The 141,715-nt window shown below is 52.0% G+C and overlaps 2 protein-coding genes and 1 long non-coding RNA gene across 5 annotated transcripts; 2 read left to right on the forward strand and 1 right to left on the reverse strand.

Moving 5' to 3' along the window:
• Nucleotides 1-19,599: 19,599 nt before the first annotated feature.
• Nucleotides 19,600-39,316, forward strand: IGFBP5 (insulin like growth factor binding protein 5). Its single transcript, XM_072813092.1, has 4 exons — nt 19,600-20,761; nt 34,329-34,558; nt 35,342-35,461; nt 36,610-39,316. The coding sequence occupies exons 1-4, from the start codon at nt 20,428-20,430 to the stop codon at nt 36,739-36,741; spliced, it is 816 nt and encodes a 271-aa protein (XP_072669193.1). The 5' UTR covers nt 19,600-20,427; the 3' UTR covers nt 36,742-39,316.
• A 7,953-nt stretch (nt 39,317-47,269) lies between these two features.
• Nucleotides 47,270-70,932, reverse strand: IGFBP2 (insulin like growth factor binding protein 2). 3 transcript variants are annotated; one of them, XM_072813093.1, is made up of 4 exons: nt 70,409-70,932; nt 50,176-50,405; nt 49,346-49,486; nt 47,270-47,760 (listed from the first exon to the last, which is right to left on the reverse strand). In XM_072813093.1, the coding sequence occupies exons 1-4, from the start codon at nt 70,884-70,886 to the stop codon at nt 47,596-47,598; spliced, it is 1,014 nt and encodes a 337-aa protein (XP_072669194.1). In that variant the 5' UTR covers nt 70,887-70,932; the 3' UTR covers nt 47,270-47,595. The 3 variants fall into 3 exon arrangements, with proteins under 3 accessions (XP_072669194.1, XP_072669195.1, XP_072669196.1); XM_072813094.1 differs by lacking the exon at nt 70,409-70,932 and adding an exon at nt 63,276-63,372; XM_072813095.1 differs by lacking the exon at nt 70,409-70,932 and adding an exon at nt 56,103-56,139.
• On the forward strand, nt 67,527-69,579 carry LOC140625635 (uncharacterized). The gene is made up of 2 exons (XR_012024978.1): nt 67,527-68,032; nt 69,417-69,579. It is a non-coding gene; the product is annotated as an uncharacterized lncRNA (long non-coding RNA).
• Nucleotides 70,933-141,715: the final 70,783 nt, after the last annotated feature.

The raw sequence follows: 141,715 nt of genomic DNA on the forward strand, positions 1-141,715 counted from the left end.
GGCTACCTGCTTCTCTCTCTGCCTATGTCTCTCCCTCTCTCCCTTTCTCTCTCTCTCTCTGTCTCTCATGAATAAATAAATAAAATCTTAAAAAAAAAAAAAAACACTAATTCAAAGGGCACCCGAGGTTTACTTACAATAGCCAAGATACGAAAGCAGCCCAAGGGTCCATCGATAGATGAATGGATAAAGAACAGGTGGTAAATATGGAATATTATTCGGCCATAAAAAAAGAACAAAATCTTGCCATTTGCAACAACATGGACGGAACTGGAGAATAGAATGCAAAGCAAAATAAGTCAGGGAAAGACAAATACCATATGATCTCACTCATCTGTGGAATTTAAGAAACAAAAGAAGTGAACAAAGGGAAAAAAGAAAGGGGGAGGGACACCAAGAGACGGACTTAACTCTAGAGAACAAACTGACGGTGACCAGAGGGGAGGTGGGGGGGGGGGTGAGGGAAACAGGGGACGGACATTGAGAGTACACGTATCACAATGAACTTGGATAATGTGTGCAGGTGTCGCATCGCTGTATTGTACACCGGAGACTAATATGACCCTGTATGTGACCTACGCTGGAATTAAAATTTAAAGATTTAATGATAAAAATAAGTAAACAAATAAAGTGCTTTTTGTCTGACCAAAAATAAAATTGTGTTGGCCGGTTCCTGATGATCTCCGTGGCCCTGCTCCAAGAGGGGCAGAGAAACGGACTAGGAAAAGCCGTCTCCTGAAACCTGGGTGGATGGGAAGCAGTGTGTCGGCTCCTAACGAGTGTGCGGCCTGGTGGGGGACCCAGACAGCTTCCTGCGGGGCACGTGGGCCAGGCCAGGGACTCCTGGGACTCCGCGGGCTCCCTGAGCCCTAAACGGAGGGCTGCTGTGAGGCGCACAGGCTCGCCCTGCCGCCCCTTGGAGAGGGCTAGTCATGCTAAAGAAGGCAATCAAAACAGCAGCCCCACTTGATGGGATGAGCACTGGGTGTTATTCTACATGTTGGCAAATTGAACACCAATAAAAAATAAATTTAAAAAAAACAGCAGCTCCATCTACAAGAGACACACTGCTCCCTGGTCGGTGTGAAATCATCAGTAAAATAATCCGTATAGTGATGGCTCCGTTAACACGAGTCACTCGGAGTGCTGTTGAGAACCCCAGCTTTGGAATCCTGCAACTCATTCCATCCCTTCCAGAGGACTCACAAGCAGTCTGACCTTGGGCGTGTATCTTAAATTCACTCAGTATCGGTTGGTCATCCCCGACACCAGAATGATCGTCCCTCCTTGCAGGTAGCTGTGAGGACAGGGGACAATCCGTCGATAGCAGTGTGTTGGGTGCGGAGCAGGGGCTCAGATGTGGCAGCTTGGCTCTGGTCATTGGCCGAGCCTCTCACACCGAATGCAATTCGGATGATGTCGGAGGAGAGGTTTCCGTGCTCCTGTGACCCTTGCCACCCACGTGGCTGACGCTGCTCAGGAGCGATGGTGAAGACATGACCACCTGGAGAAGTAGGAGAAGGAACAATTCCCTGGCCAGGGGCAGTGCCAACCGGAACACCCACAGGGCCTCCGTGTCCCATGCAGCCACCTCCAGGCACCTCGGCAGCAGTGCTGCTGTGGCCCGATGCGAAGGCACAGCCTCAGCCTCCAGGGGCCATACCAGCCGGTTAGAGCTAGAAGTTCCCACTGGCATGAACTCAGCAGCCAGGATCTGGGGGGGTGGGGGGTGCAGGGCAGGTGTGCCCTCTCTGTAAGCAAACCCCAGGCGTCTCCTCCAGAAGCAGTAATAATAAAAAGCTTATATCTCCGCTCTTCGTGCACCAGAGGGTGATGCCGAGCAGCCTCCTTAAGGCTGCATGTTACTGTATACCCATCTGACAGATGAGGAGACTGAGTCACGGCTGCGAGTTACTCGAGTGGGAGCAGAGAATCAGGATGTGCATCCCGCCCTCTGAGCTTGGAGGCCCGGCTCTCTCCCTCGGGCCGCTCACTCAAGCACACTGTGCTGAGGGCTGGGGGTGCACAGCCATAGGGTCACTCTCCTCCATGCGGGACCCCCGCGATGCGGGTGGGGAGGTGCACGGTGCTGCGGCACTCCCGGGGCCGCAAGAGGATCCCTGCCTGGGAGGAACCAACCAGACGGTGCTTGCCCCCCTGGAGCCTGCTCCCTGGCACCGGCTGCCCTGGTCCCCCAGGGCCCTTGCAGGGTTGGCTCCCACATCACTGGAGGAGAAATCCTGCTCCCCGGGTCCTTCCCAGCACCTCCAGGCCAGCCCGAGGCCGCAGGCGACTTGGCCAGCACACCCTTTACAACCACCCTCTGGCTGGGGAGTTGAAATCAAAAGACAGACAGAGAGGGGAGGAGGAGACATCTGAGAAATGAGCTCTCCCCAAACACTGAGCCAGCCTTAAACATCCCTAGGACCGGAGACCAACAAGTTGCAACTCACCAAGACGTCTTCCCCTCCAGCTGCACCGACTAATTACAAGAGAAAGGTTGAAAGGGAAGGTTCCAGCTTTCCATGAGTGAGGTTTGCTCTCTAACTCTCCGTCCTCCCCCTCCTCCTTCCCTCCTTCCCCATCCCCGCTCCCCTTCTTCCCGCCTCCAGCTCCTGGCACCCTGCTCCTGCAGAGGTAGGGCCTGGCTGTGTGCACTGAGCACACACGCATCTGCTGGAAGGGCCTTCCAGAGGTCACCCACTAAGAGCCCCTGCCTCCCTACGAAGAAAATCCGCTCACCTGTCAGCTTCGTGCAGAAAATGGGTAAGAAAGGGGGGAGCCTGTGTTGCTCCCTCTCAAGACAGCCTTCAAAAGTCACGTTTATTTCCCTTTGTTCAAGGGAGGCACACTCATGCAAAAGATAGAAACATTTAAGATCATCCGCTCTCCCGGCAACCACAGATAACACATGATCCATATTTTGCTGTACAGTCCACCCTTGACCTTCTTGAGAATTATATTTCATGATCTTCTTGAATCTCCAAGTTTAAGAAAATAGATATGTGAAGGGCAAGCCCAAGAGCCTTTGCAAAGAGAGTGTCACACTACATCTACACTCAGCTGCAGGAAGGGAGGTCCTGGTTCAAGACCGGGGGTCGAGTGAGGTGCCACCCACTTTATAGATAAAGAAACTGAAGCCAAAGGGATGTATCAGGTTTTCTGCGGCCCTCAGTTAAGTGGGAGTCAAAGACGTGGCCAAGAGAAGGGAGCTTCTTGGCAGGTCCTGCAGAAAATTGGCTGGTGCCTGCTTTGGCCAGGAACTCAGAGGTGCGGGGAAGCCGGCAGGAATCCTGTCCTCCACCTACACTCACGGGTTGAGTCTCCAGCTCGACCAAACCCAAATTTTCCAGGATCTGCAGCCAGGTGTGTTGTCTGGGTCCAGAAGTGAGACACTCCTGGGGCTGAACGCCCCGTGGCCTAGGTGGCCCCGTGCTGAGACACGGTGTGTGCTCCCAGTTAGTAGAGCCGGGACCAGTGTACCCCCAGAGAAGCTCACCCAGAAGGGCTAAATGCTCCCATTGGATGTACCAGGAACAATTGGTCCCAGAGAGCCTACCCTACCCTATGAGTCCCAATGTCCTACCCTACCATTCAAGGAGAGCTTGCCAGGACCAGAAACCTGGGGCCAGCCCACCTCCTCACCCCCGTCCCACACTTAACACTACTTAACCCTGGCCAAGTCCTCTGATAGCTAGCATCAAACAGTGGCAAATCCATCTTGAACAAAAAGATCCAGACACCCCAGATTGGCAATTGAGCTTATCCCTCAATTCCAAGGCGACCAAAGAGCTCTGGGCAAGGCTTTGGAGTTGGTTGCAACCTGTAATGCCGCCTGTCCCTCCCCTTCCTCCTCCAGGATTGAGCCTGGGGCTAAAAGCCCTCACTTGCCACTCCCTTTGCACAGCCCAGAGACAGCAGTGTAGAGTCTTCCATTCCTAGACCTGCCATGGACTGACTCATCCGCTGCCAGCTTTCCCTGAGTCTTAGCCCAGAGTCTGTTCTCACTGTACCCACAGCCTTTGCTGGATGCCCCTTGTTCTTGTGCTGGAACCTCTAAGAAGAGTCCATGTATTTTTCCCCAACCGTGCCTAAGCTCCTACAGCTTCTGTCTTCATATTTCATCTCCCCAGTGGCTCATCGAAGGGAAGAAAGAGGCGTTTAATGAGAACAACTCTAAATGATTAAAAGAGGGAGGAAAGATCCACGCACTACTCTAAGAATCCCAGCTAGCTGGTGGGAATTTTTAATTTTTTTTAGATTTTTAAAATTTATTTATTTATTTATTTATTTATTTATTTATTTATTTGTTTATTTATTTATTTATTTATTTATTTATTTATTTATTTATTTATCTATTTGAGAAAGAAAGAAAGATTGAGCACAAGCAGTGGGGAGGAGAAGAGGGAGAGGGAGAAGCAGACTTCCTGCCGAGCAGGAAGCTTGACATGGGATTCCATCCCAGGACCCTGAGATCATGACCTGAGCTGAAGGTAGATGCTTAACCAACCGAGCCACTCAGGCACTCCCCACGTGGGGAAATTTAATGTAGGGGACGAATTGCCCAAGTTTCACAAGGGCCTTTGAAACACTCCAACGATCTCCAAGTCTTGGGAAATGTTTGGAACTAGAAAATTAATAATGTTTGAATCATTCAAAAGCCAAAAATGAAAACCACTGAGATGACTTCTGCCCTCAATATCGTTTCCTCCTGAGATACGGACACATCCTTTCCATTTGCTTTGGTACCCATGCCTCCCACATGCAAACGTGCACCACTTACCACCTTCACACAAACCTGGAGGTGCCAGGAGTTTGGCCCACCCCAGAGAGAGTAGTCAGGTAAAAATAAAAACATAGGCCACCCAGTGAAATTTGAATTTCAGAGAGAGAAAAAACAGATTTTAACGTAAGTATGTCTCAAATATTGCATGGGACATACTTATACTAAAATTTACTCATTGTTTATCTGAAACTCTAATTTGACTGGCCATCCTGTACTTTATCTAACATCCTTAACCCTAAGACACCTACCTCTAGCTCTTACCTAGCCCCATACAGACCCTCTACCTTAAACATCAACTTTGATCGGTTGCAAATTTTCCCTATTTTCATATAATCACCTGAAAATTGCCAGGGCTGAGCTCCAGGGCAGAGTAGGTTATTTTATGGCCTTTTACCATCTGCCTTACTCCTGACTGCACTCAAGAATATGGTCAGTGACTCAAAGATTAGCAATGTGGGGGTGCTCAAATTCACCAAGTGTGAGCTTAGTGTACCAAAAGGTTATCTCTGTCATTCTAAACTTTCCTTCCGTGACAGTACTGGTTTGGATTGAGAAAAGGCTGAAAGCCTTGGTTCCTGTGAAGAGTTTAATTCCCAGGTGCTAGAGAAAAATCAAAGTGGCTTAACTGGTTTCTAAGGTCACAACACAGAGATATCCAGGACAGCAGTAGAGCTGTCTTAGCAGATCTATTATTAAAGGACTGGATAGATTTTTGTGCCTATTACAAAAGGCCTCTAACCCCGTACTCCCTAAACATGGCCATGGCAATGGAGATAGTCCACCTCTAAGTCCTTCCCCTGGTCATCACCTGGATTGCTATGTACCCTCCAATTTGATGAGCTCTCTCTCCTTGTGGAGAAGAGCAAAGATCTCCCAAATCCCTGATAGGGCTCCTTGGAACATCTCTGTTGGGGGCCTTTTTCTTGCTGGGCACGTGTGGACAAGACTCTCTCATGTTTTTGACTCATGCTGCAATGAGCTCTGCCCAAGGCTCAGGTCTCTAACGGGCAGCTTGGCAGTGAGCCTGTGGCAGTTGGGGAAGGAGGTGTTCTCCTCGGGTTTCTAATGCTGACTCGCCTCAGGGATCCATACTGCTAACCACTCTTCCTCTGAACTTCTACCTTCAGGTTGGTAGAATGGGTTTACTTAACTAACCAGATATTGTCAAAAGGACCAAAGGGATGAGGTCTATGACTATATGGTGGATTCTCAGAAGGGTAGGGTCAAGTTCTAAAACATCAGGCATCTTTCAAGGCCACGATATAGTTTGAAGCTTTCAAACAGATTTTGTATCTCTAGGACATCTTCCCTGAGAAAGTCAGAGTCTTTAAGAGGCAGAAAGAAAATCTCAGATCTCTGAGAATCCACACAATTTGTAGGAAAAGGAAAGAGCTACAAGGCTCCCAGAAGCAATAAAAGGAATGATGCAGGAGGGGTTCAACCTTCAGTTAGAGGACCACTGTTGGGCTCTTCAGGAGCTTCCTGAGAGTGGAATTCCTTCCAGCTTCCTGAGAGTGGAATTCCTTCTACCAGCTTCCTGCTGGTGAAAATTGACCAAATAATGAACCCTTATCATGCAGCATCTTGCACAGTCAATGTGCCGTAAAAATACACAATCCTAACACTCTTCATGGTGGCAGAAGAGGACTTCCGTGATGGCCCAGCACCACCCAAAATCAGAAAATACATGAAGATATGTTAGTGAAGGTTCATTTGATTGCAAAGAATGGAAACCCTCTCTGACCAGTTCAAGGGGAGAGAAGGGCTGTCAAAAGGGTATTAGGAGTGTCATGGAATCATGGGGAAGATATCATAGGATCCTGGAACAAGAAAACCAAAGGGCTTTGTAACTCGGAGCCATTCTCACGTGTCTCTGGTTTGTTGGTTGCGGATCCTCCTCACTTGCCACTGAATATTTGTTCATGTGGTTGCTCTGATATCCTAGTCTCCTAGGACTTTTCAGCTCCCATGACTGGTCCTTCCTTCTGTGCCTTTCATTCACCTTTATGAGAGAAGATCTAAGGGGCCCAGTTAACTGATGAATGAGTCCTGATGGGGTCAGATGTCCTTCCCTGAGGCAATCACTGTGATGGGGCAATGAAGGTTCAAGGCACTGAGCCTTGTTACCCATGAGGGCAGAGGGCAGAACCAACATCACGATGCCTGATAAGAAGGGAAAGAGGAATACACTGACGGGGGGAGTTAAAGCTATCTTTAAAAGAGGACATGCTCTCCCTTATCCACAGTGAGTACGACGAATTGGGACTTTGGGTCAGAAGGCCATCCAGTCAGTGAGCAGTATGCTAAGAATTTTACACATGTTATCCTGCTAGTATTCTTATGAACACTGCACAGTGGGCTAATTTTTTCCATTTTACAGAAAAGGAAAACTGAAGCTCAGAAAGGTCACTCACCAGGTCTCTCAGCTAATGGTGGAGGCGTTATGGTCCAACCCGGCCCTGCAGGACTCCTGACAATGCATTCATAGACACACTCAACCATAGAACAAGGTTCTCCCTCTGTTCATAGACTCAAATGAAATGCAGACAATAAAAGGTATTTTTTTCACCAAAAATCACCCTGAGGGGCGAAGAATGGGAGGGGACAGGAAGACCCAGGGGGGAAAATGATGTGTTTTTCCTAAGCAAATAAGGACAAAAAGGTGGAAGAAGGCTGGTCTAGCTGAGGATCTTGGGAGTAAAGGTAAAGGACGGCAGAGAAAAATGAAATCCAAGGCCACAGAAAAGTATTTACTTTATAGGAGGGTTTTTCAGTTGTTCCTTGTTCCTGTACCAAAAGTGCCTATAAAAAAAAAAAAAAAGAAGAAGAAGAAGAAGAAAAGAAAAGAATGAAAGAAAAGAAAAAGAAAAAACACCCTGCCGTTGCTCCAGCAACAGACAGAACCAAAGCCGTGCAAGGCCTTTGCCAGGTTGAGAGCTTTTTCTATTCCTCTGACCCCCAGCATTTTCCATCGTCAAGATGAGGGGCAGAGGCTTGCTGAGACACGGCACTCAGACATCTAGACCTCACTTGAGCTGGAGAGGAAGCTAAAGGAGCCTTGGGGGGCAGCGGGGGGTAGGGCGGACCATGCTATGGGCTCTGTCCAGGGGTATCTGAAGACAGTGACAGAGGCTGAGACCAGAACCTAGTCCTGAAGCTGATCCACACAGTCATTAAGAGGTAGGGGAACAGAGAGAAATGATCAAAGCTAAAACACATGCACCCACCCTTGAAGACCCAGAAACAGACACACAGATGTTCTTACAGAAACAGGGAAACAGAGACCAAAGGGAGCGGAAGACGGCCCTGTTTATTCTCCCAAAAGGCATCTAGATTTCTCAGTGAGATCCTGATTTGAGTCTTTTTCTCATTTTCCAGCTGGACTGCATGGTGAAATGCCTGGCATGAGAGGTGCCGTGAGTCAGCTGCAGATTCAGGCTTGGTCCCTCTGCCCCTCCGCTCTGCTCTGTGCCAGACCACACAGCCTCCCTCCCCTCCTGCCAAGCATGGCTTAGCTCACCATCCAGGTAGCACACTTCAAAGACTTGGGGGTGAGATGGGCTGGGCTGGGCCAGCCTCAGGATGGGAGCAGATTCCACTCCCAGCCCAAACACTCCTCGTCAGTCCTCTTGAATGTCTTCCACTCCTCTCACACCCTTGACACTTTGAATAACCCCTGGAAGTTGGAGCTGGAAAACCCAACCGTTCATTGGAGAGGTCTGTCTCTTCGACACTACAGGTCTGTGCAGCTTTATTACCACGGGGTTGACCAGATGTCAGCCAATAGCCAAGCACAGCCTGGCATTAACGGAGTCTTTGTAGGTTCCTCCCTGGACTTGGTCATACTCCCCAGGGCAATCAGAGAGACAAGCGGTGCTTATGCAACCAGAAACCACAGAACCTCTATCATGGTGTGTGGATTATGGTCCCCATTATCAAGGTGTGCTTTCTGCATCTTCTAAGATATGACCTTCAGGCCACTTTGTATCGATGATATGTGTCTTATCCCCCATAGAAAACTATAAAGATCTCTGTGATGGGGAAACATGCTCCTCTTTGTGCCCCTGGTAACACAACGTGAGGGATGGTGCCTCGTGCTACCTACCATGTGTTCATTAAATGCTTGCTGACTTGAGTTTGCTGGCTGGAGCCTCTGAATTTTTTTGAAACACCACAGAGCTTGAGAAGCATGAAAACGACATCATGTCTCTCCCCTTCTCAAATCTTTTCTCTCCTGACAATTGGGCCTATGCATGAGATTGAGCACCGGTCCAAGGACTCAGAGTCCTATTATTTTACTGGTGGAAAACCTGAGGACAAAAATGTCATTGCCCTAAAAATAATAACAATTAAAAAAAATAAAACTGTCATTGACCTGTCAAGCATCATGGTGGGCAGAGTTCTAAGAGGACCCTCCCTCCATGGTGCTTTTATATAAAATCCTCCCCCTCAGTGTTGGTGGGACATGTAATTTGCCCTTAACCACTGGAACATGCCAAAGGTGGCAGGATATCACCTCTGTGATTGTGGTACCTCACCTGGCAAAGGTGAAGTGACTTCAAAGATGTAATTAATTTGCAGTTGATGGAGTCAATTCATAAATAGATTATCCTGAGTGAGCCTGAACTAGTCAGGTGAGTTTTTTTTTTAAAGGGTCTAGATGCTCCCCAAAGTTAGGAATTCAAACCTGCAGAGCTGCTTCCCCACACACACCCTGTCTCTGTGTCTGTTCCTGTTTCTCTCTTTCTCTCTCTCTCTCTCTCTGAGCTGGAATAGATACTTTTTGGTGTGAGTAGAGGTGTGGGTAGGCAGGCAGCCACTCCTCACCATCCCCTCTCCTTCACCACCCCATCTGTTTCCCAGGAGTCCTCTCTCCCCCAGTCCACCCTAGCTGTCTCAAATGTTCGTTTCTCCCCACACATCCCAACCTCTTCCTACCTTGACATGATGAACATTTCTTGACCTTCTTCAGCAAGATCAAGTCAAACAGGTGTCCCCCACCTGTCCTTCCTCCCCCAGCACCGCCACAGCAGGCGGCCTTCCTGTGACGCTGAGTGTGACAGCAGGTAAAATTTGACTTCTGCTACTAAGCCCAGACCATGGTGCTTTCTTCTGCGCAGAGCCTTCCCTCTGGGAGTTCATACCTTCATCACTCATCTGTATGGATGGTCCCCGGATCGCTCCCACCAACCCTGCTCTTCCCAGCCTTGCTGTATTGTCCATGGTCAGGCGAGCTTCCCCCGGACGTACCCTATCCACAACCCTCTCTCCATTTTTCTTCAGTGCTCCCTCTGCCTGGATCATCTGCCTCCCACCCATCCTCTCACATGTCCCGACTCTAGAACCTCAAAGTCATGTATCCTCCACACTTTCCTCAAGTAGTCCTGTATTGGCCAAATTCTTGCTCCATAATATGGAAGAAAATCATCTATCTTCCAACTTATCCTTCGAGAATGTTTGGGTGAGTGTTCAAGGTGTAAGAAGAAGGAAGCTCCATAAATATAATAGTGTACCTGAAGCTGAAGAGTCACATTTTCATTCTAGGTTAAAATTCAGTCAGTAGAAATGGAGGAAGGGGTTCGAGCCACGTATGTGGGGCAGGATGGCTGTTGAAGAATGGTTGTTGGGGCGGAGGGAGGGGCTCATGGGCATCATCATATTCCTCTACCTACTGCGTGTAAGTTGGAGATTCTCGACAATAAAAAAGGTGTTTTAAATAAAGTTAAATAACCAGTTAACTCTTTAATCAAAACAGCCGGGGAGGGTGAGCCCACACTGTTTTAATTGGCCCCAAATGGTACCAATAGGCGGAAAGTGCTGCTTTGCTACTGCCCGCCTTGAACCCGTGTTTCTCCCCAGCCCCCAGCCAGCCTGGATCCTTCCTGCTTCTTGCCAGGGGCTGTGTGCATTTGTGACATCTGTTCTACAGCTGCGAGAAAACAGCTAGGTAGATAGACAGATACATAAGTACCTTCATGATGCTAGTAAATTATTAGCAAGTTTTCACTCATTTCTCTTTTTTTTGGGGGGGGGGTGCAGGGAGTGCAGTCTGGACACCACCTCAGAGCTCCTTAGCCTATGACAGTTCATCTCTGGGTCTCTAGATTACAGAGCACTTTCTGTCTACGTTTCACACTCCAGTTCCTGCCTGAGTCCAAGACTCAGGCAGCTCCTGACATGTTTTGGGGACAGGAACCTCTGATACGGGTGACCACATCGTTTGGGCCTGCACTGGTGGTTTGTGGACACAGAGCCACTGCACCAGATGAGGGCGGCATTTGTCACACCTTTCTGAGGACCAGATAAAGCCCCTGTACCTGTCCAGGCCCATGGCTTCTCATTTTGACTTTGACTTTCAACCAATAGAGCCAATGTTGACTTCATCGGCTTCTTCCCAGACACTCAGAGTTGGGTCCTATGGATTCCAACCCCTCACCCCAGCCTTGGCCAAAATCAAGCCCCAGGAAGTGTCCATAGTGGGCTCTACCCATCTCCAACACAGGCACCTCCACCCCCCACCCCCACTAGCACCCCACTGCCCTCTGCCATCTGGCTGGGTTTCTCACTGGCTGCAGGAAGCAAGCGATTATGGAAGATTTAATAATTATCAACAAAGGAATTCAAGATTTGTTTGGTTTCGTGTCTTTTGCTTTTAATGCTTTGGCAATCTAGAAAAGGTAACTAGGGAGAGAGGCTGCCTACTGAGAAATAAAAAAAAAATTAATAAATAGAAAGAGAGAAACAGACCTCATTCATTTAACCACAAACATTCACTGAGTCTGCTAGGTGCCCACTGCTGCTCTAGATTCTGGACAGCACAGAACTGAGCCCCACAGTCAAGTCACCTGCTCTCAGGACACTTTCTTGCTAGACATAATCAAGGCCTGGAAAGACATTGAGAACAGAGACACAGACCTGGCTGTAAAAATACCCCCATGGAAAGGTGTTTGGAGGAGGTATCGTGAATAACAACTAGCACTTGAGCGTTTACTATGTGTTATGGGTCGAATTACGTACCCCCACCACCACCACCAAATTCGTATGTTGACGTGTTAATCCCAAGTCCCTCCCAACATGAACGTGTCTGGAAATGGGGCCATTGCAGGTGTAATCAGTTAAGATAAGGTCATACTGGAGCAGATGGCCCCAAATCCAATAGGCCTGGGGTCCTTTTAAAAAGGGGAATTTGGACACAGATACCCACGCAGGGGGTATGACATGTATGGGCTGCAGTCAGGCTGCCACAAGCCAAGAAACAACCAGAAGCTGGGAGAGGGGCCTGGAACAGATCATTCCCGGTGCCTTCCAAGGGATCCAGGGCCTGCCAACACCTTGGTCCTGAACTCTTAGCCTCCTGAACTGTGAGACAATAAACTGTCGCTTGTGAGACTTTGTCACAGCAGCCCTAGCAAAGTAATACACGATGGAATAGGTGCTGTGCTAAGTGATTTAGAGATTTTCTCATTTAAGTGCCGTGCCAACCCATTGGTTGATACCACAGCCCATTTTACAGAAGGATAAATTGAGCCATGGGAAGGTCAAGTAACTTGCTCAAGGCTGAGCTGCTTTCATCTGGAAGGACAGTGGTATTGAAAACTTGGAGTCAGGCTGCATGACGCATGGAAGCGTTGAATCACTATATCATACACCTGAGACTAATGTAATGCTGTGTTAACTACACGGGAGCTAAAATAAAATTGGAAAAATTTTAAAAATAGTGATCACCAAAACAAACACGAGAACAAAGCATGGGGCTCAGGGAAACCTGCTCTCCCTACATGCAGTGTCTCCTAGCTGCGTAAATCCCACATCTCTTCCCTCAGCCTCTCAATCCTTACGCCAAACAGATGTCGCCTCTTCGGTGGGCTTATGATGAAGACACTTCCCTGCCCTGCTTGGTGGTCCAATTGGTGCCCGGACCTGTTCTAAGTCTATACAAGTGGCAGGGTCTAGTGAGTCATGTATTCATGCTGTATGCGTGGTACCTCCACTCCAGCACCTGCGTTTACCAGCAAATCGGTAGCCCACACCTCTTAGCCTCATGCCACCTCCGTGTAAATCTCCAACACATGCCTCCCCACCATCATAGTACACACTATTCATGTTCATTCTCTCGCATGAGCTTTTTTAAAAATTAATTATTTATTTTGAAAGAGAGAGTGTGAGCACAAGTTGGGAGGGGTAGGTGAGCAGAGGGAGAGAGGGAATCTCAAGCAGACTCCCAGCTGAGCAAAGAGCCCATGGAAGGGATTGATCCCGGGCCCCTGAGCCAAAACCAAGTGTCAGATACTTAACCGACTGAGCCATCCGGGTGCCCCTGTTCACGTTCTTTATTTTTGTTTGATCTGTGTTTTTGTCCACAGCTTGTCACTCATCTATGTACAGATTCCTCACGTCAGCCAGCCTTGCAGGCAGCTCTAGAAAACATGTTCCGTCTTCGAAGGCAGGAGAGCCAAGTGGCACCACTTTCATGGTCACTGGGCTCAAGAGTGGATGCGGGCCCGACCCTGATGAACCCACCAGAGCCAAGTTAGGGGAATGTGAAGCTGTGCCACGAAAGTGAAGATGTCATGGGACCATTTCATTCTGCAAGTGATTGAAGTTCTCCTGGGTAATTTTGATTATACTCAATTTTTGTGTTTCAAGCTGACTTTAACCACTACATAAGCCATGACTCCACTGTAGTTTAAAAAAAAAAATAGCAAGAGAACTAAATCACCAACCAGGACATCAAATGTGTATACGCCAAGCTCAAAAAACTTGCACAGTAACAGTTAAACCATAATCATGACATGAGTGGTTTCTTTTCAGCAAAACATCAACTAAACATCAGCACACTAAATTAATGTTATCACTTTGTGTTTTGTTGGGTTTTTAGTTTTGATTGAGTTCATTTACATATTTGTTGGATTTTATGGTGAGATAAGCTTACGGAGCTTATGCCTTAATACGTACATATTTAGGTTACACTACAATTAACATATTTTCAGTCCAACAAAAGGAGTATACTGGAGTTTACTGTTATTTTAAAAGATGTCAAAATACTGTTATTTAAATTATTCACATTTGAGACACAAAGAGTTGACCAGACTAGTATATAAAGGGATGAGATAGAAATGCATCAACATGGACGTTACCAACAGTCAGAATGAGGCAGAGGTAGAACTAGGTGCTTAGAAAAAGTGTTGGAATGGTTAGAGTTCAGTGAATGTTTTTCATTCAAAAGTATTTTATTAAGGGTCTTCGGGGCTAGGAACTGTGCTGGGGGCTCCTGGCCAAGAAGTAGGGGAAGAAGGAAAAGTGGAAATAGGATACCAATAGGAGTAAGACCTTGGGTCCTTCAAAACATTCTGTCTAAAGGGAAAGCTTCAGTCTAATAGGTCATACTGAGTAAACACTAACAAGGCTCACATATGGGGTAGGAAATAAGTCCACACACACACACCCCCCCCCCCAGTTTTACTGATGAAGACACAGAGAATCATGTAGGATAAATGCTGCTACACAGTGGGGTGTCTTTAGGAAACTACACGTGTGAGTCGGGGAAATCTGTCAAAATAGATTGTGATTTCATCTGGTCCTTAGTAATGACTAGTCCACTAGTCAGAACAGAGGAGAAAGCACTCTTGTCAGAATGAACAGTTCATGCAAAGACATGGGAGCATGGAAAGGCATGGTTTTCTCTAAGGAATGGCACAATGGCATGGGTTGACCCAAATGAGAACGCGGCCAAAGTCAGCTGCTTTGAAGGGGCTCTGACCCATTCCTCAACTCTGGTAATGAATCAAACCCTATCACTGGGCCAACCTTTCCTGCACAAGTAGAAAAACAGTGTCTCCTAATGGTTTGGAGGCCAGGCTCAACTTTTCCAACAAGGGCCACCACATACAGTTGTGCAGGTTGAGCACTACACGGTAAGAGCCTAATCTAAGTGGTACTCTTCATACAGCAGATACAGTTGATACGTGCATTCACTTCATTATGACAATTTCCCAGAAGGGGGAGCAAAGTTTCTTGTTCTAACGAAGTCTGTATTTTATAACAATTTTCTGACAAATAGTTGTAAAGTGTCTTAAGGAAGGGGATCTTTTTTTCGAAATCACGCGAATCTGCCCTATAGGTTAGTGGTGGTTAGCTAGCTCATATGGTTTCTTCCCCTTGAACTGTGATGGAACCTAGATTCCAACCATGCACAGTGGTTTTATTCAGCCTTTTGATGGCTCAGATGCATCTGCTTCGGGCAGTTAAGGCACACTCGCTCTCCTCCAAGCCCATGTGAGTCCATCTTCTCTACCCAGCCCATCCCCCTCCCTCCCAGATCTCAATCTACCAGCGTTATTTTGTTTGGTTTTAATCACAACAGATCATTTTTTGTCTAGTTAATCCCATTTTTCCAAAATTCAAACACAGCTCTAGGGCTGTCCATTGCACAAACATGTCAGATCCTGTGATCCAAGAAGGCCTCCAACCAGAAACTGTGTTTATGGAGCCATTCCTCTCCTGCCGTATCTCTCTGGAAGGGTTCCAGCAGCCTTCTAAACATCAATTCTTAACACTATTAACTTCTATATTGCTCACATAGAAGTATAAGTCAGTCTGAGTCATAGTTGGCTCCAGCTCCATCAAGTCAGCCCTAGGGTCAGTGTGGATTGCAGTTAAATTGCCACCGTAACGAGCACCATGACAATATTAACTCTAAGTAAGCTCACGGTTTCACCCTCCAAATCGTTCTGATCCTGTTCCGTAAGAAACTTCATGTAAAACCGAGAAAAACACTGCGAGAAGGATACAAAGCTCTCTCAAAGGCTGATACAGTGTTTTCCCCTCTTTGGAAGCTTGGAACCCACCGTAATTCCCATTTAAACATCCTGAAAGGACGTCTCTTATGCACCTGGGCTGAAGGTCATATTCTAATTATTCCTCAGAGAAGCTTGAGGGCATTCTTTGATGAACCCAAAGTAATCAAGTTCTGACCTGGCCGTACCTGTCTCCACGGTACAGCGATCATGACCGGGGCTGCCAGTGGGATTTGGAAGGGGTCCCACCTCCACTGGGTCGGGGCTGTCGTGGCAAAGGGCAGTGCCAAGGCCCAGGCGACATACAGGGGACTCAGACTATCTCTGTGGCTCTCCCTCGGTGCCTTTGCTCCCCCCAGCCCGGTTGCCAAAGACTTCCACCAGCATCTGCTTCTTTCCCTTCTAGAAAGGAGGCGTGTTCGAAATGATGTATCTACTCTGCCACCTAGCCCTCAGCCCCATCACTGCACCAGAGCTGCCCTGGGCCCATCCGCACAGACCTCAATCCTGCTGAACTTCCCTCTGTCTGGGGAGGGACCTGAGCTACTGGGTGCTTTATTTCTTAAAGCACCTTAGGTTTAGAGGATGAAGTGGCAACATTAGCATGCCCAATGTGTGCTGGTCTCCGCAAGGGCCCCATGGCAATCCCATGAGATCCTTAAGGCGGTGGGCGTAACTACTCACTGCAGGGAAGGGTTTCCACAAGTCTGTCCAAAGCAGTGAGGAGAGTAGCACACAAAAAGGAAAAGGATAAAGACCCTTAGCTGACAATTTTCCAGCAGAACCCGAGGAACCCATGATACTTCACTGTCCTATCAAAAGTCCAGCTTTCCCAAACCATGCTCTCAGGTGTCACCCTTGCCTTGAAAACCACTTAGAAACTCCACAGAAAATGACCAAGCCCCACAAGATAAAAACGCTAGGCGCCTTTTGAAAAGTGGTCCATACAGAAGCATCTTTCACCAGGTTGCATTTCTTGAAACTTGGTTTTGATATGCAGGTAATTTTTTTTAAAGGAATGGGGAGGAGACATCTCGACGGGATGAGACACAAGTGGCTGATATTTAACTTCTTACTTCTCCAAGAAAAATGCGGTTGAAGGGCATCAAAACTCGGGCATGCCAGGGTGGAAAGCAGAGTCGGGAAGTTCACGGCAGGGAAAGCAAGTCAGCAATAAAGGAGGGGAGGGAACCTGGCCTCCGACGCGGGCATCTGGCAGGAATCAAATGAGCCCCTCTTAACTAAATTCACTGATGCAAACCTTTTTTTTTTTTTCTCCAGAAGCAGTCTTGCAAAGGTGATTGTGAACAGATCTAGGCCTAGGGAGTAGAGGTGGGGAAGGAAGCAGAATCAAGGAAGGCCCATGGGCATGCCCCATAATCCAAGAGCATGTAGCAGGTCTTCACCTCCACTGTCACGTTAGGTAGGGACTCGTGCAAGCAAACCCATCTGGCCTGTCCCAGCTTTGGACCAAACCACTGCAGACAGCCCCAAGCTACTGAGAATTCCCTTACGTTCTCTTCAGAAGCCTACGCCAGGTGCCTGGGAGAGCAGGTCCGTCCCTAGCTCTCAACCCCTCGTGACTGAGCCCGCTTCTAAGCAGACACACGGAATGGTCACTTAACATTTACTGAGCTGCAGAGCATGCGCGCCCCGCGCGGCCCCTCTGCACCCTACCCCTGGGACCAGCCCCAGCCACCACCTCCTCCTCCTTCTCTCCGCAGGCTTCTCGTCTTCTCCATGAATCATCCCCCTCTTCCTTCTACCTGTCCTCACACATTTGACTTTCCAGCCACTGGAAGTCGGCTAGACAAAAAAGACGTGTCACTGGAGGCCGTCTCTCTCAGAATAGAGGGTGGCTGGAAGGAGCCACTCATGTTTCTCTGGAAGGAGCACCACAATTTCCCCATTCATCTTAAATGCTACCAGTGTGCCTGGAGTCAGCTTTGCTGGTGAGTTGGTGCAGAAATAGGAGCAGGGGTCAGAACACACACCGCACACTGTTGGGCCGCTCTTCAAGTCTGAACTTGACACAAAAGGGAAAATTATACATGATCTCCCTGGTTCCTCAAATATTTCAACGGAATTTTTGAATATGAATTCTCCCCCTACCTTCCCAGACCCCCAGAGAGAAGGGAGAGGCAATGCAAACAGGTCTTGCAGTTTGGGGTTTTTTGTTGTTGTTGAGATGGGGGGGGGTGGTTTGGGGTGGGTTTTTTGTTGTTATTGTTGTTTTGGTTTCTCCATCACTACAGGCAGCTCCTCCTCTCTCTCCCAGCCAACACCTAAAACCCCTCTGGCACTACGAACAAAAGCACAACTTTAAACTCTAGCCTTTTAAAATGTGCCTTTCAGCAAACAGATAAGCAAGCAGAAAGATCAGGATCTGGGACTGTTAACAGCATCCAGTGTGATGCTCCTGAACCAAACCGGCAAGAGAAATATTTTCTTAAAAGCAGTCCTACAGAAAGAATTCTTATCATAGATAAGGGTGCAGTCTAGTGGCAAACTTCATGAAATGCAGCCCCTTTTCCAAAGGAAAGTGAGAGCACTTCCAAAGAGCTGAGGGAAATGTAAAAGGGGTGAATCCCACCCCCACGTCCTCCCAGCTGGGAGGTGACCTATCAGCAGTGACAGGTCATCTCTCTCTGACCTGACTGGGGTCAGTTTCACAAACAAAGGAAATCATCACTTTCCTTCCTTTAAGATTTTAGCTTTCTTTCATTTTCCTAAGGAAAGAAGGGATCCAGCAGTGTTCGAAGAGATTGCCTGAGCTTTCCAACAGAATAATAATGTTGCTGGGCAGGATCTCTTCAGAGCGAGTCCTATGGCCCTGTCAGCTCGCCGTCCTGAGATGTAACTGTGTGTGCCAGTTAACCTAACAAGGTGCCTCTCCGGTCTGTCACCCATGCCCTCCAGAGATGTGGCCCTCACCAACAGAGATGCCCCGGGGGGGGGGGGTGGCGGGGGGAATGTGGAGGGAAAATACCACTCCCATCTGCCTTCCTTCCATCCCAAAACCCCTCACCAGGACCCATTAGGTCACCAGGCAAGATTTTCAGACTTAGCATCTTCTGGAACATGCCAGTCTCTGTAAGTCACTGCTCCCTTCAATGCTGCTGTATGAATATCCCTTCCTGCAAACATACACAACACAGATACCCACAAGCGTGCGCAAGCATGCAGCATGTGCACACACACACACACACACACACACACACGCACACACACACATGCAGAGCTTCCCTAGGCCAACAAGGAGCCGAAGGAAGGTGGCCACCCCTTGATCCTATGACCAAAGACAGTCACTCCACACTCCACCAGCGAGAAAAATGCTTTTAATCAAATCCCCTATCCCCTTCCCCGGACTTTGGGGGGTGGGGGGAATCTAGTTTTTCTTCTCTTTTCTTTTTTCCTTTCCTTTTAATTCAGCTCACTCCCCTCAGCTGGCCATCCTGCACTAACACTCCCCTTCACACACACACACACACACACACACACACACCCCTCACATAGTAACTTAGACACTAGCAGACAGCCATTTCCCAAAGCTTGGGAAGAATTTCTTGGGCACGGTATATATCCACTTGGCTAATAAGAAAATGCTTCTCCCTGCAGCCGGAGCCTTGGCTAGTTAAGGGGTGGGAGGGAGGGAGACCGAGTTCCTCTTCAGTGCGGCCACCAACTCCTGAATATTCGCTTCTTCCACTCGACCCCCCCCACCTATCCACACCCCCCCCCCCCCCCCCCCCCGCCTCCCTGCCCCGTAGGCAGCCCAGCCGGTCCCCCGTGCCCCCTACTTGCATTCCGGGGGGAGGAGGGCACTGCTCCGGGAGCGCAGGGGAGCCCCCGTGTGTCTAGAAGGCCTCTCCCCACCCCCACCCCGTGTGAGTTTGTACTGCAAAGCTCCTTGGCATCCTCGCCTGGGTTGGGTGTTGGGGAGCTCAAATAGCAGCTACAAACTGGCTGGCAGCCAGGGGCCGTCTATTTAAAAGCGCCTGCTCCACCGGAGCCCGTAGTCTCTTTGGAAACTTCTGCCGGGGGAAAGAGCTAGGAAAGAGGAGCAAACCGGTGTGGGGTTTTCTCTCTCTCTCTCTCTCTCTCTCTCTCTTTTTTTTTTTTTTTTTTTTTTTTGCTCCTTTTAATTACCCCCTCTTCCGTTTGCACCCTTCTTCGAGCTTCACGCAGAACCTGCGAATTTCCAAGAGGTGGTGGCACAGCGGGAGCAGAGAGGTGTTAGGGGTTTGGATTGGGGGCTTTTTTTTTTTTTTTTTTTTTTTAATTTCTTGATTTCAACATCTTCCCCCACCCTCGCGGCCACCGCCGCCGCCTCTTACCTGTTCCGCGGCAGCCGCGCGCTGCAGGCAGCTGAAGGTTAGGAACTAGGGGCAGGGTGCATTTTAGGTCTTAAACCAAATTTTTGAAGACAAACCCATTTTGCTCCCCCCCGCCCCCACCCCCTTCTCCTCCACAGCCTCCGAGCTCATTATTTCGGCGGTTTCTTTGGGGTGAACAATTTTTGGCTTTTTCCTCCCTGTAATTCTGAGCAGGTCTGGCCGGGGGGGTTGTTTCTCTGGCCTCCACTCCCTCCGCGTGCACCTGGCGCTGCTCTTTTTCCCCCAACCTGTTGCAAGTCCTTTAATCCTTGCAACTGGGACTCGCTTGCAGGCACCTCAGCCCTCCATCTCTCCCCACATTTTGCAATTGTCTGGGGGAGGGCACCTGCTCTACCTGCCAGAAAAAAAAAACATTTTTTTAATTTCTCCGGGCGCCCTCCTGGCCCCTTTCTCCCCACACTCTCGCTCTCGTGCCCCGCCCCAAGGTAAAGGGGAAGACTCGGAGAAGATGGTGCTCACCGCGGTCCTCCTGCTGCTGGCCTCCTGTGCGGGGCCGGCCCAGGGCCTGGGCTCCTTCGTGCACTGCGAGCCCTGCGACGAGAAAGCCCTCTCCATGTGCCCCCCCAGCCCCCTGGGCTGCGAGCTGGTCAAAGAGCCCGGCTGCGGTTGCTGCATGACTTGCGCCCTGGCCGAGGGGCAGTCGTGCGGCGTCTACACGGAGCGCTGCGCCCAGGGGCTGCGCTGCCTCCCCCGGCAGGACGAGGAGAAGCCGCTGCACGCCCTGCTGCACGGCCGCGGGGTTTGCCTCAACGAGAAGAGCTACCGCGAGCAAGCCAAGATCGGTGAGCGCGCTCGGTGTGCCGGTCGGGTTGCGCGGCGCTCGGCCGGGGACGCGGGACGGCCGGCCCCGCGCGCTCGGCCCCGCAAGCGGCTTGGCGCCGGGGTGGAGCCCGGGAGGAGGGTGGGCACGGTCCTGGCCCCTCGGAATCGGAGCCTGGCGGACCCGGCTACCCCGCGCCGCGCCCCCAGCCGAGCCCCCCGAGCCTTCGCTCCTTCCCCCTCCCCGCCCCCCCCCCCCGTCTGAATCCTGCCCCCGAGCTGCAGCGGCGTCCCCGTGCAAACCCCCAGGTGCTCAGCTCCCAGTCTGAGAAGGCGCCTGTTACCCTACAGACTCCCTCCGCCACCCACCCAACACGGGTTCTTTCGAACTTGGAAAAAAAAAAAAGAAAAATCTCTTTTGTTAAAATATTGCTTTAACTGGGGACCTGGAGAGAGAGGCGGCACCGGCCCTCCGCGGTAATCCCACCTGCGCCCCCGCCCGCGCCCCCGCCCCCCTGCCGGCGGGTCCCGGGGCTCCCTTCCCTCCGCCCCTGCACACCCCCGCGCGCGCGCTCGGGCGCTGGGGAGCTAAGCCGGGGGCGGGGGGGCCGAGGGGGCCGGGGGGGCTCCGATGCCCCTCCCCGCGCACACCCAGTGCTCTAGACTTGGTGTGATGGTTTGCGGTACGTGGTAAGACATTATTAAAATGCAAAATACCTTTTTTCCTCCCGAGAAGGGAAAAATGACTTTGGCACGCTGGGCTGCAGCGGTGGGGAGGTGGGGGGTCGGCGGGGGGCGGAGGGGGGAGGGGAAAGAAGGGTTTCTGGTCCAATAATGCTGAGTATTCGTCCCTGAATCGAATTCCTTGTTTCCCCCCCACCCCCCCGCCCCAGTTCAGATTTTACCTGGGAAGAAAGGTGGATATGGGGGCAAGGAGGGATGTGAGACTCAGGCATCACCACTTCCCCGCCAGGGCTCATCTGTACCCCACCCCGCGCCCCCCCAGCCCCCCCCCCCCACCACCACCTCAATCTATCAAACCGGATCACAAGTGGGTGTGGTGTAAATGCAAGAGGCCCCTGGAAACGCAGAATGCAAAATCTACTGGGCGGAGACGGGAAAGCCACGCTCCGGGAGCCGCGCCCTCCTCCGAGTAGCCCCGCCCCCTGTGGCCCCGCCCCCTCTTGCCCCGCCCCCCGTGGCCACGCCCCTCGCGGCCACGCCCCCCAGTTCTCTGTCTGGAGCCTAAGGTTTAAAACGTTGGCTGAGCTGCCTGTTCAATCAGAACGGTTCTTTTTTTTTTTTTTTTTTTTTAAATCAGAACGGTTCTGCCCCCCTCCTTAGCCTGGGTTTTCTTTGGCGCTTACCTGATCTCCCGTCTTTTTTTTTTTTTTTTTTTTTTTTGATCTAAGGAGCTGTGCACAAAGATCTGGGTTCTTAACCAGTGAATAACCAACCTGGTTATTGATCCTCTCCGAAGGGGGTTAAAACTTAGCTAAAAAAAATTTTTCTTTTTTCTGTGTAGCTTCTTACTGGGACAATGTCCCTCTTCCCAGCCCCCATCCCGTCCATTAGGGCGCCCCGACTTGGGTTTTCCTAACTGCCAGCTACAGACACGATCGTGTAGGATAGGAGTGCGGAAGCGCTTGCAAAGCAGCAGGACTTTCCCGGGCTCACCCTGGAACCCCGCAAGCCTCGCAGGGTTTGCCGGCCGCCCCCCGGCCGCCCCCGGCAGCCCCTCCACTTTGCGAGAGGCAGTCCTCCCCCGGATTGCAGCCTGCAAAAAAAAAAAAAAAAAAAAAAGGAACAGAGTGCAACGCGCAGGCCCCGGAGGCCCGAGGGGCCGGGTTTGTGGAGTTATTTTTATTAAGAGCCACTTTTCAAAGGCGGTCCTGGCCGCGCTCATCCTGGGGGATGTGGATTTGGAAAAGCTTAGCGCCTGGGGGAGAAAAGGTATGAATTGATTTCCTGGCTTGGAAGCGGGCGCTCTGGGTAATAATCCGGTCACAAAGAAAGTATGCAAGGTATCACTCAGCCGCTCTGGCCTCGCTTGTATTTGCCCAACCGTGTGGTTGGTGTGATGTGGTTGGTGCGGAGGGTGTGCGCGCAGGGCGCTCGCACGCACGCGCGCTACCGCTTGGAAGAGCAAATTGGCTCATCATCCAACTTTCCAGTTGAACGTAATACACACAGAGACACACAAAGACACCGGCTTTTGTCCCAAGCAAGATGCCTTTCAGACTTCTCTGCAGCCTGTTCCTCAACCCCTACCTTCTGGCCGCCTCCTGGGGAACCCGTGGCTGCCTCCCCGCCCCACCCCGACTTTCTTGGCGACTCCACCCGGCCTCTGGCAGGTGCCAACGGAGCACGGTTGCAGGATGGCTTCGGGGACTCCTTCCTCCTGGAAGATAGGATGGTAGTGGGCGCTCCTGGCTCTAGCTTTTTGCAACCGTTGAGGGGGTCCCCCAAAAAGTTGGAGATGGCGCAGAGAGGTTCCATAAAGAGAGGGAAGTCAACAGAGACAGGGAGGAAGGTGTCAGCTCCCTTGGCCAAAAATCCTGCTCCCCAACACCCCAGCACCGTATCATCCCTACCAAGGTGGGCAGTGAGAACCTGGATTTGCCTCTCCCTCCTGTGGTTGCCATACAGGTAGAGATACAGGTAGAGATGATGGATGCATACACACACACACACTCACACACACACACACCAAAAGATATGTGCGCACAGAAAGATATAGATACGTATCTTTTTTTAAGCAAAAGAAAAAAAGTGCATTTCTCGAATCCGGAATGGGGAGCTGAGGAGAGCGAGGTGGCAGGCAGCCAAAGCTGCTGGAGGAAGAGCTGAGGGCGGGCAGGCGGAGACTGGTGTTTTGCTGGGCGCGTTGCTGAGCAACCAGAGAGCCAGTCTGCCCGAGAACTGGGTGCTGGGAGCCCGCTGGGCCCTGCATTTTATTTTGGCCAGTTCTGGGGCAAAGATAGATATAGAAACAGAGGGCAGTGTGTGTGAGGCTGGAGGGAGGCGGGAGACAGGAGTTCTTTATTGAGCCAAACTCAATAAATACCGGTGAGCTGGATGGAGGCAAGGACGCACCAGGCTTTGCTTGGGCATTGTTGGGAGAAGGGCCCTGGCCTGGTTCTGGGAGATCTCCCTTGAGCCCGTGAGACATTAAGCTTGGGATACAAGGAGAAATGGGTTCTGCGTTTCCATTCTGTCATTGAGAAATAAGAGAGAGTGGACAGAAAGTATGCTCTGGGAACGAAAAAAAATATTACCTAAATAAAAATGAATTTGGCCTTTGCATCTCTGAGGGGTTTGGCGTCCATCACCCTGGCTTCCACTCCAAGCCTGGTCCAAATGCCATGTTGAAGTCAAGTCCCAGAGTTCGGTTTATTGGCCAAATTTGTGTCTGGGTTGAACAAGATCATGGAAAACCAAAGGAGCCAGATTCCTTTCCCACTCGCACCCCCTCCCTTTGAAATAAGCCTTTGAGAGGCTGGCTGTGCCCTGAGCCAACCAAAATGGGAGCCGGGAAGATGAGAGACGGTGCTTTTAACTTGACTTTTCTTGCCTCCCGCCCCCTCTTTCTGCTGTGTCAGCTCAGACTGGAAGAGCAAAGACAGTTGGCCACAGTGAGAACTCATTTTCTTTCCATATTTCTCTTTTCTTATCCCTCCTTCCGACCCCACCCCCCCACCCCCCCCTTCTCCATCCCCTAGCTTGACGGCATTCCCTGAGGGCTTGAGTTTTAAGTCAGAGCAGCTGCCAGTTAGTGCTTAGGCTTGGGTTGGATTTGAGCAGACAGGTGGACTTGCAGCTGCAGAGAGAGGACTGGGCTGACCTAGGAGGCAGAGGTCACCATGGGGGTTACAGCAAAGGGCATGGGAGTAGGAATCCCACAGAAGCCCCAGTCCCCTTAAAAGGGATGGGAGGTGGGGGGAGGTGGCTAGCAGGAAAGGAGGGTAATTTTTGCCTAAAGCTTTGACTTTGTACCTGAGCAATGCCTTTGAAACTTTGGGTTATTTAATGCGTAGAACATAGAACTTCGAAGAATGGATCCGCACACTCCAAGCCTCCAGCATCCAGAAACTGGAAGGACTCCATGTACAGACCAGGTACCAGTGAGGGATCAACAGGGAGTAGAAGTGAAGAGGATGGGAGAATGGGTGTGGTGAGAGACGAAGAGGCAATTTGGAGGGATTTTGTTTGAGTTTTTGTTTCGCATTTTTACTATAGTTGGTCCCAAAGATACAATCCCCGGAGGCCATCCTTAAATTACAGTCTGGATTTTGTTTTCCAAAACAATAAGATTCATTACCTATTTGCAAAAAGAAAGAAGCCAGTTCTAAGCTTCTATTTCCCACTGCCCTCTATCCAGAGGATCCCCCCACTTTTGTTTCCAGTTCTGTTTCCATGATTTCTATTGTGATGCCTTTTTTTTTTTTTTAATATAAATCCAGAGGAATTATTGCAAACTTCTATGGGAGATAAAGTGACATTTCCTACCTGGCCACTTGGCTTAGCTTGGTCCTAGTGTCTCCCCACGAATGGTCTAGGTACTGGCCAAAGAGTGCTAATGCTGGAAACAACCCATAGATCTTAGTACTCAAAACAGTAATTTCACAGATGAGAACACCAAGGCAGGGAGTGCAGGGTTAGTGACAGAGCCAGGACTAGATGGAACTCAGTCTGACAGTCCTATTGATTCTATACCCATTCCGCTCTTCTGGGCTTTCTAGACTAGTCACTAGGGCTCTCACCAAGGCCTGGCCTAACTTACCATGAGGCCTTCAGCAAATATGGCCCAACATTGTCTTCCCATAGTGGGGCTTGTGAAGATGAACTGGGCGGGGGGACTGCTCTGTTTTAAGGTAAGAAGTGAACTGGCTCTAAAGTGGAGAATGCAGTCCCCCTACCCCCAGCTTTTATTTTCAACCACACTCCATTGTCTCCCTTTTTCTCCATGGTCTTGGAAACAAGACTGGCCTAGGCCGGGGTGGAAAGGAGCAGTGCTGAGCCCCGGCCTTGGGGCCGTGGACTAAACCTCCTTTCCTGAACTATGGGGTGCTCTCCTGATCTGGGAAGGCAGGCAGGCCCTCGCTTCCCCTTGGCTGTGTGGCAGCCTACAGTATGGAAGGAGAACATGGCCCCTAAGCGGCCAGCTTTCCTTGGCAAGCAGCCTCTACCTGCACAGGCCTTTCATGGAGTCAGGCGAGCCAAGATGAGGAGACCCCAGCTCCTCCAGTGGGGCAGCGTGAGAGCAGGAGAGAAAAACCACACGCCCTAAGGGTTGATAAGGAAGACAGCCAGAGAGTCACCAGGTTTTGGAACATGGACAGGTCTATCAGCGATCTTTCCAAAGGATGGGAGTGGAGCCTCCTGATTACACCTGGGGGCCTCAGATGAATCTGAGGCATTTCGGAGAGCCAGGCTAACACATCCTGGAGCTGCGGCTGCTCCTCTCTTGGGGGATTCTTAAGAAGGAGGCAGATAAGTTAACGACCTCTTCCCAAGAGGTTAGACCTGTCAAGTGCACCCTGGGGGAAATTTTAATATAAATAGGTTAGTTACCTCATTTTTCATCCCTCAACCTCAACCATCAGACATGGGCTTTCCCTAGCCAAATCCTGAGGCAAGACCCAGACCGAATTTGCACTCAGAACCTGGCTTCCTTTGACCTTTGCTGGTTCGCACAGATGTTTTAGGTGGGCTCTGGTTATCCCGAACCATTTAGGTCCTGCCATCACAGCTGAACTGAGTATGCTCCACTGTCTCTTTGTCACACCACTGAAGATGACTCTCGTCCCAGATGCTTTAGAACAGCCCAGGCCAGCTGAAACTGCATACGAGCCACACACGTGATTTCAAATCTTCTCGTAACCATACTTTTTAACAAGGCCAAGAGAAACAGGTGAAATTAATTTTAAGCATATATTTCAATTCAATGTATCCACAATATTATCATTTCTACATATACTCCAGCAGTTATAATGAGATATTTTACGTTCTTTCTTTCATATTAAAGTCTTTGAAATCTGAGGTATGATTTGCATGGACAGCGCATCCCAGTTTGGACACTAAATTTTCATTAAAAATACTCGATTTGTATATTTAAGCTTTGTAAAAAAGTTTACAGTCGAAAAACTGGATTCATATACCTGAGTCATTCCAAACATACTCAAAAAGTTTCTGATCACCACACTGAGTATTAGTTTTAAAAATCAAATCAATTAAAATGAAATAACTTTCTTTAGAGTGGGGGGGGAGCAGAGAGAAAAGGAGAGAGGGAATCCTAAGCAGGAGCCACACCCAGCGTGAGCCCGACTCGGGGCTCCATCCCAGCACCCTGAGATCATGACCTGAGCCGCAATCGAGAGTCGGATGCTCAACAGACTGAGCCACGCAGGTGGCCCTAAATGAAATAAAATTTTTAATTCGGCCCCTTTAGCCACATTTCAAGCTTTAATAGCTACGTGTGGCTAGTGGCCGCCTAACTGGAAAGTGTGGAAGCCACTAGCAAGCCCCTCCCCGACCTGAGAAGGGAAATAATATCTCTGCATTCTCTCCTTCTGCCCCAAAGAGTCCAACAGGAAGAGTCTGAATTTGGACTCTTCCAGACACCACAGGACTCTTGTTTGACCCCCAGCAGCTCTCTTTTCTTAGGGAACCTAGGGAAAGATCTAGTTGCCTGCTCCCTGCCACCCCCTTCTGGTCACCCAGGACCGTTCTCAGGGAATGTGGCTGCCTAATTGTAATGTTCTGAATGGACTGTGATGAGTCATGAGTGGAAGTGTAGCCAGGTCAGAGAAATGGCCAAGTGCTTCCTCTCCCTCTCCCCCTTCTCCATTCAGAAGCTGCTTCCCACCAAGCCCCCTCCATTCCCTTCTGGTTTAGGGTGTATGTGGGAAACAGACACAGACGTTTCTCCTGAGCACGCTGTACTTTCCCCAGCTCTAGAGAAACCCAGCCAGGGAACCTTATCTGGGGAGCTGGACATAAGTGTGTATTTCTAACGTGCAAATTTATCACCAACTGTCTCCCAGGGATCAAGAAATGTGTACTGAAAGCGCAGCCCTCACCTACTTTGGCCCTAGGGGGAAAAGAACGGGGGGAATTCTGCCTTTACCTCTGTTCCCAGGACAATGGGAGATGCATGAGTGAGAGCCTCGCCTTTCATTCTGGAGGAATGTCACCAACTTGACAGCAGCCAGGTCTACGCCATTAAGGGCAGTGGGTCACCTTTTCTCTCTCCATCTTTTGGAACGAGACCTCATGCCTAACGCAGCATGAAGTAATGCCATTAGATGGGGGATGCTTCTGGAGGGAACCCTCTAGGTGGGGACTGGTTCCTCTCAGCTGGGGCTGGCAATCAGACTTCCTGGTACTCCAACTCTTACTCTGTTCACCCACCATGCGATATGATGTCACCAATTCTCTATTTAGGATAGAGATGTTGCGTGCCCACATTGGCCAACTTTGGTGTTGGTTTAGAGCACCCAACTACATTAGTTTCCTGGTCTGGAATGGGGTGGGGGCTGTAGAGGAGCTCAGCAGGGTAGGTCTCCTGTCCTCACTGTCCAGTCACTGATTCTCTGAACCTGCTCCCCGCCTCCACCACTCACCCCGAGTCACACCTCTTCCTTCTCCAGTGTCTTCTTGCAACTGTTCCTCAGGATGATGGTTATTTGGATTTGTTTTCCTCTTGAAAAGACAGCGCTCCTTTGCTTCCCAGCCCATAATTCGTGTTAAAAAGAGCCCAGAACATGCAGGCCTGTTACTGACCACAGAGGAAAAGAAAACAGTGTCTTCCAAGAGAGGCTGGGACAAAGCACACACTGGCCAGGACTGGAATGGCTAAGAGGAGGCAGTTCCCCTGGAAGGCCCGGCAGCCCCTCCCGATCGCCCTGGGCCCGTTCTCTTTATGCAAAGGCATGCACACGCGGTGTCATTGATTCATTTGGCATCCACGGCTGGGAAACGGTCAGACTTCAGGAGATTGAAACGCGTTTCACAGTTTTTTTAAACAGTGAGCCGCCGATCCATCATTGCCCCATAAGCTGCATGTCCTGGCAAAGAGCAGGGGGAGGCAGGTTGGCGGGGAAACAGGGCAAAGTGGGGAGGGGGTGCAGGCATCCGGCCACGGCCAGGGGTGGATCAGTGCCCTCAGGCCCGCTGTCCAGGAGGACTTTCTGCAGTGATGAAAATGCTCTGCATCTGTGTTGTCCACCGCAGCAGCCACTCACTGCTGGGGCTACGGGTCCTTGAAAAGTGGATAGAGCAACCAAGAAGCTCCACTTGTAATTCGATTTAATATTTATTCATTTAAGTGGCCACATGTGACTCTTGAGTGCTATATCGGAGAGCACGACTTTAGATCAAAGAAGCCCAGGAAATCCAGGGGAGCCGTACTTGGTCCTGTTACTCGGCTTCCCGGCTCCCTCTGCAGCAGCTCCAGGGCTTCAAGGCAAGGGGCAGGGTGAGGTGACCTCTCGCGGCATCCGTGGAACCGTAACATGCCCGACTTTATGTTACAGGCCCGCTTCTCGACCCGCTTCTCTTCATCTCTTGAAGAAATCTGTGCATCTCTCCATTTCAGCTTATATACCGAATGCCATCTGATGGAGAGGTGGACATAGATGACCGGGCTCCGCTCTTAAGAAGCTTACTTTTTAAATTCCACAGAAGGAGTTAGAGTGAGAGCCAGAGGAAACCCAGCTCCCCTTTTCATTACTTGTAGAGAGATTCTGGGCAAACCCATCTTGTCTCCTGGCTACAAAAAGAGACTTTCCTCTCCCCAGGTCCAGGTGGCCTGGCCAAGCCCCACAGTCTTCCTGAGCTGTGAAGTCCAAGTTACGCCTCGGTTTCTTCAATTTCCGTAAGCAAAGTGGCGGTATCTGGGCCACTCTGTTTGAAGTCTGATGATGAGATTAAGATAGAGTGGGAAATTACCACCAGCCTGGGCCCAGGGTGCTAGTGGGGCCAGGGCATGACCAGCATGGGGAGATAGATTGCAGGGAGCAGCAGGTCCCTAACATCTCCATCACAGTCCATGGAGCAGGATGGAATCGGAAGGCTTCTTAAGAGCATGGGCCCGCTTCGGGCATTGTCCGCTGTGCTGTGGTAGTGCTGCCCACCCTACGATGGCTCCGGATCCAGAGCCGCTGGGCCTCCAGCCAGACACCCTCTGTGTTTGCTGGGACGTGATAATGGCGTAGTCCTCCAGCAGGTGTTCATGTTGCCATGGGAAGGGCCGTGTACCTGAGTGTGCCTCCGTGGGTGCTGGCGCAGCAGCAGGACGCAGAACCCCCTTATGAATGAAGGAGGAACTGCATTGGCCCCCATGACGGGGCAGGGACAGGGGCCATCAGAGAGCCTGTGGGGAGGCAGGCCAGACTCAGAACCCGCCCATCAGGAAAGGCACCCATAAGGACCATGTGACAGCCCCTGCTCCCTTGGCCATTGGATGAGATTGAGGGTTTAACGGGCCCTGCCTCCATTGCCCCTTGGAGGCGGGAATAATACTGAGCATTCCCCATTTTCCAGCTGCTGTAGAATCCTTTCAGAAGGACATGGAGACAAGGGCAAGAGGCCCTCGAAGGGGTCCCCTCGTCCCCAGATCACTTTTCAGCTGCAGACGAGAGAAGCAGTAGGAGGCTATGCACAGATGCACAGGTCGGCCTTGTCCCTCCATGAGCCTCCAGCTCTCACAGCTGCCTTCACCCTCCCCATACATGGGTTTTTTGTTTTTTCTAGTCCTCACCTGTCCATCGCCCTGACTCCTGAAATGCATCTGCAGACACACAGAGGGAAGGAGAGGATTTGGGTAGCTGTCACAGAAGTCAAGGAGGGCAGCACACAAATCTCAGATCTTAAAAGTGCCTTGAGGTCCCTGGAAATAAGCACCGGGGACCTGCTGTGCAGCCATGAGTCTCCTCCGCCACCTACCGGCCATGTGGAGGTACTGGCCTGTTTGTGGAACAGCTTCGAGAACCCCCTGCACTTGGTAGTTCCTTTGCTGTTCCACAGTTCGGGAAGTCCTCCCTTTCATCCCACCTAAATCCCCTCTGCAACCTTGGTCCATTTTCTCTCCATGAATGAGCACAGGAACCGCCAGTGTGCGTGTGCCTGCTTGTCTTAGCTAAAACTGAAGCCCTTCCCAAACTGAAAGCCTATTTATGACTTGGCCAGGAAGCAGCTGAGGAGGGCTAGCGGGCCCTGGCATTCCAACCCCCCGTCTTACTCTCCAGCCTTTTCATCTTTGTAGCTCCGCACTGGCTCTGTGCTGAGTTTCCGTTGTCTCTGGAGCCTGCAAGTTGACCACGAGACCCTGACTGGTATCTTTGAGACTCCAGTGCCCTGGCTGCCTAAGTAATAGGTTGGGGTTAAGTGGCACCAAAAAACCAGGAGACACATCAAAACTTTAAGCCTGCCCTTCAGAAGCAGCCAAAAAAAAGCCTGTGAACCAGGGAGGGTATGGCCAGGGAAGGAGAGAAGGTTTGCAGAAGTGCTTTGCTTTTTAGGGTTTCTCTCTCTTTTAAGATATTATTTATTTATTTGACAGAGCGATAGAGCCAGAGAGCACAAGCTGGGGGAGCGGCAGAGGGAGAGGGAGAAGCAGGCTTGTCACTGAGTAGGGAGCCCGACGTGGAGCTCAGTCCCAGGATCCCGGGATCATGACCTGAGCCAAAGGCAGAGGTGAACCACCCAGGCCTCCCTGCAGAAGTGCTTTGAGCTCCTTAAAGAACATACAGGAATCCACATCGTTTTCCAGTATGAACATGCGCTTAGTCCCAAGGCCATCCTTGAACACTTTCGGGGAAAAGACTAAGGTCCAAGAAAAGTTGCTCCCAAGCTTATTGAACCACTGTTAATAGCCCCATCCCCGTCCCAGGAGGAGTGAGTCAAGGTTAAGGGCAGCCCATAGCATTTCTTAGAAAAGGTCCTAAAAGATGAAGGGTCTTGAGAAGAGCTGTTGGTATGTGGAGTGCCGTGAGCCAGCAGGCCTCCGTGTCCAGCAAGGCTAGAGAGAGAAGCCCCGGGAGAGGGGACACCACATCTGGTGGATGACACTCTCTGACCAGAGGGACGGGGGGGGGGCTCCGGCACAACAGGTGGCCAGAGGAGGAGGGGCAGCACCCCCATCTCTGGTGTTTTTAAGAGCTAGAAAGAGCACCCTGAGATATGTTCATGTACTTGCTTGGACACAGGGGCATGGACCTGACGGTGCATTGGAAGACTTCCAGGAGCTGGTACAGCTCCAGCCACTGGAGGTCAGCAGCTCCCTGGATCTCCCTCACGGAAGTGGCAACTCCTGGAGCCCAGCCACACACCAATCTGCTGGCCCTCCAGCCCAGGCTGGAGCTGCTCCACCCTCCCACCTGTGCCCTCACCCACCTTTCCTCACTTCACCTGCTTACGATCTTGATTAGGGGAAGGGGGTGGCCATGCCCCCCCCCAGTGCTCCCAACCTTTCAGTGGCAGCCATCTCTTGCCTCTCTTCTACCCCAGTGGTCAACTGCTTTCTCAGGGTCAGAGCGCTCGGTGATGCCCAGAGAGGTTGCGGGAAGTGCCTCAGATCACTCAGCAAGATGGGCTCAGCAACCTTCCGTCCCACAGCTGGCTTTTCCTCTCCACGCATCTCTCCCCAAGACCTGAGCCTCGGGTTCGGGCTCAGTACTAGATAACAGAGCCCTAGCATTTCAGTTTGTACAGAGCCCCCCACTGCTCCCCTGCACGTCACCCCATTCTAGCTTGTCCCGCAACCAAGAAAAGTTGGTTTACTCCAAACGTCACTCCTTCAGCTAACCCTAGACGGTATCCTCCCCCTACCAGGTGGATCGCCCACCACGCTGATTAATGATCGCAGCAGATCTGATAGAGTCAGAGCCCTGAGTCCAGGCAAGGCGGGAAGAGGGAGGGAAAGACCAAAAGTGGGGGATGGGGACCTGGCTCCGAACTTTGCTCCGAGAATGCCTCCCCGTATCTCTGCCATTTGCTCGCTCCGCATCGTGTCCCTCTAGTGACTACCTCCCTTCCTCTCTGTGGATAAATATCCAAGCCAGCTAACCACCCAAAACACTGCAAACTTGTGGAGGCTTCTTCAGGGCAGGAAACTTCCCTGCCAGGGCCTTAAAGACCGGATACCTATTCAATTAAGTTTGACAAATCCCAAGCCAAGAGACAAACAGGTGCTCAGGTGCTTCCTGCCACCTGCCATCCTGACCAGGTTAGGCCAGGTCCCCAAATGCCTCCCTTAACCCACACCCGGAACTTCCCCTGGAAAGAGAGTTCCTGCCCCTGGGGACACAAAACAGTGTCTTTTCACCAAGATTCTCCTTCCCTGTGTGTCCCGTCATCCCCACCTCCTTGGACTCCTATTCTCCATCCCAGGGCCTTGTCATCGTGGCTCCTGGAGAGCCCAGTGACAGTGGAGTGGCTGGAGAACAAGCTTTTCCTTCACCTCATTTGAGTTATCCGGGGTCACCCCAGAGCCCTATTTTTCTCTCTCTCTAAAATTTGAAAAGAGGCGGTGAAGATAGGACTGACCCGCCCCTACCCACCCCCACCTTGCACCTGGTCTCCCTGCGGGCATCCTGGTCACGTCCTGCCCACCTGGGAAGAGTGATGAAGCCCTCCCCACTCCGGGTCTGCCAAGGCTGGCGAGGTCAAGGAGCTGAGAGGAGGAAGAGGGGCCCAGAGAAGAGTGTCTGGGAGATAAGAATGTACTGGAAGTCTGCAGATGGAAAGGAGGCCGGGGGGGGGTGGAATTATCAGATCAACAAATAAATGAACAAAGTCCTACTTCTTTAAAGGTCATAAGTCAGCTAAGTATAGACTGTCACCAAGTCTCTCCTATATATAACTGCTCCAGCCCCCGCCAGCTGTCGGCCTCTCTTGGCCTGGAGCTGGGTTACGTTCCAGCCTCCCAGGGCCCAGAGCCCGGAGCCAGCCCGGAGCCGGGGCAGGGCCGTGGGGTTCCAGGTCCCCCCACCCATCCTCCAGGCCCCACCTGTCTGGCCCCCTCAGGTCCCCTCCTCTTCATGACGGTCCTCACCACCCGGCTAGTCTAGATCCCGAGAACCCTCCTGCTCCCCGGTTCCAAGTTGAATGGATCTCAGCTCTAACAGTCCTGGAAGCACGAAGGCCCCACTCGGGGACAGACTTGGCCTTTCCTTCCTTCCCCCATCAGCCTGCATCTCCAGGTCATGCTCTTAGACGGCAACCCCCATCCAGCCACTGCCCCATCTACAGAGCCAGCCCCGTGGCAGGCAAGCAAGTCCCCGACCAGCACTGAGCACCCCCACGGGCCACGTCCCACCAACGTCCCCCCACACACACCCATCCTGCCCCCAGAATGTCCTCTCCCCCCTGTCAGACTTGCCCTCATTTATCAGCCTGACCTTTTCAACCCCATGCCACCCCATGAAGCCTTCCCAGATTTGCTCCTTTGGACTCGAGTCATGCCAGCCTTTCCCAGCACTTCCAGCAGCGAGGACCCCTATGTCCTCCTTCTTCCCCTGCTTGTCCCCAGTCTGGTAAGCTCTGGCACGGCCCCAGAGGCTGACCCTCCACCTCCTTCTCCTGCAGAGAGAGACTCCCGTGAGCACGAGGAGCCAACCACCTCCGAGATGGCAGAGGAGACCTACTCGCCCAAGATCTTCCGGCCCAAGCACACCCGCATCTCCGAGCTGAAGGCCGAGGCGGTGAAGAAGGATCGCAGAAAGAAGCTGACCCAGTCCAAGTTTGTGGGGGGCGCCGAGAACACTGCCCACCCCCGGGTCATCTCTGCCCCCGAGATGAGACAGGAATCTGAGCAGGTGAGTCACAGGGACACTGCCCCCCCCACCCCGCCTCCACCGGCATCCCTGCCAGGCCGCCTCTGCCACCACCACCCCTGCCTTTTGACTTTTCCCTGCTTCTAAATGAGTATTTTCAGCAGCCAGTGCTTAGGTGAGTCCTAGCATGGAATTCAGAGACGTCTCACGGCTTCCATTTATCAGAACTCAGGGCTTACCCGAGCGGGGCATAGAGGCGGTGCTCATTCAAGGCGCTCATTCAAGCGCCAGGGGCTGTGACCTCACCTGGGCAGCACGCTCCCCGGAGCACCTGCGGACGGCCACCTCCAGACTGAATCAGAGCAGGGCGGGGGTTGTGCAAGAAAAGTGGGACGGTATGCCCCGTGACCGGTCAGATGCTGGTTTTGCACACTTTTCTATACCCAGAGTGCATGACAGGTACAAAGGAGGAGAGATCTCTGGTAGCGACTAATTGAAAAAAATTCTCCACTGACCCTTTAGCTCCCAGTGCCCTGCGCCCCACGTTCTGCACAGACAGGTGGTTTCTTTTTCTTTCTTTCTTTTATTTTTATTTTTTTAAGATTTTACTTATTCATGAGAGAGGCACAGAGAGAGGCAGAGACACAGGCAGAGGGAGAAGCAGGCTCCCATAGAGGGGCCCGATACGGGACTCGATCCCAGGACCCCAGGAGCATGCCCTGAGCCAAAGGCAGACGCTCAGCCGCTGAGCTCCCCAGGCGTCCCCAGAAAGGTGCTTTCCACTTGGGTCCTGCCATGGGTCTCACTCGTGCCGTCTTCACACAGGGCCCCTGCCGCAGACACATGGAGGCTTCCCTGCAGGAGCTCAAAGCCAGCCCACGCATGGTGCCTCGTGCCGTGTACCTGCCCAACTGTGACCGCAAAGGGTTCTACAAGAGAAAGCAGGTACGTCCCCTGCTCCCATGTTCAGGGGCCCCCTGAAGGGGCAGCTGCCAGAAACCCTTCACCTCCAAGTGCTGAAGGTTTGTGCCGTTAACAATAGTGTTTCCTGAATCCCTGATATCCATGCAAGTACCTCAATCGTGACTTTCCCCCTTCCCTCCCGTGCGGACCTACTTAAGTTTTAGTGATCCGCCTCATTTACATGAACTCACCAAAAAAGCAAGCGTTCTATCACTGTCATGTCGCAGGTTGTATAGATTCTTTTCTGATAAACACACACACGTAAATATATGCGCACAGATAGTGACTTCCAAGCGAATTTTCCGCAGGAACCACGTGAAATGATTTACGTCCCATTCCCAGCCAGGCTGCCCTTTTGGGCAACACTTCTGCGCTAATACTTAGCCTATTCAAGCGGTTACCCCGTTATCTTAGGCCAGTGGTTCTCCGGGATCCTGGGGCGTCAGAACTACCTGGAGGGCTTGTTAAAACACCAATTGTGGAGCCCCACCCTGGGGTTTTGGGGGTGGACTCTGAGAATTTCGCATTCCTAACAAGTTCCCTCTCAGGTGACCCTGATGCTCCCTAAGGGTGCCCCTCGTCTAAGTTGAGGGTCAAGAGCCAGACGGCCTTGAGTCAATTCTTGGCTCTCCCACTTAGGAGCTGTGCCCTCCTTATCTCCTTATTTAAAGTCTCTGCCCCCAGACTCTGATGCAAAACGACCATCGACCATCGTACCTGTTATCCTTACGCAGTGATGAGGGATTAGGGATTCATCTTTGTAAAGGCACTTAGAACAGGACCTTCTCCGTGGGAAGTGTTAAGTAGCGTCTGGTACCCGATAAAGCCGTACAGATGATGCAGCCGCAGCATCGCTGTCACCTCATCCTCAGCAGATCACGTAGCCATATGGAGACTGTCAAGCTGGAGGGCCCTGAACGGGTGGCGTGAAAGAGAGGTTGTAAGAGCTAGTGGAGGGCGGGCTGTCTACATGAGCATTTTCCCTAGGGCCACCCCCGTGCAGGGGGCACAGCAGAACCCCGATGGTTTTGGGGTCACAGTCTGTCTTGGGGCAGGGAAGACAAGGAGCAGAGCCTCCGGGGGGACAGCCACCCTCACCGCCTGTCCCTCTCCCTTCCCCCCTCCCCCAGTGCAAGCCTTCCCGTGGCCGCAAACGTGGCATCTGCTGGTGCGTGGACAAGTATGGGATGAAGCTGCCAGGCATGGAGTATGTCGACGGGGACTTTCAGTGCCACACCTTCGACAGCAGCAACGTTGAGTGACGCGTCCCCTCCCCGTCCTCCCCTCGCCCCATCCCATCCCCAGCCCCGACTCCAGCCAGCACCTCCCTCCACCCCAGGACGCCACTCATTTCATCTCATTTAAGGGAAAAAAAAAATCATATATCTATCTATTTGAGGAAACTGAGGACCTCGGAATCGCTAGCAAGGTCTCAACTTTCAAACCGGCAACAGCAGAGATGCAGACAGCTAAGGAGACCCCCCCACACACACCCCTTGAAAAATCTTGAAAATGGTTTTCTTTTTGAGGCAAGTTGAAGGGACAGGGAGGGGAAGAGAGGAGGAACACGAGAGAGGAGAGAGAAGGGAAGAAAGTGCACGTGTAGAGGAGAGAGGGAGACACCAGAGTGTCGTTTCGAAGAAGAAGGAAAGAAGAACGTGGGCAGGAAGGGAAAGATCACCGGGACCACGGCTGGACCGGCCCGTCGTCGTGTCCAGCCCTGGCCTGAGTTGGGAGACGTTTGGGCACCGGAAGGTATGGCCCAAGGTGTGGCACCCGATGGCACCCTTGGGGGTTTTCCCGTCTGGATTGGTCGCGGGGGGAGAAGGGAAAAGACCGGAGGGGTCAGCGCCTCTCCTGACCTATCTCCACCGCCAGCCAGCAAGCTGCATGGCTTGAACCCGCTCCTCCTCCCCTCTCCCCCCGGCAGAGGGTTCTCCTTCCCCAAAACTTCTGAAAACTAAAATGCATTCCATTCCTCTCCAAACAAAGCAACTGCATAACCGAGTGCCGTTAGATAGATAGGTTTTCCTACGCAGAAATACCAAGAGTAAGTAGGTGTGCGTACTTCAGGCCCCGTGCAGACTTTTAGAAAGCAGGACACACCCCGGAGCCGAGAGGCTTGCTCTCCCAGGGTGACCAGATCACGCTGACACGGGTGGTTTGAGCCCCCCGAGGCGCTCCCTCCGCTCCGAGCACGGCCCCTCTGGGGGAGGATAGGCTGACATCGATGCGGCCTCGTCCATACTTCTCTACGAGGCTCCATGTAGTCATGTATAAGGCATATACGTCTACGTTCTTTCTATTTTGCTTTCTTCCTCCCTTTCCTTCGAAGGTTTGCATTAACTTTTCAAAGCAGTTCCTCTGGGTGCACTGAGGAGCTTCCTCGTTCTGGGAAAACCGAGAAAACCCATATTCTTCTGACACAACCCATAACTGCAATCTTGCCAGCCTCCCATGAGCGGCAGACGCAAACCCTCGGTGGGCCACGGTGTTAGACTCTTTCCCGGCTTCCCGCGTGCAGGTGTGTGCAGGTGTGTCCGCAGGTACCCAGCCGGGTAGACGAGGGCTCTCCGAGGCGTGCCCCCCGCGCCCCCCGCGCCCCCCGCGCCTCTGGCGTTGTTAGCCCTGAGACCCTCCGGGAGTCACCGCCTCTGGACCCTGCACCAAACAAGCACAACGGGGCCAAGTGTGACCCACTGGTCCTGCCCAGCCTTTTTCTCCCGTCCGGGCCAAGCCTGCATTTGGACATTTTGAGGGCCTTGCTGGGCCTCCGCGCTGGCCGAGCAGGAGAGAGCCTGAAATGAAAGAGGGACGTGAGCGGGAGGGACGTGAGCCGGGGTGAACGCAGGGGAGCCGGTAAAAGGGGAGCAGGAGAGGGGGGACCGGCTGGAGGGCCAGGGGGGACTGCTTCCTTCTAGCTCTGGAGCAAAGCAACAGGAAGGGGGACGAAGCCCAGCGCGATTGCCTGGCTCCCCATCCTCTAGGCCTTTGGGACTCAAGACGACAGCAAGAAGAGAATGGGGGCGCAGTTCCTCAGAGAGAAATGAGCTCGCTCCAGGCCTGGGCGCCGGGGACGGTGGGCACCGTTAGGTGGGCTCTAGACACCTGCCGCTGGGCAGGAGCAGGGATCGGCACAGACCGGCCGTGCCTTCGGAGGGACAAGACCGTGCACGCGGGTGGCCACCTCCGCTCTGCAGTGAGGGACAGGTGGCAGACTGTTGCAAGCCCTTCAACGCCTCCGGCCAGCCCGGCGCAGGCTCTCTCCCTGGGGGGGGGACGGGACAAGGGCCCAGGACGAGCGGATGCTGCAGGGTGCTGTCCTCAGGAGCCAGGTTCGGAACCAAGGAAACTCCCGTTCCCGCTGACGTTCCCAACAAACCGGCGCCCGTGGGGCTGTCCTCGGAGGCCGGAGCCAGCCTGCCGGGAGAGGGGGCTGGGACACCGGCGAAGGGGCCCCCTCCTCGCTGTGGACACAGCTCTCTCCACTCTTCCCTGATGGCGTGACGCCGTGGGGACCACTCCAGCGCCCAACTTCTCCAGCGGAGAAGCAGACACATTTCAGCTGGTGGGAGACTTGCAGCTACGGGACTTGGGGCTGGGGTGCGGGGGGGGATTCCTGCCTCCCTAACCGCCCCCCCCCAGGACAGTTGGCTGGGACAGGAGAGACGGTCGATTGCCACAGGACAAAGGGCCCGATGGGGATGGCGGCCGAGAGGACTGAGTCGACCTGCCGCGTCAGTGCGCCCCATCTCTCTGCACAACTCTCTCCCCAAACCCCCGACTCACATTTCCGTGTCTGAGGCCAGTATTGTAAACCTTTCCCGCTTCACTCTACCGTTTGCCCATCCTTTCTGCGCATCTTGAGCAGCCGTCTAACTGGGATCTGCCAAGTGGATACTGGGGTGCCATTCCCCCTAAGAAAAGACTGAGCCAGGAATTGCATACCCCCCACCGCACACCCCTCCCAAGACCTGGACCTGGTTCCTGAGAGAGGCTCTCTCCTTTCCCCCTGCTGCGTCCCGGACTCTGAAGGGGCGCCTGCCGCCGGCCATGAGGTGGGGGAGTAGGGCCTGCTTGAACCCCAGCAGTCTTCGGGTTTCCGGAGCTCCCGCGACTCACCCAAGCCTGTGAGCCCAGTGCTTGCAGGGGTGACTCCGGTCAGCTGGCCACTCCCTAGACGACGCAGGACCTGCATGACGGATGAGGGATGAGACTAGCCTCCCAAGGGGGCGGCCTGGCCTGGGGAGGGAGTCGAGGAGGAGGACGGAGATGGAGCGTCCCTGGGCCAGGAGGGCGGGAGGGAAGGCTGGTGGGCAGCGCCGCCAGTGGGGATCCTGACCCGGGATCTCCTTGACTCCAGGCTGCCTGAGGGCTACTGTTGCTTCACCTCGAGGCCTCAGGCTCTGTAGTTCTCTGTGGCCTCAAGACTAAATGTCACCCCCACCCACCCACCCACCCACCCAACAGTAGGCCTCTTCCCATCCCCTCTGACCTGTGCCTCGCTCTGGCAGGGAGACGACTACCTGTCATTGCCACTGCCGCCGGGTCGCGGATGGAGGCCTCGCCAGGACCCGTCCTCCTTCCCCCAGAGCTTCCCTACCCACCTGGGCAAACAGGGCATCTGGGACGGGTGACGCTCGAACGTTTCTCAGACAGCCAGGCCTACACAGACAGGCCTGGAGACATTCAACCCCCACAGGGGAGGACGGGAGGCCCAGGCGGCCCCGTGCGGTCTACCTCCTGTCTCCTCGCTCATTTGCCCATCGCCATCTCAGTGGTCTCCCCGGGAATCCTGCAGGGTCAGCCTCCCCCGGGCAGGTGGGCCCGGCCACCGCTCTCCCGACACCTGGCTTGTTGGCACCAGGGAGGGCCTCGGTGCACGGGGGCCTTAGAGGGAAGTGAGCCCACGAGAAGCAACCCTGGGTCTCAAAGAGGACATTTGTGGTTTGCAGGAGAAAGGAGGCTAAATTTTGAGAAGTGGTGGCACAAGGGGATGGGGACTTGCCAAGCCAGCCACCTGGGCGTTGTACTGTCTTTATTTTTAAAACCACTAAAGTGCAAGACTTCCTTTTGCACTTTTCTCCACTTTTTTTTTTTTTTTCTCCTCCTGGGTTTTTGTTTCTTTTTATAAACATACTTTCTGGGTTTTCTAATGGAGTTATATGGTCTAGCCATCCTCACAGACCCTGGCCCCCCTCTCAAACTCCTCTGGGTGGGGAAAGGGAAGGTGGGGAGCGTCAGCCACCTTCTCAGGTCCCCGGCCACCAGCCTGAGTCCCGAATCTCCCGCCACCGTCGCCGCCACCACCACCGCTGCCACCACAACCGCCACCACCACCGCCACCACCACCACCACCACACAGTAGCCCACACGGATAGACAGTTGTCAGACAAGATTCCTTCAGATTCCGAGTTGCCTACCGGTTTTTTTTTCTTTTTTGAAGACAGCAATAACCACAGCACATATTACTGTAGCTCTTTGTAGTGTTACGTACATACATATCATAGCTCTATTCTCTCCCTTTGTTTTGTTTTCGACTTTTTTTTTTTTTTTTAATAAACGCTCATAATCTTTACTGGTGAAGAGGATGAAAAAAAATAAATTGACAAATAAAACCAGTTTGTGGGGAAAAGAATTTTAAAAAAAAGCGGGAAAAAAAATCACCTGAATGCAGAGGGGCTCGCCTCCTGTTTAGCATTTTGTACCTGAGGAAATAAAAAAAAAGAAAAAAAAAGCCAGAGGATCTCACGTTTTATTAAAAAAGTGAAGATTGCTGTATACTATTTATTCAACTTATAATTTATGTTACTCCTTGATCTTTGTCTTTTGTCATGACAAAGCATTTATTTAATAAAGTTATGCATTCAGTTAGCCCTGCGTCAGCGTCCTCCAAGGGCCCAGGGAAGGCAGGTGGAGGGTGAGAGGCCCACGGGCCACCCTCCAGAGCACAAGGGGCCTGTCCCTCCAGAGGGGAGCCCCCAGACCCGGCCTCCCATCCAGACTTGGGTGCCCCCTTCTCTACCATTCAAAAAAGTCCAGTGAGGTAGTGTCCACAGGGGGCTTAGAGCAGCAAGTGGGCAATCGCAGGCCTTTTGCAATTAAGTCAAGGGGCCCTAACCTACCCTTCGGTGCATGACAGGTCTCCTTCTTGGAGAGGATTTTCAGGAAGGCATTTCTAGACTGTTCCTCAGTTGCTCATTCCAAGGCCTCATAAGCTCTTAACCACCAGGGGCCTCCGGCCAAGGTGAATCCTACTTCTCGCCCCTACCCAGCCCCCAGCTGTCTCTTCTCCGTGAAGAAGAAAGCTACAGAATGGCTAGTGACCCTGAGTCCCACCTTCCAGCCATTGCCCCACATTCTTTCACATCTTTCCTTCCACCTGGGCCCCTCCATCCCCACGTGCCCCCTTCCTGTGCGGGAGTGAGAGCAGCACACTGCCCTTTACGCGTCCCCTGACGGCACCCTGTGAGGCCTCCCGGGCCTCGTGCACAGCATGTACTCAGAGTTGGTGGCCTCCCCACCCTGCCCAGCCCAGACCCCTGTACCCCCCGCCGCTCCATGGCATGTGGCCAGTGGAGTACTTGGGAGCACCCCAGCCTGGCAAGGGCTTGGCCTGTCGTCGGGCAGGCACCCTTCCTTCTGCGAGGGCACTGAAGCTCGCTTCCCCGAGGCCCTTGAGCCGTGCCGTCATTCAGCCAGCGCCCAGCAGCAAAGGCAACGATGCAGCAGGCCCCTTGGCCTTGCCTCTGCCTGGCTGCTCTAGGAGGCACAGAGAAGGGTCCAGAGTCTCCCCACCTCCCTTTGCAGGGAGGTTGAGGAGGGGCCTCAGGAAAAGTAGCGTTCAGGAAGGCCGTGCTGGTCCAGCCACATGGCACCACCTGCCACGGGGACCGTCTCCCGGCCTCTCCATCGGCAGCTGCTCACCCTCCTGTCACCCACATGCTGCAGGGGAGCTTTGGGGGACATGGGGGTGACCCAGGCGTCTTCTCCCCGCGGCTCCTCCCTTAGGGCCTGCTGCAGCCGGGCCCTCTCTACCACGCTCCTCTGCTGCCCTTGGGCCTCCTCTGGGCCCTGACAACCCTCATCTGCGAACCCCCTGCTCAGCCCTGAGGTCATCTGGGATTCCAGCTCCCGGCCGCTCCACCCCTTGCTCCGTCCTGCCCCGCACAGTTCAGGGGTCATCGGAGCAACCCACACAGCACCCCGGGGATCACACACTCATGGGCCCTTTGTGACCCAGCAGGGACTGGGCTGGCAGCTGGAGCCTGCTTGGATGCCACCCTCACCCCCGGCGGGCCAAGCTGGTCCAAGGCCACCGCTCTTGACTTCACCAGTCTTGCATCCTCCACTCAGCACTCGGAAGCCACACTCTGAGCTTCAGTGCTCTGCATGGAGAGTCTGAACACCCAACTCGCCCACTCGGCCCATGGTCTACACCGCGGTGAGAGGCCAGGTGGAGGCTTCAATGTCAACGTCTTGCCAATGGAAGAAGGAGTCTCTGCTCTCCCCATTCTATTCCCCAACCCATCAAGCCTCTCCGGCCTTGCCTCCGTCCCTAAAGAGACTAGGTCCAGGCTCCACCGTCACCTCTGCTCCTCTGTGGCTCGCCTGCCCTGCAGCATCTCAGCCCCGAGGAGCCCCATTGGCCAACACTGGTGCCCCCGCACAACCTGCGGAGCCCTGATGGAGACAGTCCCCCCACAGTGCCGGCTGACATCACCACAGAACCCCCCCAGCTCCAAATCCTGCCTGGGGAAACCTGCTCGAGCTGTCTCGCTCCCACATTCCCCCGTGTCTACAACACCCTTTCATGCTTCTCCCCACTCTGCCTTCTCCCCATCCGAGAAAACCAAGACCTGACTGTGAGAATGTCCTCCCTGCCCATCCAAACCCCTGGAATCAGCCAGAAAACCTCTCCAAACCCACCCTCCTGTTTGCAAAGGACAGGCCCCATCCTGTGCCCTCACGGCCTGCCGCTCCTGCCCTTCCCCATCAACCACCGCCCCTCTCCTCTGTGCAGGTGACGCAGGAGGGGGAGAGAAGGGGACACGTATGAACAGCATCTTGGGGACAGAACCAGTGGGTCTTGTTCGTGAACAGGATGTCAGGATGAGGGTGATGGGAGAGTCAAGTGTGTCCCCCAGGCAACTCCAATTCCATGTGCCCCCAAATTGAACTCATCCTGGACGCTCAGGTATCTTACCCCTTACGAAGTACAAATTCAAAAACACCAACAAAATCTGAACTCGTCACTTTTCCTCCTAAACTCTCCCTACCACCACCCCCTGCCCTGTTTCCCTCCTCCCCTTCTGGTCATCATCCCAGACGATGGGACCAGCATCCACCCAGCTGCGTAGCCTGACCTCCAGAGTCACCGCTGATTCCTCATCCCCTCCCACGTCCGGCAGGTCCCCAGGCCCCGGGAATCAGCTACATCGCTCCCCACTTCCGCTGCCGAGTCCAGATGACACCCGCTTCTCACCTGGACCCTGGCCACTTGTTCCTGCCGGGACCAGCCCAGTCCCGTGTCCTCCCTGCTAAGTATCACAGGAGGAGGTTCCTGTTCTAAAACACAAATCCTCTGCTTAAATACTTTCCTTTCAGCCCAAAGCTGAAATCCCACAGCAAGACCCCCAGAGGCTTTCCCGATGAGCTCTCCTCTGGCTTCCTCTCCAACTTCTCCTCTACCTACACCCTTCCTCTACCACGGGGAGCCCCAAGCTCGTGTGTAGCTCATGCCCCATCTGCCTGAACCCCATCTCCCCCCCCACACACACACCACGTCGTCCCTCATATTCCTGCTTCCTCCCTACACCTGTCTTTGCACCCCCTGTGGGACACAGATATTCTCCTACCTGCACCTGGGCACACCTCCATCCCACCCGCGGTCAGGGGGGAGTTCTGTGGCTGCCTCTGTCCATTTAGGATGGGGACCACAATGTACATCATCCTCATCTACTCCTACATCCTAAAACCCGAACACAGAGCCCAGGAGGCAGTAGTAACTCCATTTAGGCAGCACTTGCTGTATCACAGGAATGAGTTTACATTCTCAGAGCAATTCTTTGAAATAGAAACTATCCTAATATTTAAAGATGAAGTGAGGCTCAGAGGTTAGGAATGTGTCCGAAGTCGCCTAAGTCGTAAGTGGTAGCGTCCAAATTCTGTTCGGAGACCGCCCCACCTCCAGGCGATGCTCTCTCACCTACCTCATCCCTACGCAGCCAGTACTCTGGACACATCTAACCCACGGGGTCGCTGCACACGGGGACCCTCCAAACTCAGAGGGCCCGAGAGCTGGGCCGGCTGCCCGCGCGCCCACCCGGGGCCTGTGCTCAGCTTCACGCTTTGCTGTCGCGCTCTTGAAATTCTTAATAATTTCTGAACAAGGGGCTCTGCAGGTGCCCTGGATTTTACAAATTAGGTCACAGAGAAATTGGGTGATTGTATGAATTAGAATTGCCCCGGGGGGGCAGGGGGGCTGGAATGTTCCAGTGCAGATTCCCAGACGCCCTCCCAGCTTCTAGCCGGGCAGTCTGCGACGACGACAACGACGACGACAGGTGCCCTGCTTGGGCGAGTTTAACAAGCTCCCCCGACGGACACCTGGGACCCCCGCTGAAGCCAAAGGACCCTCGAGGTCCCGCGTAGGGCCAGCTGCGGCTCCCGGGGCCGCCTCACGGGGGCAGCGTAGCCCCGGCGTGTGCCAACAGCGGCCGCTTCCAGAAGGCGAGCAGCAGCGGGCTTGACATCCCGGAGATCCCTGCCCAGCCAACCACCTTCCTACTTGGATGCAATTATGTTTTCGCTCGGCCAAGGTTTCTAGGGCATCTGGCCATCCGTCAGGGGGGCTCCTGTAGCTAGAGCCACAGCGGGGGTGCTGAGCTCGGAACCCATAAAACCCTCCTCTCCAGAGGCTTTAGAGGACAGGGAGGCGGTGGGCAAGCGACATGGAAATGGATAGGGCGACTGTGACTGCCTCGGAAGCACCCTGCCAAAATACCGCAGAGCCGAGTCGGCCAGGCTGGGGGGCCTGGGGCCTGGCATTGAGTGCTTCCGCCCACAGCGGCCCCATGACCATCGCTCCCATTCACCCGGCCCTCTAGTTTTCAAGCACATTCACAGCCACGGTCTTGCATGGAGCATCATCCTGTTACGCGAGGCTGAGATCATGCCCATTAGACAGATGAGGAAAACGGAGTCTCGGATAAGGCGAGTAACGTAGGACCAGGGCAACGGGACAAGATTCACACCCAGGTGTCCCGACTCCAGCATTCTTCTTGCCCAGCTCTGCCCTGGAACCACCCAGGACCCTTAAAACACACAAGGCGACCTACCCGGGCTCCACTCCAGGCCAATCAGATCAGACTCTCTGATGGGGGCGTGCGGACAGGAGTATTTTGAGTGCCCCGGCCCACTCACGTGTTAGGCAAGGTTGAGAACCCCTGCAACTGCAGGGGGGCCAGCACCGGCTGCCCCATCCCAGGCCAGCAGCCACCAGCTCCTGCTACACCCGAGGGGCACGGAGACGGGTGGCAGGAGCACCCACCCGTGGACGAGAGAAAATCAGGCCCCAGGTAAGGACGGCTGACCCTCAGGGTGCAGATCCAACCCACAGCCAGAGTGCCTGGGGCTCTCTCCAGGCGGCCCGCCCAGCTTCCTCCCAGAGAGGGCAGCATGGCCCAGGGAGCACCCACACTCTGGAGTTAGGGGCCCCAGCCTGGGCCCTGGAGGTTGGGCGGCGGCAGCTCTGTGGATTATTTCTTCATCCGTAAAGTGGAGCTAATAGAGCCTCGTTTGTGGATTCATGAATGGACTACTCCTGGAGCAGCAGACCGGACAACCTAGCTAAGGGACCAAATGGCCTGCTGGCCTAGACCTTGGCCTCGGCCTGCCGCAGCCAGAGCTCTCTGGCCAGGGTAGTCTGCTTTGGGGCACCTGGCTTTGTTCTAAGGGGAGGAGCTCATCTCACTCCCACCCCCGTGAGGGCCCCGAGCGTCCCCCTGCCTCTCCTGAGGTGCTGGAAGGTCAGGAGGGATATGGCTGGAGCGGCACCACCTGCCCTCACCTGCGGCAGGAAAGGGTCCAGACACAGGAGAGCGGCTAGGGTGACAGGTGGGGCTCTGTGCCCTGTGCTGGGAGCAGAGCACTCCTTTCCCTGTGGCCCAGTGCAACGTGGGTGGGGGGTTTGCAATTCGCCAGGGGTTAGGGGCCCCCAGAACACAGTGGGTGGAGCTCTCACATAGAATTTTGCTCCAGAGCTAAGGTCCCTATCTGCACATGTGTAGTCCCTGGTCTTGTCAACTTTGCTGCTCTGGAAGGCCGACGGTTATGTGGGCCCCTCGGAGAGCAGCTCCTGAATTCCCAGGGGCAGCGCTCTGGTGAACATGCTGGCACCCACCAAGCCTGCTCCCTCTCCTTGAGGACCTGGGGGCTGCCTCCTCCTGCACAGAAGGGAGCTCTCCTTTTAGGGGCCAGAGGACCGCAAGTCCAGTGTCTCCCTGTTCTGTCTCCCTCTGCGATGCACCTGAACGTGGGAGAGAGAAGGGGCTCAGAGCCACCTCCCCTCCCTCACTGCCCACCGGGGGGACGGCCATCCAGGGGGAGACGCCAGATTCAGGTGGCCGCCCTGCAGCCCTGCAGGATCCCGCCTGCACCGGGAACCACAGCAGTGCCTGTCGCATTCCCAGGACATGTCCCTAGGGGTCGGGGACAGAGCTGGACAGACAGGCAGGTAGGCCTTCCCTTCCCAGGGAAGCCCCAAAGACTCAGGCAAAAGACATACACTGTATTTTTCCTTCCTTTAATCTTAAGCAAAAGAGACACGGGGGTTCAAAAATAAAAATTTCTTTTTCCCCCCTCCCCAACCTTCACCCCAACTCCACCCCTGCAAGCACCCTCCCTCCCCAGCAGGGATAGGAGAAGGCGAGGGCGCCGGGGAGGGGGAAGGCGGGGCTGTGCCGAGCTCGGTGCTGGTCTCTTTCCAAATATAAATACACGTGTCAACACTCCTGGAAAACCCTCCCCACCCACCACGCAAGGCTCTCCTCCCTCTGCCAGTGTTTGGAGAGGGGGTGGGGGCGGGGGGTGCCCGGCACCGGCTGGCTGTGGTTTTACTGCATCCGCTGGCTGTGTACCCCACGAGCCTCCTGCTGCTCGTTGTAGAAGAGGTGACACTCGGGGTCCCCCCGGATGGTGGGGGCTCCCTGGATCAGCTTCCCAGTGTTGGGGTTCACGCACCAGCACTCCCCACGCTGCCCGTTCAGAGACATCTTGCACTGAGGAGAGAAAAAAAGAACATGGAAGACGGCCCTGTCACCAGCAGCTGTCCCTGCTTCTCCCAGCCCGAGGTTCAGGGAGCAGTTCCAGGGTGCCATGCAAGCTAGCACTGCAGGCCGGGGCTCCCCAACCCCGACCGCGTGCCGGGGAGCACCCTAAAATGCAGACTCCCCTTCAGCAGGTCTGCAGCAGGGCTGAAACTCTGCTGGGCTAGCACGCCCCCATGGGATGCTGGTGCCCGGGCCGCGCTCCAGTGACCAAGGCTCTGGGGGGCTGCCCAAAGGTGGGAAGAGTCCATCCCCACCCGGCAGGGAGGCCCCACCCAGTGGGGGACCTGGCTACTGGGGTCTGGTTGTAGTGGGAGGGGAGACAATGCTAGCACCGGCCCTGCTATGTGCCTCGCACTGTATGAGCAAACTCCAAGCTGCTCATTTATGGTTTACAACTTGCATTTTTAAGTTTATTTTTTTATTCTTTTTTAAAGATTTTATTTCTTTATTCATGAGGGACACAGAGAGAGAGAAAAAGACACAGGCAGAGGGAGAAGCAGGCTTCCTGCGGGGAGCCCGATGCGGGACTCGATCCCAGGACCCCGGGATCACACCCTGAGCTGAAGGCAGACACCCAACCGCTGGGCCACCCCAGTGCCCCTATTTATTTACTTATTTTTGTACGCTCGAGGCTCAATGTGGGGCTTGAACTCATGACCCCGAGATCAAGAGTCACACACTCTTCCGTCGGAGCCAGCCAGGTGACCCTCCTGTTTTTTATCTAGCACAACCCGTTCATTTATTCCTCGTGAATCAGGTACGGTGATTTCACCACTTCACAGATGATCAGAAGGAAGCACAGACAGGTTAGGTAACTTGCCCAATGTCACCCAGCTAGTAAGAGGCACCGCCGAGATGTGAACCCAGCCATTCCTGTCCCAGGGTCCCTTTCCTTACCTATGAACTAATTACCACGGAAAATCCCTTTAGTTACCCCATAAGGGACAGGACACAGCCTGTTTTTCATTGGAAGAAATCACTATTTCTTCTTCTGAGCTCCAAATGCAGTAGTCGGCTTACATCTTGAGGGCACGTGTACAGGTAGCTTTTAACACTAGACTGATTATTTCAAGGGGCAAATGCCTGCCTGTCTGCCTGCCTGGGCTGTGAAGGAGGTAGGAAGGGGGACCCCTCCAGGAGGGTGGGTGTCAATGGTTTAAATCCATGATTCTGGAAGGGTGGTCCACGGACCATCAGCGACCCCTGGGAGTTTGTTAGAAATGCACACTCTTGGTTGCCACCCAACCTTCTGGAATGGGAGGTAAGGCCCAGGAATCACTGCCAGGCGATTCTAATGTTCAATGAAATGTTGAGAAGCATTGGTGTAACCCCACATCTCTTCTCCCAGAGGCTCCCTCCCAACCTAGACACCACGGGCTGACGGCAGGTAGCTGGGTAAGTGGAGTCAGCCCCCGACAGGCCTGGCGGCTGGCCTCCCCATGCCCCCCTCAGCTCTCAGACCTCAGAGAATGACAGGTGGGTAAGGTAGGAACAAGGCACCCCGGGGCTTGCGGCCAAGGAGATCCTCTCTCACCTGTTTGAGGTTATACAGGCCGTGCTTGTCACAGTTGGGGATGTGCAAGGAGTAGAGGTGCTCCAGAGGGCCCCGCTCATCCGGAAGGTGCATGGTGGAGATCCGCTCCAGGACCTGGTCCAATTCCTGCTGGCAGGGGGTCTGTGGGCACAGACGGGCACAGAGGACGCTCAGAGTGAGCCCAAGCTCACAGAACACTGGCCTAGGAACAGCCTCAGAAAGCAGCTCATGCGCAGGGAACGGATGTTCCCCAGGCCACGCAGCTACTTGGTGGAACCAGGGACTTCTGACTGTGATCGCACTGATATGTCACCGTGCCCCACTTCACCCTTTAAGGAAAGTCGCATGGGTAGGGGTTTTCGCCCGTCACTCATTCTGTGTCAGTGGCTTTCAGGGGTCAAAATGGGATCTACTTGCAAAAGTGCATTCGAGTGGCTGTCTCTGGCGTATCGCTACCCCGACCCAGTGGGCCAACCTCCATTCTTCTCCATCCACCACCCAACCAGGACCAAGACCCAAGACGACAGAGCGGAGCTGGAGGGTGGGGGGTGCAGCTAAGGGAAAGGAACACATCCCAGCAAGCTTGAGCAAGTTCAAGTGCATCCAGCGCCACCTCTAGCACCCGTTTCCTGGCCTCTGGCCTGAAGGCAAGCAGAAACGTGGAGGACGGGGCTTCAAGAAATCCTCCACCCTTTCACAACCAAAGGCACTGAGGTCCCCGAAGGAGACACCAATCAGCCTGAAGGTCGCTGACATGTGTTAGCGGCAGAAGCAGAAAGGACTCAGATGTTACCGGGGGCCCTCTCCCACCCAGACCCGGCCCCTCTGACCCTGGCAGGTGGGGGCCGCAGCTTCTTGGGCTCGTCCAGACCCAGGTGATGCTTGCCACCCTTGCCCATCTGCCGGTGCTGCTCGGTGACCTTCTCCCTGAACACGGCCAGCTCCTTCATGCCTGACTTGAGGGGCTTCCTGCCAGCACCACCTCCGCCGCCTAACAGGTTCACGGTCCCATCCACGTGGTTCTCAACCAGACCTCCTTCAGAGTGCTCGTCGCCATTGTCTGCAGAGAGAAGAAGGGAAGAAGAACCCTGGGCGCTGTTTCCCGAGTGCCGCCCCCCCACCCCGGGACTGTCCTAACCCCTGAAGATGGAGGTGATTGACGTCCAGGCAACAGTACTGAGCAATTTACACCGACTATCAACTTCAGTTTTGCAGCAACTCTTGGGGGGTGCAGGTGGCACTACCCCAACTTTGACGGACGGCCAAGTCAAGGCCCGCAGAAACCCAGACCGAGACCTCACATCTGGTCTGGGAGGAACACAGGCTGTCTGGGAGGCCTAGTCCGTTGTGCCTCCAGCCAGAGCAGAGTGGGGCAGCACAGAAGGATCAACACGTCTGCAAGGCTCCCACCCCAGAATGGGACGAAGTCCTTCTGGATCCAACACTCTCCCCTAGAAAGACATCCCAGATCCACCCGCCCTAACCTCCGATTTGAAGTCTTCATCATCTGTGCCCTAAAAGGTACAGTTTTTAAAACTAACGTCAGAGATCACCGGGCCGTGCCACATCTGGCGAGGGAGTGAGGTCGAGAGCCACCACCAGAAGCCACGGCCTCCAGTTCCTAACAGTCCTGCTATTACTCCTCACCCACCTGCCCCCTTCCTCGTGTGTCCCAAAGATTCAGTCCCAGGGCTGCTCCAGCACCACCCCGCGGCCCTGACTGGTCTGTCCATGCATGCCACCGCCTGCCACCTTACAGGGAGCCCCGAGAACAGGGGCCGGCTCGACTCTGAACTGTCAGCTTATTGCAAGGCATGCAGCCTCACCCAGATGCTTGTCCAAGGAGCATCTGTTAAGTCTCTTTCAACTTTCCTAAACCACCAGTGTGTCAACAACAGGGAAAGGCTCCTACTGAGTGCACAGCTCAGGTGGAGGGGGCCCTGAGAACAGCCCCCAGCTCCCATGGTCTCACGCTGGCTCAGGTATGTCCAGCCAGGGGCAGACCAGAGGAACAGAAGGGCATGGAAGAGTGGTTACCAGGGAGACAAGTCCCCACGGGCTCTAGGAAACCCGGGACTCACACCGCCCTTGTAGACACAGCAGAGCACACGGCGCCTCTGACCAAGCCGCCCGGAGCGGCTCCCCAGCAGGTCCTGACAAGACCTGGAGGTGCGGAGGGGATGTTTCTAAACAAATTTTGCATTTTCTCTTCTTTTTTTGTGCCTTCAAAAACTTACAGCTCTGATAACATAACGGGATGGCTCTTCATATATTTCTACCCAAGAGCTTCAGGTGAGGCACTTAGGACCTGATGGTCCCCTCAGAAGCCGGGCACAGCGTGGTGGGCTCAGATGGCCACTGTCCTGGGTAGTGTTTTATGGAAGAAAAAGCTGACCCTGACCCATAAAAGGGGGGCCATGATGCCTACCGTGGGTGGTTGCAAGCTGCGGCATTCACTCACTCCCCGCCGACAAAGGGATGGGGACACTCTTGTGCGCCACGGGGTACTGGCACCTGCTTTCACGGAGCATGCTCCAGGAGACCCAGGTGGAGTCTGGCCACCTGACCCTTGGCCAGTCCTCACCAGCTACGGCCACATTCCTTTAGAAACCCAGCACAAGCTCTCCAGACTGGCGAGCACGGGTTGGTAAGACAAGCCCAGCTCCCCGACTTTTTACAGCGGCTCAATTTGTCCTGCACATACCACCTCTCTGTGCTTCCGTTTCGTTACCCGAACTGTTGGATCATAATAGCTCTCACTTCACAGGACTGCTGAGCGGATGTTCTATGTAAAGCTTATAAGGTTAAGTAAGGCCTAGAGCACGGAAACTCTGTGTCCTGTTGGTGACAGTACTTTGATGAGGACAAAGATGCCAACTGCCTCAGTTGTCCGTTATGCGCTCCGTCAGCAACACGGAACCCGCCCAAGAACCAAGAAGCGGAGGAAGAGAAGCCTCTGAGCATCGGAACAGCTGTCGCTCCATGGATGCTTGGTCAAGTTCAAGTGCTCTCCTCACAAGGCACGGGGACATTCGGCACAGGACGAACACTGACAGCTCACAGGAGCACGGCTCCAGCAAGCCTGGGCTCTGGATGTCTGGTTTCCCGGGCCACCGCAGAATAAAATCAACAAAATTAAAACGAGAGAGAGAACGGAGGCATGTGAACAGTGGCAAGAAGTATCAAATGGCAGGAAGAAAAGAGGACACTAAAAAAACAAACAAACAAACAAACATAAGAACTTTGGGGATATTTAGTGCATAGCAAACAACTCCACACCCATCGATGACCCCTGAGGACTTCCATATGGTGTAGCCCAAGAGTTGTGTGGATAGTGACGAGGACCTTGGGAGGGCCAAAAAAGGCGAGTGGGATGACATGTCCAGTATTTTAGCATTTAAAAAAAAAAAGAAAAGATTTCTATCCAAAATTGTTAAAATTTTAGAAAAATAAAAATGGAAATATTTGAATGAGTAAGCCCTCTGAAACCCGGAAAATTCTCTCTAGAATGACTATTTCCCCAGTGGCTCCAGGGGAGCCTGGGTTTTACCATAAATAAACCCACCACAGATTAAATCCCGTTCCAGGGACTCCTGGGTGGCTCAGTGGTTGAGTGTCTGCCTTCAGCTCAGGGCATGATCCTGGGGTCCTGGAATCGAGTCTCACAATGGGCTCCTGGCGAGGAGCCTGCTTCTCCCTCTGCCTACGTCTCTGCTTCTCTCTCTGTCTCTTATGGATTAATGAATAAAATCTTTAAAACCAATCAATTCTGTTCCAGAAACCCCAACACCACCCGCAGCAGATGGCCTATTTGAAGCATTTGCCACCAGGCTGGATGGGAGTTCGGTCCCCACCATGTTGGATTAGACCCACCCACCCACCCCAAACTTTCATCACTCACCCTGTCTCCCGACCCCAGCACTACTGACTGGGACCAGAATTCTTCACTGGGAGCTGCCCCTGCAGTGTAGGACGCCAAGCAGAATCCTGGGCCTCTACCCACCAGAAGCCAGCAGCACCCTCCTGAAGCTGTGACTACCAAAGATACCTCTGCACACTGCCAAATGGTCCCTGGGGAGCAAAAGTGCCCCCCACCGAAAACCATCATTTGGAAGTCAGGCTTTATCCAGAGGCCTAGAAGTTCTCCAGCTCCATGCTGAAGACTCCAAGCCCCGAATAAGGCAGATCCAAGCTCTACTCTATTCCCTTCCCTCAGCTAAGACCCCGCACCACTGTTCCATCCCCAGTACAGTTCTGGCGTCCACTAGTCCACCTTCTGGCCGGGGGCTAGGGGGCTTCCCTAGGCATCCAGAAGACTCCCAGGCTGCTGTTCCCCCTTCTCTGAGCTCTCTGGGCACCCAGACCACTGAGAGGGGTCAAAGCAGGACCCCTGGCTGAGTCCCAGGGGGGACAACAAAGCATGTGAAAACGTATTAGATGTAAGAGGCACACAGGTAAATACGCATCAGGCCTGCAGGCTCCAGGCAGGGCTGGCTTGTCATCAGGCACAGCAGGAACAGTGCCCAAGGGCCTAAGAAATGTTAGGATCTATTTTAAAATCAATCTCTTAAAAAAATAATAATAATACGATAAAATAAAATCAATCTCTTGAAAAATAAGCTTTTAGGTAAAAAAAAAATTTTTAAGCCTTAGTCGCCAGCACCAATACATTCACAGTTAGAAGATGCGGTCATCATCTATGATTTAACATCTTTTCACGGAGGAAGGGCCACAAACACCAAGGCGTCCAGGGTCCGCGGTCCTAACACAGCCCCGGGCCAGGCCCTGGAAGATGGGGGGCCACCTGGGCGGCCCGCTCCAGGAGGACGGAGTTGGCTTTCTATCCGGAGACGGCCCCATTCTCCCAAAGTAAAGATCAGTTTGTCCTGCACACGGAGGCCACCTGGATTCAAGGCTAGGTTTCATCCCATTCCGTTATTGATCTCGGCTCTGCCAACGAACGTGCCAATAAGATGAAGAAACCTGGTTTGCTGACGCACACGCTGACGCCCCACACTTTGAAGGAGAAGCCCAGGGAAGGGAACGAGAGAGTTGACCGGGTGAAGAGCAGACAAGCCTGTAGCCAGAGAAAAGCCTGGATTCCTTGACTGTTATATTCCCAGCCAGAGAAGGTCAAGAATTCAGGTCCAGAGTCCACTCGCCTGACTGAATCCAGGTCTACCAGCGCAGCCCCAGACAAGTTACTTAAGCTCTCTGTGGCTCCATGGCTCATCTCGAAGTCACGGACGGACAGCACCCGTTGCCAGTGGGCAGCCAGATTCCCAGAGGTGCTGCACGCAGACACAGGGCCAGGCACACACAGAGCTGGCTCTCACCTGCCCCCACGTCTCCCCACACTCGGCCAAGCACCCACACGGCACCCCTCCACTCAGGCGGACGAGGGCATTGGCACGTTTTGCCAAGTTCCTCCCATACGTTCTCTTATAGGTGACAGGAGCGGCCCGTAGGAAAACATTCCAAATGCAGAACTCCAACTAGAGATGGAATTTGCCCTCAGAACAAAAATACCAAGTTGCATTTTTTTTTCCTGCCTAAGAGTGAGGTCCAGAATAATATTTATTATGCAACCACTTATGTATGCAGCTCCGTGGGCTGCAGTGCAAAGGTCAGTCTAAGAAATGGTTCTTAGCAGCCCGAATCACATAACTGGGAAAGGCTTCGGGCTTAGTGATGACCAACAGGGACCTCCCGGGCCCCCAGAGATCTTCCCCGAGGGATTAGCTGTTCTCTACACAGCGCCCCCGGAGATGGCTCAACACTGCAGCAGGGGACTTGCCGACTATGTAAGAAGGGAAAGCTTTTCCAAAGACAGGTGGCGGAGACCCCAAAGGGCCTGAAGCATGAGAACCCCTGTCCTGTGCAGGTGTACGGCCGTACCTCTCTACCTCATGCACCTGGAGGGGAGCTGACACGAGACAGGTAAGGAGAATGAGAGGCAAGGGACGAGTCGCCCCGTTTTACAGACAGCAAGCCCGAAGCCCAGAAGAACGACCACCCGGTCTAACAGGAGCACACCCCACCTGTGTGCCATCAGCAGACGTGCTTCGCAATGGGCATGGGGCCCCGGCGTTGTTCCTTGACCCAGCCTTGCCAAGGGGCCCGGGAGGGCAGCTGGAAGCTGCCACTGCAGGAGAAAGAGCTTTACACCTACATTCTGCATTCCAGACTATGCATTAATACCCTGGTTTTAAAACTTAATTTTGGCATAGCCTTTTTTTTTTCCCTGACGTAATCTTGTCGGATCATAGTACTGGCGACATCACTCAATGCATGAATCGTGTTCGACAGATTCTTAAGCTCATGAAACCACATTTCCTCCTAGCACCGTGCCCTGACCTCCGTGCTCCAAGAGACAGCTGGCGATTCCTGATCTATGGAAGCACCTTAAAGCCCTCTTAGGAAAACAGGCCCCCAACATCTAAGAGCAGCCCCCCACACTCCTTCTTGCTTAGAACGTGAGGCTCTGTCCTTATGCACACCTGGCAAGAGATGATTTTCCCCAGAACAGGCCACATCTTCCTAACAGATGACTATGCCTCCCTACTCCTTCTGATCTGTATTCCGAACAAAACCAAGCCATATCCAACCTTCTCCTTAGCCTACCTCCTGACTATCTGGAAATCTAAGAGCTGAGGGCACTGAGGGGAGATGAGACAAGCTTGTAGGCTGAGGAAAGCCTTGATTCCTTGGCAGTCTACTCCGACCCCAAATGAATCATGCCCTCCAGTGGACTCACCTCCTTCAACAGGTAACAGCATCGCAGGCCCCTGCAAGAATGGATTCCGAGTAATGGGCCAGGGGAATGCTGGCCACGTTCCCGGTTCCGCTCTCGCTGGGCACAGAACTCATGTGGCTCTTGCTTTGTTGGTCTCTCCCCAAATGCACTTAATCTTGACGCATGCTGGGCAAAAGAATGAATACTACCATCTTCCTCTTTCCTCTTGGACAACCTCTCCAGTAACACCCACGGCAGTGGACAATTCATTAACAAGCTCGAGTGGGCAAAGACCTCCAGGAGTCAAGAGGCCTCCCGACCTTGCCGCTTACGATTCACCCGTGACATTGGTCAAACCCTTTAACGTTCCTGAGCTCTAACTCCTCAAGTGTGAAAAATGCAAATAATCACCCTACTCAAGTGAAGGCTGCTATTTGTTATTACCACTTGCCCAATGTGGGCAAAATCAAGCCCCGGAAGAAATGCGCAGACAGATGAGCTATTTCTCAAGTGGGTAAATGGAAGATGCATGGGCCAGGCAGAGGGGAAGGGGGGATGAGATCTGATCTGCAGAATGGCCATATGCATGGGGGAGACAGGAGTTACAAGAAGGTTCTGCAATACTGTCTGTCTGCACATTTCTTCTAAAGCCTGATTTTGTTGATTGCGTGAATTCCGTCTGTCACTAAACATCACAACCCTCTGCCATTTGATGGAAGTCTCTGGGCAAGTGTGGATTTGCCTAAATTACTTTAACTTCACAGAATTTATGGGAAGAAAGGAGAGGAAGGGAAAGAGGGAAAGAAAGGGAGGGGAGAAGGAGAGGTGGCTCCCACATATCACGCATGCACAGGGGAAACAGGGCTCATAGGTAAAGTCACCAACTTACAGGGGAAACAGCTTTTGTTGGAGAGAATTGGAAGCCAGTGCCTTCGGAGGGCTGACTTTGGCCACCATGGGCAGTAACACAGGCCACCGAGGCTGGGGTGGATCCTTCAGGCCACCTTGGGAGGTGGGGGGGGGGGGGAGGGAGGCCAACAGAAGTTAGCAGTGGTGGGGAAGAAAGGGGAGCTTCTTTGTTTTATTTTTCAGCTGAGGTCCTTGGTCTCTCTGGTAAGTGGCCTTGTCTGTGTGCCTCCCTCCACTCTTTCTTCTAAAGGTCACAGGCGGCAGGCCACATTGGTCCCTCACGCAGGAATTACAAAGAGTGTGTCCACGAACGTCTGCTGTGGTGGAGGCTGGCACCCAGGACACATTCCAGCATCTCGAATGACGTCCTCCCATCAGCCCATCTACCCCCCTGCTGACACCCCGCTTCCTTCCAAACTCCCTTCCCGTTCTCTCCCCGCCCTCTGGGGCCCTGCTCTCTGCATGGTACCAGCAAAGCAGACCTGACATCTCTCAGATGCCACCATGTTCTGGGAGAAACTCTTTTGGCAACGGACCAGTAGCTCCTCAGCATGGCTTTTGCACAAAAGGAATCCCCGTGTGGTGGGGAAGAGCTGCGAGCGGCCTCTTCAGAGGTTCCAGATGCACACATCATCCAGGTTGTACCACACAAGGGCAGGAGCTGGCCACTGTCGTCAAAGGATAATTACCCTGCACTCAGAACTGCCATGGGCCTATCGCCCAGCGAGGCGTTGCTACCCTCATAACCTCCAGGGAGGGGAACGGCCAGTACCCACGCTCACACAGGGGAGGAACTGAAACTCCTGGAGGGCAGAGAGCCCACTGCTTGCCAAGCTCCCCCTCTGGATTCCCTTTGGAAGGCCAGCTCTCGGGTTCAAAGCTTTGGTTCTGACACAGCAGGAAGAGGAGTGCTGGCCTGAAAGCCGGGGCAGCGGGGGGGGGCAGGGGGGCAAGGTCTGATTCCGAAGCTACCACCATGACTGTGGACTCTGAGTGATGCCCAACAGGTGTTTAAAATGTGTAGGCTTTAATAGATGGGGGCACCTGGCTGGCTCAGTTGGTAGAGCACATGACTCTGGATCTCTGGGTCATGGGTTCGAGCCCCATGTTGGATCTAGAGATCACTTTAAAGAAATAAAAGGAGCTTATATGGTCAAGATGTATAGGGTTCAGCATGCTCATCTATAAATTCAGGGAGTTAGATAAGGGGAATGTTTCCCAGTCATGGCTGTTCATCAGAAATCCTCTAAAGAGCTTGCTACAAATGGTCCTCAACCCCAGCCCCCCAGGGTTCACAGACAGCATGCCTGAGCAAAGGTCAAGGACTAGGTATTTTGAACAACCTCCTTAAAGCTCCGGCATTTCCAAGGCCCCATTCCTCTGCGTTTCTCTGGCTCCTGCCTCAGTTTGCTGATGAACTTCTTGGTAATGGGAGGAGAAAGATGCCTCTTCTTTTCAAGAGCTAGGACTTCACATACTCACCCTATGAAGATACAGCCTCTCGAGCTCTTTCCATCCAGAGACTCATGAGTTCATAAACTGACACACATGCATGCTTGGACGCACAGAGGAGGCCCTTCTTGGCCAAACGTCATGGAGATTTCTAGAGCATGCCTTCACGACGCCGTCTCCTCTCGGGCTCCCCCTGAGTGAGCAGAAACAGCACAGCCTCTACAGAGCTTCCCTGCCTACGCGCTCTCGTGGGCTGCTCTATAAACACCAGGGTCATTCCTGGAATCACAAAGACCCGGGGAGGGTCAGCACTGAGGCACACCGTTTGAGAAAACAAAAACACGCTCACATTCAGCCAAGGTCCCCAGGGACTCCGTGAGCCAGGCTGTCCTGGAAGAGCCAGAGAAATTGAAATCAAGATGGCAAACACACTACCAGTGTGTGTGTTCACTCTTTCTGTGGGTCCCAAACAGTTCTCCTCCGGTTCAACCAAAGCCATCCAAGAGCCTGGCAAGGTGGCCTACCTGCCAAAAGCCCAAGTGAGTAGAGAATGTGCTTTGGTGCAAACTTGGAACAGGGACCATGGGAACAGGAAGACTGTGGCTGGCCCAGCAAGTCCAACTCTCTCCAACACGGGTGCTGTGTTCACTACAGCATTACCTGTAGCTGCAAAAACTGTTGGCAACCTGACCCAAAAAGCCTTTCAGCGGGTCAATGGCTAAATAAAATCAGCAGGGTAATACAATGGAGTCATACACGGCAGTCGACAAGATCGCTCTGACCTGTGATCACTCCTGACATCTATCCAACGTGGACAGATCTCAAAACCTAATACTGACAAAGGGGGAAAAGCTGCAGAATGAAACCTTCTTGCACATTTGACTTAGTGCAAGAACGACTCTAGATGTTGGCCATGGATCAGCAAATCTGTTTAGCCAAGGAAGAGAAACACCAAGTCATACATGCTGGTGGCTGCCTCTGGGGACGAGGGACCAGCAACAAGAGGCTGGTGGGGAAGGTCATCTGGAGGTGTTTAAAAGGGACGTGAAGCAAACAGGACAAAATGTCAACCACTCCCAGCTCTAGGGGGTAGACTGGTGTTCTAGCATAAATCTTATTACTCATCTGTATTTTTCTTTTCTTTTTCTTTTTTTTTTTTTTTTTTTTTTACAAATTTCATGTTTATATAATCCTTAACCTCTATAGCCAATGTGAGGCTTGAACTCACAATCCCGAGATCAAGAGCTGCACGCTCCACTGAGCCAGCCAGGCACGCTGCAACCATTTTCTTGTAAAAGTCACTTCCCTCACCACGTTCACTCTTCTCTCTCCTTGCCAAGCAGGGGTATCAGTAAATATGAGGTGCTCCTGAAAGCCCCCTGGGTGGAAGAGGACTGAACATTAATACCATGGCCAACTTCACTGCCACTCTGAGGCCAGCGCAGCATCACCAGGATCACTGCCTGCCAGAGGCTGACCATGGGCTCCTGGCCAGGTCTCTGTGGCATGAAGAACTGGGAAATGGGCCAGAGGCAAAGACCCAAAGAGAATGGGAGACAGTTACAGGGTCAAGGAGAGGACGGCGAAGGAATCAAGATGGGGCAGGCCTGAGAATGGAAAGCCAAGGGACGAGCTCATCCCAGTGCAGCCCAGAGGGCACCAGGGGGTGCCCAGAGGTGTGGAGTGATGGAAGTGCCCAAGGGCCAGTCACGCCCAGTGGAAGGGAGGAACCCATTCCAGCTCCTTGAAGCCCAGAGAAATAGGAGCTTTAAGTTGAAACAGGAGAGATCCAGAGTCTTGACCTTGGAGTCGTGAGTTCGAGCCCTGCGTTGGGTATAGAGATTGCTTAAAAGAATAAAATAAAATCTTTTTAAAAAATTGTTTTAAATAAATTGAAACGCTTCTCTGGCTCCCCTCCAGGATGAAAAAGCATGTGTTACGGGGAGCACTGACAACTGCCTCTTTACAGTCTTGCACTGAGCTCCCTTCCAGGGAAGATGAGGGTCCCATCATGAAGAGGGGATGAGGTGATAGGGAACAGAAGGAATAAAGCACTGGGGTTGAAAGTCCCGCACACAGTGCGTGCTCAGTCGGTGTGTAAACATCAGGAGAGCGGACTACCTGAAGAGCATCCCACTCTCTGGCCTAGCGGATCATGTATTATTTCTCCTCACTTTTCTGGGCTCTCCCTCTCCATCCAGGCAGGCCCCGTAGCAGTAAGAGTGGTCAGAGGTTTATAAAAAAAAAAAAAAGGGGGTGGGGGGCAGTCAGCAAATGGAAGTACGAGATGGGAGAGAAAAAGACGCTTCCCTTTCCTGGGACCCACATTCAAACTGTCCAATGACATGACCCCCTAGACCCCCTAGCTCTCCCAGAGAGCTAAAGACCGGGTTCTACCCACCTGTCTCCTGACCCCTCCCCTTCTGCCCACCTCTTCTCCATGCCTCTTCTGCATCCCCGTAAGACTCTTCCCCGAGACTGCAGGCCTGACAAACTGAACCCAGAGGGTGCAAAAAGAAACTAAAAACCTGTAAAGATGTCCAGGATTGCCTGCCACACTCTCAAACCAGCACAAGAAGTGTCCGGAATATAAATAAGTGTCTTTAAATAGGTCACCATGCTTTTCTTTTTCTTCAACTAAAAGTTCACTAATTGTGCCTGACTTAATACTGTATCACATCTGGGGTCTTCCTTGGTTGTGCTCTCTTGGCTTAGGGGCAGCAAAGAGAACCAGAGACAAGCAGCAGAGCTTCGAGTGAGAATCGTCGCCTCTGGAGCATAAATGGGCCATGCTCTCAATCACTGGTAGAACCATGACGAGTGACAATGGCATCAAAGACCAGGACGGCCCTCTGGAAAACCCGTCCACCTCTAACGCCATTCTGGACTTTCCAAAGCAAAAGGGCAGCTATCCAGGGAAGCCGCACCCCGTGGAGAAAGCCGTGCCTCTGAACCAGATCCTTAAATCCCTGTTCTACTAAACTTGTCCAATCAGAAAACATGGAAAAACAGGCATTTGCCTTCTCCTTCCCTTCTGCGTGTTGAGATTAGAGGAAGAAGGAAGGAGAACCGGTGTGACATCATCTGATTATCTGAGTTTCTGTGCTAAGTGGTTTGTGTACAGAACCTCGTTTTTTATCATCGAGCAATCACATGAGGTTGATAATTTCTTATCCCCTCTCACCTTGACCAAAAAAAAGGAAAAAAAAAAAGCCGTAGTGCTTGAGGCCAATTGCACAAAGTCACGTAGTCAATGGCAAAGCCAACACAGATCCAGGTTGTTCAGCTCCATAGCTCTTAACCAACCATGATGGGGTCTGGTCTTTGGCATCGTCTAAGGGGAGACTCGACTGGCAGCTTTCAAGCCCAGTGCTTTATTCCTTCTGTTCCCTATCACCTCAACCCCTCTTCCTGACGGGACCCACCTCTTCCCTGGAAGGGAACTCATCAGTCAGATCCCAGCCAGGCCCACCCAACCTCAAAAACCCTTCTGATCCAGTACACCGATGCCAACCCCATCCCAACCCCACTGCCCTTCATCCCGCCCGACACCCCTCCTGCCACTGTTGCTATAGAAACTACCCAGCCTTATCAGGCAGCTGCAGAGGCAGGGCTCGAGGGGACTGCCATTTTCATTTTATCTTGGCCTCAGGCACTTCAGAAAGCAACGGGGGCACCATCCAGAGGCAACTTGGCACCTCCATCCAGAAGTCAAGACAATAGATCTAAAAGAAACTTCCCGGGGAGTCGCATTAAGGAATATTTTTGAGAAGTTGTGCCTTAATTACCACCTCCCAGGGAAAAGGAGCTTTTCGGAGCAGCAATATATAATTCACTGCTTCTTTGCACGCATGAGTCTCCGGGAACGGGGCCCTGGGATGGGAGTCCGGAGACCCAGCCTCCACTCCGGTCTGTGCTTGCCTCAGCACCAGAACCCGAACGCAGCCTCGATTTCTTCATCTGTCAAGTGGGGAGAATTCTGAGGCTAAAGCAGAGCTGGAAAGAAATGAAACAAACAACAAAACCCTACAGGCAGCTGGGTCAAAGTGGAGGATGTCTAGAAAAAAAGCAATTTGAATTAGCATGACTTTGTCCTTGACCCTCTGCTCACTGCAGCCCACAGTCCAGCTCGGATCCTTCCGGCTCGAAGGCTTCACCTCCCAGATACCTTTCAGGAGTTGAACACGTTGAGCCCCACCAGGCCCATCTTCCCGGGCTGAGGCCCTCCTGGGCACCCTCAGCCCTCCTGGGCCCCTGCTCTGGGCCCCTCCCTCCCTGGCCTCCTGCCTCCGGGGCTCAGCTCCTCGAATGAAACACAGGCGGACACACCTATACCCATCAGCTAATGAGAAACCCCAGGCTCTGCTCAGCTCAGGCCAAGCGACCAGGGGACCTGTGGGCCAAGTCTCCTGCCCCGCAGCTGGAGGCCTGCCAGCCCCTGCCCCTTCTCCCCAATCTCCACTGGGGCCCTGCCTCCCAACAGCCAGGAAGAGACATGGGGCCGGCGGCCAGAAGGGGCCCCGTGGGCTGCCAAGTGCCCCCTCCCCCATCAAAAAAGAAGGGAGGGGGGTAGAAACAATTCCTGACTACAATCGACTCTGTATTTCTTTCCGGGGGAGCCGGCTTTCTGAGCAAGGTCTCCCTCTGCGTCCTGACTGACACCCAGGAGCTGAGCCAGAGCAGATCTTCCCTGGCTTTGTGAGAGGACAGGAGTGGCCGAGGAGGGGGAGAGGCACGGGGCGGGGAAGGGGGTGTCCATTTCCCAGGAGTGAAAATAAAATCCTTTGCCCAGACACTCCTCACTGGGGAGGTGGGTTGGGGGGCAGCAGTTACCCTGGAATCCGAAAGCCAACAAACTTCTCTGAATTGAGGATCCCATCTGTAAAGTGGGTTTTTTTTCTCCCGGAGGCTGCATCCCCACAGTCATGAAGGGCCTCGGAGTCTAAGGAACCCGCCAGCTCAGATTCCCAGCGGCAAATGCTGTACTCTGTCCCAACTGTCCCGCTTTTCACCACAAGCCTATGCTGACCCCTGAAGGCTCCAGCATCCCCTTCTTCTGCTTCCTGGGGCCTCACCTCCAACAGATGCTCTAAAACACAGTCGTCCTATCATTACACCCAGACAGGCGGTCACTCGGATGGAATCAGACACTAGGGAGGATCTCAGTGCCCAGAAAACACTCCTCCCAACCCCCAGCACTCCAGTGGGGAACCCATCAACCCCTTCAAAATGAGATGCTGCTCCCCAACCCGCCTCCCAGGGAGTGAGGTCAACTCTGCAGACGGCGTAGTATGGAAAGGAAACGTTACTTTCTGGACAGAACGTCCAATTTCTTTGGCAGGATCATGTTCAACGTTCTGGCTCCCTAGGCTCAGCCAGGATAGATGTGAAAGCCCATTCTCCTGGAGCAAGAAACAGGCGCCACGGGGCCTTCACTGGCTTGGACCACTCAACTACCACGCGCCCTCACCCATGCCATACGTACTAGGCGTGCTAAGACCAGGCTGGTTCCTAGCTGCCCCTACTGTTCTGAAGCCTGGGTCCCAGCGCTTTCCTGTGGAGGGCTGTCCGTGGAGGAAGGGGCTTCCCCCTCTGGAAATGTGGCCTCAGGGATTCTCTGGTCTTCCAAATACCTGCAGTTGGAGGGCTAAAGGTTGACTGGCCAGGTGAAGGCAGGACCCAGCCCTGTCGCCAGCTTAGGAGCAGCAAGCCTGCAATGTACCCAGTGTCCCAACTCTAGGGCCACCTCTGTCCCCACATTCCCTCCACCCCCAACTGAGGCACTGGGGCTCCCAGACCAAGAGCGGCCAGACCAAGAATGAGGCTCCCAGACCAAAAATGGTCAGTCCCAGACATCAGGACCCGGCCCCTAAAGAACATTGCCTAACTCCTCTGCAAAAAAAATGGAAGCCGGCTGACCTCAAACCACTTGCCTGACGTCAAATCCATTGATACTATATTTAAAGTATAGTTTTGTTACTCTTCCTACAACTCCAGTCCATGGAAGTAGGCGGGAGGTATGGATATTTCTATTTTATAGGTGAAGAGATGCAAAGCAAGTGACTTAATTAAAAATAAAACAAAAACCAAAAACCTCCCCGCAAAAAACACCAAAGTGCTTAGCTTTGACTGTATTATCTAGCTTTCCACGCACACACACACACACACACACACACACACACACACACACGGGCGCCACCCTATGGAGCTGGTGGTGTCAATATTTGATTTACAGATAAGGACACAGAGGCTCAAGAAGGACCCATCTCCTGCCCTGGGTGATTAGTGTGTGGTTGGAAACTGGGCTTTGAGCCGGAGCAAGTTCACACCACGAAGAGGCCACTTAAGCGCCACACTGAAACCTCCGGGGACTCCGTGGCCTGCCTGACGCAGCCAGCGTGGCCTTCTTCGTTTCAGAGACGGGCTCCCTAGGCGTCAGGGGGGAGCCCCGGCCTGCTGAGCTTGAGGAGCTAATACGTGTGAGCACCTGCTCTGTGCCAGACACTGGCCAGCAGCACAGCCATCCCCGTCTCCCCAACACTGGCATCTGAGGGAGGCCCTGCACACCAGCGCTCAGGTTCTCGGGGACAGGTCTGCAACGGAACCCAGTCCCTGTGGCAGCACAAGCCGGCCCACCAGCTCTTCTGAGGCCGCGCTGGGACCCTTCTGTCTCTCCTGACTGCTCCACGCTGGTCACTCCCCTCTGAAGTCCCCAGGACGTGGGCCTCCCAATGGAGTTGAGGGAAAGCAAATAACCGAACCTGGCCCCTACATGGCAGGTGTCCAGGAACAAACTTTCTGGCTGACAGGGTCAAAGGCTTTTGCTGCCAACACCCCCCCCCCTTGCTTGGCCATGGGGGCGGAGGGGCACAGAAGAAAGGTCAGGCCTCTCGTTACTTACCTGCTAAGGCGTCCCCCGACTGAACCTCAGAGTCCCCCACACCTGCGAAACGGAGGTAAAAAGCCTCCGTCTCTCCCTCCCAGGGATCTCGGAAGTCAGGAGACAAAGCAGGCTAAGAAGCCAGTTCATAATAGGATGAGGACAGATGGGAAGGCGACCGAACCCCTGGCAGCTGCCTGCCACCTCAGCAAAATGCTGGCCAGAGACAGCAAGGAGTAGAGAGGCCTAGAACGGGTGCCAAGCAGAACACCAGCTCCCCTGGTGACTTAAAAGCATAACCTTGCTCCTCCCTACCTCGGGTTGCAGGGGGAGCAGCCTCAGCACAAACCCCCTTGGGGATACGGCCACTTCCCCCGCGTCCCCCCACCAAGCCCAGCCCCTGTGCCACCGCCAACTACCCTCCTCATCTCAGGATCAGATGTGGTCCCAGCATTCCAGTCCCCCATCACCTACGGGGTCTCCACCTACCTGGATTCTTGCGGAAGGCTGGGGAAGCTCTATCCTCCTAACTGAGCGTCCATCCAGGGGTTCAAGACCCAGCCATGGTGGGAGAGGCCTAGGGGAGCCAGGGGAGCCAGGGGAGGGACTGGAAGCACTAGGAAGGGACAGGTTGAAACTAAAGCAGTCCCTGCTGATGGGGGCTTTTTAAAAATAACAGTAACGACCAAGCCCTTTGTTATTGACAAAATAACAATAGTTATTGTTATAGGTGTTGTAGTAGGTGAGGAGGGTGAGGAGGGTCAACAGCAAAACCAAAGGTATGCAAGGTCTGCATATTTCCTGCTCCTCCTTCACACCCTTCAGCAGCCCGTGCTGTACCCCCCCCCCCCGTCCCACCCCCACCAAATACTGTCGTCCTGTTTTGGATTTCACTGGAACCAAGAATTCCTGGAACTTCCTCCTACCAAAATTTAGCAATTGTGCATCCAGTTTCCTATGGCAAAGAAGAGCTAACGTGAGACCGGACTAGAAGTGAACCTGATGAATGAGCTACTACGGTGCACTGATCCTCTCAAATCTCTCACCCTAAACCCTCACATGCTGGACAACTGGTGGCCAAACATGCTGCCACTTCCAAGTAACCTGCAGGCATCTCTCTAGGGCCGACTTCCATGCAGTCCCCTAACCCAAAGGCATGATTTGCCTGAAAATTTCAGTTTAAAGCTCAACGAGCTTTCCGTTTAAAGCTAACAATGAGAATCATCTAAGCCTCCCTTTTCCCTCTGCCTGCCGGGAAACTCAGCAGTCCAACCTGGCCAGGACCCACTGGCCAGACGGCCCCTCGCGGTGGTCACCAGCAGATAGATTCTTCTTCCCCCTGGACACCGCCACGTGTGCGAATTCAGAGATTCCTTAGCCCTGTTCTTGTTTTTACGAGATCCTTTGACCTCGTTACATAGGATTTTTTTTTCCCCTCGAAGCTTCTTCAGATACCTTTGTCAAAGGAATAGATGGGGTCAGTATTACCACACAAAGGGAACTACCTGGGTGAACGGTGTGGACCTAAGTGGAAGGTGAGTAAGGAGACTGCCGGCAAACACCCGGATTCTGGGACTTCCTCAAATTCCAGCCCTCCAGGCACACAGAGGAGGAGGAGGAGGAGGAGGAAGAAGGGGAGGCAACCGGCCAAACCCTGCAAACCCTGCCCCGCCTGCCTCGGCTGCTTGGGGACCTGGCGAGCCACGTCCTCCAGTCCAGCCCTGCCTCGGGGCCGCCCCCCGCGGGGTCCAGTGGCCCCAGGGACTCAGCGTCCCGGAGCCCCGGGAGCAGCAGCCCTCAGCTCCCCCCATCTCCTCCTTCCAATGCACGGTGGTGACTCAGGCGGGGCGGCCTAGCAGAGCGAGTTCTGGGTGTTCTGTCCAGAAGGGGGGGGGAGGGTGGCGGAAGGTAGTGGCGTTAGCGATCGGTGACAGTGGGTCCCACTCATTCCCCAAGTCTATTTTACGACTTTGAACTCAGTATGCAAATTTATGCAAGACAAGATGCAAAGCAGCGCGCTGTGAGCCAGAAGTCCCATTGCTTTTTCTCCCCTTTCTCGAAGCTGCACGGCACCACTGTAAATCAGCGCTCGCCTCTGCCCCCCTTTCTGCTCCCCCAGCAACTGCAGATGCAAAGCCTCCTCAGAGCCGCCCGCCCTGGGACTTTGAATGACTGCACATTTCTATAGCACCTTTATATGTGCAGCCGCCAGACGGCCACTCGGCGGCTCCGCCCCTCGGCAGAAGCCCAGGCATTGTGCGCGGCGGGAAGGAGCAGGAGCCGGAGCGGGCCAGTCCCCCGCCGGCCCTGGGTTCTGAAAGGGAGCCCACTTCCTCCTCTTCCCCCCGACATTTCTAGGCACTCCGGTTCAGCCCCGCTCCGCCAGCAAACACACCCACACGCTGCTAAGGTCCAGACCCCGCCGGATCTGGGGGGGCCGGGGGGGCCCCACTCCCCTGTTTCGTCCAGGCTCGCTCACCTACTCCAACCCGGAGGCAGGCGGACTTCCGAGTTGCTCTGAGCCCACCAGGCCCGCCCCATCACCCCCCAAGGGATGGAGGCTCAGCACCCGCAGATGGCCCCCCCCACCCCCTGCATCCCAGCCCGTCCCCAGGAAGTCAGCGACACAGCCCCTGCGTCCCGGGAACAAAGACAAAAGCGCTAACAGCAAAGCCGGAACTGCTGGGGTTTGCTGCCTCAAAATAAGAGGGTATGTTTAAAATTCTCAAAAGCAACCTGCTCAAAGAGGAATGCAGTCTGGGATGGGAGAGAGCTCGCTCTTCAGACAGGGGGGGAGAGGGGATGGGAGATGGGGGGGCAGGCAGCGGCTTCCAGGGCTCCGCTCCCCTCCCCTCCGGGCCACGTCCTGGCCGCCCACCCGAGCCGGACCCCAGGGCTCTCCAGGCAGCACCCCGTCCCGGCCCCAGCCCAAGACCCTCTCCTGCCCAGAAGCCTCACAGCCTGCCCCTCTCTCCCCTGCACCCCTGGCAGCCCAGGCTTCTCCCTGCACCGCCCCCTTTCACCCAGCCCCACTCGCGCCTCAGCACCCTGCTCTGGGTCACTTCTCTCCAGGGTGCCCACCCGGCTTCCACATCTAGCTCCCACCCCCACCCCAGGGGCCCCTCTTCCCAGTCTGGAGCACAAGAGAAAAATGCGGAAGGCGTCCGTGTGGACACTGGGAGAAGGCTGAGGAGGGCTAGCTGGCGGAGGGGAGTCCCACAACCAGGCAGAAAATCCGGAGTGACATTCTTCCCATGAACTCGCCCCATTGTCCCTGGACTCCCCTGACAACTCCCCGGTCCCCTTCAGGCTGGCGGGGAGGAGGGTACGGGGACAGTGTCCCACATCTGTTCTGGGGCTGGGAAGCCTGAGAGCTGGTTTCCAAGCTGCCAGTGAGAGGGATGAAGGGTGGGAAAAAATACTACAACGTCTAGGGAGGACCTGTACCATGCACTTTATTAAGACGGTCAAAATCCAAAGGAGTCTCCGAACTCGGAGGCCTTTGGAAAAGTTCACCCTGCTGAGGAAGAGGTTTGGTTTGTCAGAGTTCAGCTCCAAAAGCGCAGCACCTCCCTGGAGGGGGGCCGGGGGGGCGGGGGGGGGGGATCCGGCCGCCTGGAAGGGGCCACGGAGGAGGAAGGCAGAGCCGAGTATTTTCCTTCTATTATGACTTTCTAAGAGAAGCAGCAGGGAAGGGTTAACTTGGAAGCAAGCAGGCTGGGGGGGGGGGGGGGTAGCCAGCGGAGAGAGAAGAAAGGAACTCCGGGGTTCAGCTTAGCTCCCTCGGAGGGAGGAAGCCCTAACGTGCTCTGCACTCAAGGTCAAAACTGTGCCAGAGACACAGAGGAAAGATTTCAACTCTGACCCCCAATTCCATTCCCAAGGAGAACAGGGAAAATACAATAACTGGGTAGAGGAAGGGCAAGGGGCTGTAGGGTCCTGGAGGGGGGGGGCCCTTGGGGGGTTAAGGGGAAGGGGGGTTGTACTAGGACCACAGAAGTTTACACGCATGCAAGAATGTTTGCACTTATTCCTTTTCTTTCTTTCTTTCTTTCTTTCTTTCTTTCTTTCTTTCTTTCTTTCTTTCTTTTAAGCTTGAGGAACTTGGTCAGGCTGGCTTGCTTTTTACAACAGCAGCAGGCAGTGGACACATTTCCCAACCGTCTCCAAGAAGAAAGAAAATAAATTGCAGTTTCCTCCAGACCACTGGGGCAGGAGGCTTTTGGAACTTTACAAACAAAACAAAACAAAACAAAAGTGAGAGTCTCCCTGCCTGGTCGTGTCCCTCAAGAACCTCTGGGTGGGTGGGGGCGATGCGGACGCCTTACAAGGACTCCCGGGGGCCCCCATCCCACCGGGCGGAAGGAGTCCCCCGGGGCCGGGCGGCCGGGCCCGGACCCAGATGCTCCCGGGGGCCCAGATGCTCCCGGGGGCCGCACGCCTGCCCCCGCCCGGGCCGCAGCCGGCCTCCAGCTTAAGTCACCCGGAGCCGACCGCGGGGCTGCGCCTCCCCAACGCCCCTCTTTCATTGTTCCACCCGACAGGGAAGGAAGCATGAGCCCTCCTGCTTCCCCACCGCACACAGCAGCGCGCCTCTGCACTTCTCCCCTAAGCAACCCACCCTACAAAGCCCCGAGTCCTTTCCTTCCACCTCACCATCCCAGACGGAGGGGTCCCTCGAGGAGCTGCCGCCTTCTCCGTGCGCCCCGCTCGCCCGGCGTCCCCGAAGTCAGCGGCACCCGCCCGCCCCCGCCGCCCCCGCCGCCCCCCACGCCCAGCAGCGCCCTCCGCCGGGACCTTTCCAGGAACCTGGGGTCAGCGGCCACCGACTCAAGCCGTGCCCCCTAATAAGCCTCAAGCGCTTCCTCCCCGGGGTCTGGCCGACACCCTCCTCCCCGGAAAATCCCCCCTCCAAAATAGAAGTGGAGGGACCTTGCAGCCAGGGGAGACTGGGGTCACAGGGACGCCCCTCCTGCGCCCATCGACCCCGACCGAGCAGTAAGCAGGCGGCCAGGGAGCGCCCTCCCGGCAGCCGCCCCCGGGTGCGGGGCCCCGCCGCCCGCCCAAGTTCGCCCCAACTAGTTACCTGCAACCTGCTCGGGGCTGGCGCCGTACTCGGCGTCGCGGCGCTTCTCGCAAGTGCCCTCGCCCAGGACCAGCGCCTGCAGGGGCAGCTCGGAGCCCGGGTGCGGGTAGCAGCGCAGCCCCTGCGCGCAGCGCGGGGTGTAGACGCCGCACGCCTCGCCCTCCAGCCGCGCGCACACCGAGCAGCAGCCGCAGCCCGGCTCGCGGACCAGCTCGGCGCAGGGCGCACGGGCGTCGCCCGACACCCCGGCCGCCCCGGGCCCCCCGGCCGCCCCGGGCCCCCCGGACACCCCGGACACCCCGGCCACCCCGGACGCGGCGGCGGGCGGCGCGGCCGGCGGGGGCCCGCAGGCGGCCAGGCGCTCGGGCGTGCAGGGCGGGCAGCGGAACAGCACCTCGGCGCGCGCCCCGCGGCCCCCGCCGGCGCCCAGCAGCAGCGGCAGCAGCAGCAGCGGCGGCGGCAGGAGCAGCGGCAGCATGTCGGCGGCGGGCAGCGCGACGGCGGCGGGCGGCGGGCGGCGGGCGGCGGGCAGGTGGCGCGGCCCTGCGAGCGCGGGAGCCGCCTCCTCCGCTTCTCCCTCCTCCCCCGCAGCCGGGTCCTAAAGGGCCCTGCTTCTCCCCGCCCCCTGCCTTCTCCCCTCCCCCTTCGGGAGACCACCCCCTTCCCCGCTCTCCCGCGCGCCGGCCCTGGGCGCGCGCCCCTCGCCACCCCCGCCCCCGCTCCGCGGGTCCCCAGGGCGCACCCCCGCCCCGCGCGCCCCGCGCCCCCCTGCTCCGCGGGTCCCTAGTGCGCGCACCCGCCCCGCGCACCCCGCGCCCCCGCCCCGCGCCCCCCTGCTCCGCGGGTCCCCAGCGCGCGCCCCCGCCCCGCGCGCCCCCCGCCCCGCGCCCCCCCTGCTCCGCGGGTCCCCAGTGCGCGCCCCCGCCCCGCGCCCCCCTGCTCCGCGGGTCCCCAGCGCGCACCCCCGCCCCGCGCGCCCCCTGCCCCGCGCCCCCCTGCTCCGCGGGTCCCCAGTGCGCGCCCCCGCCCCGCGCTCCCCGCGCCCCCCTGCTCCGCGGGTCCCCAGCGCGCACCCCCGCCCCGCGCGCCCCCTGCCCCGCGCCCCCCTGCTCCGCGGGTCCCCAGTGCGCGCCCCCGCCCCGTGCACCCCCGCCCCGCGCCCCCCTGCTCCGCGGGTCCCCAGCGCGCACCCCCGCCCCGCGCGCCCCCCGCCCCGCGCCCCGCGCCCCTCCGAATGACTCCGGGGTTGGGGCAGGACCCGCGCGGGAGTGGAGAAAAGTGGGCGCTTTTGTCTCCTGTGTTCGGTTGGGTTCGGAAGGACCTAGTCTGCGTGCGTCCCACGTGGCCGGCACCGGGCCGACCGCTGGGGCAAAAGGCCAAGGGCAGAAGACCTAGTCCTGACCTCCGGGTCCGCTCCCACCGGGCCCCTCCATCCTCGGGGCTCCCCTCGGCGCGGCGCGGACGCGGGGCCTGGGGCGATGACTCCGGCGAAGGAAGCTCCCCTCCTCTGCACCAGCCTAGCCCGAGCAGCCCTATTAGGGACCACGCCGGCTTCCCAACTCTGCGAGCGTCCGGTAACATGTAATTACCAGAGACGCAATTTGGGGGCACTGAGAAACCTGCTCCCTTCCTCTCTGCCTCCTCGGACACCCCCCTCCCCAAAGTAATCCCTTAGTTGTGACCTCTCCAGATAGAGTCTTCGAGACGCATTTGCTGTGGGACAGATCCCAAAACACCCTGCTTCAGGGATCCTGGAGAGGTTAGATCAGATGTCTAGGTGTGAGAGGAGGCCCCCAGGGAAGGGCATTGAGAGCTCTCCCCAGTGTTGCAGATGGACCAGGACGACCTCCCTTCATTGTCCTGTTGGGTTTACACGGAGTCCCTCTCCTTGCTGCCCCCCAGCCCCCAGCACTCCAGGCAGGACCCAGGCCTTCATTATCACCCACGTCCCTGGGCTGTGGCCCTAACAAAGACCCCTGTCAGAGAAGATGCACGGTTGAGCTGACTCCAGCCCACAGTTAATTTCCCAATACCTCTGCCCCGCTCTCCACCCTCCACCCCCACCAGCCCTCCCTGCCAGCTCTAACTTTAGGACTCAGAGCCATTTGACTGAACTCTACAGCTCCTTACCAAGTGGCCACCTGGCCCCGAAGGTGAGTGAGATGCCCCAGGGAAGGCAAGTTCTGGCTGAAGGAATTAACTGGTGCTTGGGGATAGGATTTTGGTAAGATGAACAAACAACTGGTTTGTCAGAGGCTTGGAGGAGGAGAAGTATTTGGATGGAGAGGTGATGAGGATTTGGGGGTCATGGGTGAATCCGAATTGAAATCGAAACTTAGAAATCTTACCACCACCACCCCTATCCCCGGAAATGCAGGGATCACAAGGACACTCGGAACAGAGGGGCCAACCGAAGCAAGGAGGGCAACGTGGGACAGGAAGGTTGAGGAAAGATCCACTTGGGCCAGCAGAGTGCTTGGAGGCAGGGAGCACTGGCAGGAAAGCCAATTGACTTGTGAGGAGGTGTGGCTTCGTTCAGGGGACAGGGGAGGCCGTGTCCATGTTTGAGCAGAGGAGTAGGATCCATGGAGCTGAACTTCTGGAAATCGGTAGAGCTGTGTCTAGTGCAGATCTGAAGAAGTAAGAAGAGAGCGTGGTGGGGAGGCTGCTGGTCTCTCCCCCTGGGTGTGCCCTGGCTCCTTGTCCTGCCTGCTTAACATTTGCTCCTGTTGTTCTCACCCGCTGGGTCTGTGCGCCTTCAGAATAGGGACAGTGTCTAGCATGACACGGGCCCGTGGAAGTCTCACGCGAAGCACAAATGTGAGCCGCGTGTGCAATTTTCAAATCTCAAGCGGCCACATTAAAACATAGTAAAAAGAGGTAGGCGAAACCCAGTATTTCAATCAGTACATTCAAAATATCATTTTAATATGTAATCGGTACTAAAAATTATTAATGAAAGATTTAGCATTCTTTTTTCGCATGAAATTCTCAGGCTCAGGGGGTGTATTTTGTGCTCAGAGCGCATTTCAATTTGAGCTAGCCGAAATTTAAATAACACCCACAGGCGACTTGTTGTGACCATGTGGAGTAAAGATACAGTGCCTGGCACCTAGTGGGCACTCAAAAATATGGTGAAGGAATAAATGAGGGAATGGGTGAAAAGCACTGTCTCCAAAAATACTCCGGGCAGTTCTTCTCACTCTCCATTGTGATGTCCAGCAGAGGGGATAGGAGAGACCTTCGTTCACTCATTCATTTAGCTACTCACAGACCATCTGAGAATCATGCTCTTTCCAGCTCTGTTTAAAGTTCTTGATCTGGCACCTGGGTGGCCCATTCGGTTAAGCGCCTTCCCTTGGCTCCGGTCATGATCCTGGGATCCAGGTGGGGGGGGGGTCCCTGCTCAAATGGGGAGCCCGCTTCTCCCTCCCCTGTTCCCCCTGCTTGTGTGCGCGCTCTCTCTCTGTGTCAAATGAATAAATTCTTTTTTTTAATGAATAAATTCTTTTTTTTAATTTTTTAATGAATAAATTCTTTAAAATCTTTAAAAAAAACATTATATCAGGGACTCCTGAGTGGCCCAGTCAGTTAAGCATCTGCCCCCAGGGGATCCCTGGTGGCTCAGCGCTTTGGCACCTGCCTTCGTCCCAGGGCCTGATCCTGGAGTCCCGGGATCGGGTGCCACGTCGGGCTTCCTGCGTGGAGCCTGCTTCTCCCTCTGGCTGTGTCTCTGCCTCTCTCTGTGTGTGTCTCTCATGAATAAATAAATAAAATCTTAAAAAAAAAAAAAAAAAAAAGCATCTGCCTCCAGCTCAGGTCTGATCCCAGGGTCCTGGAATCCAGCTCCAGACCCGCATCAGCACAGCAAGGAGTCTGGTTCTCCCTCTCCCTCTACCCCTCTCTCTGCTCATGCCCTTCCTCTCCTTCTTTCTCAAATAAATAGATAAAATCTTTAAAAATTAGATCGGGGGTTGGGTGGGGGCAGCCCGGGTGGCTCAGTGGTTTAGCACCGCCTTCCGCCCAGGGCGGGATCCTGGACACCCGGGATCCAGTCCCACATAGGGCTCCCTGTGTGGAGCCTGCCTCTCCCTCTGCCTGTGTCTCTGCCTCTCTCTCTCTCTCTCTCTCTCTCTCTCTCTCTCGGATAAATAAATAAAATCTTTAAAATAAAAATAAAAAAATAAAAATTAGATCGGGTAAAATTAAAAAAAAAAAAAAAAGGTTCTTGATTCCTTAGCCAAGAACTGTGGAGATGAACAGACAAAGTGAAGCTAACTTGACACATGCAAAATACTCAAGATTTCTCTTGAATGAGTCTGACATCCAGAATCTCAATTCTTTTCTCCTAGTTCCCTGGTGAAGAGTTAGTTTTACGGCCCCTCCCCACAGACACACACACCACCACCACCACCACTGCTAACCCCATCTTTTTAAGTCCTAACCCCTGTGAGGTTCAGGGTTCTACTCCAGAAAGGCTGGCTGCTGCTACTAGATGGCTACCTGTCATCCACCGAAGCCTGGAGAAGTGGAGGGACCTGACCCACCACTTTCTTCCCTAACTGTAGGTTCAGGGCTTGGGACAGTGCCTGGCCCTAAGAGGCTCTGATAAACATTTGTTGGGTGAGCCCCGGCTCTCGGTCCTCATCCCTGCCATGCCCACTGTTTCTGGAGCCTACCTCACCTTAAATTGCTCCTGAGTCCCTCTATCAAGGATGTGTACTTAGGCCTGAGAGACTATGCCAGGCAGTGGGGACTTGTTGAGAGCTGGGGACAGGCTGAAACTGGTTTGCTTCCCCTCCCCCTAATCCCTGCCTTTTTCCATTTGAAAAGTGTTTCACAAACTCCACCCTCCCAAGGTTTACCTTCACCAAGTACCACCTGTACTGTTATTTACATAATATTGTTTTAATGTTAAGTCAGTTCACTTTTTTTCTTTGCAACTAAAAGCTATTTCTCAAACAAACCTTACATCACTACATCACTACGGTAAATGGAAAATCAAGATTGATGGCCGTCTATAGATGGCAACCATCAAAATAAACACAACGAAAGCAAAACAGTGTCATTCAAGCTGAAGACTGTTGCCCACTGATGCCTCTGAACCCGGCATACGCCTCTGCTTAACAAAAGATGAGCCAGTCTAAAGAGAAGCCTTAAAGGCAAGCCAGGACCCAAGGTGCGATTCGTCTCCTTTAAGTCATCAAGTCATGACATTGAAATGTCATACAGGCAAAAAAGTGCACCTATCGTAAACTTGAGAAATGTTCGCAAATTGACCATTCCACATAACCAGTACCCAGGTGAAGAGAGAGAACATGACCAGCACCCAGACCTTCCAGGTATCACATCCAACACCCCATTATCCCGACTTCTACTACCATGGATGAGTTTGGCCTGGTTTTGCATTTCACATAAATGAAGACATACAGCAGGCAGTCTTTTTGTCTCTGGCTTATCTTGCTCCACATCGTGCTGGTGAAATTCGTCCATGTTCTTGGATGTGGTCATTGGCCCCTTCTTGCTGTGGGGTAGCGTTCCGTGCTGTGACTATACCACCGTGTATTTATCCTTGGTGCTGTTCATGGGCGTTTGGATGGCTTCCAGTGTTTGACTCTTCTGAACACAGCTGCTGTGAACCTCCCAGAACATGCTGTTTGTTGAGCATGTGCACACATTTCTGTTGCATCTCTACTAGATACGGAATTTCTGGGTCATGGGGCATACATGTGTTCAGCTTTAGGAGGCCGAAGACAGGCAGAAAAAGTTTTGCAAAGTCCACGTCTGCATTTGTACTGCTATCAGTAGTCTCTTGCTCCCCGTCCTTGCCAACACTTGACATAGTCCATCTTTTCACAACATGCCCGTTATGGTAGATCTATAGTTGTGCATCTTTCTTTGTGGTTTTATTTTGCAGTTCCCAGATGACTAAGTAAGTTGAGTACCTTTTTAATGATAGGATGGGATGAATTTTATTTTCTTAAAAGATCTTATTCATCCATTTGGCAGAGAAAGTAGAGAGAGAGAGCACGAACAGGGCAGGGAGGGACAGAGGGAGAAGCAGACTCCCCATGGAGCAGGGAGCCCAGATGGATGTGGGTGGGACTTGATCTCAGGACCCCAGGATCACAACCTGAGCCAAAGGCAGATGCTCAATCGACTGAGCCAATCAGGTGCCCCAATGGGATGAATTTTAAAAGAGAATCCTATCATATCAGGTTATATAATGTCATGCCCGTGTATCATGATTAAACACCGTGAGTAACGCCTAAAATCATCCTGGCCACACCAGGTGCAGACATTTTTATTTTGGAAGTTTTGTTTGTTTCAGGAGGAAGAAAGCAGTGAAAAAGGGTAAGAGTATTGCTCGAGCAGATGAAGCATCCTCTTCTCTCTGTTCACACTGCTAGGAAACACCACAGACCAGTGTACCTCTTCCTTGGTAAGTCCTGAAGCAATGAAAAAGCATGATGACCTCCAGCATTTCTGATCTGATTCCTTGGTGGGAAACTCCATAAGGAAAATCTGAGGAGCATCGCCATGGAAAAGAGTTTTTAAAAAAATGGAAAAAGTGCTCAGAGGTAAATAAGAGGCCAGGGCTGCATGCTTCATGGTGATTTCCTGAACCGGCCTTACATGCCAGGCTAACAACTGGATCCCATCACCATCATCATCTTTGTCCTCAGAGCATCTGGACCAGATGCCTCTTCCCAGACGCTGGCTCAGGCTTCTGGGTGGCCCTGCCCTCTAGAAGATATGGAATTGGGTTGAGTGACTTTAAAGTAACCAAATGGAGAGAGAGCACAGAAAGGAAAAGCGGAGTGGGAATGCGAGCCCTGGAGGCTGGTGGAGGCGTTAAGGAGAAAGGGCTTTGGGCCAGGCTGGATGCATGTCCGACTCCTTCCCTTACTGATTGTGTGGTTTGGGGCAAGTTACTTTACCTCTCTGAGCCTCAATTTTTCCATCTGTAATAAGGGAATGATAATAACAACACCTGTTTCAAAGAGGTACTGCAAGGAGTAAGTGAAACCCTCCACCAAGCACAGAGCCCTTGACAGTAGTCTCGCTGTTGTTCTTACCTTCTGCTCATGAGAGGGGCCCATGTCCTTTTGCGCTGTATGGGAATGGAGCATGAGGCTGACAGGGCCTCAGCGTGAGGCCAGGAAGGCCCTTCCTCTAATAAAGCTGGGAAGATGGGAGTGCATGGGTGGCCCAGTTGGTAAACGTGAACTCCTGACCTTGGCTCAGGTCATGATGATCCCATGATCATGAGATCAAGCCCCACGTGGGGTTCCGAACTCAGCATGGAGTCTGCTTAAGACTCTTCTCTCCCTCTGCCCCTCCCCTGCTTGTGTATGTGCACCCTCGCCCCCCCCTTTCAAATAAATAAATAAATCTTAAAAAAAAAAAAAGCTGGGAAGATGTTTGCAGGAGGAGGAATTCATCATAAGCTTGTGGGGAAGGGGTGGGAGTAGATCCCTGGCACAAAGTGAGGCAGGAAGGGGATAATGGATGCACACAGCTTCCAGGAATTGCAATGAAGAGTAACAAGAAAGACAGAAAAAAAGGGGGGGAGTAACGAGAAAGAAATAGAAGTAGACATCAGAGCATAGTGTTCCCTCAGAAGCCTGGAAGAAGGCATGGAGCTGGCCATGGAGTCCAGAACCTTATCCCTCCTGGCTGGAGATCCAGCTGATCATCAAGGCCACAGCCACAGGCAACGAAGGTCAGTGACAAGAGGAAGCATGGAACAAAAGTCAGAGCACTCTCCCAGGCGTTACTTCATTTAATTCTCATAAGTGTCAGATGAGGCCCAGAGAGGTTAAGGGACCTGTCCCCAGTCAGCCAACTGCACACAGTCCCTGATGCACAGTGGTTTCAACTTGCAATTTTTCGAATTTGCAACAGCGCAAAAGCAATGTGCCTGCGGTAGAAACCGTACTTCGAATTTTGAGTTTGGATCTTGTCCCAGGCTAGCACTGCGTGGACGGTTCTCTCTCCTGATGCCCCGCCAGTGAGTGGCAGGGGCCGCGGCTCATCGGCAGCCCTCGATCTCGAGGGTCAGCAACCGGTATGCTTACCACCATTCCCAACCCCCTACAACGGTTCTGGTTTTCGCTCTCAGTACAGTATTCAATAAATTACAGGAGATCGTCAACGTTTTATTACAAAATGGGCTTTGTGTGAGATGATCTTGTGCAACCCGAGGCTCACGTTGTGTGCTGAGCACCGTTAAGGTGAGCGAGGCTAAGTCGTGATGCATTTCCTCCTTCCAAAGGGCTTACTGGGACTCGACCCCACTCTAGGTGGAGGAAGGTCTATAGTGTGTAATAGAGCCGGATGTCAGACCCTCCCTTACCTTTCTACTACTCTGGGGAGACCAACACTCTAACTCCAGACTTGCTAACATCAAGGTGCGTGGCCACACTTGTCCCTTACCCCCTCGTGGCCCACACTGCCATTGCCTTGTTTCCTCTCCCTGTGCAAAAACCATCCTCAAACTGAAGGGTTACAACGACCATCTGTATCATCTCTTGCCTTACTGTGGATTGACAGGGCTCCACTGGGTAATCCGCACACAGGCTATAAGCCACGGTGTCAGGGACTTGGGTCACCTGGAGGCCTGACTGGGCTGGACACCCAAGAGTGTAGCTCACTTGCCTGACCGGCAGCTGACACTGGCTGGGCTGGGTGGTGGACCAGGGCGCCTCCCTCTGGCTTCTCCCCATGGTTTGGGCTCCTCGGGGACCTGGATGAGGAGGCTGGGGTTCAAGAGGAAGTGTCCCCAGAGGGAGTGTTCCAGGAAACCAGATCGAAGTTGCAAGTCTTCTTGGCATCCAGAATCCATGCCCCCCTCATCCTGCCGGTCAGACGGCCACCAGGCCCATTCATCCTCAAGGGGGTGAAGGATCAGCCTGCAGGACAGAAGAGGTTGTGCAGGCCATCTCTGGGCGGCGTAACAGGCTCAGTCCCCACCTCTCTTTATTGATGAGAAGATGTGCACGTAAGGCAGGCTGTCCCCCCAGCACCTCCCTTCCTCAAGCTGCTGCCCATTGCCTGGAGAACAAGGAGCCCCATGGCTCCTTGGAGGAGGAATAAAATCATCACCTTTCCCTCCAGTGGGCCACCCCCCCCCACTCCTTCCCGGCCTCCGAAGCTCACAGTTTCCCAAAGAGCAGTGCAGATGCTTTAGATGGGGGCCCTCCGTGAACCAAATCAGGTGTCCCCTCTGTCCTTTTGTGAGATGGTTGAGGTCATAAGGATGTGGAAATTCTGTATGGGTTCAGGCCCGCGGGACCCACTGCACCTGAAGGAGGGGCGTCGGGCAAAGCATCACTGCACCTGAATTCTCTAGATCAGGGGTCAGTCGGTCGGCAAAAGCAAAGACCCTCAGGTGAATATTTCCGGCACGGGTTGGGGGGCCTTCTTGGGGTCTCTGTCACAACCACCCAGCTCTACCATCCGAGGCCTGCAGCAGCCCAGGATGATGTGCAAAGAGAGGAGCGTGGCCGTGTTCCAGTAGTAACATTTTATTTATTTTATTTCCGAGAGCAAACAGAGGCCAGGACGGGCCCAAGGTCTGCAGCGTGGTGGCCCCTACGCCAGGGCCTCCTCGGCCATGGGGAGCAGGCTTTCAGACCCTGTGAGCCTAGGAGGTCCTCAGACCCTGGAGTATTCTTGCCAAGCTGAACGCGGTCGCCTGGCCCAGGAAGCCTCCCACCCTGTGTCCTTGAGGGGGCCACAGGATGCCTGTGGGAAAGGCCAGCCCCATGAACATCACATTCTTGATTCTTTACCAGGGTCCCAGCTCCCAACAGCCCCCCCTTCCCTCTCTATCCCCGTCCCTCCCAGAATCCCACAGCCCGGTGCCCCCCTCTCCGGGTCCCCCTCCCCCAGTGCCACCCCACAAGAGTCTGGATCTGGCATCCGGCCAGGCCCCAGCAGCCCCTCTTGGTCATCAGGACAAGACGCAGGGAGGCCGCGGCGGGCCAGGCGGAGGTCCTGGATCAGAACTGGGGGAGAAGTGGCAACCGGCTTCCCTGAAAAGGTCCCGGCAGGGTGAGCGGCTATGGAAAATGTGAGCGGGGCTGCGGTGGCCCTGAGATGGGCCTGCCCCCCTCCCCATCCTCCCCCGCCGCCAACCGGCTCTTCTTTCGAGGAACAAGACTACATCTGTTTGGCGATACTCTATCTGGAATGGTTAAATAAACCTTTCAGGCCCTGGCAAACAACAGCCCATCTTATTCCAATGGGGGAGCGTCTGAAACACAGCAGACTTCTTAATCCTAAATCTGTCTGCAGGCGCCCCCTCCCCTCTCTGCAAATCCCTGCTGCCCCGCTCCCTGGCCCTCAGCTGGGAGAAAGCTTGCTCACACTTGCTGCCTCCGGCCCCTGCCACTCCTAGGCTGGAGTCTTCACATTGACTCTTATTGTCACACTCGGTTTTTCTCCCCTCACTCCTTTCTTCTCAGGGGTCTCTCTCTCTCTCTCTCTCTCTCTTTCTTTCTCTCTCTCTCTCTCTCCCCCTCTCTCGCTTGCTCAGTGGATCTCAGCCACACAAAACCGTCTGAGCAAACTCGTTCAGGCCCCCACAATTATCTCATCTCCCCATTACCCCCACCCTCACCCCCTTGAGGCCACTGAGAAGCAAGCAAAGCTAAATAAATAAAGGCTGGGAGGGGACCCAGCCAGCTTTTCCGAGCCCTGGCGGTGTAAAATCACAAGCGCACAGGCTCAGCTTGCCTTCTACCCCCCAAGGGCACCAGCCTCCCCCATAGTCAGAACAACAAAAAAAGCTGAACCCCTCCTACGGATGAAACCCAAGTCCTCTTGCAAAGGCGTGTTGCAATGCAAGCTGCAGAATCTGTGTGTCCAGCTGAGCACACAGACCTCCCCCTCCCGGGTGCTCTCGCTCCCTTCCCTCAACATCACACACGTCGTGGCCCTAACTCCCCTTTCCAGGAAATCTGTTGCCTCAGCAGAGAGTCGGGGAAAGCAAGAAGTTGCTGTAGGCACGTTTGGTCTCCTGCAAAATTGCTGCCGGGTGCTGGTGAGAAATGGGTTTGAACAGCACCCCTCTGCCTCCCCACCTCTCTCCCGCCCGCCCGGAGAAGGCTGTAGAGACTACACACTGCAATTTTACCGGCAGGCCTTGGTTCTCCTTTGCTCTGTAATTAAACTGCAGCCTCTCCTCCAATCAGGAGCCAGCTGGACGGCTCCGCCGGGGTTGAGGGGGAAGGGAGGGAGATTTGAGTGTGGGAGGGAATGATGAAATCATCCAGTTTGGAAACTAAGCCACTGGGGGGTGGGGGGGCAGTGGGCAGTGAGTGGAGGTGGCAAAGAATCATCCCCTAGGGGAAAAGGAAGACCCCCCCCTCCCCACCCGAGTTCTGAGGTTCTTTGAGGCCTGTGTGAGGATGAGAGAAGCTCCCCGAGGGAGGAAGGGCCTCCTGAATGCGGTTCTTGCTTCTCTCCTGGTAGAGCACCTTCCTGAAGGTGAGACCGAGCTCGGGGGTCCCTGTCCATCGCTCCTAACGCCTCCACTCGGGACCAGAGCCCCATCTAGGCTGTGCCAAGATCTGAGTTTATATTTCTTTGTGTTTCTTTTTGTGTCTTCTATCAATCTCCTCCAGTTTCCAAGACACAGAAGGTTGGGTGGGGCCAAGGACTGATCTTCTCTGATTCCTCTGCACCCCTCTCCCCACCCTTCCCTTCTGCCTGCCTTTGCCCAAGGTAGAGGGAGGTTACCCCATTCCTCTCCCTATGTGCCCACCCGTGGGCAGCCTCGGTGAGGCCTCTGTAAAGGGAAGAACTGCAGCCTGAAGAAACAAAGCTCCTCCTCACTCAAGGTCATTGGATGAAGGTGGTTTCACTCCCCCAGGTAAGCGCTGGTCACTCCACCAGGCAGCTCCACCTCTTGGTCCTGGCCGTGGGCGGTCGATAAAACCCCACGGACCACGTGCCATTGTGTACAGAGCTGATGCCAAGCAGCATGTCCCAAATACCAGTCATTTGGGAGACTGCTTCTAATTTCGCCTTGCCTTTGAACCACCTCGCTTGCTATTTACTTAATATTGTATTTAAGTCAACTCATTTTGTTTACACAAAATATTACAGGCAATAATATGTCTAAAAACACGGTTTTTCCTTTACTCATGAAAACAAAATATGTAACTTGGCAAATAAAAGATGCTTCTCGGAATACCACCTAAAATCAGTTTGTGTAACCATATGTCGGCACAAAGTGTAGAAGGTATTTTCATCTTTTGGCCAGGTTAAGTATTTTAAGCAAGGGACGCCTGGGTGGCTCAGTGGTTGAGCATCTGCCTTCGGCTCAGGTCGTGATTCTGGGGTCCTGGGATCGAGTCCTGCATCGGGCCCCTGCAAGGAGCCTGCTTCTCCCTCTCCCTATATCTCTACCTCTCTCTGTGTCTCTCATGAATAAATAAATAAAATCTTTTTTAAAAAAGGTATTTTAGGCAAGTCTCTGAGGATCAGTCCACTCATCTATAAAATGAAAATAAAAATGCAAAAAAATGCAAAAAAAATAATAAATAAAAATGCCGCTCTGCCTTCATGAGATTATAAATACCGTGTGAAGGGCAATGGGCAGGACCAATAGCTATCAAATAAGAAGGAAATTTTTAACAGAAGACATGGCCAGGAGAATGGCATAAAATTTAATAAGCATGGGGATTTTTTTAAAGTATAAATTGCTAAAAGAGGAAGGAATAGACAGTGCTGTACGTACGTACTCAAAAAAAAACCAGGAGCCCTGCACCAGATACTGCAAAGAGATCTAACAGAAATAGTAGAGAAATGTACAGGCTATTAAAGGAAACAATACACACCCACACGAAAAACACAAATAAAAGAACCTATAGGGAATTATAAACCTGATTATAATTCTATTGAGCCATGAATGCAAAGCAAGGGAACAACGAGCCTCTGGACATATCAGAGGGAGCTCTGCAGCCTAAGCAGTGGGCCTGGAAGGCTCCCTGGAGGTGGTGTTAGAAACAGAGTTCTGGGGCAGCCTGGGTGGCTCAGCGGTTTAGCGCCTCCTTCAGCCCAGGGCCTGATCCGGGAGACCCGGGATCGAGTCCCACTCCCTGCATGGAGCCTGCTCCTCCCTCTGCCTGTGTCTCTGCCTCTCTTTCTCTCTGTGTGTCTCTCATGAATAAATTAAAAAAATCTTTTTTAAAAACCTTAAAAAAAGAAAAAAAGAAACAGAGTTCTGGCTCCTCGGTTGTGAGGGTGCTTCTGGGATCCTTTTTTCTTCTCCCCCCACCTCAAGTCCACGTTCCCTTGGGTTTCAGCCGTGGACAGCAGGTGCTTGTTGGAAACTGCTTTTCTGGAGGCTGCTGGTGGTTGGCAGGACATTGGGGACCCTCCAAGGCAGTGACTTGGGGTCCCTGGGTGGCTCTCAGTGCCCAGGAAGCACCTGTTGCTGCTCTGAGTCCCCTCCAGAGGCCTCCACCCCTCTCCTCTCACCTCAGGGTGGGGGCACCACCTCCAGGGCAGCTTACCTTCCTCCCGGCCCCTGAAGCGTTTCTCCTTCCCTCCTGCAACTTGTCACAGTGGAACTACTTCTACCTCCTATTTCGTCCCTGCCCTGTCGCACGGTAGCTTGGCTCGGGTGGTTCTTGTTTCTCTCTTTCTGCATTCTCTGCCTCTGTTTCTTCATCATTGTTATCCTCATTAAGGATATTATTTTTCATGCCCCCGCCCGCTGCCCAGGACTCCTGTGACCCAGCCCTTTCCTTCTAGAGAAAAGAGTCCTAAGGACTCTGCTCCATTGTGATGATAATCAGTGGCCAGGACTCTGAGGTGACATCGTCTGGGGCTTGGGAACAAGGGATGGTTTAGAGTCCCAGTGAATCCCCCACCACCGTTACACACACACACACACACACACACACACCCTGCATGGCTGGAGCGCAGCGCATTTGGGCACCTTGCCAATCCTTTCCAAATTGTGCCTCCTGCCCATGAGCCAGAATGGAGAATCAATAATTATTTCCATCCACATCTTTACAAAATAGTAAACAACCCGGAGGCTCAGCCAAGTCAATGACCTCAGTTCCTGCTCTTTGTCCAGAATCCTGGTCTCTGGACCTTCGGTGTGTGAAGGGGCATTTGAGTTGTAACACCACGGGCTCCGTAGCTCGAAACAACCAGAACGAGCACAACCTGCTTTAGAGGCTGTTATTGGGGAGGGGGGGTGTCCCCAGTGCTGGCTCTGCCGGGCAATCCACGGGGTAATTTTTTGCAGGTCACCAAACTCCTTGGAGCCTCAGTTTCCTCATCTGCAGAGTGGGGTAAGAGCATCTAGCTCACGGGGCTTCTGCAAGGACCGAGTAGACTCAGCCGTGGAGGCCGCCGGCAGGGCGTCTAGTCCAAAGGGCAGGCTCAGCTCAGGGTCTGCGAAACCCCGGCTGGTCTTGACTGGGAGCTCTTGCCTCTTGGCAATCCTCTGACTTTGAGAACTCTGATCCAGAACAAGGGGGGGCCCGGCATTCTCAGGACCCCATGTTGGGACAGAGGCCCGATCTCTCCTTTCCTGGCCTCAGCGATTCCGAGGGACCCACCAGGGCCGAGCGGGAGACCTTCACCTCGCCGTGTGCCATCTGCCACTGCCTGTCTGCCCTACTCGATCCTGGTTGTCTGGAACAGGAGCTTCTCCCTTGGGGAAAATATTATTGTTTTTTGGGCCACTTGTTTGATCCTCAAGAGTCAATATTTGTGGAGATAAGCACAGTGTCATGTAGCCAGTGGAGTTGTTTACAATTCAGTCCCCATCCCATCGGGTTTCGGTCCCCTGGCAGCTGTGGTGTGAGGTGAGAGGGTGCGTATCAACAGCAGGTGGTCCAGTTGCTCACCTGGACCAGCCCACCGAGGCAGTGGAAGAGGGCCTGGAGTCAGCTTGGGCGGGCTCTCTCCTGGCCTGAGCAGACAGGAGCGCCAGGGAGGGGTTGAACGTGGCCTTCCAGAAAGCTGGCTGCCTGGACTCCTGTCCCTCCAGGCCTCTCTTCTAGCACCAGGCCGACCCCGACCTTCTCCAGCCGATGGTCAAGTTCTGGAGGGGACTTTTCTCGAAGAAGAAGATTTTCTGTTTCCACTTCACATACGCAGGCCTAGAGAGATTTTCCCACCAGGTCTGGAGGGCTTATCGATGGGACCGAGAATACAGGTTATGAGAGGCTTATGCAAACTTTGCTCTGAAGTGGCCTGGATGGGAGGGCCCCCCCAAGGGCTAGGTGGGCAGCTACACACGGATGCAGTGGGAGGCCAGAGGGACACCTGATTAGGAGAGACACCTGCTCGTATTAAGCCACTGGGGACACAGAAAACAAACCTGGTTTCAGATAAAGCCCAAACTGCAAGTCACGGGGACGGGCAGGCAGCTCGGTCTAATTTGAGGGGAGTAGAAGCAGGGATGGGATTACTTGACCCCGGTTCGTGGCTGTCTGGCTAATAACAGCCACCAGCACCACAGAGGGAAGAGGAAGCAGGAGAAGAGGAGAGAGGAGGAGCCATGGGCCCAGCAGGGTACCTGTCTCCTGGCGAAGTGACTTCCGAAACTAATCTCATTTAATTATCTTCTCTAACTCTCAGGACGACCGACCGACCGACCGTATATATACACGGGGCCGCTCTCATCCCCACTTTTCGGATGAGGAAAGTGAGGCTCTGCGAGATTAAAGTGACTTATTTGTCCCAGGTCACACGGCTTGCCAAAAGCAGGGACCAAACGGGATTTTGCTGACCTTGGTCAAGGCGCTTGCAGCAGATCCGTTTTTGATGGACTCCTCATTCCTTACAGCAGACAGCCAGGCCCTCTTTATCCCGACTTCGCCATCTCCTTGGTTATTTCTCTTTCTCTCCTTGGAGACAACGGAGCCCACTGTGCCCAGCCCCCTCCTCACGACCGCACCCCCGCCCCGCCCAGTACGGGGACCCCCGTCCCCCTTCTCATAGAGCTCCTCATTTCGTGGCACGCCTATTTACTGAATGCCCGTCTCCCACAGTGGACTGTCGGGCTCCTTGCACTCAAGGACTGGCTGTCACATTCCTCCCTGTGACCCCCAACCTAGCCCAGGGCATGACACCCCAGACTCCTACTGATCTTCTCATCTGATCTGTGCCAACCACCCTTTCCTGAGAAGTCGGAGGGTAGGGAATGGAGAGCCATGGGCAGGGTGCCCAAGGCCCCAAGGCCTCCCATCGGGACCTGTGGTCGCACAGCGTAGGTGCTTCTGGTAGTGGTGAGAGAGCAAAAGACAAGCGGAGGGCGAAACATGAGCTGACACCCCACAAACCACATCCCCCCAAGGTAGAGTGTATACCTCAGGCGCTAGTGACAGCCTAAGAACAAACGTGGGAGGCAGGGTGCACACGGTCAACTGATAAAGCTCACACTCAGGCAGGACATGAAACTCCACTATACTTTGTCACTGTCTTAATGATTTACAAAAAAAAAAACACATTCTTAGCAATAGTCAGACCTCCGGGAACCTAGAGACTCAGTTTCCTGGAGCCCTAACATCACCTTCTTTGCCTCGGGAGAGGGTAGAAACCCTTATATAATCAGTCCCTCCTCACAATCACAATGCAGCTCTCTCTGCCCGAGGCTCCTGTCCCCAGTGCCGTAATGAACAGCTTTTCAGAGTTAAATGCCTCCAGAATTCTCTCTTGACTGCTGGGCGCCTGATCCTGGATCATAGCTTGATGGCCCCGGTAGGGGGATTGTGCATCTTCATCATCTGGGCTTGGAGCTTCAGTGCAAGCTTGGTGGGTTACTCCCTTTTCTCTCTCTACTCGCATTCCAGGGGCTGTGCAAGGAGGATGGTCTTACTGGAAGACTTCCATGTCCACCGACCAGGCTTCCATCCTCTAGCCTGTGGCCATTCTGCGAGAGGAGCAAAAGCCTGCCTTTCGACGGGGAGCTTGTACCCTGGCTGGCATGGGAATAAGACCCAGAAACTTGATGCCCTCTCCTTATTCCTATTCTTACACACAGTTGTCTGTCTTGGGCACGGGACAGCCACCTAAGTCACTAGGACAGCCCCCAATCTCAAGACTCCAGGGTAAGGCTTCCTCCTCATTGCTCTCATGTGACCCCCTCCATGTCCCCGGTCTAGCCACTCGGACTGCAAGAGCTCCACTCAGGGCCAGCCGAAGCCAGTACCCGAATGAATTAAAACTCAAGCAGGGACCACTTCGGGGGGAAAATCAATGTGTTGAAATGCCACTTAGACTATGATGGATTTCTATATTCTTCATCAGTGCCCCCCACGGACCCCTTAAAGTACAATATTAAGTAATTTCCCCTTGTGAACATTTTCTGGTGTTTCCCACGGGTTAAGAATGGCAAGTTCTCCCCAGCATTTCTGTCCTTTCACAGGCACCCATTTGTAGTCTAGAATGCAATGGGGACATGGGGAGACACTGGCATTCCCTCCTACAAGGCAAGGCAGTGTTCACAGTGACTTCCTAGAAGGATGCCTCTGGGCACGTTGACGCCAGGAACCTTTGACACGTCCTGCGTGGGAGGCCACCCAGGAACTGGGAGTGGGATTTTTGGTAATGGACCTTCTCTCCTTCTAGGAACACAGGATCTTCTTCCGTCCCCAGAGATTCTCCCTTGGGATGCCTGTTAACCCAATGGAATCAATTCGGATTGCAAGATCTAAGAAAGTTCTTTTTTTTTTTTTAAGATTTTATTTATTTATTCATGAGACACACACAGAGAGAGGCAGAGACACAGGCAGAGAGAGAAGCAGGCTCCATGCAGGAAGCCCGATGTGGGACTCGATCTCGGGACCCCAGGATCACACCCTGAGCTGAAGGCAGACGCTCAACCACTGAGCCACCCAGGCGCCCCTAAGAAAGTTCTTTTATAACATTGCAAGGACTCAGTACTCCTGAGATGAAGAAAAATGGCTTATTGATGGGACTTGAGACTTTAATACGATCTATCAGACCTCTTCTGCAGGAAACAGGGCAAATCGAGACTGAGGTGTCCTATGTCCAGACCTTCATGACTAAATCAGCATCCCGAACTGAGGACCTCTTGCAGAATGCGTCTAATCATAAACCCCCTCTGGACGTCTTGGATGATGATTGTCTGAATAGGCCCGTTCCTCCTAAGAGCCCTGGACCACTGGAGGACACACTTGCCTACCCAAACAAAGAGGATGCTGGCTCTGTTATTATCCCTCTTCCTTATAAGCCCCAACCCCCACCTGGCACCTTAGGGGGTAGCTGCTAGAGTTTTTAATAATAGACATATGGCCTTAAGGCAAAAAAAGGACCAGAGAGCTATATTGCAGGGTAAGATACAGGCTCAAATATTAGCTGCTGCTACTGTGGGTCCCCAACAACCCCAGACTGACCAGAGGCCGAAGAAAAAGCCCATATCAGACAAAGGACCGAGTAGGATCCCATGCCATGGATGTGACCAGACCAGACACTGGAGCCAAGAATGTCCAAACAAAGGCTCTTCCCCAGGACCATGTCCTGTCTATAAAAAAAGGGGGAATGAGACATTGAAAGAGAGACCATCGCCCTCTCCAGAGAGAGAGGAAGACAAGAATTTGCTTCCCCACCAGAGAGCAGGAACCTGAAGACCCAGCATGACGGGGCCCCAAGGCTGGACCCGCTCCCTGTGACATCAAGACGACTGAGCCCCAGATTAGCCTGGATGTGGAAGGTGAGTCTGTCAATTTTCTTATTGATACAGGAGCCACTTACTCCGTTCTTACTCGGTGCTCCAGCCCCACTTGTCTTTCTAGCCATTTGCGCAGGAGGGAAAACTAAAACAAGCCGTCAGACAATGCCTTTAACCTGTGAATACAGAAGTCAGTTGGTCACTCGTGGTTTTCTGGTCCCTCTATCTTGTCCCACTCTCTTACTGGAATGAGACGTAGTGTGTACACTGGGAAGCAGATGTGCTCTTACTAAAGAGGAGGATGGCTTGTTCTCTTTACCACCTGGAAAATGAACACCTGGTCCTGATGTCCCTTCTCATGCCTGGAAGGAAGTAAACCTGCACGTCTGGGTTGGGATGTCCCCAGGACCGGCTCTTAAAGCCCAGCCAGTGGAAGTGACCTTGAAGGGCCCAGTCACTCTACCTCATAAAAAATAATATCCCTTAAAGCCTGGAGACAAGAGCTGGGTTACAACCACTTATGGATAAGTTTCCCGAAGATGGCATTTTATTTTATTTTTTTAAAAGATTTTTGAAGAAAAAAAATAAAGATTTTATTTATTTACTTGAGAGAGTGAGAGAGACAATGGGTGGGAGGAAGGGCAGAGGGAGAGGGGAAAAGGAGGCTGAACAGGGAGCCCGATGTGGGCTCCAACCCAGGACCCTGGGATCACGACCTGAGATGAAGGCAGATGCTTAACCGACGGAGCCATCCAGGTGATCATCAAACACAGTAGTTCAAAGCTTTGTCAATCTCCTTATAACACTTCAGTTTTACCAATAAAAAAGTGAAATGGGGAATATCAGGTGGTACAAGATTTAAGGGCAATAAATGAGGCAGTGGTGTCCATTCATCCCAGGGTGCCAAATCCATCTACTATTCTCACCCAGGCCCGGGGTGAGGCCAACTGGCCTCAGTCCTCAATTTTCAGGATCCCTTCTTTTGCTTCCCTCTAAGGGAAGAAACACAGCCACTACCTGCTTTTGAATGGGCCTCCCCTTCAAGCCCACAGGCTGCTCTGTGGACTTGGACAGTCTTGCCACTGGGATTTAGAGACAGTCCTCACCCGTGCGGGGCTGCACTTCGTAATGACCTTCATGCTATGTCCTGACCTCAAAGGACTGTAATTCAGTATGTGGTGACGTTTTAATCTGTAATCCCACTAAAGAAAAGTCTGATAGTAATTCTAATACTTTACTTAATTTCTTGGCAGACAGAGGGCATCGTGTCTCCCCTAAAAAGGTGCAAATATCTAAACAGAGAGAACAATATTTGGGATACGAGCTAACACCAGGTCACTGGACCCCGTCTCCTGACAGAAGAAAGGATTCCCAGCTGCAAAGAAACAACTCCATACTTTCCCAGGTGTGGCAGGTTTTTGCCACCTGCAGACTCCTGGATTTGGGCTCTTAGCCAAACCATTGTATGATTCAGTTAAAGGCCCTGATAAAGAACCTTTACTCTGAACGAAAGCCCGGCAGATGGCCTTTCAAACATTAAAAGCTAAACTTGTGTCAGCCCCAGCTTTGGCTTTACAGAATTTAGAAAAACCTTTCGCTTTATATGCAGCAGAAAAACAGCATCAAGCTTTGGAAGTTCTTATGCAGAAATGAAACAAGACCGGTGGGCTAGTTTTCAAAGTCACTTGATAATGGAACACAAGGGTGGTTGCCACAGCCCTCCTGGTTTAAAAAAAAAAAAAAAAAAGTTTGAAAACTTATTATGGGACCGTCTTTGGCACTGATGGCTCGACATCAGGTCCAAAGTATCCTAGAGACCAAAGGCCACCAATGGATGATGAGAGGCTGACTTATTAAATATCAGGCCATGCTTTTAGACACATCTGAAATAATACTTAAAGCCTGTCAAACTTTAAACCCAGCCACCTTAGGCCCGCACCTGACCATATATCTGTGCTAGAACCTAACTGCTCAGGAATTATCAGTCTTGTTTATTCAGGCGTCTCAGACTTAAAAGATTTCCCTATTGAAAATGCAGGTGAGGGACACCTGGGTGGCTCAGTTGGTTGAGCATCTGACTCTTGGATTTTGGCTCCGGACATGGTCGGTCTCAGTTTGGAAGAAAGCATAGAAGATGAAACCTTCGGCCTTCAACAACCTTTAAGATTTAAGGGTCAGGATTACTGAGGAGGGGAAGTGATGAGAGAGAAAACAGATGAGCTGAGGGTGAAACCCCGCAAACCACACACCCCCCTTTAGGTAGAATGTATACACATGGCATTCCTCAGGCCTAGTGACAGCCTAAGAACAAAGGCGGGGGTGGGGATGGGTAGAGTCAACTGATAAAGATCACACTCAGGTAGGACATGAAACTCCACTATACTTTGTCACTGTCTTAATGATTTACAAGAAAAACACGTTCTTAACAATAGTCAGACCTCCAGGAACCTAGAGACTCAGTTTCCTGGAGCCCTAACATCACCTTCTTTGCCTCGGGAGAGGATAGAAACCCCTATATAATCAGTCCCTCCTCACAATCACAATGCAGCTCTTTCTGCCCCAGGCTCCTGTCCCCAGTGCCTTAATGAACAGCTTTTCACAGAGTTAAATGCCTCCAGAATTCTCTCTTGACTGTTGGGCTCCATGATCCCTCATCAATTAGGGACAAAACAGGATGTCTGACCTCAGATAGTCCAGGTCCTATGGCCGCTGCATCCGTGATGAAAGATAGAAGATGGCACTGAGGGGGGCACTTGATGGGATGAGCACTGGGTGTTATACTATATGTTGGCAAATCAAACTCCAATAAAAAGAAATATATATATATATAAAATAATAATCATCACAAAAAAAATAAAGCAAGCTCATTGAGCTGCCTGGGGGGCTCAGTGGTTGAGCATCTGCCTTTGGCTCAGGTCGTGATCCTGGTGCCCTGGGATCGAGTCCCACATCGGGCTCCCCGAAGGGGGTCTGCTTGCCCCTCTGCTTATGTCTCTGCTTCTCTCTCTCTGTCTCTCATGAATAAATACATAAAATCTTAAAAAAAAGAAAAATAGAAGCCACCGCAATGTGAAGTCTGGAGAAGAGATGGGCCAGGTGAGTAGTAGACAAGCCCTTCTCTAGGAAACCGCTGAGCAGAAACCCTCCAGCCTCACAAAGCTGGAAGTCGCACACTCGAGGACTCTGTTCCAGCTCACCTCCTCACCTTATCTTTGGAAAAGCACTGGACTGGGCTGCAGAAGTCACTTGCTGATTGAAGACATAAGAGGCATCCCCTTCACTTGAATCTTTTTTTTTTTTTTAAGATTTTATTTATTTATTGGCACACAGAGAGAGCACAAGCAGAGGGAGTGGCAGGCAGATGGAGAGGGAGCAGCAGTCCCCGCCCCCCTACAGAGCTGGGAGCCTGACAGTGGGAAGCCCCACATAGGGCTCGATCCCAGAATCCTGAGGTCATGACCCGATGCAAGTGCAGATGCTGAACCCACTGAGCCACCCAGTGCCCCACCTTCACTTGAATCTTGTTCAACATGCACTCATTAGGCCCCTCCTGTGAAAAATGAACAGGACTCATGCAGTTCTTATCCTCAAAAGTCCTGCCACACTAACGGAGCTGACAGGCTTTGTGAGATGGCAGGGGGCAGGAGGAGGTACGGGGTGGGAGCAATGCTAAAGATCTCCAGGGCGATGTGTCAGGGCAACTACCTCAGCGCAGGAGGGGCTTCTTGGAGGTGGTAAGACTTGGGAACTGAGTCTAGAGACAGATAAGACTCGACTGGGTTGGGAAAAGCTTTCCAGACTGTTGGCATGGTGCATGGAAAGGCATGGAGGTAGACACAGCTTGGAGCCTGTGGGGATAGCTTTGGTGTGGGCCGCTGGGAAGTCAAATGCAAGACCCCAGTCTCCCCCACCACCCCCAGTTGCCGACCCAGTGCTCAGATCTGACCCCAAAACCTGAGGTTTCATGCATCATCCTGTGATCTAAGAAAGAATGGAAATCCTCCCATGTCTAGGAAGAGAAGTCCAAGGTCAGTAATTACTGTAAGAGCAAACAAAGAGTGGGAATAAAGGCAGATCCTCAGAGATCTCCAGAAGGGAGGTGGGTGAATGATGATCTTGGTGGTTTAGTCAGCTCGAATCAAGAAGCATCCAAGAATGAGGAGCATCTAGCACATGCACCTGGCTACCCAGGGGCCAGGCACCCCCAGGCACCCCTATCGGGAACTCACAGAGTTCTCCCAGCAGTCCCACGAGGCGAGAGCCATTGTTGTGCCCACTTTAAAGAGGAGAAATTGAGATACACCTGGAGAGGATAAGTCACATGCCTTAGGGTGTGTGATCCTTTTCCAACCCAGACTCTGCTCCAGAGTTTGTGTTCTGAGACAATGCTTCTCAAGTTACCTCTGGTCAAAGACCAGTTGTCCCCTGCTTCATCACAGACTGACACTTTTGTAAAATACTAGCAATAAAATGAATTACTAGAAAAATGATCACGGGCTCGGATAGCACAGCCATGGCAAATTGCTCCAAAAGTTTCTGATGCTTACTCTGGGTTTCTGCATCTGTCTCTTCACGGCACAGAGCTGCATGGGGTACACACACTTGGGGCAGCGCTAATCCACCTCGCCATGCACTTACTCATGTGCTGAGGATGTGAAGGACCAAGCTGGGTGCAGAGAAAAATCACTCGTCTGCATTCCAAAGGCTGAACTATTAACCTCCACTGCTCACCCCAGAATCAAGGATTCGGCAGACACTTGGATCTGTGTTCCCAGCTTGGGTGACTTAGGGAGAGGTCCCCCGTATTGTACAGGAGTGATATTAGTTTAGCTCCAAAGGTCCCTTCCAAAACCAAAATGCTAGGATTCCATCTCTTTTTTGCAACAGCCCAGCTCAGCAGAAATGTCTGCAAGGCCAGCTGTTTTTGTTCATGCATTCATTAATAAAAGTAGTGAATGCAACAAGAGCCACTCTTTTCTTTCCTTTGTCATGTCCTGAAAGGGGGCAGGGAGGGAGCAGGAGAGCCTGCAGACGCAGGGGACGTGCCAGACGTGCAACAGGAAGGGCTCAGCAGAGGAGGACTGTGAGGAAGGAAGGCAGGTGGGCGGAAGGCGGGGGAGGGGAGGAGGGGGGCCATGTGACAAAGGCAGACTGACACATGGAACCCATTACCCCCCCCCCACCATGGGGTTGGGGGTGGTGCACCTGGGAATTAAAAAACACCTGGTTGTTTCTGGAACAGAGGATTAAGAGCAGCTGAGGAAAATGGAGCTGATGATAGAGCAGGATGGGGTGAGACAGGAGGACACGGCTCAGCTGTCCCCACCCCTTGCCCCCAGGGACCTCACTTGATCCCTAGGGGATTGGGCAGTGGTTATTTCTCACAGTCTATCAGTAGGGCGGGGAGGAGGCCACTCTGGGTCTTCTTCCATTCAGAGACCTGAAAGGAGGTCTTCTTCCATTCAGAGACCTGAAAGGAGGTTCCAGAGGTGATAGAAAGCCTCTTAGGGACAGAGGGAGCGCGGAGAGCAGAGGAGGATTCTCCAGCAAAACACAAGACACAGTTCGATGCGAATTTCTGATAAATAATTCAGGGTGTTAAAAATGTGGTATATAATGTACGGGATGCCACAGACTCATACACTTGAACATGATTAAAATGCTGAATTGCATATTACGTGTATTTTTCCATAATTAAAAAATATTGACTCATCAGAAAAAAAAATATTGAATATAGAATTGTATTCAATTTATCTGAAATTCACATTTAACCAATGCCCGGGTATTTTATTTTATTTTATTTTATTTTAAATATTTTATTTATTTATTCATGAGACACACAGAGAGAGGCAGAGACACAGGCAGAGGGAGAAGCAGGCTCCATGCAAGGAGCCTGATGTGGGACTCGATCCCGGGGACCCCAGGATCACACCCTGAACTGAAGGCAGATGCTAAGTCGCTGGGCCACCCAGGCATCCCCCAGGTATTTTATTTATTGGATCTAGCCACCCCGCCCCCAGCAGGAGCTCTGACGCAGGGGGCTGCCCAGAAGGCTTTGGGGCCACGGAGGAGACACAGCTGCTGCTGCTGGAGATGTGGCAGGAAGGGGAGTCATCCTCGGAAGAGAAATGGTCTGGCTTGTCCCCTCCTCCCACCCTGCAGTGACCCACCAGTGCCTCCCGCCAGCCAAAGCTCCTAGAAGCTGGGTGGGTAAAGGAGCCTCAGAAATGCAGGGGGCAAGAGAGCAAACATGCAGTTATTGGAAATGACCCAAGAAGCCTGGATTCGCCAGACTCAACCACGCCAATCGCGTTTTATCTGCAGGCTGCACCCCCCCCCCCCACCCGCCCGGCCCAGCCTCAGTCAGGTCATCCCTTTAAGGTCTGTGCTCTGTGCTCTCCCTGCCTTGACACCCGGGCCAGCCAAAGCCCGGAGTTCCTGCTGGCTGCCAAGGCAGCAGACAGGGGCACATTTGTGAGTGTCCCGGAGCTGGGAACCTTCAGCTGGGAAGTGGAGGATACGTGGTTCCCGTCCTGCTGCTGGGTCCCCAATGCCTGTTCCCTCCTTTATCCCACGTAGGCTTATGAGATGGGCACGGTCCGCAGCAACTGAGGGCAGGGTGGCAAGTTAGGCGGACACGTGCCACGTTCTTCAGGGGCTCACGACGGTTCTAGTGGGTTGAGGCATATAAAATGCAGTGGGAATGAGCCGAGACACAAGGTATAAGTGACAAACGCTGGACAAAGACTAGCAGAGAAATGACAAGACTCAGCTCATGATGAACGGGACGTGGACGGTGTCGGCGGGACCTACAGTAGATGCACAGCGTGCCCGGCCCGTGCTCGGTGCTGGGGGGCAGCAGAGCAGAACCGGGCACGTGCCCCCCCTCCAGGAGCTCAGGATGTGGCTCACTGGACTCCCTGGAAGGCAGCCACCAATCTGTGTCCACTTGTCTAGGCCTTGGGGCCTCAGGCCTCCGTGGTCAAGTGCGCATCTGGCCTCAGTCACCTCTGCCTCTGCACTGAGTCCCCCCATTCTGTTGTATTGACAGGTCTCTGTTTCATGTCTGCTGACCTCCGACAGCCCCCAAGAAGCGGCGACAGGTGCATCCGGCCCCCGGGGCCCCAAACTCAGAGCTCTAAACGAACAACGCACACATTTACCGTCACCCTGGGCCAGAGTGGCTGAGCACTGGCTGCGGTTCTGGGGTCAGGCTGCCGGTGGTCGGCTTGAACACGGTTGCATAAACGGCTCCCAGGGTCTGTTTGTTCTTTTGCAAAGTGGAAATCATTACAGGACTTCAGAGATCTGCAAGGCTGCAGAAGATAGCGCCTGAGAGCGTGCCTATTAGCTACTGTCCCTTGTTATCAGTGTTTATTAATCACACTTTGTAGGCTTAGAAACCAGTCATTCATTCACTCTCACCGTCTGTCTCCAGATCATGGCTTTTTAGTTGACGGGTTCCGAGCCTCTAGCGGGTAGGGAAGTCACCCGATAGGTAAGCTGTTGTACATTTAAAAGAAATATTTACGCTAATTGCACAACCAAAGACGAGAAGGTTGGCAAAAGGGAGGAAAATAATACAAATTATTAGTGTATCACATGTGCTGAGCATAAGGGAGCATCGTCCTGGGAAACTAGAGTCTCAGCTGGTCTGCAGGTTGGGGGTGACAGACCCCCCGCTATGCTGCGATGTAAAATGGGTTTTGTACTGTGGGTCGTGGTCAAAAAATTTGAAACCACTATTTTAGGTTAAATCATCATTCCTCATAATTCTATCCTTCATGCTTTTCAACACCCTTGCTCCTTCCGCCCTAAGGAACACCACCCCGCACTCTCCCTCCTGCAGGCACTCTCTGCCCCCCCCAGGAGCATTCACCCCTCCTTTCCCTTCTCTGCCTCCTCAGCATCCCGGAGACCCTCCACCCCTTCCCTGGTCCCTCAGTGCTCCCCATCCTCCTCTCCTAAGTCCCTCCCACTGCCGTGGGACCCCGGAAAGTCGCTTCGGGTAGCAGATGGGTGGAAGACAGCCGTCTACAAACATTGGCAGCCGCCCCCGCCCCCCCCCAGGAGAGGAGAGGCAGTGATGGAGGTTGGCCTTTTAGAATCAGGGCCTGGAAAGGAAACGAAAGGAAGGATGGAAGGATGCAGAGGGGAGTGAAGGTAGTGGTCTGGGGCCCCTGTTCTGGGGGCAGTGAGCTTCAACTGGGGCAGGATGAAGGGGAGAGAAAGGACTGTAAAGGAGACGGGGGGGGGGGGGAGGGAAGGAGACCTGGAGGGGGGATCTGTGAAACCCTCAGGAGTCAAGAGGTGTTCTGGGGAGGCCGCTTGAGGAGAGGAGGGAGCAATGGGGCAGGTCTAGGAAGAGCTGGAAAAGGCTGGAAATCTCACCTTGGGGCCAGGTGTCCGAGCCTCCAGGTCCCCCCGAGTGTGCAGGAGTGGCTGTGCTGGAGGTCCCGGTGCCATCTCCGGCCCCTGCTCCATGGGGTACAGCCCCCGTGACCCGCCCCGGCCCCCAGTCTTTGCTCCTCCCTGCGTGGGCCCCACTGGCACCCGGAGGCCTCGGCGGGGGGGGTCCCACAGACCTCGGGCCGGTCCCCCTCGCCCACCCTCACTCCCCGAGATGCGGAGCAGAGGAAGTCCGCAGACCTTCTCCAGAGCTCTCCCACTCTCTCCTCACACCTGAACCCTAGGGGGCAGAGGGAAGGGTCCATATCTCCCCGAGTCGGCCCCTGGAAAGCATCTCAGGCTCGGACTGGGGCAGGTCTGGGATGGGCTGGGGGGCGAGGGGGCTCTCAAGCACCCAGTCCATCACCAGCCCTGAAAGCCCATCTGAGAGTTGCTCCACGGCCCCCTCTGGACTGGGTCATGATGGGCCCGATGCTAGCTCCCCCCATCGGTTCTGCTTCCTCACCTCTGCAAGCTGGGGCTTCTGTTGAAGGGTATCTAACACCCGTTAGGGATAAACGGTGCTGTTACAGGTGTTTCCCAGGGGCCAGACAGGCAAAGGGAGTGAGCAAAGCTTGTCAGGTGTAATATCACAAAGCGTAGGCCGGGATAGGGCAAACAGGAGGACTCTTTGCGCTGTCTCAAAAGGCAGCTGCTACTCCACTCCTGCCAGCGGGGAAGCTGGAAATCTGAGATTTTGTGTGAAATCTCCAAAATTTTAAATGCTGACACTTAGTTTCAAGATATTTTACCATCAGGCAGGCCAAGCAAAACCCTCTGCAAGTCTGACTCAGCCTGTCAGTACCAGTTTTTTGCCTCATCCAAGAGGCTCTCAAACTTAAGCACGATTCGGAGTCCCCCGAAGGGCTTATGAAGACACAGATTGCCCGGCTCTGCCCCAGAGTTGCTGAGTCTGTAAGTCTGGACCGTGGACTGAGGAACTGCATTGATTTTTCTTTTTTTTCGGTAAGCTCTAAGCCTAACGTGGGGCTTGAATTCAGTACCCCAAGAGCAAGAGTCGCATGCTTCACGGACTGAGCCGGCCAGGTGCTTCTGAGGATCTGCATCTCTACCAAGCTCCCAGGTGATGCTGATGCAGCTGACCCAGGGAACATACTTTGAGAACCGCTGTCCTACACCCTAGGAATACCACCACTATCCCACATGATGCTTTGCGTGATGTCAAAGTAGCTTCTCATGAGGCATCGTCAAGATTCTAGATCCTTCATTTGGCAAGTCGAGTGGTGATGACGATGATGATGACAACGATAATAAAAAAGCTCACAGCTGGAGGGGGGGGCGCCTGGGCGGTTCAGCTGGTTGAGGGTCTCCCTCTGGCTCAGGTCATGATCCCTGGGGGATAGAGCCCTGGGTCAGGCTACTTGCTCGGTGGGGAGCCTGCTTCTCCCTCTTCCTCTGCAATCCCACTTGTGCTGTCTCTCTCTAATAAATAAATAAAATCTTTATTTTAAAAAAAGAAGCTAACAGTTGGGGTGCCTGGCTGGCTCAGTCAATGGAGCATGCAGCTCTTAACCTCAGGGTCATGATTTCAAGCCCCACATTGGGCCTAGAGCTTACTTAAAAATAAATGAATTGAAAAAAAGTTACAGCTAACTTCTTAAAACATACCTTACATGTGGTATCTTACCTATGTTAGGGCCTTGAGTCTTCACAAAGCCCCAGAGATAGGCATTATAAATAGCCCCTAATTACAGATGAAAATAGCTAATAGGTGGCAGATTTGGAGTCAGACACCAGAGACCACCTTCTCCCCATGAGGATTCACAGTCTACTTCGTACGTACTCCATAATGTATTCAGGTCCTCTAGATCCTACTTTTTGTGGGCATGTCTCCATAAGTCAAAGCAAATTGTGCATTATTAGTTCATCATTTATTCACACCATGAATCCTTGCACTTAAACTAGAATTGCATGCAGGTCATGCTACTTCAAAGAGGAACACAAGGAGCAAGGTAAAAGGGCGGGGAGTGTTGGTGGGGAGGAGGATAAGGCTATTTTAAGATAAAGCAGGCAGAGAAGGCCTCTCAAAGGAGATGGCATTTGAACAAATAAAATGAGAAAGAAAGGAAACGAGGAAGAGAGAGCAGCAAGTGCAAAGGCCCTGGGGTAAAAACACGTATGGTACATTCTAGGGCCCGCAAGCCAGTGATCAGAGAAGAAAGTGCTAGATGAGGTTGGATAACTGGGCAGGGATCCTAAAGGCCAGGCCAAAGAGTCTGAGTTTTATTCCAGGTGTGGTGAGGAGCCATGGAGGGTTCTGAGCAGGGGAGTGACCAGCTCTGATTAGTTTAGGTCAGGGTCCCTCTGATTCCCGGGTGAAGACCAGACCGCAAGGAAGCAAGACTGCAAAGAGGCAAGAGTGGGAAAAATGGAGCTGGTGTCTAAATGACAAGAGGCTCAGAGATGCCAGATGGATCGGCTGCTGCAACCTGTCAGCTTCAGTGGATGGGGGAGGAAAATGCTGAAGACAAGGAAGGAGAGGTAGAAGAAATAAATGTCCGATGCAAAAATTAAAAGTATCCGATAAACCGGGGCAGGGGAGGTTCTGCATCCCTGATGGGGGCCCCGGAAAACAAAGGAAGAGAGGTGATGGAGCCGCTCCTGAGGACGCCCAGCAACCCAGAGTTCCTGCCTCCCGGCCTCAGTACAGGCTGCCTTCTCCCTTGTTGGGGAGAAGAGGTGACTGTGGGGTTCAGATCTGCACAAAGATGGTTCTAGTCCTCAGATCTCTCTCCTCTTAAGCCTAACGGAAGTGCTTACAATCTCCCCCCTAGGGGATGTGGAATTATTCGAAAAGTGGATTGCGGTGATGATTGCACAACTGTATACATTTACTAAAATTCACTAGACTTACTAGGGGGTGAGCAGCATGGTATGTAAATCCTACTTCAATAAACATGTTTAAGAAAGAAGAAAATGTTTGCTCATAAGGGAATCATCCTTTGAACTTGGAGCTTTTAAGAGCTGGCCTATCACTGAACAGCCTACAGCGCTTAAAGAATGTATGTGGTAATGTCCGACTAATGAAACAACCACCACGGAGAATCCTACTTTTGCAGGACACTTGAAAACCTAAGAAAATAAATATTCACTGAATAAATGTGAGAGCCTTTTTTTCCCAAACAAGCAGTATATAAAACCACGTATAGAATTTCAATTTTGTGACCTGTGTGCATATGAGAGAGAGATTGAGAAGGAGGGAGAGAGGTCCAGACATACACTGGGTGCTGGGATTAAATTTTATTCCTGTGTTTTCTTTCCCAAATCTTTAATTTTCCAAATTCTCTACAGTGACTATGAATAGTAAAAATGCCCCCCATTACACAGGTGAGTGCAAAGTAAACCCACCTAAAATCAAGTTAAGGGGAAAATGGCCAGGAAATAGGTCATGTGCACTTATCATTGCACGCAGGTTGTCTGTAGGATCGGCGGCGGGCAGAGACCAAGCAAAAAGGAGAAGCAAAAGGAAAGAAATTAAAATGTTAATCACGGAGCCATAGGCGATGTCAACATTTTTCTCTTAGCTTATCTGTATTTTCTCCTTTTTTCGCTGTGAACCTGGATCATTTGCCTAATGAAAAGGAGGCGTAGCATCCTGTAAATCATTGGCACTGGGACGTTGCAGATTGCTTTCTGCTTTTTCATGGACTACTTCATTCTTGTTTTTCCACTGTGAAGATTTAATTTAGTTCAAAAACTCCACAACTATTTATGGAACGCTCCTTCTGTGCCAAGCACTGTCCTAGGCACGGCAGGAAATGGAAAGATTACTGAGACAGGATCCGGTCTCCTCTCCAGCAGCTCATCGGACCAGCGGAGAGACAGACACTGGTGCAAAGAACTGGGCCGCCCCGCGGTGTGGGTCAGCGGCTGGAGATGGAAATACAAGGTGCAAGGGGAGTTCAGTGAATTCGTCAGCAAAAAAAATGCTCTTTTTTTAAAAGGCAATTCTATTATTGCTGCAAACACTTCTGACAAAAGTAATCTTCCTTGCCTCACTAGCTGGCCAAGTGCAGATCTCTGAGGGATTGAGCTAAGAGAGGTGGGACTTTCTGTAAGGAGTGAATAGTTTCCAGGTCTGCCATGTGGGGGGCACTGTGCTTTTACATTCATTTAACCCTCACCCTTGCCTGAGGCATGTCAGGAGGGAAGGGGAAAATAGTTCAGGGGACAGAAGACCAGGTTCTAGAGCGAAAGTACCTGGATGCCAATCCCGGTTTTACTGCTGGATGTTACATGACCTCCAGTAAGTTTCTTAAGCCCTCCGTGCCTCAGTTTCTTCCTCCATAGAATGGGCATAATAAGAGTACCCACCTCACAGGATTTGTAGCAGGCACGAAACACATCATCATGTATTCAGAGCAGGAACTGAGACACAGAACACAGGATTTTATCATTTATATTTATGTTCCACCAAGTGATGCTACTTTGCGTTACTCTTTCCTTCCGTTGTTTTTCTTTCCAAAGAGCCAGTGTATGACAATGACTCAGCAAACATTTTTGATCACCTACTATGTACCCAATAGTGCCCTCCGGCTCTGGGGAAATAAAGATGAGTAGACATGACCCCACTGTGGGGCTGCTCTCGCAGGTTAGTGCAGGAGAGAAACACAAACGCAATTAACGGCGCAGGACTGGTAATTAGTAACAGTGGTTGCCTAAAATATTCTAAAGTCCCAGAAAACATTTCTCTCTCTGTCTCTAATAGTTAAAATGTGGTTCCCATTATTGTGTTTACAGTATTTCCTTGTGAAGGAAAGAAGGAAACTAAGAATCCTTGGGTATCTGGTGTGTGTGCCAGACAACGTGCTGAGCACCATACACGCATATTCTCTTTTAATTCTATGAAAAGAGTACAATTATTGTACTTATTTTACATATTTTACATAAAGGGAGATTGAGATCTTTAGCTCAGAGGGCAGATATAACCACCACCACCCCGGTTATACCACCAATCCTCACAGAGTCAGGACTCAAAATCAAGCCTGTGCTCTCCACACTACGCTAGATCTGCTCCCAATGTAATAGTCTACATTTAATTCTAATTTAATTCTCAAAGTAACTCTTTGAGGGAGATGTGATTATGACCGTTTTTATACATGAAGAAACTGATGTCCAAGAAATTAAATTATTTGCCCAAGGTCAAAGAGTTAGTAAGTGACAGACTCAGTACCTCCAAAACTGTGGTCTTTTTCTAGAGACTGTGGTCTCTCCCATTCCCTCCCGTGCGAGATAAAGTTGAATTTTCCATCCGGGCCTGCAAGAGAGCTCCCTGGATTGGGACACTGGAGATGTGAATCCTCATCCTGACTCTGCCACTTATCAGCACAGCAGCCTTAGGCAAATGGCTTTCTCTCTTGGGGCATTTCTGCCCTTATCTGTCCCAAGATGATATAGGGCTCATGCTTCCCACAAGTCTCCAGAAGAATGTCATAGAAAATAGGCTGAAACCAGACTCTGCTGGAATAAACCTAGGGTGGGAGCCTACAGGGATGCCTAAGGAGTGAAGAGGGAGGAGCCTCCGAGGATAGACACTCCCCACCCCCACCAAGTGTGTGCCAGCCATCGGTATGAGAAAGGGGTCTCCAACCTTCTACCTGCCAGAGAGAGAGGTGCAGGGTAGCAAGTATATGACTGCTCCAGGACCGACTCGGACATTCTATCTCATCTTTGCCAACAGCTGCAAACGTACTTGGAATGCCATCCATCAGGCTCTGAGGTTATACACAGTCCCTGCCTCATGGAGAGATAAACCACATTCCTGAAAGAAAAAGGCCAATATGGAAGCAGAGACCACTGGCCACAGGAGTTCCGATGAGGAAGCAGAGCTGGGAGAAAATGGGAAAGACTTTATAAATGAGGATGGAATGGCCCTGCATGGGAACTCAGGGAGCAGTTCACATAAAAAGAAGAAGAAAGAAGGGCATCTTGGAACTGAGAGAGTTCTGGAAGGTGAGGACAGACATGAATGGACATATTTTGAGCCTCATTAGTTGACCAGTTGTCGGTAGAGGAGGGCTTGTAAGATACAAAGGAAAGTTAGAGGCCAGTTGTGGGGTACTTGAGATGCAAGAATTAGACACATGTTTTTATCTTTTTATCCTCAAAAGAATTTTGAACACGAGAGTAATGTGATCACAACAGGGATGTAGGACATTACCTGGAGCCAAGCATGACAGACAGGTTAAAGTTGGGAAAAGACAAACAGTCAAGAAAAAGTATGATAAGGAGGAGCAAAGATGAATGGATTTGGAAAATAAGGCACCACTGATGACCTTGCAATGGCACTCCCAGAGCGACCTGGGTGAAACCAGGTCGTGGAAGAGGGAGGAGGGGGTACGCTGTGCCGAGATGAAAACAAAGCATATCACAATTCTCAGGAGGAGTTTCAGACTGAACGGAAGGTTTATAGGTTATGGGACAGGTTCAAGGAAAATCGTATCTTTACGTTAAAGACCAAAAGGAAAAAGTCCATAGAGAGAAGGAAGGAAAACCATGAGAAAAAGGAGAGAAGCAGTGGGAAGCATGACAAAGTGGGAAAGACTCCCTAGAAAAGATAGACAGAGGCTGCCTGGCCCCTCCTCCACCCTTCCCTTCCAAAGCTAAAATATATGGACATATTTAAAAGTTTTATGGTTTGCCGAGAGAGGCAGATGGATGAGGCTATACAGCTGTCCTTGTAAACTCAGCAGGCTTCAGTGTTCTCCACAAAATGGGACATTAGGTTGTCAGCTGTGGGGGATAGAGATGGAGGACAGAAGGGGGTGTTTTGGTGTGGGTGTCCCCAGAAGCAGACTGAGGCAAGTCGTTTATTTGGGAATTGGTTCCTGGAAGCCGCAGTATAGGAGCTAGCAGGTGGGGTAGGGAAGGGACGCTAGGCGGGAAGATGCCCTTTCGGCCCAGGGACCCTGTGGGGGCTTCATCTGGTGGAGAACACCGGGAACCAGCATGGAACACACTCCTCGGGATTATCCTGCAGGAGGCGAGGGAGCCGGGCAATTTATCTCCCCGTTCTCATCAGTCATTGATCAAGGGCTGCTTCCGATGGAAACACACGTCTGTCCCTGCAGACACACGGGGGGACAGAGCCACGCATGTTGGAAGAGAGGGCACAGGCTCTGGCAGCCAGGTGCGGACAGCTGGAAGCATTCCTGGGAAGGATACCAGCTGAGAAGCTACGATCCAGCACCAGAAGCATCTGCTAGAGGCAGGAACTTTAGGGAATAAAAAAGGTTCAAAATAGGACAAGGTGGGGTGGGTAATAATGGCTCTTTGGAGATAGAGAAAGGGAAGTTTAGCAGCAGTAGAATCAGCTCAGATCAAAGAGTGTGGATCTGGGCAGCCCGGGTGGCTCAGTGGTTTAGCGCCGCCTTCAGCCCAGGGTATGATCCTGGAGTCCCAGGATCGAGTCCCACATCAGGCTCCCTGCACGGGGCCTGCTTCTCCCTCTGCCTGTGTCTCTACCTCTCTCTCTCTCTCTCTCTGTGTCTCTCATGAATAAATAAATAAAATATTTAAAAAAAAAAGTGTGGATCTGTAATGATCTAATGAAGTGAAATCTGGGACCCAATCAGATTCCAGAAACACTTCACCCTCTGAGAGGTGAGACCAGAGACCGCACATGGTCGGGATGAACTACAGCAAGAAACAAAGGTCGTGGCAGAAAGTCAGGGTATGAAAACGTTCCCAAGCCTCGGGGACCCAGCCGTGGGCTGGTTCTTGCTGCATGTAGGTGTGATCTGAAGATGCACAAGTAAATGTCATCATGAACCGGAAGAGCTGGAAATGGAAGGTTATCGGTTCCACTGCCCTCCTGCCACCAATAAGGAGCTGAAAGGGACAGAGAGGGGAATTTGGAGGACACGAGGTGGCTAGTGGATTTCAGCGCCAGAGTTCCAACCCACATGCTCCGCTACTGCCTTGGGCTATTTTCCTCTGGGCCAGACTCCAATGATTATGAAAGGTCGAATCAGCAGATGGAGGGAAGCAAGAGGGTAAAGAAAGTGTCATCAGAGCAGAGCTGGAGCTGGAGCAACTGCCTGGAAGTGACGGTAGAGCAAAGTTACGGCCTCAAGTAGAAGGAGCCGGTGTGGCTTTGCCATCAGGGTGGCGGGGGCTCCAGCACTCTCGCAGAGGAGGGTGGGAACCGTCTGGTAGGAAGGGGATCTTGTAAATGGATCTTGCAGCTGCTTTTGCAAAGAAAAATGTTTTCTCTTAGATTTGGGTTTTATTTTTTTTTTAAAGATTGGATTTTTAAGCAATGTCTATACCCAACCTGGCGCTTACACTCACAACCCCAAGATCAAGAGTCATGCTCTCTACTGACTGAGCCAGCCAGGCGTCCCAGATCTGGGGGAGGCATTGATGGAGATTACAGAGAATGAGCTAAAGCCCACGCCCTGCTTTCAATGAACCACCCCCCCCCCCTTGATGCTGTCCTGGATCAAAACAATGGGTAGATGGCATGTTGCAGAGACGGTGTGGAGGAAATGTTTGCCCTGAGGTAGTTCGGCCCTAAGGAATGAGGAATTTGGTTAGATGCAGTGAAGATGAAGGTCATCCTTTGGAGAATAAGCCTAAAGCCCATAAATCTTGAAAGCTGACCTGCTTAGTGTCACAGGACCTTAGAAACCCATGTGTTTTTTCTACAAGTTCCTGCACTTTCTGTGAAGACATGATGGGAAGATACAAGTCTTACTCTCTGAAATGTCTGCCCCTCACTTGGGGTTACCTATGGAGGATCACATGACAGTCATGCGTGGAAATGATGCATCGACTCAGTCTGTGTGCTGAGGGTAAGGAACCTCAGACCAGGTCACACTCTGTTGGTCTCCTGCCTGTGGTCTCTGTGACGTGTGGCAGTGTGAGCGAGTTGAAAGGCTGCTGCAACTTAATGTCTGGAATCTTGGGGGGTCACCTTTGGGTTGTATGGGATGGCACTATGTGACATGCCTGGGAGTCGTCTGCATCGGCCAAGATACCTGGAGTGGGCGACAGCAAAGCAGGTGGAGCCTCCTAACAAAAGCAGGACCCCCCTCAAGCTGCTACACTGGATTGTCACTGGTTATGCGATGAGAATACCCGGGTAGATAAGGTGGGTGAGACCAGCCTTCAAGAGAAGGGGTATTTAGCATGAATGGTTGGTTGGTTTTCAGACCATTCAATGGAGGACAGCACAGCCTTTTCAATAAATGGCACTGGGAAAACTGGACAGCCACGCGTGAAAGGATGAAGTTGGACCCTGACTTTACACGATATATAAACACGAACTCAAAATAAATCCAAGACCCAAAAGCCAGAGCTAAACCTGTAAAACTCTATGAAAAACCAGAGGGAAAATCTATATAATGTTGAATTTGGTGATGGTTTATTGGATTTGATACTAAAAGCACAGGAGGGCACTTGGGTAGCTCAGTTGGTTAAGCGTCTGCCTTTGGCTCAAGTCATGAGCCCTGCGATTAAGCCCCACATCAGGCTCCCTGCCTGTAGGGAGCCTCCTTCTCCCTCTGTCTCTGTCTCTGTCTCTCTCTCTGTCTCTGTCTCTCTCTCCCTCTCCCTCTGTCTCTCATGAATAAATAAATAAAATCTTTTTAAAAAATTTAAAAAGTACAGGAAACAAAGAAAAACCAGAAAAATTGGATTCCATCAAAATCAAAAGGAATAAATTAGGAATGATTGATTATGAGGAATTATTAATAAGGAATTAGTATCTAGTTTGTATAAAGGACTATAACTCAACAAGAACTGTGTGGTGATAGATGTTAATTAGACGGATTGGGGTGATCATTTATCAATATGGACCAATATCGAATCATGGGGCCTGCGGGTGGCTCAGTGAGTTACGTGTCTGCCTTTGGCTGGGGTCACGATCCCAGGGTCCTGGGATTAAGCCCCACATGGGGTTCCTCCCTCTTCCTCTTCCCCTTCCCCCTGCTTGTGCTCTCTCTTCTGCAATTTCTCTCTCAAACAAATAAATCCTTTAGAAATATTGAATCATTATGTCACATATCTGAAACCAATATAATGTTATATGTCAATCATTATTCTACCTCCATTAAAAAAATAGGTAAAATTGTAAACTTTATGTCATGTCTACTTAACCACAATAAACAACAACAGAGAAAAAGCCCATGGTTCGGGGCAGCAGAATGAGAATACAGAACTGAGGCCACTGAGCAGCCATAAGCCACAGCCAGCTGTCCCCCCCACCCCCATCCCCATCCAGGAGATGAAGAGGAGTCATCAGGACAAGAATAGCATCGGAGAGAAGTTGGGGTCAGCCGTCGTGTAGGTGAGCCCCAAGCACACTTGGAATAGGCACCTGAGTTTCTGCTTTGAAAAAAGAAAAAGCAAAACATGCCTGGGATGCAATGGAAGCCATTAGAGAGGGAGGAGAACCAGCTAGGGAGCAGCGCAGGGCTGAGTCAGATGAGGTAGGTGCTGGGGAGGTGGGGGGTACGGAGGAGCTGGCCTGAGAGAGGGGACCCACACATTCTTTTTTTAAGCAAATAGCTCCAAGTTTGAAACGGGTGTCAAGACTTGACGATTAAGTGTTGGGGCGACTGGGGGGCTCAGTGGTTGAGCATCTACCTTCAGCTCAGGCTGTGATCCCGGGGTCCTGGGATCAAGTCCCACATAAGAGTCCCTGCAGGGAGCCTGCTTCTCCCTCTGCCTTTGTCTCTGCCTTTCTGTGTCTCTCATGAATTAAAAAAAATAAAAGACTTGACAATTACGTGTTGTCCCCTATGCACTCCCTGGGGTGTGTTTATACGAAGCCCCCGGTGCCCCCCATGGGCCAGAACTCATGTCTCCCCAGGGCAGATGCTCTCACTCCCCTCACTTCTTCGTGGTTCGCCCTACAGCCCCTGTGAACTTCCCCATCTGGCTGTGACCTTTGTCCAAAGGGCATGACCATGGTTCTATCTCGGCTTTTCGTGTTCCCAGCTCTGGCTTTGGAAGTCGCCTAGAGGAAGGAGCAGGATTAAGGAGAAATGGGAATGCATCCTTCCTGTGCCCTGCGTTCCCCCAGAGCGATGACGGCCAGCACTTCAACATATTTTGAGCCTGGATTTAGAGTCGAAGTTAATTTGGGAGAAAGGAGCTTTTGTCCTCACGGAGTCTGAAGCTCAAGGAGAGGGTGTCACATTCTATAGCTGTGACAAATTGAAGTGGGGGGGAGGGGGAAGTGGTCTTTCCAAGGATGGAGTTAATTTACACGGTAAGTGGAAAACTGAGCCGGATCTCAGGAAAATGAAAATGAGGAAAGCCAGCAGTGGCCTAGGGCAGAAGCCAAATTAATCTCTAGAACCTGCTTTGGCTTGTCAGAAACTAAACATGATGAGTTCCAGTGGGAATGGAGGTAAAGGCAAGTGGGTGAAGCTCCTTCTCCTGCCATTGTTGGGACATAAAACCCCCACCAGCCCATGAGCTTCCTGAGATAGGGAATGTCGCATTTGGTCCCCTGGTGACTCGTGAGACGTCTAGCCCTTCGCAGGTCCCCCTCCCCCTGTGCAGAGTGGACGATGGACCCAACAAAGGAAGAGAGAAGTGAAAGAATGAGCGGATACGGCCCCCATTCCAGCCCACGTTTCACTGACAACGGGAATAAGACGGAGGACAAAGTGGCCCGGGGTTATTACAGCATTTTGAGTTGGTTTGACTTTGTGCAAACACTTTTTGTTTAGCCGGGATAATGGGCGTACTCGGACTGGTAATAACCAGATAAGTGAGCAGAGAAACTGGTGTCTTACATTTGAAGCGATTTACAGTTTACAAAGCTATTATGCACACATTTTTTCCATAGAGCCTGTAAACCACCCTGTGCACAGGCATGACAAATATTACCTTCCCCTTTGATGAATAATCAAACTGCAATCTGAAGGAGCGAAATAACAGCAATCACACAGCTAAAAGTGGCAGAGGACAGATTTTTGAGTTGCGGTTCTGGCTCTCAGGGGGCCTACGCTCTGGCACACAAAAAAAATCCCACCCATGTGTTGGGCCTGGTCAACTCCACGCAGAGCCTTCGTTTTCTGTGTGTTTGTTTGTTTGTTTTTTCTGGACCCGAGTGTCCAGGAATGTGACACTGGGTCTGGTTTTGTGCATGCTGTTTAATTTTTTTTTTTTTTTTTTTACAAATCTTATTCGAATGATTTTTTTCTTTTCTTTTCTTTTCTTTTTTTTTTTTTTTTTTTTTTTACAAATCGTGCAATGAAATTATGAAATGTGTGACTCAAATAGGCACATCCTTTCGGGCCAACAAAGCCAGCCATCTCTCACATCTCACGGACATCACAAACGCCTGTTTTCACTTTTATCCTTCCCAGTGGTTCCCCTTTCTCACTGCCCTCGCCATTTCTGGTCTTCCTTTTATTTATTTATTTTTAAGATTTTATTTATTTATTCATGAGAGACACACAGAGAGAGAGAGAGAGAGAGAGGCAGAGACACAGGCAGAGGGAGAAGCAGGGTCCATGCAGGGAGTCCGGTGTGGGACTCAATCCCTGGTCTCCAGGATCAGGCCCTGGGCTGGAGGCAGATGCTCAACTGCTGAGCCACCCGGGCTGCCCACTGGTCTTCCTTTTAGAACTTAGGTTTTGTTTTCTGTTTTTGTTTTTTTATCATTTTGTCTTGTTTTTTTTGTTTTTGGGTTTTTTGTTTTTTTTTTTTTCCCTTTGCTGCCGCACTCACTTCACATGCCTGTCCTCCGCCTCCCTCGTTACTTCTCCCCAAGGCCCTGGAGTTGCTTTCTTTGGAGCCGGTGCCTACCCACTCTTTCTTTCCAGAGCTGGGGCCAGCTGGCCCCCACAATCAATCAATGGCCCATCAGAGACCAGGGAGCTGCTGTCACTCCCGCCATGGAATTTAGGTAAGTTCCCCGGAGGCCCGTTCGCACAAACACGCCATGAGTCAGCTCTGCCTCACATTCTCCCGTTTCCTGAAGCTTCCTGAAGTCTCCTGGTCCATGTCTTTATCTGCTAGGCCATCAGGTTTCTGCTCCACCAGTGGGGACTCTTTTTGTTTTCCGTCCCTCTTTTTTTTTTCTTTCTTTCTTTTCTTTTTTTTTTTCCCCCTTAAAGGGCTGCCTCTCCCAGGAGACCGTCCTGGGCCTCGCACAGCCTTCCCCCACTGCACGCCTCTCTCTTGACCATTTTTAAAGTTTTCCTTTGCAGTCCCATTTGGTGCTTGAAAATTGCAGCCAATTGCAATTGCAATTGCAGCCATGCAGGCGCCCTCTGCCTTCTTGGGCCGTGCCCCTCCCTGCCCGGGCTGGGTGCTGGAGGAGTTTGAGGGAACCCCCCCTGCCTGGAGGTGCCAGCCCCCTGTGGGTTTGGCCCGCGGTCCCTCCGTGGGCTTTCTGGAGAGCTGTGATGCTCCGAAGTTCCAGGCAGAAGGTCGGGGCTCTGGGTGCCACCGGGAGACACACTCTGCAGATCCCTGTTTTGTTCCCTGGAACCCCGCCTCAGTGTCACTGATTCACAAACAGCCCCATGGAGCTGGGGGCATGAGATAGGAGTTCCACTGGGGCCTCCTCACTTGCACACCTGGGGACTCTTTTCTGCCCTCAACAATGTTGTTCTCTCCTGGGCTTTCCTTTGGAGCCCTGCCTTCCCCCTCCCACGGGCCCGCACACCAAGTACGCCCTTACACTCACACAGTACTCAGGGCTAGCTGCATAATTTGTGGTCCCCAGAGCAAATTTTTTTTTTTTTAAGTGGGACCTAGCAGAGGGTAGGAAAGTAGATCTCTCCTTCTTTGGGCCCGCCACCCCAGGGATGGGGACCTAGGTGCCAGGATGCCCCGGGTCCCTGCCTGGAGAATGGGTGAGAGGTCTGCATCCAAGTGTGCATTGAACATGCCGTGGTACAGCCAGCCTGGGAGGGCAGCCACACCGCGCCCCACATGGCAGCCAATGGGACACACGCGGACTCTCATCCTCCCTGAGCCCGAACCCAGGCCAGGGCGGATTAACAGGGGAAAACAGCCCACCATCATGCTGGGCAGAGGGCAGCAGCTGCTATGGGGTGAGGGTGGAAAGAGGAGGCCAGACGCTGCCTGGGAAACAGGACTCAGATTGCAGACTGTAGACCCCTCATCCCAGAGAGGCAGCGAGAGGTGGACTGACGTGAACAGAGGCTCCAGGCCTCCTGCACGTGCTCCATTGTCCCACCAGACTTCTTTTTCAGTCTACACATACACACACACACACACACACACACACACACACAATCAAAGATGTACGTGTTAAGAATCTCAAGATGGCAACAACAGAGCGTCAAACTAGGTGTGGATCCTTGGGTACCAGTCACATGCCCAGGAGGTGTCCTGACAGCCTTGCAGTTTCCAAAGCACATTGACAACCTTACCTTTCTTCTTCTTTTTTTTCCCCCCTTATCTTCCTCCTGACCCTTTGAGTTAATCAGATGGACTGTCTTAAGCCTTATTTTACAGGCAAAGGCAAGCCTCCACTAAGCATAGCTTAAACACATGAGTTCTGGAGTCCTACAGCTCAAACATGGGCTGGGCCTCAGAGGGGGGAAGGTTCTTTTTCAGGACTGTTGTGGGATCACAACAAATAATGCATAGAACACCTTCCATAGTGCCAGATGCAGTCAGAGCGCTCCATAAATGGAGCTGATCGCGGGCCCAACAGGCGTAGCTCGTTTTTCCCAAAAGTCTAGTCATGAACCAACTTTCAGTTGTTACATCCTATCTGTACCATTATTGGCGTAATATTTTTTATTTAAATCTATCTACTTTTTTACACTTTCAATTTTGGTTTCCTAGGGTCACTTCATTTTACTGTCACAAATGAAAGATCAATATCACTCAAATAGATGGTAATCATAAAAATAAATTCATGGAAGATGACAATGGTATGAAAATCTAGCCAGATACCTTTGCTTGTTGAACATTTAGAGCCTATGCCTTTTCTTGTTAAAGAGGGAAATTAGCAAATATTAAAGATCTAGCCCTACCCTGAGATTTCTCTTTGACTTAACCCACAGGGAATAATTTTGCCACTATTCCATTCAGTGTTATCATGTGTCCGGCTGGTCCGTGTACCAGTTGTCATGAACTCTTTCGCATTGCTTTGCCTGCTATACTTTGGGAAATCCCGAACACAAGGTTAGGAAGTAGTAGAGCTAAAGTTCACAAGACATGCAGCCAAATATTTTTCACGGACACACGGATTGAAAGGATTCACATCAGCTCCTTGCTAGTGATCGCCTCTGAGGAGGAAGAGAAGAGGAAAGGGTTGTTGGCAAGGGACATTAACCATATTTATAACATTTTAATGATTTTATCAAAAGGGCTTGAAATCAATATTTTACGGTTGCTAAATCTGCATAAAAAGGGCATGACTATTTAGCATTCTTCAGACTTTCATGTGTGTTTTTTTTAATTTTCTTAAAATTTAAAAGAAAAAAAAGAGGAAAGAAAGAAAAAAAGTTTAATTAGGCAAAATATTCCCACAGAAGGTGACAGGGAAGGAACAACATGTTTTGGTAAATAAGGAACTGTATTAGTCTGCTAGGGCTGCTATAACAAATATCACTGACTGGGTGTCGGTTTAACCGACAGGCATTTAGTGTCTCAGTTTCAGAGGCTGTACCATTATTGGCTTAATATTTTTTATTTAAATATATCTACTTTTTTACACTTTCAATTTTGGTTTTCTGTACCATTTGTTTTCTGAGGCTGGAAGTCCAAGATCAAGGTGCCAGCAGGCTGGGTTTTCTCTGAGGCCACGCTCCTTGGCTTGCAGATGGCCATCACCTCCCCGTGTCCACACATGATCTCCCTCTGTGCCTGCCTGTGTCTTAATTTCCTCTTCTCATAGGGACACCAGGCAGATTGGAGTAGGGCCTACACAAATGACCCCATTTTACCTGAACTACCTCTTTTAAGACCGTATCTCCAAATACAATCATATTCTGAAGTAATAGGGGGGTTAAGACTTCAACATATGAATTTGGGGGTCACAGTTCAGCCTGTAACAGGGACCATAATTAATGACCCCTGCTGACCTACGTCATTATCCAGGAGTTTCTTGCCATCTCCCTATACGAACTCTACTGCCTTCCCGTCTTCTTTCCAATGTCCTAGACATCCAGGCAGGTTTTCCGGAGAGCCCCACTACCTGCCCCTGGTCTGGATGCCTGCTTCCTCCAGCGAGACTACCCACTCCCACCTGTCCTTTTCACCCCAGTTTAGCCCTGCCCACTCTCTTTGAGTCCACTCCTGTCTTTGGATCCTCTACTCAGGAGCCCAGCGGCACAGTCTCCACCCAGGTTGAGCCCAAACCACCTACTCATTGACAGCACATGCCAGACATTTCTCCCATCTCAGATCTAGGCACTGAATGCCTAATGCTCATCTATCTTATCTCCCCTCTTGAGGCATCTGCAATGGCGGTGTGTGTGTGTGTGTGTGTGCGTGTGTGTGTGTGGTATTCCCTTGTCCATTCTTCCCATAGTTTTTAACATTTTAAGACCACAGACCATATTCATCAGCCTCCAATCAAGAGAGCAGGAACCTCTCTAGACACTTAGCCAGACTGGGAATATATTATAGGGAATTATTCACAGGGCCGATGGGAAAGCTGAGGGCACGGTGAGGAACATGAATCCGGTGGCCCGTGTGTACAGGGCAACACCCTGGTGATGAAGGAGCAGCAAGACAGAAAGAACTTGATGCCACCACTCCATGGTGCTGCACGCTAGCTCTGCACTGTGTGAGCTCAGGCGATTAAGTGGAAGGGAAATAACCTTCCGTTATGTTGAAGCCGTTGTTGCTTGGAGTCTCTGTTAGAGCAGTCAAGCTCAGAGCCAGCAAATGTATGGATTTTTTATATTGTTTGTTGAGGGGGGCATCTGTGGAGCAGATGTTTGGGGGCATCTGTTTGGGGGGGCATCTGCGGAGACCGGCCCTCTCCTTTCCCCGAGGAGACAGAGCTGTAGCCTTGGTCTTGCCATCTGAGATACCTTTAGGGGCACTGGTGAACTGGTGATACTCAAACAAATGTGACAGCTTGGGTGACCAGTTGTCTCTGTTTGTCGAGGAATAAGAGTTTCATGGAAGTAGAACTTCCACTGCTTAAATGGAGAGAGTCCCTGGCAAAGCAGGGTGAGCTGGTCACCCTCCCTTCTTGTGTTTTTAGCAAGCATCGACTTCCTCAGACAGAAAAGCACCTGCCAGAGTCCTGACCCGTCCTCCCTTCCCATATCCAGGGCCAAACCACAGTCGAGGCTGCCATTCTCCCTGAGTCTGATTGCCTCCCAGTGACTCTTTGAACAAGACATGGCAAGTTCTTTCGTGACCACTGCTTCATTCCTGAAGAGAATAAACACCATCTCCAGGCTCGAACTGCTGAACAGAATCACCACAGAGTTTTTCCAGCAGCCCCAGCCCTTTGCACTCGAGACATTTTCCAATGAAGGTCGTTTCTCTGGATCTGAGGCTCATATCACATTCCTTGCTTCTAGGAATCTTCCTGCCCACAAGTATGGGCCTCGGGTCTCATCCAAGTAGAGGAAAATGGGGTTCTCCAACACACGGTCCTTGCTGAGTTGCTGTGCTCATCCTCTCTGAAAGGGAGCCTCTCGGTGAAGGCGTACTCCTCAGTAGGTTCCTTCTCTCACCCTGCTTTTGTCTGGGGCATGGCTTGCTGGAGTGGAAGGAGCTGTGGATGGAGTTCAGACCTCCCATGTTGGGAAACATGCCTCTGCCTTGGTTCTCTCCATAATGTCAGGCAAGTTACCTCACCGTGCAGAACCTCAGTCTTCTCACTTGTATAAAGGAGTGGTGTGATAGGCTGAAAATGGCCCCCCAAAGATACTGCATCCTAACCCCTGGAACTAACAAACATGACCTTATTTGGAAAAGAGGGTCTTAAAAAAAAAAAAAAAAGAGGGTCTTCGCAGATGTGATTAAGGATCTTCAAATAAGGAGATTATCCTGGATTATTCAAGTGGGCCGGAAATGCTATTACAGATGTCCTTAAAAGATGGAGGTAGGGGCAACTGGGTGGCTCAGTCGGTTAAGCATCTGCCTTTGGCTCAGGTCATGATCTCAGGGTCCTGGGATCGAGCCCCACATCAGGCTTTCTGCTCAGCTCAGCGAGGAGTCTGCTTGTCTCTCTGTTTCTGTCCCTCCCCCCAACTCATGCTCACTTGCTCTATGAAGTAACTAAATAAAACCTTTGGGATAAAAGGGTGGAGGAAGAGGGAAATTTTACAGACAGAAGAGGAGGGAGCAATGTGACCAAGGAGGTAAAGATTAGTGAAGTGGCCTCCAGCCCAGGAATGAATGCTGGCAGCCACCAGAGTTTGGAAGAGACAAGGAGCAGATTCTCCCTTAGGGCCTCTGAGGGAGCACATCCCTGCAGTTATGGGCTGAACTGGGCCCTCTCAAAATTCATTCGTTCAAGTCTTCACTCCCAGTACCAGAATATAGCCATATTTAGAAATAAGGCTTGTTAAGAGGTGGTTGACTTAACATGAGGCTGTTAGGGTAGAACTTGTATAGGACTGGTCCCCATCTAAGGGACACACGCATGCACAGAGGGAGGACCACCTGAGGAGATTGTGAGAAGGTGGCCATTTACAAGTCAAGGAGAGAGGTCTCAGCAGAAACCAAGCCTGCTGGCAGCTTGATCTTAATTTCCAGCCTCCAGACCGTGAGAAAATACATTTCTGTTAGTCAAACCACCCAGCATGTGGCACTTTATCACAGAAGCCCCAGGGAGTTGATCCAGGTAGTGATACCCAAGCTGGGTTTGTTCTAAGATCAAGGTGATCATAAGGGTATCTGCTGGGCTGTGAGTGAGTACTGCCTACATTTAGTGGTATCTGAATTCTCCTTCCTTGAAGACTTTCTACATGTTTATTCTTCGGCAAGCAGAAGTAAAATAACAGCCACAGGAAGAACAAAAAGAACGATATACCCGCCCGCCATAGTGATTTTTTCCCCCTTTGGTCTTCCCTCTGTGTGCACACAGGTGGGCGCACATGTGCACATCCTGTTTCCCACCTTAATATTCCATCTTCCTTCAGTGAACCGCATCACCTACCAGGGCTCCATGAACAGCTATCGGTTTCTTGTTTATACAGCTGTCTCCTCACCACTTAACAGCCATGACCACACTTATAAGATGCTCATTTTGTGTGTAGCCAGGCATTGCGCTAAATGCTTTTTCTAAACTGTATCATTTAATGCTCTGCATATCCCTTTAGCATGGGTACCATTGTTATTCCAACTTGACAGATAGAGAAACAGACTGGGAGAGGTCACAAAGTTTGACCGCGGCAGAGGCAAAGAGGCAGAGTTGGGAGGCAAGCCCAGGTAGCTGGTGCCCAGGCCCACACCCTCACCGCCTATTAAATCTCATGAGGGCAGGGATCCACCCTGCCTTAGTCAACTTCAACTCTCTACATGTGCTTGGCACAGAATTTGGATTCAATGAAGACTGGCTGGCTGAACAAATGAATGACACGCTCTGCATGCCAAAGAAAAGTCAAAAGACGTGCTCCAGGACTCTGCTCTGTCCAATTTCTCTTTATCGTGACTCTGCTGCTGTTGCTGTTTCAGCGGTCCGACCATTGACCAGCCTACACAGCCCACACCCATCATACCCTCTGCTCTCAGCCTTTCTTCCCTCAGAGCTGAGAGACTGTGAGTTGAAGCAGCAACCCCTGCTGCCCCTCACCCCTCCATCCACTCAACAGTAGCCTCTTCTCCTCCTCTGGCCACTACTCACCCATATGGATGGAAGAGACTGGAATTCTCAGAAGCCTAGTGAGAGAAGTCTAGATCCAACAAGATTACGAGAGGCCATGGACACACCAAACATTATTACTATCCCAACTTACAGAAGAGAAAACTGAGGTCTAGAAGTATTAAACACTTGCCCAAAGCCACAGAAAACTGGGTGTCATTTTTGACTTCTACTTAGTCCTCTCTCCAACATATTAAGTCGGTACAAAAGTGACCCAATCCAGAAGAGAGAAGATGAGGCTCAGAGCCTGGTTTCAATTCTTGCCAACTGTGTGTTGTTAGGTACGTTATGTAAATTCCCTAAGCTCGAGTCTCTTGGCCCACACAGTGGAGATAAGACTATTCACTAGCTGCCATTCCAGTTAGTGCTGGCCACAGAAATCACCTAACCAGGCTTCCTTGGGTTCAGACCATGGACAGAATCCTAGCAGCAAGGACTTGACTCCAGAACAACATACTTCAGTGACCAACCAATCTAGACTTTGACCTATCTCACTCCATAGGCCAGTCCAGGACCCTTTGGGGGACAGGCTAGTGTCCTATTTGTAATGGGGAAGGGACTAAAACATGTCGATTCTATATCAGTGAGTGCTGCATCTACTTCCAGATTAGAATCAGGAAAATGAAGGAAAAGTAGCAGCTCACCTGAACAGTCCCATCTCTGAGTAACCTCATCACATCTCTTTGGAGTCAGGAAAATATTTACCTGGCAATTATGTTCTAACTTATTCAGTTGTCCCTCCTTTGTGATGAATGCCTAATCACTATGGAAAATAATCTCTTCTAGACTATGTATTTCATAACATAACCCATACCAGAAATGTGCTCCCATGTCTCTTTTCTTCTAAATGCTTTAAAGCACATTTGAATGAAAAAAAAAAAAACCCAGCAATAACAATACCTTAAATAGAAATCTGCAGTAATGTTTTCATTGAACATAAAATAGGCCAGCCCTGGTGTCATCATTATAAACTCCTAGAGCAGGGTTTCTCAACAGCAGCACTATTGACATTTGGATCAGATAATTCTTTGTGGTAGGGACTGTCCTGTGGCTTGTGTGTTTAGCAGCATCCCTGGCTTCTACCCAGTAGGTGCCTCCTCCATCGTGACAACACAAAATGCTATAGACGTTCACAAATGTCCCCTGGGGGGTGGGCAACATCGTCCCCAGTTGAGAACTACTGTCCTAGAGAATGAGATCAGGTAGGGGAGACTCTCTAGGCCCTGCCCCACCTGAATTTAAGTACTTTATAAAAATTCTTTTGACAACACTAATGAAATAAATGTAAAGGTGAGGGTTGCATATCTCTGTTTCCTTCCCTCCCTCAATTCACTCACCCATTCATTTATTTAATAAGTATATATTCGCTGAGCATCAGATGTGATCACTGTAGACACCAGAATGGACAATGCAGGTATGGTCTGTGGCCCCACTTCTCTTTTCCTCGCAGACCCGTCCCCATCTCTTTGATTTGGGTCCCTGGTTCCTCATTGCTCACTCTCGTTGATTTTATTTCTTCAACTTCTCCCCACTGCCTACCTCTGACAGAATTGTAAGAAGACAGCACTCTTGTTTTTACCTGAGGAAGCTACTTAACCTTTCCAGGGATACTGAGCCCAACAAGCCCAAGAAGGCAGAAAAGTGGTTGGCTTTATTCGGACCACGAGTCCCTGCCAGGATCAGTTACACAACCAGACACACAAGAGAGAAGTGTCCACCAAGAGACTTGATAGAGATGGAAAGATACTGAGAGAGCCCAGAGGTTTACTGAACTGTCATCAGAACGCCACAGGTTTGGGGGCATGGAGATGTCCAGAGATCACCTCATCCAGGAATTCTGGACTTCGTCCCATTCTCAGCCCTTCTTGTGCTGCTCTATTGCCTTGCAATTCTAATAATCTGTGGTTCCGGCCAAAGTCTCACCTTCTTTCTAAGACTCAATGTTTTGATCTGTAACATGAAGAGGTGAGAGCAGATGACTTCTAAGTTCCCACAGAATAGTCTAGCTCTAATATTTTGGGTTTATAATCACAAGAAGGTGATAAGAACTATAGAATTGGTTTTATGGTTTTAGATATTCTGAGAGCTTCAATAGTTTTCAAGTAGGTTAAAGATTCTGAGATCTGGACAAGTTTCCTTCTGAGCTACCACCAAGTCTATTCTCTCTCTTTCTCTCTCTCTCTTTTTTAAGATTTTATTTATTTGAGATAGAGACAGAGAACATGAGAGAGAGGGAGAGAGAGAGAGAGAGAGAGAGAGAGAGAGAGAGATCATGTGCACAAGCACAAGCAGGGGGGAAAGGACAGAGGGAGGAGAAGTAGGCAGGGCTTGACCCCAACTCAATCCCAGGATCCAGGGATCATGACCTGAGCCAAAGGAAGACACTTAACTGACTGAGCCACCCAGGTGCCCCCCTACCCAGTCTATTCTTGAAAAGAGCCTACATCATGATCTTTCTACCAGGGGGCTTTAAGTCGGCCTCCAGATATTCAAACAATGCAGAGGGGGTGTGAATCAGAAGGCAAGAACTGATTGGTGCGTTGGAGTCTGAGCCAGGACTGCCTTGGGTATGTGACCCTAAAGGGTACGACTGAGCTTGGAGGTTTAATCAGGTTTAGTCACTTCAGCTATCAAAAGAATTATACTGACCTTGATGAGAAGCTGAATGTGGAGAATATTAATAAATAGTCACAATAATGATAACCTTATTGAATGCTTACACTATGTCAGATGCTACGCTAAGCACTCAACAGAAATCTCATTTCATTTTTGCAACCCTCTGAGGCACATATTATTCTCAAGATACAGCTGGCAAGCTCAAGTTTAAAGGCATAAGTAACTTGCTCCAAATCCCTCAACTATTAAGTGGAGGATCTGGATCGGATCTGGGATTGAAACCCAGGTCTGTCAGACTCTGAGATCACTGAGTAACTACCCGCTACACTCTCAGAGCTCCAATGGACTTTGGAAAAGCTTTAGTTCTTATGTCTGCCTCTGAGGGACTGTTCCGTAGGATCACAATGTTCCCGATTTAAAGACCTTTGGGATCAACTTTGCAGATTTTCTGTATTCATTACCCCATCCCTGACCACGTTGATGTCTCAGCCAGCACCCCCCTCCCCTGTCCCCAGAGGTCTCTGGACCATGTTAATATGTCTGGTTTGCAAACTTGCTGGCTCCACATTCTCTAGCTGTTTCCATCTGGTGTCCTGTCTAAATTCTTTGGCAGGCTACAGGAAAGGAAGACAGTAAGGTGGGCAGAAGGGAAAGACCAAGCAGAAGGATGTTAAAATATGTGATGCAGAAGTTCTTCCTGATGCCCGTAGCATCTTTCCAAGTTCAATTACGCTGCCCTTGGTTGTCTTGATCTGGAGATTGTGGACTTGGGCTTTGGAGCCAGCTAGAGCTGGGTTCTAGTGGTAGTTCTGAAGCCCAGTCTAAGCGGCTTCCTCTCTCTGAGCCTCGGCTCCCTAATGAAGGAGGAAGGCCATTCAAGCACTGGTGGAGGAATCCGCTTAGCACTCCTGGAGGTCATGCACCTGCAGTTTGCCACACAGTACCTGTCACACAGTAAACGCTCCAAACTAGTAGCTGCTATTCGTACTATGCTCCCATTGGCTGCCAGCTTAGCTCCTTCTCACTTACGCCCTGCCGACTAAAGTGGTACCATGTCTTTTCTGGTAGGTTCAAAGCTTTGTCTGCTTCTGGAACCCCCTTCTGATGCTGTTCCCCTTTCCCATTTTGTGTCCAGTGGGGCACCTGGCTGGTTCAGTTGGTGAAGCATGTGACTTAGGAACTCAGGGTTGTGAATTCGAGCCCCATGTTGGATGAAGAGATTACTTTTTTTTCCAAAGATTTTATTTATTCATTCATGAGAGACACAGAAAGAGAGGCAGAGTCATAGGCAGAGAAAGAAGCAGAAAGAGAAGCAGGCTCCGTGCAGGGAGCCCGACGTGGGACTCAATCCTGGGACTCCAGGATCACGCATTGGGCTGAAGGCAGACGCTCAACCTCTGAGCCACCCAGGAATCCCTGAAGAGATTACTTTAAAAATAAGAAGAAATAGGTCCTTTTTTAAAAATATTTATTTATTCATGAGAGACACACAGAGAGAGGCAGAGACACAGGCAGAGGGAGAAGCAAGCTCCATGCAGGGAGCTGGATATGGGACTCGATCTCAGGGGATCATGCTCTGAGCCAAAGGCAGACACTCAACCGCTGAGCCACCCAGGCGTCCCAGAAGAAATAGGTCTAATAGCGTTGGGAAAATGCACAGTGGATGCAACACTATTATGCAAGCACCAGCTGTATACAGATCACCAAACTAGGCTTGGAGGAACTCTCTTCTTATGGGATAGAGCATCTAGTTGGAGAGATAGGACCGATACTCATGAAAGAACTAGGCTTTAAGAATACAAGACTGTGCATAACTCTGTGCTTTGCTGGTACCGAGATCAAATGTTGAAGTTGGTCAACATTCAACTAATGGCTCGTCCAAATCGCTGACAGATCTTTATCAGAGGCTTTAAGGACCTCAGGAACCTCATACTTGTTATAAACACAAACGACCTGCAAGAGTCAGGATCATATTGCCGGCACTCTGTGTAAGCGCCCTTGCATGGGCAGTGGCAATGATTTGTGTGTGGGCTGCTGTTTCCATTTCCAGAGGGCAGAGCTCATGTTTGGGCTGGTAGGGTGTTTCCTACTCAATAAACAAAAAGTGGTCACAACAGGATTGGAGCAAAATGATGAGGGGAAAGAGCACTGAACTAGAGGTCAAGGGACCTGGGTCCTAATTCCATCATGACCATTGACTCCTTCTATGACCTTGAACAAGCCCCTTGCCCTTCTGTTTATAAAATGAGGAAGGCAGACCAGATGGAAATTTTTGAATTATTTCCATGGTACCCTGAGGTTTCTAGAAACTCTGGAGTTCCAAGGGCACTGGTAGGTCAAGGACGTAGGTGAGTGGTGGTTTGAGACTCTAGGTTATCCCTCTTTTGTTTTTCCCTACCTTCAACCAGAGCAGCTCCCCTTACATCTCTTTACAAACTGCGGTTCTATGGTAGCTTTCCTGGAAAATCACCTAACTCATTGTCCTCCACTGTGTTCGTTTTACACACGGGTCAGCGGAGTCCCAGAGTGGTGAAGCAACTTGGTCAAGGTCATCCAGTGAGTGGCAGAAATGGTGTCAAAGTCTCTTTTTTTTTTTTTAAAGACTTTATTTATTTGAGAAAGTGAGCACAAACAGGGGGGAAGGGCAGAGGGAGAGGGAGAAGCACACTCCCCTCTGAGCAGGGAGTCCCACACAGGGCTTGATCCAAAGACCCTGAGGTCATGACCTGAGTCAAAGGCAGATGCTTAACCAACTAAGCCACTCAGGCACCTCTTAATGTCTCTTTTCTGATGATGACAATTATTTGGTTGTTCAGGGAGAAATGTTGCTCTGCATCTGCTGCAGATTTGGAACATATGTGGCTCCTAAACTCTGAAAAGGGGCAAACTGAAGGCAGGGCAGAGAATAGGGGCTGAGCATCCATGAGCAAATCACATTGGAGCACCAGCTCTGACGAAGTCCACCTGAGGGATCCAAGCAGCATCTAACAGAGAAGCTATCGTGAGACTAGGTCCTTGATGACTCCACTCCATATTGACAAAGGGGACCCAAGCCAAGGCAAAGAGGCCCACTAGTCATTCTGACATCTCTCTAGAGTGGTCACATTCTCTACCCTCTGGCATCTTAGCCCCTTTCCCCTTCTATCATCTGCCTGATGTTCAAATCAGGATCCTGCACATCATTCTGCATCTTCTCTGTCCCTCAAAGTCCACATTCAATACCAATCCCTATCAGTTCTCCTGCAAAGCAACTCAAATCTTCATACTTCCCATCTCCACTCCTGCCATCTGGTTCAGCTGCCTGATGGATTCCCAGCTCCCTTGTCTCTCTTCTGCGGGAATCCCTAGACAGCAGCCAGAGTGAGCTTGAGCTTTCTAAGAATAAAATCTAATCAGGTAACTTTCCTGCATAAAATCCTTTGATGGCCACCAGGGTCCCCAAGATCAAGGCTTATTCTGACCATGGCTTATAGACTTCTCCTGGACACTCCTGCATGCCTTTCTATTAATGTTTCTCACTGTTCACTTCTCATTTTTTCTTTCAAGCAGGCTCCACACCCAGCATGGAGCCTAACGTGGGGCTTGAACTCATGACCCTGAGATCAAGACATGAGCTGAGATCAAGAGTTGGACGCTTCACCAACTGAGCCACCCAGGCTCCCCTCACCTCTCATTTTTAATGCTCCAGAAAAGCTGAACAATGTGAACTTCTTTGAATATATCTTGTTCTTTCCTTCTCTCAGCTACTCTTATTCCTCTCAAGCCTTAGTTCTAAGTGTTTCCACTGCCATGCCCACCACCTCCATCACATAACACTCTCAATGCACATCATAGTTACTTATCTGCATTTCTCACTAGACTCTAAGCTCTGAGAGGGAAAGGCTTTTGTCTGGATCACCTTGGTGTCCCCCACCACTGCATGCAGTGATTGTCACATAATCATCACTGACACATAAAAGTGTGTCGAAGGAACAAGTTCTCCTTGAGCCAGCTGTGTCTACATGTCACAGGTCAATGAGATCAAAGCCCCTGAGTGGGTTATGGGGTCAGCTGAGCAGTATCCAGCCCATCTCCTTATTCCCCTGGGCTCAGCCATCTCTAATCCATTCACATTCCTTGGTAGGTTGTGTCCAATTCTTTAAGGGGGTTTTCTGGGTAAATGCCTAGCAATTTTGCATTTATCAACAACAACCCAGGAGGCTGGAGGCCACAGAGAATTACCAATTTGTATGTGAAATCAGGGATTTCAGGGACATCCCTTCTGTCTGGACCCTACCCATGTTTGGCCCAAGGCAGAGATTTTCCAAGCAGAGTCCATCTAATCTGATCAAGCTATAAAGAGGGGAAAGGAAATAGAGTAATACATATCATTTCCATCAGAAAATGTCGGGGTGCCCGGGTGGCTCAGTCGGCTAAGTGTCTGCCTTCAGCTCAGGTCACGATCCCTGCTTCAGGCTCCATACTCAGCAGGGAGTCTCCTTCTTCCTCTCCTTCTGCCCCTCCTTCCTCCACTCGTGCTCTCTCTCTTGCTACCTCTCTCTCTCTCTCTCTCTCAAATAAATAAATAAAATCTTTTAAAAAGAGAGAAGAAAAGAAAATATCAACACTGCACCCAGAATGGTTAATCTAGAGTGAAACAACAAGCATTTGTTCAAAACCAATTTAACACTTTTCTCAAAGCACCTCAGATTGTTGCAAAACCTCTCTGTGATTAAGAAAAAAAAAAGAAGAAGAAGAAAGAAGGAAAAGAAAAAACAAAACAAAACAAAAAAACAAAACACACAGCAGTTTGGTCTTGGGAACAAAGAGTCCCAGAATAGTTTCATTTCCACACCACAGACACTGCAAAACAATCCTTTGGAAAATGCTTTTTGGTTAACAAGCCTATTTACATGTCTCATCGGGTCCCTACGACAATGTGAGAGTTCCTTGCGTCTTTTGACGGAAAGTGCAAATCCTTTTCCTGCTTTTGGAGCCATCCTTGACCCCAGCCCCTGCCTTGACATCCCACCCCCTTTTTTACATTCAGAGGTCCCACATTACGGAGTCTCTGCTCCTAGGATACAGGTCCTAGGAACCCTCACACTCGTGTGGTCTTCATGGCTTCTCCCAGGGCATGCTCAACTTTAATGCCCTGGGTCTTGGTCTCCACTCTCTGGTTTCTTTTACGACATCTGTCTGTCTTTGGTGTTCTGCAGTTTCACTAAGGTGTATCTAAGAGAATATTTGGTTTTATTTCTCTAGTTTGGGGCTCATTTTAATTCCTGAATCTAAACATCCTCACCTCTCATTAATTCTCAGGGAACTTGCCTCCAAGCACCACTTCATCTCATTCTCTTTTCTTTTCTGGAACTTCTCTTAGGTCTATGTCAGACTGTTTCATCTTATCCTCAGCATCTCCTGGTGTCTTTTTCACAGTTTCCATCCCTGGGCTCTCTCTGGATAATTTCCTCAATTTACCTCCAAGTTCAAGAATTCTTTTTTCAGCTGTGTCTCATCTACTATGCAGTCTGTTCATTGAGTTTTACATTTTAATGAGTGCTTTTTTTTTTAATTTCTAAGAAAAAGGACTACAGATGGTCCTTACTTACAATGGTTCGACTTATGGTTTTTTGACTTTACAATGGTGCAAAAGCAGTATGCATTCAGTAGAAACCACACTTCTAATTTTGATTTTGGATCTATTTCCTAGCAATATGTGGTGCAACACTCTCTCCTGATGCTGAGCAGCAGTGGAAAGTGCAGCTCCCTGTCAGCCACATAATCACAAGGGTGAACAACCCATACGTTCACAGCCATTCTACAACCACTCTGGTTTTCACTTTCAGTGTTCAACAAATTACATGAGATAGGCAGTATTTTATTACAAAATAGGCTTTGTGTTAAATTTCCCCCCCACCCCCCGTTGGCTAATGTAAGTGTTCTGAGTATGTTTAAGATGGGCTAGACTAAGCTATGATGTTTGGTAGGTTAGGTATATTAAATGCATTTTCGACTTCTATTTTCCACTTACAATGGATTTATTGGGACATAACTCGATCATAAATGGAGGAAAATCTTTTTTTTTTAAGATTTTATTTGTTTGAGAGAGAATGAGAGAGAGAGAGAGAGACAGAGAGAGAGAGAGAGAAAGAGAGAGAGAGTATGTGCGTAAGTAGAGTAGGGGTAGAGGGAGAAAGAGAAGCAGACTCCCAGCTAAGCAGGGAGCCCAACTCAGGACTCGATCCCAGGACCCCAGGATCATGACCTGAGCCAAAGGCAGATGCTTAACCAACTGAGCCACCCAGGCACCTCTTCTTCTTCCTCTTCTCCTTCTCCTTCTCCTTCTCCTTCTCCTTCTCCTTCTTCTTCTTCTTCTTCTTCTTCCTCTTTTTCCTCTTCTTCTTCTTCTTCTATCTGCCTGATTTGGTTTACTTTCTAGATACAAATTGTGTTTTTGTCTTTTTTTTCTTAAAGATTTTATTCATTTATTCATAAGAGACACACACAGAGAGAGGCAGAGACATAGGCAGAGGGAGAAGCAGGCTCCATGCAGGGATCCTGATGTGGGACTTGATCCCAGGACTCTAGGATCATGCCCTGGGCAGAAGGCTGGCACTCAACCGCTGAGCCACCCAGGCAACCCCCCCGACCCCATACAAACTGTGTTTTTGAAGCTTTATTTTATGCTAGTAGTCATTTTAAGACCCTGTTTATGGTCTCCTAGTATGATTCTATATCTAAGGTTCTGGGAGATCTAGTCCTATTGTTTGTTGGATCTGTGGACCCTTGCTCATGTTTTTGAGTGTGTATATTGTGTGATTTCAGATTGTGAGCTCATCTGCAACAGGGCTTTAACCTGGTGAAACCAGTATAATCAAAGTGTTTGCTTTTAACAGATGACCACTGGCCCGGACCAGATTTTATGTTATTTCTTAGCCTAGGGGTTTCTAGGTTGTTCAGGAACTATTTATTCAAACCCTAAAGCCACTAAAGGCTCATGCCAGTGGTTTTGAATTCTCAAGGGAGACATTTTCCCCTCCTGACCTAGAGCTCAGTTCAAGATAAACAAGATTTCTTCCCATTTTTTTATACTAGAGATTGACTATTTCTAGTCTACAATTTTTTTAAAGGATGTTGTCCTTCTAGGGTCGTGGCTTTATGTGAAAGCCTTAGTGCCAATACTCCACCTCCCAGGGACTGAACATCTTGTTTCTTGTCCCTGAGCAGTATTAAAAACCCAAACCTCTGTGTAAATAAGGCCAGCTCTAACATCAGCACCGCTTATCCACCCCCGTGGCAACTGCAAAGGGCAACCCATGCAATTACTTTTTCAGTTTTCAGTTCCCTATTGGTTTCTCAGTCCTGGAGATTTTTTGTATATGTAGCCTCTTCAACAACAGATAGCATTTCTTGTCTGTAAGCACCAGGCACCATGCAAAGTGCTTCTCCAAATTAACTCATTTCCCTCCTGTAACACCCCTTGAGTTGCTGAGATATCATTAGTATCATTTCATAGGTGGAAATGGAGGCAGAGATGGATACAGTAACTTGCCCAAAGTCTCATGGCTAGTTAGAAAAGAAGCTAAGATTTGAAGCGTAGGCAAAGTGGCTTGTGTTCTTAATATTCTATACTGCTTTCTTTTTATTTATTTATTTTTAATTTATGATAGTCACACAGATTGAGAGAGAGAGAGAGAGAGAGGCAGAGACACAGGCAGAGGGAGAAGCAGGCTCCATGCACCGGGAGCCCGACGTGGGATTCGATCCCGGGTCTCCAGGATCGCGTCCTGGGACAAAGGCAGGAGCTAAACCACTGCGCCACCCAGGGATCCCTCTTTTTATTTTTTTAAAGACTTATTCATTCATTTTAGAGAGAGAGAAAAACAAACAAACAAACAAACAAACATGTGCTTGCAAGTGAGAGGAGGGACAGAAGGAGAGAGAGAATCCAAGCAGATTCCTCACTAAACACGGCGTCCAAACATAGGGCCTGATCCTAGGATCTCGAGATCACGACCTGAGCCAAAATCAAGAGTTGGACGCCTAACCGACTGAGTCACCCAAGTGTCCCTACACTGCTTTCTTATCCAGCATATCTAGGTGTTTTTGTAAGGGAAACTATTTAGACTCCATATTGCAGTTTCACACTGCTTCTCCCAAAACATCTAAATCAAGAATAACTGTGTGAATAGACATGCTTTCTGTCAAATAGACAGACATCCTGGCAATTTTTACTAGCTGGTCTCATAGAGAAAAGTTCAAGCCTGTCCCTCAGAGAAGAATTGGGCTGTGTCAACAGGCACTCATACTTGCTCAGAGTAAATACTTATGGTTTGGGAAAACTTTAGTACAACAGAGTTGTCGGGGATTTTAGATAGTCTTTTCCAAGGGGTGGTGATAGTCTTTTCCTGTGGGTCATCTGCATCAGGATCAACCCAAGGTACTTCCTAAAAATGCGGATGAGGAGGCCCTACCTCAAACCAGCTGAACCAGGATTCCTCAGCTTGGGCCCAGGAAACTACTTATTAAAATAAGCTCTCCAGCAGATTCTAACGTTAAGGTACAGTGGCGTTTGAGAACTACCTCAGCATTTGCTTTGAGCCTAACCTGCGCTCAAATTGCTCTTCAACGTATGACCCGTGGCAGGCACATCCACATCCCCATAACCTCCTTTTGCCACCTGGTACTGCGTGCTCAATGCACAGATAAGGAAGCAAGCCCACGGGAGGGAGCCCTCTGCTGGGGTCCCCTTGCCCCCAGTTCCTCCCAGCACACCAGGTACCGCCCTGTAGTATATGTAATTGCGTTGGCTGCCTGTTTCCCTGTATTGTCTATATGGCCTGTGACAACAGAAAATATTCTGCTTTGTAGCCCCCCATGCACAATGTGGTACCTGACACGCAGGAATCACTCAGTGTTTATTGAATGAATGGACACGTCGATTCGATTGCTTAAGAGCCACCTGCTAATTGGTGATGCTGTGAGGGCCAGAGCAGTTACCCCAAGGAGCCTGAAGACCTCCAGCCCTGCCAATCCAGCAGTCTCTTTTCTCCCATTTTTCTGGAGGCAAATAGAATTTCCTTCTCTGCCAGAAGGATGCCTGAGGCATGCAAGGACAAGTCATCCCTTCCCAGCCCACTGCATCCCACTGTGACGCGGGGATTGCTCCACACCTGCCTCCCTGGGAGGGAGTGAAGGCAGACCAGGGCAGACCATTTAGAAGCTGTGATGCGGGAGTAATTCGGGCGCGCTGTCCTCTGGCGGTGACCGAAAGGGTCCAGCAACCTCCAGACAAAAGCATTCCTAATTGTTGGTCCTTGAAGGCAGGGAAGCTGGGCTGAGATGCCAGTAGGCTCCCATCTGTCCTCCTCCTCCAAACTTGACCTTGTAACTCGCAGGCTTGCCCCCTCAGCCCTGCAATTCCAGGGAAGCCTGGCAAGGAGAGACGCTGCAGAAAGGGAACCAACCCGGAGGCTCTGTCTACACTCCCAGGAGACCCAAGACTCCAAGCAGACTCTCAGCCCTCCTCCCTTCGTCACACGGGTTAGCCTGCCAACTCAAGCCAGGGTCACCCGCGTGCTTGGCTTTGCTCTTCTTCGAAGAGGAGAAGTAGTCCGTGGAAGTCTTCTAGTTTGCTTCTGTGTAAAATGTTTTCTTCTAGGCCTTTCTATATGCCAGGCCCCATATGGGGTCCTCTGCAGGTTACTGAGAACAGGCTCTGTCCCCCACCCTGTCGGTTTGGAGGAGAAGACGGACAGTCACACACACCTGCGGCAGGCCCGGCAGATGGCCCTTCAGCTGGGGGTGAGAGGGACAGTGTCAGGCTCATGGGGAGGCCTCGCTGGCTCCTGCCTCAGTCTCCAACCCGGGGCTGCTGCTCTGCAGGTGCCACACCTTGGGGAGGGGGAGTCAGACGCAGCTTCAGCGCTCCCACCTCGCCCACCCCTCACTCCTGCTCCGTCTGCTGTCTCTCGGAGCCTGATGTGTCACCGCGGACCCACCCCTGACTGTAGATCTGAGTTCTCACTGATCTGGAAGCTTCTGTGATGGGGTGACAGGGCTGCGGCCGGCGGGAGCTGTGGGTTGTTGGCAGTTTGCAGTCGTGCTAAGTGGCAGTGACCCAAAGGCCCAACAACCCCTCAGATGAAAAGTCCCTACCTGTTGGTCCTTGGAGGCAGCGATGCCTACATCCCCGGGCGGACTAAGTGCCCTGGGGAGGCCCGGGACACAAGGACGCTGAACACCAAGTGGCGCCTGTGCAGTTCCCCAGGGTCTGTCCGTAGACACACGTCTGTTTGTTCAAATGTCTATAATTGGGGATCCCTGGGTGGCTCAGTGGTTTAGCGTCGCCTTCGGCCCAGGGCCTGATCCTGGAGCCCGCGTTGGGCTCCCTGCGTGGAGCCTGCTGCTCCCTCTGCCCGTGTCTCTGCCTCTCTCTCTCTCTCTCTCTCTCTCTCTCGTTAGTAAATAAATAAAATCTTTTTTTAAAATGTCTACAGTTAAGACGAGGGAGTGGACTGGCTCAGGTGCAAGCAGAAACTCTGGGTAGGGAGGAGGCAGGCTGTGGGAGGCTGATTCCCTCGGCATCGCTCAGCCCTGCTAACTCCGGGGCCCCCGGCCACTTGCTCTGCCCCGTGGTGGCAGGAGAGCCACAGCGTCCTCGCTCCCCCACCTCCCCTCTGGTTCCAACCCAAGCGCCAACTGGCCTCGCTGGTTCTGACTGGCCTGCTGGGCCGCGGGACCACCCCTGAACTGTCCCCCACGCCAGGAAGGGGTGATTCACCCGCTGGCCAGACCTGAGCATCCCTTAAAAAAAAATTTTTTTTTTTTAGATTTATTCATGAGACACAGAGAGAGGCAGAGACATGGGCAGAGGGAGAAGCAGGCTCTCTGCGGGGAACCCAATGTGGGACTCGATCCCAGGAACAAACCTGAGCTTCCTCTACTCCCTCTTGTGGGGGAGGGGACCAGCTCCCCCAGGACCACGGGGGCTGGGAGGAAACAGAAGGAATGCTAGTGATCCCAAATAGGAAATGCCCGGAACAGCTACCACTGTGAGCACTGTAGATGCGCTTCGTGCATTCTTTCACTTAGCACCAACCTTGTGGATTAGGTACTGTTATCTACACTCAACTGTACGAAAATCCAAATATGACCTCAAATGGCGGAGAAGGGGTGCGATTCCAGGTCCCTCCGATGTCAGAGCTGTTCTCATTCCGTGTTGCCTGTCAGTCCCTCCATCTGAACCACTCGAGCTTGACAGTTCGTCTCCTTCCACTTCCCTCTCTCCCTCATCCCCCCCACCTAATGGTCACCGGATCCTGCGGTTCCCATCCGCCCCCACTCTGACCTAGGTGGCCCCCTCACCTGGCGCCCAGACAAATACAGTAGCTTCCTGAGGGACCCTGGAGTCCCTCCCGCAGGATCCCGCAGCGATGGACGTAGGCTGGACATAACTCACACGCCTGCCTTAGTTGGCCTGACTTTTTTTTTTTTTTAATTTGAGCCAACAATTTAAAATCAGAATATCCCTTAAGCATCTTATTTTTTTCCAACTTACTCTGAAAACTTGGAAGATCTGGCAATATTAAACCTGCATCACCCACCCACCCCCACACCACTAATGGATAAAACGGCATAACTGCTGCCTGCCTTGAAAAGGGCATCCACTCATTGGTTCACTGGTGTCCCCACGTCCCTGGTGTTCTTCTTTTTTAAAGTGAAATTAAAATATTTGAAAAAGTGCTCTGTCCATTGGTTTAGAAGTTCGAGGGGCCAAGAGGGGATGCAGTGACCAGCCTTTCAGCTTGTATCCCCTCCCTTGTAGCTCCCAGAGATATTCTGTACATAAACAACCAAGTTCACACACACCCACACCCACCCCCCCCACACACACACACACTTTTTCCCTTATCTTTACAAAAACCACAACATACCAAACTCCCTGTTAGTCACCTTGTTGTTTTCTCTTAATAATGTGTCTTGGAGATTATTTCATGTCTGTACAAACAGAGCTTCCTCATTTTGAGGGTTTCTACAGCTGGATAGAATTCCACTATATGGATATACCATCATGTATTTAACCCAAAGCCTATCGATGGACTTTGGGGGACATAGTCATGTGCTATTATAAACGTTGCTGTAATGATTCATCATACACAGGTGCTATTTCACACATAAATAAGAATAAATTCTAGAAGTAGAACTGCAGGGTCGAAGAGCATAGGCTAAAATGAAGCTTTTAACTGCGTGGGATAAAACCCAGTATCTGAAAGATTAAAGACGGCTCTTGCTACACACACTACACCACACCCAGTGACCCGTGCTCATGTCTCAAGTCTCTGTCTTCCACCAGACAGTAAGTTCCAGCAAGGCAAGAAGCTGTCTGTCTTATTTATCATTGCATCCTTGGCATCTGGCACCGGGCCTAGAACATAGTGTCAACAACAGCTGTGAGAGGGAGGGAGAAAGGAAGGAAGAGTTGAATAGAGGCTAGTTCTGGGGTACGGGGACCCCAGGGAAGCTGTGCTCACCCAAAGGCCCTGATTCTATGACCTGATAGAATAAGAAATCATCAGACCCAGTAAAAAAAGTCTCCAAAGTACACCGGATGGAAAACTAAGAGTAACTCATCCCCAAGGTCAGGCCATAGGAGAGTGAATGTGCTTCCTTCAGAGACAAGGAGCTATATTAGGGTCCCCCCCCTTCCACTTGGCCTGGTGAGGACAATATCATGGAAGCCAGCCTCTGTTCCAGGAAGGAAAAAATTGTGCCGGAGCTAGAAAGATGGCCCATCAGGGGAAAAGGTAATCAACCCTCTGGCCCTATTTTAGCTTTAACCAGATCCACATTTGCTCTCCCGCTTGACAGAATGTCGATAGATCCTTTCCTTTTCATCCAGACATTTCCCAGATGGCTCAGGAGTCTCTGAATGGTATGTTTTGGCACCAGTATACCCATGGGATCTTTAAGAGGTCTTACCCCTAAGCAAATTCAATAAAGCAAAGTGAACAAGTCCTTGGCATGGTCCAGAATTCTCTCCAAAATCAAGGCCTGATGCTCTGTCCAAAAGTGGAATCCACTAGGAGGCCCTCAGCCTTATTGAGCGTATGAATGCCCAAAGACAGAGTGTTCGAGGTATAGGAGGACTACGCTACGGATTTGAGAGCTTCCTCCCTCCCGACCCAGTAAAACCAACCCGGTTTGAGAGGAGGAAGAAGTAGAAGAACAAAGAGAAGAGCAAGTGGGGTAGGGGAGACTGGAGAGAGGTAGGTGACCCCGGGAGGGAAGCAGAGGAGCTCACTCTGGTTTAGGCAGACAGAAGGTGAGGCTGGGAAAGGAGGGGGGTGGAGGAGAGGGAAGAGAGAGGAGCAGTGGGAGAGGAGAGCCAGGGACACAGGAAGACCTACAGGGCTACTAGGGCCGTTTCTCCCCAGGCCTGGAGGAGACTCTGCCTGAATCTCCCTGGATCTCCTCCTTCCCAGAGGAAGACCACAGAGGTCCATGACAGGCTGCCTCCTGGGAGGTTATGGAAACAGGGGCTGTGGGCAGGCCAACTGGAGAGGCGTTTCGGCGACGGTTTGCCCTGGTATGTGAAAAATTTTTCCTGCTTAGATAGTTGGCAAACATTTTAGAGGCAAAATGGAATTTATTAACAGAAAATATTTGTCAAGGATTGTTCCTTCCCCCTCCCTCTGTTCTTTTCTTCCTTTCTCTCTCTCTCTCTTTTAATCTTCTTCTTTCCAGGGCAGAGGACTTCATTAACAAGGTTCTTTCATCTTCTTTTGTGGTTTGGGTCTTCAGGCCCGGCTTGAGAGAAGAGGGAGCCAGCGTTAGGGGAAATGCTCACCCCTCCACCCACAGAATGGCTTCCTTTTCTATGTGCAGGTGTCAGCCTTCTGCCCCAGGAAGATTCTGGACTGATATGCAATTGTCTTTCTAGAGGGGTTCCTTCTGTTCACATTGGTGTGGGATTGAGGCCCCATAGACCTGGGCTTGAATCCATGTCCACCACTTATTAGTGGTGTGGCTTTCATCTTTTGGGGCCTCCATTTCCTCAGGAGTGGAAGGAGGTGGTGTGATCCTTACCCCTTGTCATCGTTATGAGCATAAAATGTGAAAGGGTATGTTAAGTGTCTGACTTAGAGTCTGGCCCCAGGTGAAACCTCAAAGGATGCTAGCTCTGTTGCTTCTGATAGAGGACAGAGATGGTCACGCACTCACGCAGTTACTCAACTGAGAATCAGAATATGGCAGCTATGGGTACCCGTCAACCAGAGGCACCAAAATCGATGATGTTTATGCAGGGTTCACTAAGGACCAAGGGTTCTAAATACTTTATCAGCATTATTTACCCCACACTACTCTCCTACCATTAATCCAAAGTTGATAATAGTAGAGTAGCTGAACCAGCGTTTGAACACAGACCATCTGGTTCTCCAGCCTCCTTTGTTAACCAGACTGAATGCTCCATCCCTGTGGCAATGAAAGGGGGCCATGGAATCAAACCACTCTAGAAATTGAACAAGCTTGAGAGATCACCTTTTCCAGATTTGTGTTATAGAGGAGTAAACGTCAGCCCAAAGAAGGGAAATTCTCACCCAAGTCCATGTAGTGGTAGAGCCAGGACTAGCAGTCCAGCATCTGGAATCTCAGGCCAGTTGTCTTGTCACTGAGAAGAGAGGAATGGTCAGATTTTTTGGGGAGAGAGACTGCTGGTTGACCACCTGCTCTTGAGAACTGAAGGTCTTAACTTAAATCCTCAAATTTAGCCCATAAACCAAACCTTTTTCAACCACCTTTGATTGGACGTCTGCCATGAAAGGAGGCATCAGGGAGTGCATCCACCATGCAGGAGCCGAAGATGGAGGCCCCTCCTGTGTGGAACTGAGGATGGGCTCTGGGACCATGGGAAGCTCATCTCTGATGAGCTGGAATGAGGCAGCTGCAGGAACACTGAGCAAGAAACTACTGTTAGGCTCTGTGTGGAGATCTAGAGGAAGAGGGACCTGTGGTGTGTCTCTTGAGGGGTCAAGAAAGACTCATTGGCAATGGTCCTTAGAAACCAAGGGCAGGGTTCCATTTTTTCCCATCTAGGCAGAGCCCAGCCACACCTGTATGCACAGATATGGCCCTCAGTTCTCAAAATATTGAAAACATCTGTACTACTTGGGAAGCAGCCACTACCCTGACCCCTGGTAGTGCCCCTGGCCATCGTGTGACACCTTCACACCTCCCCCAAGTCCAGCAACTAAACAGTTAGCACTTGCCCTAGCAGAGGCCCTCTGGTCGCTCGCTCCTGCCTTCAGAGTTGGCTGTTACTAATGGACTAGAACTAAATCCATTCTTACTGGGGTGGGTTTTGTCGTCATTGTTGTTGTTCTTTTGGTTTTTGTGGGTTTCTTTTAAGATTTACTTATTTATTGGAGAAAGAGAGAGCATGAGAGAGAGAGAGTGTGAGGGGAAGCGTAGAGGGAGGGAGAAGCTCAAGCCGACTCCACACAGAGCACAGAGCCCACCACGGCTCCATCTCCTGACCCTGAGATCATGAGCCGAGCAGATGTTTCATTGACTGAGGCACCCGGGTGCCCCTCATTCTGTTTTTAACGTTTGAATGTCACCTCCAGCTGAAGCTCCCCAAATGGAATGAAGCCTCTAAACAGAGCCCCATGGGGTCCATCTGCGTGGCTCCCCAGAGAACAGATCCTGCAGAGGAAATCTGAAGGGGTAAGAGATGCAATTTAGTGGCTAGGAGAGTGAGGGTTTGGACCAAAGCTCTGATTAAGGGGCAGTCCTCCCGCTGCATGCCGAGATTTAAACACAGGGTTCAGGCACCTCCCACATCCCTCTGCCCTCCGCTGCCCCCTGGGCCCCTCCCCTGCCACAGACTTGGAGGGCCAGGTCCAGTAGCCAGCGGCCACATTATTAATACTCCTTGATCTGCTGGACTCCCTGTGGTTTCCCTGCTAGCGGCGCCCTCCCTCCCCTCATTGCACATGCTTGGGGCTTATGCTCCTAGACAACACGTGCTAGAAGAATGCGGGTCAGAACAGCCGCAGAGGGCTCCCCAGCAACCCACCAAATCCTCTACCCAGCACGCTCCCCCAGAGGTCACTGAGTCAGGGTCAAAGGTAGGAGGATTTCACCAACACACAGGCATTGTGCAGGGAAAGAGTTTCGATAACTTGCCAGGGATGGTGCCCCGCGTCTTATGACAGGTGGGAAAAGGTTCCTGAAGGCTTCACTTCAGGCCCTCCCCTTCAAAGGGAGAAACAACAAAATGGGCCAGGGAGAGAGGGAGGAGAAGAGGGGGGTCAAGCCCATGCGCCAGTCTCCCGCACTGCTGGGGAAATGTAGAGGGCAGCTCATCCACTGGCTCTGGAGCCGGGCAGCCCTGGGTTCACATGCCGGCCCTTGCCTTCCCAGCTCTGTGACTCTGGGTGGCTTATCTACCCTCTCAGCCCGGCTTCCTCATCTATAAAATAGGAATATTTTATCTATATATCTATAAAATATCTATAAAAGAGTAACGCTGAGGCCTTCGAGGGGTCAGATGCGGTGGTGGATGGAATAGTCCTCCCGTGACTATTGTCAGCGCCCTTCTCTTGCTTCATCATGTGAAGTCGGACAAGGACTTGATCCCACTTGTCCAAAAACGATCCCCCAAGCCATCTAAATATACATAAAATTAGTTCAGGAGTTTTTTCTGCCAGCTACAGACTTTCTCACACATCTTCACCTGGTCTTTTCTTCCCTTGGGCTCCTCATCTCTGGTCCTCCCCGATCCCCTCCATGCCCCCCTCTGGGACCAAAACAGTGAGAGATGCCCCCACAGTCAGGAGATGGTTCCTGAAGCCAAGCAGACATTTCAGAAGGGATGATCTCTGCCATTTTGTTCATATTAGGAGCCTCCCAATGTTCATTATTTCACCTGAAACATCTACTTCTAGGAAGATTAAAGGTACAAGGACATGAGATACACATGCACATATATTTGACATTCAGGTTGTGATATTAGATATATAATATATAATAATTCTATATAAGATTATATATAGTATGTATTATAATGACATAGGTTGTGACATAGTAATCTACAATAATAATATAATAATAATATAAATATAATAATAATATATATCTATCGCAATCAGAATGTCAAATAAATAATGCTGAACAAATTAAATAATTAAATATTTATTCATGCCAGAACTCTATCAGGCCATTAAAAAATTAAGTTTGGGAAACTATTTAGAGAGACTCTTAAAATATAAAATACAGTGAAAAAATCAAGACATAAAACCATATTTATGGCAGGATCTCAAATATCCAACAGATGTTTGAGCACAGAGGAAAGGCTGAAAGGAAATTCACCAGAATGGGAATTCTGGTCGATTCTGAACATTGGAATTGGAAGTGGGTTTTGTTTTCTTCATTACAAAAGTAATCCATGCCCACTGCAGAAAATTCGAAAAATGCAAAATGGTATAACCAGAAAAAAAGTTGGTTTTATTTTTTAAATATTTTAAAAGAAAAATGGTTGGTTTGCAGGGGACTCACCAAGAACACCAGCAAGTTACAGGATCAGCTCCTCTGCTACCCACTACCCACCTCCCGTGTTTGCAGCACTGTCCTCCGCATACACCTCACACGTGCACACACGCACACACACACTCGTGTACCCACCTGCACCCACATGTTCTCGCCCTGAGATTTCCCCAGGGCACGCAGTGAAGTCCCCCGGGGGCCGGGCAGGAGCCTGAGGCTTGGAAGAAGTGATGTGCTGCAGGGATGGGGAAGGACTTCCTTTTTTTTTTAATTTAAAGTTTATTTATTTATTTCTAAGGATTTATTTATTTATTCATGAGAGAGGCAGAGAGAGGGGCAGAGACACAAGCAGAGGGAGAAGCAGGCTCCCCGCAGGGAGCCCGACGTGAGACTCGATCCCAGGGCCCCGGGATCTCGACCTGAGACAAAGGCAGACGCTCAACCGCTGAGCCACCCGGGCGCCCCTGGACTTCTGAGGATGCAGCCACCGTCATCGTCATTCAGAGATGAGCTGAGGGTCTTTGCCAGAGAAAGCCCAGCCTAGGGGGCGGCAGGGTGGTTGCTGCTCTAAGAAAAAGACCTGAGGGGCCTTGCTCCCCAGCACCAGCCTTGCCCGTCCCCAGGACCAGACAGCCCTGGGACTTAGTGGCTCCCAAGAGCCCCGTGTACCTGTTGGGGTCACGTCCCTGCGTTGGGGCAGGGCGTGCTGGGGATGGGGAGCCTCTGCTCCGCATGCTCAGCCGGCACCTGGACGGGGGCTCCGGGATGGCGCGCTCACAGCGCTGGCACGTTGGCGCTGGGCACTGGGCCGGGGGCAAGGTCTGGGCACGCCCATTCCTCTCCTCATGGGCTTCTCGTCCCCACGGGCTGCTCTGGCTTCCTTGAACCATGGTGGCTGGGTTCCAGGAGCAAGCATCCCAAGACACGCTCCTGAAGGCCTGGGCCCAGGTATTGGCACAGCACCCCAGGTGCTCTGTTCCTTTGTCCCACAGGCACAAGGGCCAGATTTCAGGGATGGGGAGACATCCCACCTGCCAAGGGGAGGGGGATGAAAGAATCGGAAGGCACAGACAAGATCTCCTCTTGGGGGCCGGTTTCTTCAGGCCAAGCTGTGTACAGCATCATGGCACTCATGAAGGACGAGTGGGTTGAGATTGTGTAGAATGAGCCACGCCGCACCACATCCCTAAAGAAGCAGCCTGCTCGGGCCTGGGAAAGGAAAGCCCAGTATCTCTCTCCCGCCCACCTCTCCAGCACCCACTGGATGGATCCCTCCAGCCTCGGGCCTCTCCTCCTCCTGTCCGCTCCGTCCCTAACAACTCTGGACAACCTCCTGTCCCGGATGGTCCTCAGGGCCTGCGTGAGCAAAGGCAAGGTGCCACGGCGACTCCTCAGAACCAGCTCTAGAAGCCAGAGGGCGGGAGAATCAGGTCACTTCTCTCCAAGCGAGTGATGCAGGGGAAGAGGGAGCCTGTGGTCCGTCATCCAGTCCATGTGCGGCCTGTGGGACTGGGACTCCCTAGACCGCTGAGAAAGGACCTCGCAGATGGAGGGCAGCGCCTCATGCTCAGAGGAGGACCCTGAGCTCAGAGCAGGAGAGAGGCTGGCCTGGAAAAGCAGGGCCTAGCGCCCAGGTCTCCTGACCCCACACCCAGGGGCCCCCCCACCGGCCCATTTCTTAGGGCATATCCGTTCCTTGCTGTCTCTGGGGCTTCCCCTGTGAGTGGGGGGCTCACCTTGAATGGGAAAATGGTTCTAGCCGAGCACCTCCACCCGGACCCCCCACCAGGGCATCTACACATTTCCTCTAAAGAAGCCAGCAGCTGAGAGATCTGCAGAGCCAGGGCTCCCTGGCCCCCATTTCCCCCAAGTCAGCCGCCAACGCCCCTCGACCCCCACCAAGGTGAAGCTGCTCCAAGATTCCCGAAGTCTGTGACGGCGGGACTCCTGCTTTGTGACCTGCCCCCCGCTTCCGATAACGGCCTGCAGAAATTACTGCTGGGGGAAGAGGATGACATGGGAGCTGTGGCCTCCCTAGGGGCCCCTGGTGCCCCTCCTCTCTCACACCCGCCACCCTGCGTGCCCCTGGGCACCGACCCGGCTGGGGTTCTGCTCTCTCACCTGAGAATCGGGCCAGTGGGGCCTGGGGACGTCGGGCACCTGAGCGCAGGTGTCGGGGCCACGAGCCGGGAGTGTGGGGACTCCCACAGCCAGAGGGCACCCCCACGGGTTCACCCCGCCAGCCTTGGGGCACCCAGAGGAAGGAGCGAGGGAGGCTGACTTGCCCAGACCCGCCACCCCGGCCCCCAATATTTCTGGGGGAGGATCGTCCAACAAATATGCATCAGATACCGGGTATGTGCCTGGAACTGCGACAGACACTGGGATGACAGTGAAAAAAACAGACGAACAAAACCCCTGCCCCCATGAAGCTGATGGTCGCAGGGAGGAGGCCGGGTAAGGTCAGGGGTGGTGGGGCTCCCGGGCTCGGGGTGGGGGGGCAGCGAAGGCCTGGAGAGCGCTGGTCTGATCTGGAAAGACCTCTCTGAGGAGGTGATGCTCGGGGAGAGACCTGGTGGCAGCCAGAGCGAGGGGAGGACGAGGTGGGGGGCCCCAGTCCTGAGGCTGGAGGGGGAGGACATGAACCTGACGGACCCGGGAGGCCTCCTGCCCGCCCCTGCACCTGCAGAGGGCACAGCTGCAGGGAGGTGGACTCTGAGTCGGGCTTCCAGCCTGCTCGGGCCTCGGGGCCGCGTGGAGGCTCCCAGAAGTTACCAGGGGGCTCGACAGTTAGAGGCGAAGTTGGGATTTGAACGCAGGACCTCATGGCTCCACAGTTCTGTCCCCGCTGCGGTGCGTGGCCTCCCTCGAAACAGGCTTTCCCTTTCCAGGAACCGAGGCGCTTCTGTCTAAGCGGTGACCCAATGGGACACACGGACCGGTTGTCCGGGCATGGGACAAACCCTGGCGCTGCCGCCCTCGGGGCCCCGCCTGGACACCTGCGGATGCCACGCACTCACCCCCCTTCCCCAGCCCCCAGCAGGGCCGTGACACCCCGAGGCCGGGCCGGGCAGCAGGAGCCCGTGGGGGGCTGAGCCCTCCCCTCCTCCCGAGCGCCCGGCCTGCCAATCCCACCTTTTCTGGAACCAAAGGAGGACAGAGCAGGTGAGTGGGGAGCGTCGCGGGGCGGGGGCAGAGGACAGAGGGCGCGGCCGTGGTCGCAGGCGGGCAGCTCTGTGTGGGCTCGGGGCTGACGCTCGGAGCCTCGGATTCCTGAAGCCAAGGCCCTCGGGAATCAGGGCCGGGGAACCGCAGAGCAAGTGGGGTGGCACCACCAACCACGGCCTTCCTGTTCCCCGTCCCGTGGGAGGAGGAAGGGACAGGCCAGAGAAGCCCAGAGGAAGGTCCGGTCGAGCCCAGGCCGTGACCTGTCTAGTCAGAAAGTTCCAGCAGCATCGCGGGCAGAAAGCACGCACTGAAGCCATGTCACCTGTCACTCAGCCAAAGTCCCAAAGCACCGGCCTTGTCTTCATCCTGCTGGGACACGAAAGGGAGGTGAGGAGGGCTGTCACTTGATACAAAAATGGGTTTCCCTTCTGATTCTGGAGATTCAAGGTGCATTTTCTTTCTTTCTTTCTTTCTTTCTTTCTTTCTTTCTTTCTTTCTTTCTTTCTTTCTTTCTTTCTTTTTTCTTTCTTCTTTCTTTCTTTCTTCTTTCTTTCTTTTTTTAAGATTTTATTTATTTATTCATGAGAGACACACAGAGAGAGGCAGAGACACAGGCAGAGGGAGAAGCAGGCTCCCTGCGGGGAGCCCGATGGGGGACTCGATCCCACGGGATCATGACCTGGGCGGAAGGCAGATGCTCAACCACTGAGCCACCCGGGCGTCCCACAAGATGCATTTTCTACCCACTTTGTAGGGGAAACCTTTCACGAAGTTTCCTTCCAACCTTCCTCGGCCCCTCTTCTTCCTTTGCTCATTTTCTTTATCGTCCTCATTAGTGTGTGAGTGCCCCCTCTCTCTCCTCTCTCTCTTTATCCCCCTCTTTCTCGCTCCTCTCTCCTTCTCCTTCCTTCTCTCTCTCTCTCTGCTCACTCTCTCTCTCCACCTCCGCTCTCCCTCTCTCTCCATCTCCCTCCCTTCCCTGTCTCTCTCTCCCTCTCTCTTTTCTTCACGATCCAATTCATCCAAACAGAACACTTCCCTTTGGGGCTCGGGGGGATTTCTGACACCTGGG

The sequence above is a fragment of the Canis lupus genome, chromosome 36, assembly GCF_048164855.1.
Source record: "Canis lupus baileyi chromosome 36, mCanLup2.hap1, whole genome shotgun sequence".
In the NCBI taxonomy this organism is placed as follows: domain Eukaryota; kingdom Metazoa; phylum Chordata; class Mammalia; order Carnivora; family Canidae; genus Canis; species Canis lupus.

What these genes read in the sequence shown, in the direction of transcription:
- IGFBP2 (XM_072813093.1), bottom strand. Translation starts at nt 70,886, where the DNA reads ATGCTGCCGCTGCTCCTGCCGCCGCCGCTGCTGCTGCTGCCGCTGCTG. An exon ending in CAGCCCCGAGCAGGTTGCAG is followed by an intron (nt 50,406 to 70,408) that starts GTAACTAGTTGG and finishes TTCTCTCTGCAG; the next exon opens with ACAATGGCGACGAGCACTCT. An exon ending in GCCTGTATAACCTCAAACAG is followed by an intron (nt 47,761 to 49,345) that starts GTGAGAGAGGAT and finishes TTCTCTCCTCAG; the next exon opens with TGCAAGATGTCTCTGAACGG.
- IGFBP5 (XM_072813092.1), top strand. Translation starts at nt 20,428, where the DNA reads ATGGTGCTCACCGCGGTCCTCCTGCTGCTGGCCTCCTGTGCGGGGCCG. An exon ending in CCGCGAGCAAGCCAAGATCG is followed by an intron (nt 20,762 to 34,328) that starts GTGAGCGCGCTC and finishes CTTCTCCTGCAG; the next exon opens with AGAGAGACTCCCGTGAGCAC. An exon ending in GGTTCTACAAGAGAAAGCAG is followed by an intron (nt 35,462 to 36,609) that starts GTACGTCCCCTG and finishes CCCCTCCCCCAG; the next exon opens with TGCAAGCCTTCCCGTGGCCG.